The sequence below is a fragment of the Podarcis pityusensis genome, assembly GCF_964106645.2.
Source record: "Podarcis pityusensis genome assembly, chromosome: 1".
NCBI classification, from domain to species: domain Eukaryota; kingdom Metazoa; phylum Chordata; class Lepidosauria; order Squamata; family Lacertidae; genus Podarcis; species Podarcis pityusensis.
In genome coordinates this window covers 34,358,840-34,502,416 of record NC_138028.1, presented here as the reverse complement: position 1 = coordinate 34,502,416, position 143,577 = coordinate 34,358,840, and the positions used below count along the sequence as shown (strand labels likewise).

At 41.9% G+C, this 143,577-nt stretch overlaps 5 protein-coding genes and 2 long non-coding RNA genes across 17 annotated transcripts; 2 read left to right on the top strand and 5 right to left on the bottom strand.

Annotated features, from left to right (window-relative positions):
- Positions 1–30,161: 30,161 nt before the first annotated feature.
- On the bottom strand, positions 30,162–35,933 carry SPTSSA (serine palmitoyltransferase small subunit A). The gene is made up of 2 exons (XM_080980116.1): positions 35,743–35,933; positions 30,162–31,351 (listed from the first exon to the last, which is right to left on the bottom strand). The coding sequence occupies exons 1-2, from the start codon at positions 35,843–35,845 to the stop codon at positions 31,248–31,250; spliced, it is 207 nt and encodes a 68-aa protein (XP_080836242.1). The 5' UTR covers positions 35,846–35,933; the 3' UTR covers positions 30,162–31,247.
- Positions 35,934–37,535: 1,602 nt separating this feature from the next.
- EAPP (E2F associated phosphoprotein) lies at positions 37,536–48,442 on the bottom strand. The gene is made up of 6 exons (XM_080979272.1): positions 48,302–48,442; positions 46,252–46,433; positions 45,147–45,245; positions 41,781–41,904; positions 39,505–39,627; positions 37,536–38,169 (listed from the first exon to the last, which is right to left on the bottom strand). Exons 1-6 carry the CDS (start codon positions 48,373–48,375, stop codon positions 37,893–37,895), a joined length of 879 nt encoding a protein of 292 aa, XP_080835398.1. The 5' UTR covers positions 48,376–48,442; the 3' UTR covers positions 37,536–37,892.
- Positions 48,443–50,661: 2,219 nt separating this feature from the next.
- Positions 50,662–82,811, bottom strand: SNX6 (sorting nexin 6). Of its 2 annotated transcripts, none has more exons than XM_080978958.1 (14): positions 82,732–82,811; positions 82,486–82,533; positions 67,572–67,676; positions 66,940–67,050; positions 64,670–64,791; positions 63,754–63,877; positions 62,031–62,126; positions 60,398–60,503; positions 59,372–59,447; positions 54,965–55,004; positions 54,704–54,790; positions 53,649–53,808; positions 52,747–52,832; positions 50,662–51,343 (listed from the first exon to the last, which is right to left on the bottom strand). In XM_080978958.1, exons 1-14 carry the CDS (start codon positions 82,735–82,737, stop codon positions 51,290–51,292), a joined length of 1,221 nt encoding a protein of 406 aa, XP_080835084.1. In that variant the 5' UTR covers positions 82,738–82,811; the 3' UTR covers positions 50,662–51,289. The 2 variants fall into 2 exon arrangements, with proteins under 2 accessions (XP_080835084.1, XP_080835083.1); XM_080978957.1 differs by having other exon boundaries at positions 82,699–82,752.
- Positions 82,812–82,832: 21 nt separating this feature from the next.
- Positions 82,833–91,028, top strand: LOC308462538. Its single transcript, XR_013979201.1, has 2 exons — positions 82,833–82,964; positions 84,294–91,028. It is a non-coding gene; the product is annotated as an uncharacterized lncRNA (long non-coding RNA).
- Positions 91,029–91,775: 747 nt separating this feature from the next.
- On the bottom strand, positions 91,776–96,357 carry CFL2 (cofilin 2). 3 transcript variants are annotated; one of them, XM_080979874.1, is made up of 4 exons: positions 95,980–96,357; positions 93,066–93,373; positions 92,900–92,976; positions 91,776–92,705 (listed from the first exon to the last, which is right to left on the bottom strand). In XM_080979874.1, exons 1-4 carry the CDS (start codon positions 95,980–95,982, stop codon positions 92,593–92,595), a joined length of 501 nt encoding a protein of 166 aa, XP_080836000.1. In that variant the 5' UTR covers positions 95,983–96,357; the 3' UTR covers positions 91,776–92,592. The 3 variants fall into 3 exon arrangements, with proteins under 3 accessions (XP_080836000.1, XP_080836002.1, XP_080836001.1); XM_080979876.1 differs by lacking the exon at positions 95,980–96,357 and adding an exon at positions 95,728–95,868; XM_080979875.1 differs by lacking the exon at positions 95,980–96,357 and adding an exon at positions 95,363–95,659.
- Positions 96,358–100,767: 4,410 nt separating this feature from the next.
- BAZ1A (bromodomain adjacent to zinc finger domain 1A) lies at positions 100,768–142,818 on the bottom strand. Of its 8 annotated transcripts, none has more exons than XM_080977558.1 (28): positions 142,689–142,818; positions 141,712–141,840; positions 137,117–137,395; positions 134,865–135,008; positions 134,338–134,439; positions 132,914–133,001; positions 131,957–132,091; positions 130,561–130,663; positions 129,744–129,898; positions 127,981–128,076; positions 126,697–126,835; positions 125,962–126,108; positions 123,067–123,162; positions 122,717–122,941; positions 121,706–121,871; positions 119,330–119,440; positions 118,711–118,835; positions 117,370–117,975; positions 116,031–116,194; positions 114,082–114,236; positions 112,186–112,334; positions 111,108–111,185; positions 107,537–107,784; positions 107,220–107,449; positions 106,040–106,521; positions 103,896–104,038; positions 102,299–102,386; positions 100,768–101,965 (listed from the first exon to the last, which is right to left on the bottom strand). In XM_080977558.1, the coding sequence occupies exons 2-28, from the start codon at positions 141,822–141,824 to the stop codon at positions 101,775–101,777; spliced, it is 4,758 nt and encodes a 1,585-aa protein (XP_080833684.1). In that variant the 5' UTR covers positions 141,825–141,840; positions 142,689–142,818; the 3' UTR covers positions 100,768–101,774. The 8 variants fall into 8 exon arrangements, with proteins under 8 accessions (XP_080833684.1, XP_080833686.1, XP_080833688.1 ...); XM_080977564.1 differs by having other exon boundaries at positions 101,822–101,962; XM_080977560.1 differs by lacking the exon at positions 111,108–111,185.
- LOC308462557 lies at positions 102,393–117,313 on the top strand. Its single transcript, XR_013979207.1, has 3 exons — positions 102,393–102,686; positions 110,625–110,763; positions 117,135–117,313. It is a non-coding gene; the product is annotated as an uncharacterized lncRNA (long non-coding RNA).
- Positions 142,819–143,577: the final 759 nt, after the last annotated feature.

The following is a 143,577-nucleotide window of genomic DNA, read 5'->3' as shown; positions in this document are numbered from 1 at the left end:
TACTTTTGTAATTATGTAAGTTTTCTCAAGTTGTAAGCCGCCTTGAGCTTAGTTTCAGTTATGGAAAGGCGGTATACAAATAAAATGATCAATGAATCAATGAACGAATGACAGGGCTATGAATGGAAGGATCTGTAAGTCTCAGTTCTCTCTGTTTCTCATTTTTTACAATCTTAAATTCAGTTCCCCTACATTTTGCAGAAATTTGTGAAGTCCTTTTTTTAACAAATCCTCATGAAAATTATTCATCATTTTTGTGCAAGTTTCTCAAAATAAGCACATTTTTATATGCAGTATTGTCCAATGTATGCATTTCTGCAAGCGATTCCCTCTAATATAATGCATTTTGTCTTTTTCTTGCTCGTATCTTCAGTTTTCGCCGCTTTTCCTTAATATATGCAATTTTGTGAACATTGTGAACGGAGTGATTTAACAATCAAAAGAAATTCTGGCAATTGTAGCTCTGTGGGGAGGGGTGTAGGGGTCTCCTAACCACCCTCAGCACACCCCTAACAAACCAGAGCTCCCAAATTCTTTGGGGAAGGCCATAACTGTTTAAAGTGGTAACGTAATATATTGTGTGAATGTGCCCTAGATGTACGAGAATGAATTTCCATGTATATGCATGTAATATATACAGTGGGATCCCAGTTAGCTGCACCTATCATCGGTGGTACCAACAGTTCTTTAATTATGAAATCACAATGAAATGATGAGGGAGTAGAACACTCTTTCCAATCTGTTCTTCATAAGCCAATGATTATGAATCAGTTATGTAATGAAGCAGTAATAGGAATGATAACTAAGTAAAGGAGCGAATAAAGCTGATTTATGTGAAGCGGAATTTTTTTAGCACTGTGCATTAACACAGACTTGATAGCTCAGGGTAGTGGAGATGATGAGGTTTGTTGTGCACACCAAGTGCTTCCAGCCTGATGAAATGGTAATAGTATTAGGGGTGATGAGTCCACAGAATGCAAGATGGCAGGATCCCCAAGGATGTGATGTGTGGGGAGTTGGCTTCAGGGACGAGGCCTGTTGGCAGACAAACTTGGTGTGTTACAAAGATGTATGCAAATGTGGCACAAAGGCTGGCAGCATTAACTCTGCCATATGGGAATCCCTCACAGACAACCATAGTAGATCCTATGTAACTCATATGGGGCGTAGTATGAAAATTTGTCGAAAAGTTATTTTGCGGAAATATCTGTGACAAAACGCGATAAAATACAAATGGTATGAACCCAATATGAAGAATCCTTCATAACAGCCCCTTTTGCAAGGTATATTTAGATAGTATGTTTTCAGATTTTGTATATGGTCTTAAAGCCTTTGTTGTGCCTCTGGGTCCTATCTAAGTTCTACTTTCCCATGAGACCTGGTTTCATCAGACCATTCTTCCATCACCTCTCAGAGGCCCAGAGAGGCTGGAACCACTTCCAACTCTCTAGGATCCTAGCTGTAATAAAAATTAAAAATGATAATACAGGAAAACAAAATAAGGCACCAAAAAAAGAGAGCGAGACATAATTTGAATATTATTTTATTATACAAATGCTTTTCTAGCTGAGAGATAGTATATCCATTTTGGTCCAAAGTGCATAAAAACAAACTGATCAAATGTCAAACACTTAACAAGTGTCTAAATGAGAGGCCTCTGTAACTCCCTGCTCCAAAACCCACCAGTCTGAAGAAGCCCATAATATGTAAAAGACACTGTACAAACCTAATACTAATACACTACAGCCATTGGGATGTTTAAATTCCTTTTAAACTAGCTGTATTTTTAAACTTAACAGAATTGTATGCCCTTGATATGTCCAATTTAGAATGAAAAAAGAATAAATTTTATATGCTGCTTAATGCAGAAATAAACTTTGCACATTCAAAAAAGTGTGCTCTGAACCCTGAAGTTGCAGCTAGGCACAGCACAAAGCCTCTACATGTCTACTCAAAAGTAAGTTCTATTGAGTTCAATGTGACTTACTCCCAAGTGTGTATAGGATTGCACAGCCTGAGTCCCATTGTAGGCATTACTTTCAAATAAACATGCAACAGATTTGGGCTGTTTGGAGTATTGACAGTGCACAATAATTTTGTTCCCATGCAGTTCTTCACCGGTGTCTTTCTCATTCTCAGGAAGCCCAGCTGTGGTATCATATCATTCACACTGTTACTCAAATGATTACAAATCACTTTAATGCAATTTGTTCTCTCTCCCCCCTTCTTCTCCCCCACCCCTTCTTTATTTCAGGGATTCGGAAAATTAATAGACACAAACAGGCTTGCCAGAAAGTTTGAAAGCAAAGACAAATTAAGGGCCTTGGAGCCAGAACACATGCTAGCGAGCTACCAAGCTGATTATGTGCTTCTGAGAGAGGAAATATAGAGTTTGATAGATTTGTTCTGTGTGACCAGCAGGAAGCTCTGCCAAAGTAGTCTTGGGAGTTTGGCTTCAGCTCAAGTTTTTCATCATGCACAAAGTCAAACCAAGCCGAGCGCCCAGCTCAAGCCAACTTCATGCTGTCATTGGCTTGACCACCGTTATATAGACAAGGACACTGTTTTGACAAATCATAAATATCAATTAGGGAGAAACCTACGCAATTCAGATTGGCAGGCAGAGGAGCGGAGTGGAGTTGGCAGGGCGACATCCCACTCCATCACACAAGTCAAACTATTCAGAATTTTGCCGAAAAAGGCAGGAATCCTAAAATAAAGCAGGGATAAGGAACCTCTGCCCAAGGCCCACGTTCCATTCTGGACAACCTTTCAGAGATGAAAGCGGGTGGAGCAATGAATGTAAATTCTATTGGTTGCATCCAATGCAGGGAAGCAGTCCTACAGAGGGAGGGGTTCATTTGTATCACATGATCCCAACCTGCGCTGTTCTCCCAGCCAGCATGAGTGCTTTGCCTGAATTAGTCTAAATGTTTGTATCAGTGGGATTGCTCACTGACTGGTTCCAGTGTTTGGTATCACAGACCCTCCAAGTGTCCCTGTTTTCCAGGGACAGCCCCAGATTTACAGAAGCCATCCTGGTTCTGATTTGAGCCTGGAATGTCCCTCTTTTCCTTAAAGGGAAAGGGAAAGGTACCCCTGACCATTAGGTCCAGTTGCGGACGACTCTGGGGTTGTGTGCTCATCTCGCTCTATAGGCCAAGGGAGCCGGTGTTGTCCGCAGACAGCGTATGGGTCATGTGGCCATTTACCTTCCCACCGGAGTGGTACCTATTTATCTGCTTGCACTTGACGTGCTTTTGAACTGCTAGGTGGGCAGGAGCTGGGACCAAACAACGGGAGCTCACCCCGTCACAGGGATTCGAATTGCCAACCTTCTGATCGGCAAGCCCTAGGCTCTGTGTCCCTATTTTCATCGGAGAAATGTTGGAGGGTATGGAGTTATTTGATCCCTGAGCCAAGGAGATAAGTAACTATACAACCTTTAGAAGACATCTGAGAGCAGCCCTGTATAGGGAAGTTTTTTAATGTTTCATGTTTTACTATGTTTTTTATATGAGGGACGCGGGTGGGGCTGTGGGTAAAAGCCTCAGCGCCTAGGGCTTGCTGATCGAAAGGTCGGTGGTTCGAATCCCCGCGGCGGCGTGCGCTCCCGTTGCTCGGTCCCAGCGCCTGCCAACCTAGCAGTTCGAAAGCACCCCCGGGTGCAAGTAGATAAATAGGAACCGCTTACCAGCGGGAAGGTAAATGGCGTTCCGTGTGCTGCGCTGGCTCGCCAGATGCAGCTTTGTCACGCTGGCCACGTGACCCAGAAGTGTCTCCGGACAGCACTGGCCCCCGGCCTCTTAAGTGAGATGGGCGCACAACCCTAGAGTCTGTCAAGACTGGCCCGTACGGGCAGGGGTACCTTTACCTTTATTATGTTTTTATATATGTTGGAAGCCACCCAGAGTGGCTGGGGCAACCCAGTCAGATAGGCAGGGTATTATTATTATTATTATTATTATTATTATTATTATAGGATGCCCCTATTTTCTTAGGAGGGTATGGTATTGTTTGCTGGCTGAGTGGATGCATCAGGTGAGGAGGTGTGGTTCAGGACCTACTTTGCTACAATAACAGGTTCTGCTATGGGTGCATACCCTCCAACATTTCTCCGATGAAATTAGGGACACCCTAAGGAAAAGTGGGGCATTCTGAGATCAAATCAGAAACCAGGACAGCTTCTCTAAATCAGGGACGTCCCTGAAAAATAGGGACACTTGGAAGGTGTCTGTGGATGGGGCCTTGAGATCCTTCCCAATTATGGGTTTTCTGAGTTCTCTTGTAGAAAGTCACTGGCTGGTGCTTTTGCAAAGGTGTCCTGACTCACCCTGAATGGAAAAAACAGGAAACATGGTTTAGAAACAGGGGGAGAGGGTTGAGAAGCCAAGAGGAGCTGCTAGTTAGAGCTGGAGAAAAAGGAGAATCCAGCTCCTTTTGGGGTTCGAGCATGTCAAGGGGGGCGGGGTATGGAACCAGCCTTCTGGACATATTCCAAAAACTGAATGAACTGCAGGTGCACAAAGGGGTCTAGAGAATCAAACTTCACACACATCAGAGCTGGGTCAAGGAACGGTATTGTTGGGCAACTGTCAGGGGCCCACTGCAGATGAGGGAGCCAACCTGCAACTGCTCTTACCTGCTGTCACTGCTCATCCACCTGACTTCTCCAAATGTGTAAGCAGAGGTGAGAGGGAGTAAAGCAGAAGCAGCCACCAGTTTCCTCTGGATGGTGGTGCAACTTGGGCCCAGAAAGAAAGGAGAAGCAAAAAGACAGTGGTGACAATGGCAATGAGCTGGTGTTGCATGCCATGACCAACGCAGCAATCTTCATCACAATAGGACTCACTTATATGTGAAAAGAAAGAAAGCCTGATCTATAACCTAATTAAGCCAGAGCTCTTAAATCTGTGTTAACTCACAGTTTTAGGGCTACCAGATCAATAAGACTCTGCTCAGTTAAATCCGAGATCTTTTTTTCACACAAATAACATATGAGGTAGTTAAACCATGCCTCCACTGTACCACTTCAGTCTGTGAGTGAGGATATCACTGGATTCTCCATGTATGCATGCAAACCATTAAAAAAATAAGCACCTTTCTGAACATGGTAAAACACAAATGTCAGGCGCAACAATTTTATCCTCTTCTTGCCTCTGTGAATATGCTAATTGTAGAGCTGCAGGAAATTTGTTTGTGAGAAAGCAATGAGCTGCAGAAAACTTGGTCGTACTTGAAAAGGACTAGTGAGCCCTGGCAGCCCAGTACAATATATAAATTAGTAGGGGCAAATCTTTGTCCTCTTTTTTGATGATGCATTTCTTCTGGTTGCCCAGTACCAGGAACACACACACTAGATCCCCCACTTGCAACTGGACAGAGAGCCTGGAGAGAGAGATGGCATCTCTATAGACGACAGCAAACTCCCCCTCCCAGATGCTGCACTGAGTGCCCAGGTGGACACAGCTGGGTGAGACCAATTCCACCCTGCTCACCCACCCAGGTCTCAGAGCAACAGACCAGATTGGCCTCCTCATCCACAATCAGAGCAGGAACAAGGGAGGTCTTACTCGGAGCAACAGCAGTGGCAAACCCAAGGGCTGGCTGATAGGACAACCCCAATTCTCCAGGCTGGAGGAGGGGATGGCACACAGCACAGTCACTAACTGCCTGTGCCACGTGCCTCTTCCCCAGTCTACCCCCACACCATACCTCCCCGTGCCCGTAATCACTGCAGTTGGGGTCACCCCTGCTCTCCCCAGCTTTTCTCTTCCCATGCACATCCTACATCCCTTAATTAAAACAAAAAACCCAAACACACAAGTTAAAAGCGGTTAAATAATAATAATAATAAAATTTTATTTATATCCCGCCCTCCCCAGCCGAATCCGGGCTCAGAGCGGCTAACAACAATAAAAGTAACACAGCAGTTTCAGTAAAAACAACTGAAAACATTTTAAACATTTGGGGCAATAAAAAGAGCAATGAAACCCCCTAAACAAAACCCCCTAAATGATACTCCAGCCCCTGCCTAGCTCCTTTCTCAGAAATAGATGGCACACTTTTATGCCAATGGCTGGGGGCAGTGGGGTGCTTCAGAGCTAAACAGCATGCCTAAAACGTTTTTTTAAAAAACAACCTACCAATGTTTAAACCAGGCATAGGCAAACTCGGCCCTCCAGAAGTTTTTAAGGACTACAATTCCCATCATCCCTGACCACTGGTCCTGTTAGCTAGGGATCATGGGAGTTGCAGTCCCAAAACACCTGGAGGGCCGAGTTTGCCTATGCCTGGTTTAAACGAATAAACAGAGTCAAACAAATGACTTCTCCAATTGCAAAGCCCCCTTGGAGAATGACAGCCTCCTTATTAGCAAGTAAATTTAATAAATATCTCACCACCCAGAATGATGTCACATTGATTAAGATCTGATCCTGAAGCAGAAATCGGATGCCAGAGGCACTTTGTGGCTAATATTTCTGAACACAGAGAGATGTTTTATCACCTATCATTTCTCCTAAGTCTTTTCCCCCTGCTCCTACACACCTCCCCCCCCCCCTTTTTTTGTCTCCTGCTCGGTCGCAGAGCGTTCTCTCCATGAAATCGAAAGATATCTAGTAGTAATGCCTTTGTTGTATTGGGATACTATTGGAAATATGGATTACAGTATTCTGTGAAAAACATTTATTACTCTGAACTGTGACTCAGACATTGTTGCATTTCTAAGGTTATAGATTTTCTTTCAGCTAAACTAAGGCTGTAAGTCACTGTGACAGCTGTAATGTGTGTAGAACCATGGTACCAGATTCTATTACATACATATTTTTGCTAGAGGTTTATGATGTTAAAAACGTTTCTTCTCTCCCCTGCCCCCATACCTTTCTCTGCTGTTGTGTAAATATATATAGGAGCTTACAACACTGAAGTCAATTTCCAGATGAAATCTTCCCAGGAACACTAGTTTGTCCTTTTTAGGAGGAGGAGGAGTGGGGGTGGAGGGAACACTGCATACAAACTAATTATATTCAAGCACAATATTGAATTGTAATAAAAGATGAATGACAGAAAGTCTGTGTCATTGTGAGGAATGGGGAAGGTTACAGAGAGCTGAGGCTGGGAAAGGATTTATCATGAGCATTGGCTTCAGGCGTTGTGTCAAAAGATCTGCCGGCTTATTTGCAAGGGTGTTTGACGGAAAATAGAGCAGCCTCCACTAGAAAGAATGGTGATAGATTTTTATCCTTTATACACGGCAAAGATAGAAAGATGAATCGGGTTTTCTTTTTCAAAGAAAATCTATGGGAAATTGCAAGGCAGGGGAGAGAGCGCCTTCAAACTCAGCCCCAAAGCTCCCAGCGAATCCCTGAATTCAGAGAATATAGAGTTGCTAAAATTGCAACTGATCTGTAATTTTTCTACTTGTAAGCATAATAGGTTCTGTTGGGTTTTGCAGAACAGCAAACAGTAACAAAGACGATCCCAACAACCAACAACTGGGGACTACTGGGAAACTGTCGAGTTTCACATTAGAAGCTTCTGCGTCAAGGCAAACAAACCTTTTAGCGAGTCCTTAGAATTCAGATCCAGTACAATCATAATGCAGCTGTGGAAGCCAGGAGAAAATAATAGCTTTCTGGGTGTATTAGAATGCAAAACAGCATGTTGCCAACAGCCCTACGTTGTTTCCAGAATTTCTACAGCCAGCACAGATAGTGTTTCAATCCAAGCAAGCTTTAAGATCTATTAGGTCAAGAGCAGTCAACATGTTTTCTTCCATTATTGCTCCTTCGCGTAATGCAGCCGGTTGGATGCAAACGGATTTGTGGCTGCTTCCATATTAAAATCCCTGCTCTGGCACGAAGCTCACTAGGTGACCTTGGGCCAGACACTTTCAGCTTAGCCTACCTCAGAAGGTTGTTGTGAGGATGAAATAGGAAAATCCCCATGTTTGCTCATTGGATATAAATAAGTGTGATAACGGGAGACAGGGATTCAAAATATATCCTACAGGGTAGGAATGTGTGACTCTCCAAATGTTGTTAGACTACAACTCCTATTGTCCCTGACCACTGACTATGCTGGCTTGGGACATAGCTATCAACTTTCAGATTTGAAAATAAGGGATCAGCAGCCACGAAAACAAGAGATCAGCAGCCTCACCTGTCCTGGGGACCGTATATTGGACATCAAATCATCCGGGATAGCAGCGGGAAGCAGCAGGAAATGGCGTTGGAATAAGGGAATTTCCCGCAAAAAAAGGGAAGGTTGACAGCTATGGCTTCGGCTGATGGGAATTGTAGTTCAACAACATCAGGAGGGCCACAGGCTTCCCATCCCAGTTTTAGAGTGTGATATATTTTATAATTTTATAAATGTTAACTTGTTTTTATTTTTATTGGACAGGATTCAACCACTGAGTCCTATCAGTGGAAACCCTGTACAAGGACTTCTCTTTGCGCAATGGGGTTTTCTCCCTTCTCCTCCCACCATGAAATTGGTTCTGGAGGGGTCAGGAGAACCCCAGAACAGCACGCAGGGGAAAGATAGGAGGGATCATTCCATCTCGCAAGCCAAAATGCTCCCCCTGACAGAATATTTCCAGGAATTGTAATTTGTTAGCGTCTCCTAACTACTCTCAGTCACTGTGTCCCCTGCACGCTGCTTCTCTTCTATCCAGATGAGGAGCAACTTCTCCAGAACAGCTGGGCGGTTCTTCACGATCCTGGTGACTCCCTTGGCTGCATCAGTCGCAAGGATCTTCTCCCTCATCTTCAGGATGGTGCCGATGGTCGATGGGTTCCTGCCGTACTCCCTGGCAAGGTCCGTCACACGCATTCCACCGTCGTGCTTCCGGATGATCTCCTTCTTCATTTCCAGCGTCACCTTCTCCTTCTTCCTCTCGCCGGCCTCTGCAGCAGCAGTCTTCTTGGGTCCCATGGCAGCACAGCTCCTAGCTTCGTAAACTCGGGGGGGGGGGGGGGGAATCAGTGATTCAGACCCAAAAAATTCAAAAGCACCCAGCCACCCAGCACACAGGAATTCAAACCCTGAACCAAGTCCTTGAATTCCAAGCACCCAACCCAAAATCCAAAAACCCCCAAAAAAGTTTTAAAGTTTAACTTAACTTATGAAATGGCTGCAAATCACCAAAGTCTTCAAAATCCTCAAATGGCTGCAAAAGAAGTTTTGGAAAAGCTTTAAAAATCACCAAAGTCTTCAAAAACCTCAACTGTTCCCCCAGCCACCCACCCACCACACAGAAATTGCAAACCCCTCCCCAACTGTTGCAACCCCCTCCTCAACTGTCCCCCCAGCCACCCACCACACAGAAATTCAAACCCAGAAATTTTTTTTTGAAAAAAAAACAACATGGCCCAATGGTCACAGAAAATCATAAAAATTCAAAAAAAAAAACACAAACTCCCAGATTCTTGCAAACCCCTCCTGAACTGTCCCCCCAGCCACCCACCACACAGAAATTCAAACTCAGAATTTTTTTTTTGGAAAAAAACAACATGGCCCAATGGTCACAGAAAATCATAAAAATTCAAAAAAAAAAACCACACAGACTCCCAGATTCTTGCAAACCCCTCCTCAAATGTTCCCCCAGCCACCCACCACACAGAAATTCAAACCCAGAAATTTTTTTTTTAAAAAAACAACAACATGGCCCAATGGTCACAGAAAATCATAAAAATTCAAAAAAAAAACCACACAAGCTCCCAGATTCTTGCAAACCCCTCCTGAACTGTCCCCCCAGCCACCCACCACACAGAAATTCAAACCCAGAATTTTATTTAATTTTTTTAAAAAGTGCCCCAATGGTCACAGAAAATCATAAAAATGCAGGAAAAAACCACACAAGCTCCCAGATTCTTGCAAACCTCTCCCCAACACCAAGTCCTTGAATTCCAAACACCCCAACCCAAAATCCAAAAAACCCCCCAAAAAGTTTTAAAAGTTTAACTTACCAAACAGCTGCAAAAGAAGTTTTGGAAAAGCTTCAAAAATCAGCAAAGTCCTCAAAAACCTCAGAAAAGGCTACCACACCGCGTGCAATGTGTTGCTCCTCGAAGTCAAGTCACAACTGCACCTCTTCCAGCAATGCACCCTGGGTATTAACGGTTTTACGAAAAAGGAAACAAACTTGCAAGACGTTTTCGTCTTGCGAAGCAAGCCCATAGGGAAATTTGTCTTGCGAAGCGCATCGAAAAACGGAAAACCCTTTCGTCTAGCGAGTTTTCCGTCTTGCGAGGCATTCGTCTTGTGGGGCACCACTGTACTTTTCAAGTATGCTGTTCACCACCCAAAGAATGTTAGTTATTGGGCGCTCTATGAAATTAATGGACAAATTAAAATATATCACCATGATTCAAGTCTTTACCTTTGCAAGCCCCCAAGTGTCTCCTGAGAGGTCAGCCAGTAAATGTCCTGGCAGTTCTCTGAGCCAGCCATAGTCTTTGAAATGATTCCAAATAAGGGCATTTCTCGTGTTTCACTTTTATCACTGGAATCAGTTCAGTAAAGTGTGGTTCAACAAGATAGTCCTCTGTGTAAGTGCTTCTTGTAGCCAAAGACTGCCAGAGCAGTTTGGAAAACTTAGTAGTCTGTATCACTGAGCTGAGGTTTGTGAGGACATTAGGCACCAACAATGGAAGAAGTTTCTTCTGCTTTGCTTTATCCTCTTGGAAAGGTTTGTCCTCATTGTTGATTTATGTTGGCTACGTACAGAAGCTTTGCCAGCTCTGATCTGAATGCTGCCGCATGCCAAAGAAACTTAGGGATATAGATGGAACAGTGATAACTGCGGGCACAACACACTTTCTCGCCATCTCTTAGAGAATTAATGATCAGATCTAGTTAGTGCCAGTTAACATATTGAGGATATGTCTGTGACACTTTATGACTAACAGGGTCATTCAAGCTAGCACTTGTGATGCCCAGAACTGATGTAAAAACCGTTTTCAGCAAATCTTTTGTCCATTTATGTTCATACTTCCGGTATCTTGCTGACCTAGGCTAAATGGCCAAGAGCCACAGTGTGCACCAACACTTTTCTTTAAATCTCCACGCAAATAAAACAGTCCTCAGCAGGACTACTTGCAACAAGATGGTTCAACCGTAGATAAAAAGTGCCCTTATCCACAAGGGACACCAGCACTGTGCAAGCAAATGCACTGGTGATAGTTAAGAATCCTTTAGTCAAGGTTAGATGAAGAAATATTGTGTGGCTGGGCCTAGCTGTTGTGTCACCTATATTTACAAAATAAACATGTTCTGTCTACAGCATAACTGGCTGTGCACGTGTCTCTGTGAAAGTCTGCCATGCCACAGCTATGGCTTCAGGCCTAGTCAGCATTATATCACTTTAAGCAGTCATCGTTTCCCCTAAATAATCCTGTGAACTATAGTTTAAGGATGCTGACAGTTGTTAGGAGACCCCTATCCTCCTCACAGAGCAACAATTCCCAGAGTTCCCAGGGAAGAGGGGTTAGGCCATGCTGGAAACTGTAGCACTTTGAGTGCAGATGGGGCCACAATAAGAGCTCAAAGGCCTGTCTAGTCAAGCATCCTGTTCTCACAGTGGCAAACTGTATGCCTATGAGAATCCCACTAGCAGAACATGAGGGCAATAGCACTCTCCTCCTCCTGAGTAATTGATATTCAGAGGCATGATGCCGCTGATTCTGAAGGTAACATTAAAAACATCATGGCGAGTGGCCATTGGTAGCCTTATTCTCCATTATCTAGATCCCTTTTAAGGCCGTCCAAGTAGGCGTCCATCAATACAACTTGCGGTAGCAAATTCTATAATTTAGCTATATGCTGTGTAAATGAGTAGTTGACCTGCTAGGGACTAAGCACCACTTGGCATGCAACAATAGAATAATGCTCCAAAGAAAGAACGATGTCTACACAGAACAGAAGATTGTCCTAGAAAATTACCAGTTAGGTCTCCACACTAGTGTTTGTGTTTCCAGTGGGTTCCAGTGACTAACCCAAAGCAATCAGGATATGGATTTACTCTGACAGTGTGCACTCATCATGACAAAGCAGCAATGTTTTCACACCTTGGACAGTTTCCTGTTTTATCAAGTCCCTGTATGTTTTGTTGACTCCTTGTGGGACATAATCTGGATGCTGCAGTTGAAACCATGGAGGGGTTTGGCTATGTCGTCTCATTTCTTTTACACAACCTTCAGATGCCTTTGAAGCCCAGCGAGTCTATGGAAATGCTTGAAGAAATTCCATAGTATCCGACAAGAGCAAGATTGTTAAGAGACCCTGATCTCACGAGGTGTCTGCTATTGCCAGAACTGCTACTGTTCAGTTCCAACTCACTTTCCATGAATAGCGACATTATTCGTTAGAGTTTTCAGCAGGGAGTGATCGCCAGACACCTTATTACAAACTTCTGCAGAAGGAAAATATGCGTTGAAAAGATTTTCCATCTCTACCACCTTCCTGCCTCTCTTGTTCTTACACATCATTTTCTTTTAGCAGAGAGAGGATGGCGGTATTGAAATTGAAAGGAAGCAGATGGCATTAAAATAACATACCTGGGAGTTTTGTTTTGTTTTTTTAATGGCTCAGTTGCTTTGATGCTAAAACTGGGACGGAATAATAAGCAACAGTGTGTAGTACAACTAAGCTCATCACAGATGTACACATTTTGCATCGCTTCAGAAAACAGTATTTTCCTTTCAGCAGGAGTGGGGAACCTCAGAACCAGTGGCTGAATGTCCAGAACTTTCCGTATGGCTCTTGAGATTCTCCCCAGACACATCCCTTCTTCCCAAGCCACACACATCCTGCTCCATGCCCTCTTCAAGTGCTTTTGTCTGACTAGAATGTATTCTTGAACTATGATAATGCCTTTGACTTTCCTGTATTGAAGATGGAGAGGTGTCAGTAGAAACCTCTGATGTTTGCAGGGCTCAAATGCAGCCCCCAGTACAAAGGCAAGCATCCCATCCGTTGTACCACTTACATTTTGCCTCCACACCACAAGTAGGTGGCCCCTGGAAGGTTGCCCGAGTGAAAACATGGCCCTTGGGCTGGAAAGGTTCCCCATTCCTGCCTTCCTGGCACTAGAAGTGGGCAGTCTGAAGTTCAAAGGCATCAATATCTCCCAGCAGGCACCTTGAGACTTTGACATTGCAACTGCTTCCTAAGGACTGAAGCTTAAGCTACCTCATTGTGGTCAAAGTAGCCACATGTATGCAGTATAAATCAAGATTTCTTTTCATTTATATTTCAAAAAGTGGCTGGGTTTTAAAAGTCTCCAGGCATACACAGCACTGCTAATAAATAGATGTCTTGTCTACTTCATTCTATGCCTTGCATCCTGCCCTTGTCAACTTCCAGGCATTCTGCCCATTGCAAAAAAAGAGAGAGCCTTAAATCTTGCAGGAAGCAACTGGTGGGTACATTTATCCTTCCTAAGGTCATTTTACAGCATTCAGCATCTTAGTTCCATAAAGACAGCTGAATGAAAAGAGTGCCAGTACAATAACAGGCCCCCCCAAATAGCTCTTGTTGTGGACCCTAAATTGGAAATGTAAATAACTGAAGATCAAGACAACGGAAATAATCATCTAGCTTAGCAAACGTCTGTTAGTGAATCACGTACGTACATAAATACATTTGCATCCCAACTGGGGGCTTTTTAAAGTTAGCAAAAACATTTTTCATATTTTAATAGAAATGTCATGTAAACAATATATAATGCTTTGAAATTAAACATTACTTAAATTAAATATGACTTAAATTTATCTGGATCAAATCACTGGTGCTCAACTTCAGGGATTTCTCATATGATGAGGGCTCTGAAACACAAGCAGTTCTCCAGCAAAGGATGCCCCATTTCACTGAGAGCGGTGAAGGAGCATGTGTAGAAGTCGTCTCTTTCTCCTGACTTGAATGAGGAGCACATGCATTAGCTTCTTGTTATACAGGCAGTCCCCCAGGTACCGCACATATCGGTGAAATCGTGTATAATTGAAACCCATTGAAAAACCTTGCAAACACCCCACTCCACCCCACTCTCATTCTGCCCTTTTAGTGACATTTCAATAACATCTTTATGACCTGGTTGCGCACATCTTGAACGCACATAAACAGAGGGCTGCCTGTACATCACAGCTCATGAGGGCTCTGGGCGGAAAGAATGCTTTGCCTTAGACTGAGTCCACACCCTGTTGCATACCTTGTGAAAATCCCTTCAAAGGACTGTGGAGAGGGAACCTGAGATAGATTTTTCTGCATTCACTAGATTCCCCTCATGATATGACTAAATCACAGATACCTAGTGGTTTGGTGGTTGGCTGTCGTGGTGTGGTATATGAATTTGTGTGTGTCAAACCAATGCAGAAATGTGGGGAACTAAACTTAAGATTGGATAAATGAGAAAGTGAGGAAACCTAAAATTGACAAATTTGCCCATCCCTACTGCTGGTCTGTGTCCCCCTGGTAATGTCACAGAAGTGTGTTCAGCCTCGTCTCTCCGCCACGCCTGCCAGTTCACTGGGCTGCCACTTGTTGGTGATGGATTGCAAGAATATCACATGCTACTGTTACTAGAGGTTACCAGTACTGTTAGTGAGAGCCGCATATACAAATACACACACACCCCCAATAAAAATTAGGCCCTCACTTAAGTCACTAGCAGGCTTCCACAACCCTGATGGTTGAAAGAGGATTTTTAGCACAATATTTAACCATGAGACAAAAGAAAACTGCTCCTCACTCTATGGTCTCTGTTCTGAAGAAGAAGATTGAATTGGGGCCTTTGTTGTGAGAGATGTCTGGTTCTAGTCTAAGGTAAGAAATCCGTTCACATTGTGTTGTACTGCCCTCTAGAGTTAAAACTTGGGATTCTTCTGATTGCTTCCCTGTGGCTTTTATTAAAAAGCAACACACTGACCGACTGATCCTAACAAAGGATGTTGTGATCATATAATGACGCTGTTCTTTCACACAGTAACTAGGGAAACCCAATTTGTTGGTTTCCAAATCCCACGTTTTGATCGAGCTGTCAGAGTGAATGAAAAATGGTCTGTATTTTCAGAATTCATAGATACAAACATATATATTTATATATATATATATATCACATACACACACACATTAGTGTTTGTCAGTTACCTAGAATATTTCTCGAGAGATTGTTTCTCTCTTCATGAAAATCAAACTTGGGGGAAAACAGGCCATGAAATATTTGTGCAAATGGAAACAGCATTACAAAGTAGCTGTCAAAATAATGGCAGTTCCCCCACTCACTTCAAAGATGCTGCCTCACAGTAAGATAACGCATGCAGGGTCAGAGGACAGACAAAAAGGTAGAAAGAATGGACACCACACACAGCAGGTTCAGCAAACACAGCTTCCATTTTGTGTAACGGCAGAACGGCTACAAGCTGATCCACGTGAACGTTAAGAATGATGATTTTTTTCAAATGATTGGAGGAAACTCCAGAAAAATCATTTGAGTGGTAAAGGCGAAGCAAAAATGGGAAAACAAGAAATTTTATGTATAATGTAAAAGGGGTGTGTGTTCCTAATATTTATATGCAGGATGACTCTTAAGAAGGCAGTGTGGAAGGTTCAATTGCATGGATAATGAGAGACGTTTTGAAGTTAGAGGTACTCCTGATACCTGGGTTATGTAGGCAAAGTTCACTTCTGGCAATAGGATGAAATATGTACATATTAGGTAAAGGTAAAGGGACCCCTGACCATTAGGTCCAGTCGCGGCCGACTCTGGGGTTGCGGCGCTCATCTCGCTTTATTGGCCGAGGGAGCCGGTGTACAGCTTCCGGGTCATGTGGCCAGCATGACTAAGCCGCTTCTGGCGAACCAGAGCAGCGCACGGAAACACCGTTTACCTTCCCGCCAGAGCAGTACCTATTTATCTACTTGCACTTTGACGTGCTTTCGAACTGCTAGGTTGGCAGGAGCAGGGACCGAGCAACGGGAGCTCACTCCGTAGCGGGGATTCGAACCGCCGACCTTCTGATCAGCAAGTCCTAGGCTCTGTGGTTTAACCCACAGTGCCACCTGCGTACATATTAGGAGTGTATATATTAGGAGTGTGCTTTGGCTTTGGCTGTGTGTGTGAATCAGGTGATTTGGGTCGTGGTCTCATTTCCGGGTCAGATTGTGCTGTTAACAAGGCATCTCAAGTCAGATAGGGACCCTCTAAGCTTCCAGTGACTCTGTAGGCCTGTTTCCCCACCCCCACCCCCCAAAAAAGTTAAATGCACTAGCTTCCCTCCCCCCCCCCTTCTTTCCCAAAAAGTAAAAAAAATGGGCAAGAGACATTGGTGGAATTCAGTGGACTGTCCAGAAAGATAAAGGGTGACAGCTGATGTTAGTCATACTCAGAGGAGACTCAATTATTTCTATGGGCCTCATCTGATTTTGGTATCACCCAATGTCTATGTGAATCAAAGTTCTGCTGGTGATACATAACAAACATGCAGTTGTATTTGCGCTTTCAGTGCAATGCAGATAGGGCTGCAGGAATTTTGTCGTGGTATGAGCACATTTGGGGTATATGGTACACCTGTTTTATGAGCAATTTATATACTCACAGTACAACCCATCACACGCCGGTTCATAAACATCACATTATCCCTTGCAATGAAAACACTGATATTGCTTGTGAAGAGATCTTTTGTTTTCAATAAAGACCACAGAAGACTCTTAATAACAGTTGTAGTTACACAGAAATTGAAATATGCCTCACCTCATCCGCTTATTGAAATCTAATAGACAGGTGACAGTATAAATATGAGAGTGTTGCTGAGAGCTCTATCTTTCCGTGAACATTGAAGCTTTATATATTAGGAATCCTCAGGGCTTTTTGTCACAATATTTATCTGTTGTATGTTATAACTTATTAGCAATATGGTCAGCAGCATGTCTGGCTCAGTCCTCTTGCTATCACCTGCGCTATGCACTAACTTTATCCCTAAAACAGGACTATGCCCTTCAAAACTAATTACTATTGCAATTATTATTCGTAAGTGCCATGCATATGTGAATCAGCCTTCCCCAAACTGTTGCCTTCCAAATTTTAACTCCTTAACTCCTATTTAAAACATACTTCCTCTTTTTTATGTCAAATGACTGGCTGGTTTGAGTAGGAGAGACTCATTTTCCAGCAGCCCATACTATCACCCCAGCAATGGCTGGAATCCCAAATGCCATACATGATATTCTGTACATGCATTGGGGGTTTTCTCCTCTCCCCCCTTCCCCATTTCAGCTGTTTTGGTTCCCTGAAAAGCTGTTTATGAAGAATATTGGAACAGTTCCACAGTGAGATACAGGATGCTTCTGGACCATGCCCATAGGCAAAGGGGGGCAGGGGGACAGCTGCCCCCCCCATCAAGTAAAACAATAGAAATACTTAACTAACTGACCAATCACGTCAGTCCTGCCCCCACTAACAAAAATCCTGGCCACGCCCATATTCTGGACTCCTCGCTATTTTCACGTGGGATTCAATCACATACAAGCAAGTACAGGGTACAGGGTTAAAGTCAATTTGGAGTTTTTGTGCAGCAAACTTGCTTTCCCAAAATATTTTTTTTTGCACTAAACAAAGTGATGGGAGAAATGCAGTGGGAAAGTATGAGATAACACAGAGCTTGAACACAACATTGTCTAGGCTCTCCACAAGCAAATCAGCGATTGCTCGTTAAATACCACCTAATCCCTTTGATGATGCCTAAAGGAAACCCTTCTGTATTTCTGAACTGCATTTGGAAGGTTCTAAGGGTGGCGCTGTGGTCTGAACCACAGAGCCTAGGGCTTGCCGATCAGAAGGTCAGTGGTTCAAATCCCCGTGACGGAGTGAGCTCCTGTTGCTTCGTCCCTGCTCCTGTCAACCTAGCAGTTCAAAAGCATGTCAAAGTGCAAGTAGATAAATAGGTACCACTCCAGCGGGAAGATAAACGGCGTTTCTGTGCGCTGCTCTCGTTCGCCAGAAGCGGCTTAGTCATGCTGGCCACATGACCCGGAAGTTGTATGCCAGCTCCCTCAGCCAATAAAGCGAGATGAGCGCTGCAACCCCAGAGTCGACCGCGGCTGGACCTAATGGTCAGGGGTCCCTTTACCTTTTAAGGAACCAAAAATGGAATCAGGCTTTGGCACAGGGGCTTCCTATGAAGGTTTGTCTACCTTTGGTCACCCCATCGCAACCTGAGCCTCCTGGGTATACCCTGTTAGAAGGCAATCTCTGCAAGACAGGTGGAAACTCCACCCATTTTTCAGGCTTTTGCCAGTAAGCTCAGACCCAGCTATGACCATGTACCCGCAGACCTCATTCCCAAAAGGAAACACAAATCCTGGGTAAGCGCATGGAACCCTTGGAATCTCACACTGCTCGGAGGTTGTGGTGGTGTGCAACAATATGTTTCTGATTCAATTATCTCCCCGTAACTAGCTTTACCTAGAAACAATAGATTTTTTCTGCCATATATACACATCTTCTTATGAAGAGGAAATTCCCCCCAAAAGCTGCAGGCATGCTTAAGAAACAGAAATAACCAAATACCTCTGAATATTTAATTATCTATGCTGGAAATGAGAAACAGGTGTAATTAAACTAACACTTTTTAAATTAAGTGACCCCTCTTGACCAGCCATCTGTGAATAATTCAGATCCCCCCTCCATTATTACTGTAAAATTAAAACGAGGGCATATAAATGGCTAGATCCTCTTTAACTATCTTTAAGCACCAGGAATATATATTTTCCACCAGTTAAAATCCTTAATGATACCAAAAAATCTGTCAAGCATAACTCCCCCAATTCATTTGCCTGAAACCATCAATATTTTATCATGCACTTGCAGTTGGCTTTAATTTAACAGTCCAGGTTACTAATCAAACAAAACACCCAAGTCATTAAAAGTTAGCGTGCCATTTAGAAAGTGCATTTCACGTTTATTAAAATATCTTTCATGGAGCCATTAGAAGGCTAAAGTTTTAATTACAATCAGATATTTAGTTCTAGTTCAGTTATGCTTTTGGCACTCTCTTGCAACTGCCTTGATTAATCTTCCGGACAGAGCTCATCCATTACCTCATGAAATTATTTTCCTCTTTACTTCTTCATAATTCATCCCTTTTGCCCCCCCCCCCTTTCTCCTACTCATCTCCAAACATGTGAATTGCATTAAAGAGGTGTGTGGTGTGTCCCATAGTTACCTGGAAAACAAGTCACTAGTGGGGAAAACCATTTTCAGTGCTATTTACTGTGCAATCTTATACATGGGACTTACACCCAGGTCACTGGGTAAAGTACCATTCAACTCAGCTGAACTTACGTCTAAGTAGACATGCATAGAAGTGTAGTTAGTCCCCAAAATACTAAATATAATTCAAAAAAAGACTCAGAAACTGAAATATAGGCTGTGTGTGTAGGCATTAGAAGCTTTAAAACACAGCAAGATCTCCCCGCCCCCCTCAATTCAGATTGACGCTGGCTTGAGGCGGGAAATACATCAAACACAGCATTTCATAAGAAACAACAGCGCAGATACAGATTTTGGCTAATGTGTGCACACCGCTTCCCAAACCAGTGGTGGGATCAAACTGGATGCAAAGTAAACAGGAGTATGTACACAGCCGTGGCTTCAAGTTCTCTTCTTGTTGTCATTGCAATTTTGCAAATTTTGCAAACATTTCCCTAGAGATGAAAAACTAACAGCAGCCTCCTGTTATCTCTTGTTATTTTTCCCTCCTGATTTGTCTGGTTCATTTGGAGAACACATTGGATTCCACCATGCCTCTCAACTCCACTTTCCTCCTGAATATAGCCATAATACCTTTAAGCACTATTTAACTATTTGAGCTATTTTATTCCCAGCAAAACAAATAACCCATCACATATATGATGTAAGCTAATTGGTCTAAGTGGCCTGGGCAAAGCAGGGAAAGGTCCAATTAAATCCAAAGTCATGTTTGAATAAATCCAGTCATATTTATTTTCAGAGAATGGCATTAATTAAGAACAGGAAGATTGCTTAAAAATAAGAGAGGTAATATTGGGAGGGTCAAACTCCTTTAGATGACTATTTTAAACCACTTTAATAGAAGTCCTAATAAAATATATACCATACATTAAAAAGGGACACAAAAGGGTGCCAGAATAGTTAAAACATACTGTCTGTGGCAGGGGTAGGGGGAATTAAAGTCTTGCCCAAAGACTGTGAATTTTAAAAGTGCACTAACTCTGGCACATCATAAAAACTGAAAAAGCGGTATTGTACTGACAAAAATAGAGTTGCTTGCCAAATTATTGGAGTACTACAATATATCCAAAACAATGGGAGAAATTGGAAGGATCTCAAAAGAGAAGATAGTTAGGGACTGGAAGGTATTTAAAAGATACGTGCAAAACCATATCGAAAAATCAGAACTCCTATTAGAATAAACAAGTTCCGTTTCAAACACTGAAATACTGAATAAGATGGATAACAATGTGTAATAGAAAAAGAAGTATGAAATTAGGCTAAAGGTGTGTGAAAGAAAGTAATAGAAGTGGAAAGAAATTGCAAATGAGTAGATTGGAAGTCTAGCACAAAGGTGGGGTGAGGGGTGGTGGATGGTGGATGGTGGATGGTGATGGGAAAAGGAATTATTTGTGGGATTGAGTGTAAGTATGTTTGAACACTTTTAAGGATTGTATGAAATGTATGTTTGTATGCTTGTATATCTGTAATATATGTGTATTAATGATGAACTATTTTAACAATAAAAAATTATTAAAAAAAATAAAATAATAATGATGGTGATGATAACTTAAAGGAAAATCAAGTTCTGCTTGAGGGGTTCCAGTGAGCATGTGGTTGGTCGCTGTGAGAACAGAATGATGGACTAGATGGGCTTTCGGCCTGATCCAACTTCAGGTCCCTTATGTTCTTACATGCAACTGAATGTTAAATGATGCAAAGAGAAAGTATTATACATAGGGTGCGATTTGCTGATATAACTGACAATATAGTGTCATCTAGTGTTGTCTGCAAGAATAACATCACATATGTAAGCAGCAAGCATCATCTCTCCATTCTATTAAAAGGTTCCAAAATTATATGGCAAAGAAGATGTGAAACCATAAGGTTTCCTTTGAGAGCCTATGGTGTTTTGATCAATAAAAGTTGTTATGGAACTTGGAAGAGCTCTCAAGTTCTCCTTGGCACTCAGTTGCCCAGTCTCTGTGGAATTTCAGGGCTGTTAAGCCCATGGCAGCAAGAAATACACATCTGCCTACAAAACCCTACTGCTCTGATATCACAGCAGATAACCCAACGGCAAAACAACAGGCAAAGGGGTCAGAAGCTGATAAAGAGAGGACCGATTGCATCTCAGAGGTTTCATATGTGTCCACATAGGTGTTGTCTTCTACCATTTGTCATAGAAATCATGTGTACCTCTGAAATGAACACTAACAAAATTCACAGCCTGTTGGCTTTGAACATGCACTAAGTAATCACATGGGCCAATCCTAGTCTTCATAAAATGTCCATAATGCAAGTGCTACCCTGTAGCTGCTATTGGGAACCATCAAGGAGGAGCCGAGGGGCCAAGGGCCCCCCCCCCCAATATTCCTGTCCCCCTAAATATTCCTGTGGTGGGCCTCCCTGGGCCTACCCACAGCTGGACCCAAATGATGTTGTACATACAGTGGTACCTCGGGTTAAGAACTTCATTCGTTCTGGAGGTCCGTTCTTAACCTGAAACTGTTCTTAACCTGAAGCACCACTTTAGCTAATGGGGCCTCCTGCTGTTGCCGCACCACCAGAGCACAATTTCTGTTCTCATCCTGAAGCAAAGTTCTTAACCCGAGGTACTATTTCTGGGTTAGCAGAGTCTGTAACCTGAAGCGTATGTAACCCGAGGTACGATTGTATAAATGATACACATTTATACAGCATATGAAGAACTGTGGGGTTTTTTTCTAATGCAAAGTGACCACCCTATCGTTAGATTAGGACTCAAGACATCCAGGTTCAAATTCCCATTTAGCCACAGAGCTGCATGGGTGACCTTGGGCCAGTCACTCAGCCTAAACTGTCACCGTTTAGCTGCTGGGGTAAAATTAGAGAAGAGAGACCTATGGACACCACCTTGAGCTCCTTGGAGGTGCAATGAGAAATTATAATGTTTTGTGAATAGCTTGGCCAGCCACATCATGGAATAGATTTAACCACTGCTGCCTTTCATAGCCTGGCCTTGTCTCAGCAGTTGTTGTTTTGTTTTTTAAAGGTGGGGCAGAGTGCGCAGCCAGGAGCAGCAAGGGAGAAAGTGCCGCTGGGAAAGACTACAGGGGAGAATGGTTGTCAGATGCTTCTGGCGAAGTCTGAATGAGCCTCAGACCTCAGCAGGTGGTGGTATTTGTTCTTCCAGCACAGCTTGGCTCCGAAAGCCAAAGTTGTGGTGCTAGACCCAGACTAGAAATGTTCCTCTTGATTAATGAGTACCTGCATTCTGCAACAGTTGGTGTTTTGGAAGCAGTTTATTATTCAGCAGGCAGGCATATATTATTACTGTATGTGATATGTTATTATTGTGCCGTCACCTCCAGATTAATAAAGTGATTTGTGTGCAGTGCTCTTGTTTTTAAGGGCTGAAGTGGCAATATTGTAAAGCACCAAACCCATCTACACAGGGAGGGTAGGTGAGCTATGCCTCCGGTCCTGAAACAGCCTTGTTCTTCTGAAGGCTTCCTCAGATTTCTCTGCCTCCCAGCTACTAGAGCAGCCTGCTGTGGAGGAGGATGTTGTCTGGAAAAGCCTGAGCTGTCGCACAAGGGCAAAAATTCAGGCTTTGATCTAAGAACAAATGATGTTTAGAAGAAGTGAAGTGAGGAGGAGGAGGAACATCCGTGAAATGTTGTGGGTCAGGACAGATTGTGCTCAAGACAAAGACATCTGTTGCATTAGGACAAAATTATTTGGGCATTCAGTGGGAGCAGATACTGATCATAATGTGTGAGCTCCTTTATATCTGTTTTAAAAAAGTGCACAGCAAACTTTGGTTTACACACAACGTATAGGTTATACACAATGTAGACCCACTCAGATTAATGGACCTTAAATAATGTCCACTATTTTATTATGTTTTTATATTCTGCTGGAAGCCACCCAGAGTGGCTGAGGAAACCTAGCCAGATGGGTGGCGTATAAATAATAAAATTATTATTATTATTATTATTATTATTATTATTATTATTATTTTCACTCAGTTTACTCCGAGGAGGACTAACATTACAGTCCTGATATTTCAACACTTGATGCTTTTCATCAATGTCAAAGGTAAAACTCATACCTTAGGCTATGTACATATTAGGGACTTAAAATGCAGCCCATTTCTGCCCATTGTGTTTCAAGTCCCTGTTGTGATATCCAGTGTGGTGTAGGGGTTAGAGTTGCTGGACTACAATCTAGGGGGCCAGGGTTCAAACCCTGATGTGTACAAGTTGTACAAGTGACAATAAAGTATTTCAATTATTTCAGTATTTCAATTGCATCAGCTTAACCACAGCTTGAATTTTCACATCAATTGGAAGCTTATCTAAGTGGAAACACATCAAGCAGGAGTATTTCTCAAAAAACTAGAAGATAAAAATATCAGTGGCACACTGGAGCCTGAATAAGCAGTAAGGTGTACACCAGGGGTAGGTAATCTAAGGCCCGGGGGCTGGATGCGGTCCAATTGCCTTCTAAATCCAGCCCACAGACAGTCCGGTAATCAGTGTGTTTTTACATGAGTAGAATGTGCCCTTTTATTTAAAATGCATCTCTGGGTTATTTGTGGGGCTTGCCTGGTGTTTTTACATGAGTAGAATATGTGCTTTTATTTAAAATGCATCTCTGGGTTATTTGTGGGGCATAGGAATTCATTTATTTCCCCCCCCCCAAAAAAAAATATAGTCCAGCTCCCCACAAGGTCTGAGAGACAGTGGACTGGCCCCCTGCTGAAAAAGTTTGCTGACCCCTGGTGTACACAGTCAAAAATGGCCACACAGAAAAACCCTAATGGCTAAAAATACCCTGTAAAAACTTCCTTATGAATGTGATCAAGTTAAGCTCCCTGGAACATGTGGATGGGAAATGAAGGCCTAGTTGGCTGATTTGGGGTGGCAATTGATTTATCAATAATGGCAAGAGAGTGACACAGGCTACAACCATCCTCAGCCTTTCATACGTCAAGCAATGACTGTTCTTGATGCTTTTCTAGTTCCAAATCAAACTGCAGTTCTCATTAAGATTCATATGCTTAGCTGCACCCACATGTTACCTGGCCTTCTTCAGCCACTGTCACTCAACAAGCCCTGGAAGTCAACCAGAACTTAATGAGGATGTACCGCAGGGAGAAGATACTAATCTTGCCAGCAGGGGTTGAATGAGCATTCCATTCTTCATTCAAAAAAGGTGCAGGGTTAACTATGCTCCACTGTACTAGAGGCAGCTTACCCTTACCTGACCTTACAACAGGGTTTTCCAAATGAGGACTCTCTATAATGGCTCTAATTCAGAGATACATATCTGCAGCAGCAGGCTTTGTGTACAGTGCTGCAGGTGAGATGCTAACTGCCAAACAGATTATTAGTGCTGCTGATCACCTCTTAGGGAAGAGGAGGAGGTGCCTGGAATTAACCTCTCCTTTCATACAGGCTTTTCATACAGCTGATTGGTGCTTTCAAACTAATAATGCTGTTTGTTAGGGCATATGCTGTGCAGGATCATTACTCTTCAATGTGAGAACTTTCTCCCAGGCAACACCCATTTGCATGTCAGTTGTAGGGATGGCAATCTGTCAATTTCACTTTCTCTGCTCCTCTTTTTTCCCATTTTATGTTCAGTTCTCCACACTGCCACATCAGTTTGCATTTTTAAAAGTCCTAAAAAGATAAATCAGCAGCATTTTAGTGCAAATTTATCATAATATGCACATTTTTTATGCAACTTTGACTTATACACACTTTTGCAAATTCCTCATGTTCGGATAAGTGGATTTTCGCATAATGAGCAGATAGCAGAACCTGCATATAAGGTGTATGTGCAACTAGATTCTAGGAATGGGGGGAGAGAGATCTGCAACTATTTACAGGTCTCCATTTGTAATGTACATGAAGCAGATAAAATTCCAAAAGGGAGTATCTAATTCTAAAAGGTGACAGCAAAGCAATCTTGATTGAACAAACTCTGCAGCCTGTTTAGCTGCTTGTGTGACATAACCCACAATGGAAATGTTGGCACAAGTACTGTCACAGGTGACTTGTCTTTTGGAGAATCTACACATATCTGATCATTTACCATTTGATTGGACTAGATATCGAAAAGCACGTTTTAGGAATAATTCGAATTACCTGACATGGGGCAGTGGCTATAGGAGGCCTAAATGACACAATGTTGTTCTCAACTCTAATGAATTAGATTCCAGCAATGACAGAATGATAGAGCTGCCCACTGCTGAATGATTAGAAGAATATGACAGCAGTGCTTCCAGAATTCAGACAACATGTGGGTAAAAGGTATATTTGAAGGAAAGAGGTGATAGGATACCAGCAGGCAGCCCTACAAATTGGATCGTTTAATCCCAGCAAATACTTCCCCCCTGAGGACTCCTATTTTGGGGTTTCTGAGCTGCAGGGGATTTGGCCAAAGTATTTGATTTAAACTAAAGGAAGTCAAAGATTGAGTGCTGAGCATCAAAAGAGATGTTATTTTGAAAGGTCAGAAAGGTTACACACAACTTGCAGGGGAGCTGGATGAGGCAAGAGGAGGAGATGCAAGAAGAATGTCATCCAGAAGTAAAGGTGAGACAAGGAACTTGATGCCAGAAAGACACTTGCAATGAAGGAAGTCCTGGCTGCTCTGTCCCAGTTGGGGAAGGCAGGTGTGGGAGCGAAAAGAGAACCTGGCTCAGTGATGGAACACACCCTCACAACAGTAATAGTAATAGTAATAGTAGTAAAAGTAATAATACCCTGCCCATCTGGCAGGGTTGCCCCAGCCACTCTGAGTGGCTTCCAACACAGAGAAAAACAGAAAAACAGAATATGACAAGTATTAAACGCTTCCTGATACATGGCTGCCTCCATAACACTCTTGGTTCAGTCCTTAGCATTTCCACATTCAAGGATTCTCAGGAAGCAAGGCTAGAAAACCCTTCTCTGAGAACAGTTGTCATTCACAGTAGGCAATATTGGGCTAGATCAGACATAGCCAAACTTGTCCCACCAGCTCTTTTGGGACTACAACTCCAATCATCCCTAGCTAACAGGACCAGTGGTCAGGGATGAAGGGAATTGTAGTCCCAAAACAGCTGGAGGGCCATGTTTGGCCATGCCTAGGCTAGATGGACTGAACTTACCAAAGCAGACCCACAACCACCACGTTTTTCTTCAGTTGGAGTTCAACAACATCTGGAGGGCCCACAGGTCCACCATCCCTGTTCTAGGCTTTTTACCAACACGGGGTTCCATTAGCCTCAGCAGTACTCTACACATGTGGATGAAGAAAATCTCAGGTCATGTATTGTTCTGCTTAGTGCAGCACTTGCGCCTGCACAAGCACCTCTGCGTCTCCCCTGAGCACCCTCAAAATCTGCTCCAGGGGGTTGGAAGACCCTCTGGAGTAGATGTTGAGGGTGTGCTGCAGGGAGAGAGGAAGGGGAAGCCCTGGTGCAGGAGGGGAAATCTGCACATGCAGAGTTGGATGCAGCCCCTTGTCTCTTTCTGCTGTTAGCACTGCACCACAAGCTCTGTATTCTCTCTTGTGCTTCTTAAGTTTTGAATTGTTGTGATCCATCCTGCAATCTCATACAATGAGAGGATAGAAATCTTCAAAACAAGCAAAACTAGTGCCATGGGCAGCAAGTGCTGAAGTGAGGTACTAGGGCCAGCATAAAACCATCAGTTAGACCCTTTTGCTATAAAACTGTGGCTGTCCAGGTATCATTGGACCACTTTGATCAGCCCTGACCGCTTGCTCTGCTGTTTGGACCTGAGAGGGTTGTTGGGAGTTGAAGCACCAAAGCATCTGGAAGACGCCATATTTCTCATCTGAAGGCAGCCCTGTATAGGGAAGCTTTTTAATGTGCAATATTTTATTATGCTTTTATATGTTGGAAGCCAACCAGTGTGGCTGGGGCAACCCAGTCGGGTGGGGTACTAATATACTAATACGAATATTTATTAGATTTATATACCACCCTTCATCTGAAGATCTCAGGGTTGTTCAGAGCTATCGCTGAGATAAGAGCGCTAAATGGGTTGCTTGTTACATTCCTTTTTTAGTTTTTTAATCCATTGTCTTTAGTTTTTTAACCCACTCAGCTGTTTTGATTATATTATTTTTTCATTGCCTGCAATTGTGTTTACGTCTGATTTTAAGTCTCTTTTGATGTTTTATTTTTGTCAGGTTATACATGTTTAAAATGCATTAAAATGAGAGCTTCACATTTGTACATTGTGCTTACCCAAACCAACCTGTCTGAGCACCATAAAGTTTTTGTGTGGGAAGAAAGCAGATACACCTTGGCTACTTGACCACCTCTTTCAATCACCGGAACTAGTTTGAGAGCATTCCTCTTCCCTCAGTCCCCAAGCAGTCCCCAAGTGTTCTAACATAGCTTCCTCAACAGAGGTTACTTTTGAGCTGGAGGCAAAAGGGGGTTATCTTGTGTGCCTTGTCATTTCCTATTAGCAATTTTCCAATAGCCCTGAGACACTTCTATCCACCTCATTTCAATTGCTCAATAGGGGAAACAAAGATTAAAAATTAGTGGTAGTGCTGTTTTAAGTGTGGTGCTTTCCTGACCTTTCCTCAAATCTGCATGTCTGAGACTTTTTACATAGTAAATACTCTTTGTCCCCCACACCTAGCATTATACATGCCCATGCTTGAGATCTCTTATCGCGCCCCTCCCACACAACTCAATATGGACATGCTGTGGACCAACTTCATGGTCCCCGAGATTTCCAGTTGGTTGCAGCTCTCATACAGAAATCCATCTTTAAGATATAAAACCATAGAGCCTTGAGGTGGTGATGTATCTCTCAACTCCCTGCTCAGTTGCAGATCTGCAATGCAGGACGCCTCCAGCCTCTACTAAAATACCTCCAGTGAACGAGAACCCACCAACTCATGACACGGTTGTTTGTTCCACTGCAAAACCAGCCTGCTATTTAGGAGGTTTTGCCATTTCCACATATTTTTCTAGACCTGCCTTCTGGAGACTAGAGCAACAGAGCACAAGACTTCAGAATGGAAATTTTAAGCCCACTATCATGTCTCCCCTTAATCATCTCTTCAGCCTAAAACAGTGACTGCTGCACATACAGGCTTCAGGCAGGAAATCAGATAGTTTCAATGATAAGAGTCACTTCTAATGATAAGATTCACTTCTAAACTTGGAAGTAAGCCTCCCTAGGTTCAATAGGATTTAGTCCCACGTAGGTTGAGCATAGGACTTTGGTCTTAAAGTACCATGAGCCTTCATTTCACAAATAATTCTAGACTTTACACCTATAGCGGCTAAAGTGGAGGACAGACTTTCCTATTTTTGTATTTCACAAAGGATACCATTTCCTCATTCAGCAGCTAGGAGGGGGGCTTTGGAAATTGTCCGTTTGATGTCTTAACTTAATCAAGATGTTTAAAACATGACTGGTACAGCAGGGGAAAGATGGGCTACAAAACCAGTTTTGATTAGAATAGTGAACATTCAGAGGACACTTTGAAGCTTCATTATGAGAGAAATTGAAGACTGTGTTGAAGGGCGATAGGGTCTTGTAGGATGTAAAGCTCTTTGAAGTTACTCTTTATGGGAAACTCTGCATTCTCCAGTCATAGAATCATAGAATCATAGAGTTGGAAGAGACCACAAGGGCCATCGAGTCCAACCCCCTGCCAAGCAGGAAACACCATCAGAGCACTCCTGACATATGGTTGTCAAGCCTCTGCTTAAAGACCTCCAAAGAAGGAGACTCCACCACACTCCTTGGCAGCAAATTCCACTGTCGAACAGCTCTTACTGTCAGGAAGTTCTTCCTAATGTTTAGGTGGAATCTTCTTTCTTGTAGTTTGGATCCATTGCTCCGTGTCCGCTTCTCTGGAGCAGCAGAAAACAACCTTTCTCCCTCCTCTATGTGACATCCTTTTATATATTTGAACATGGCTATCATATCACCCCTTAACCTCCTCTTCTCCAGGCTAAACCTGCCCAGCTCCCTTAGCCGTTCCTCATAAGGCATCGTTTCCAGGCCTTTGACCATTTTGGTTGCCCTCCTCTGGACACGTTCCAGTTTGTCAGTGACCTTCTTGAACTGTGGTGCCCAGAACTGGACACAGTACTCCAGGTGAGGTCTGACCAGAGCAGAATACAGTGGCACTATTACTTCCCTTGATCTAGATGCTATACTCCTATTGATGCAGCCCAGAATTGCATTGGCTTTTTTAGCTGCCGCATCACACTGTTGGCTCATTTCAAGTTTGTGGTCAACCAAGACTCCTAGATCCTTTTCACATGTACTGCTCTCAAGCCAGGTGTCACCCATCTTGTATTTGTGCCTCTCATTTTTTTCAGTGCAGTGCAGTGACTGATCATTCAGTCACTGCACTGAATTCCTCAAGATTGCAATGTAGGGCCAACAGACTTTGCTTAAACTTCTGAAAGCTCCCTTGCTTAATATTATATGAATTCACTTCAACACTTCCACCCCCCACCTTGAGTTTAATGGTAGGCAGAGCCGGCCCACCTATGAAATGGGCCTCAGGTAGTGGAAATGCAGAGGCGACACCCCCGGGCACCCCACCACTTCTGCTACCACTGGAGAAGCAACCCAGGCAAGGGAGACTTTGGCAGCAGCTCAGCATTCCCCTGCACAGCTGCTGGTCTTTCTCCTTTCTAGAACACTGTTGAAGGAGCATTATCCAGTACAGCAATACAGCGCAGATGGGGAGCCTCTGTCCCCCCAGAAGTTACTGGATTAAAACTCTCACCATCACCACCACCCCCGACCATGCTGGCTAAGGCTGGTAGAAGCTGGAGATCAGCCACATGTAAACACCCAAAGGTTCTGCATCCTGCAATACAGCCCCCTAAAATTAAAGTACCACCACATTAGGCATCAACTCTGCTTTCAGCTTTTATTTTGGGGGGGGGGGGACCCACACCTTAAAAACTGCCATCTTACATTTCAGAATAGAAATCTGAAAAAAGCTATAAAAACTAAGACAAGACTTCAGCCTAGTAGACAGCTCCTTATTGCTGTGGTTTTTAACTCAAGTCTACATCAAACATTATATTTTGGTCATTTGGTCTAAGTATTCAAGGGTGTTTGAACAACAGTTACAATAAAGGGTTCACAATACAGACATGATTATATTATAGCCAACTGCCATAGACATGGTCTTTGAACTCAGTCTACATTAAAATATGCTCCTTGGGAAATAAACAAACAAAAGTATAGTACAGTTAGAAGCTATAATAGCAGCTTTAAGATGTTATCACAAAACTCCAGATGACATGCATAAAATAAAATTAAGGTTTTATGTTCAGACAGGAGTTGGGTCCCACTTTCCCCTTACAAAGTAGTGTTCCATACATGCAGTGCCAAGTGGTCTTATTCTTCTCCAAATGGAACAAAACATTTCCATTTATTCCTAAAGCAAAATAGAATGATACCTAAGTATTCTGTTGAACAGTCCAGATAGCAGTTAAAGCACCTGAGTTAGGTCTTACAAACAAGGTTTTGTAGGATTCCATGAATATATCCACATCTCCATATGAATCTAAACATTTTTTTCTTACAAAATGTTAGCTAGAAATATACCCAGTTGCACATATAACCCATACAATAGCAAAAGCTCTAAGCCCCATTTAATAAGATGATTTTTGATTAAAAATAGAAGGCAAAATGCACTCAAAGTTACAGTAAGAAAAGCTTTCACAGTGTAATACTGAGACTGTCACAAAGTTAAGAAAATACTGATATCAAAGGTACAAACAATCACAATGTTAATAGACAAATTGCTATACAAGGAATTTTTTGTTACGAAAGAAAACGCCACCAAAACTTAGGGCATACTGCATCCCTTGGTGGTGACTATCAGCTGTGTACACAATCATGTCTTGCTTCTCTCGTCATCTGTAGAACTCCTTAATTGTAGATGGTCAGTTCTTCAGCTTCTGACTGGTCACTGCTTGATACATTCTTCGTCATTGCACAATTTCAAAATAGTGCAATATTGCCATAATATGCTGAGGCATGAAAACATAGCCAGTGTAAAGTGCCATTCCAAGGATTGATACTAACATGGAATCTGAATGGCAGTAAAGGAAAACCACATATTGACAATGTATTAAAACCACACTGCAAGAATGCTATAAAGCCAGGTCTCAAGACATACGAACATTTAAGTCTTGTACATAGACAACTGAACTAATGCAGAATATTAACTGGCAGCAACTCAGCACAACAGCGTAGTAACGAAGACTATACTAATTAAGAGTGCTGCCCTGGACTTCTTCAGAAGGTCACACTGAAAGTTGAATAAACAGTAATAACTACCTTTGGAAACTCAACCTAAGCACTGAACCCGTTAAGTTGAAGTATTTAGACTTAATTATGCCTCACTAACAAATCTAGCTTTTTAGTTAGGCCAAAAATATACAAAACCTGATTTGCTTACTACTAGCAATAGAGGAAATTACACAATATATATTTCTATTTCTCATCAGTTGCTTTTCCTTTTGCACCACTGAAGAGGTTGAACAAACCAACTCTCAGGGAGAACTCAAGTTGGTACAAAGCCTAAGTTCAAAATCCCCAGGGGCCAATGTAACAAAAGTTACATTTATCTTGTGAACTGTCCTAGGAGCTTAAGGGCAGTATACAAATTTAATACAGCCTCCCACCCCCGCCACAATTGACTCAAACGCAACTGCATATATGTGTGGTGTGGGAAGTAAATAAATAAATAATTCAATTCAAACCCAGAAACGGTGAGAGATAGGTGGAGAGTCCTCGTGGCTCGCGAAGTGATGCTCTCCGGAGCCCAAAGAGGACATCAGTGAGAGCAGAGGAAGCCCCAAAGAGACCACCTAACAGCTGGTGTGGGGCCTAGTGCCACAGCAGAAGCTGCTTTCCCATGTGTCCTCCAGCCTCCTGCTGGCCCCAGAGCTTCAGTTCTAGTTGTGGATATTTTTGGAGACAGTATTTTTGGTATTGATTGAAGAGAGAGCGGCAGAGAGGGAGTTCAAAGGGTCTTTAGAGGGTGTTCCCCACTTTACGCAATTTCACTTACGCATGCGAGGGCCCAGAACGTAACCCATGTAAATAGGGGGGATGCCTGAAAATAATAATATTAATAGTGCGGAGAGTTTGGAATCCAGTACATAATAGCTTAGTCAGTATGCAAGTTCCTTCATGAAAGGAACTGAATGAAACATAACATAACGCATGGGTGAGTTCTGCAAGTAGATAGGAGTTACCGGTATGTCACATTGGCAGTTAAAACGTATTTCACAAAGTACAGAAGATGATCAAGGTGTGCACACAAACACAATGGAAGGAACTGTTTTTCCTATTCCCACCCATGCTGACTTCAGGAAAGAGGGGGAAATATGAACAAGCAGGACAGCTCTTCACTACAGGGCCCTCCAAGCCACTTGGGAAAGAAAAGGAGGAGATTTAGCATCTGGAATGGGGAGCAGGTGTCACTTATCAAGACACCAAATTTGATCTGGGACAACCACCAGTTGCTGATCAATACACTAATTCCAAAGAGTAAACATTGACAATATAGTGAGTCTCCTCATTTGCCAATTACCAGAAGCAAGCTGTAACTTTTCTTTGTGACCAAAAATGGCTAGTCCAGCAATGCACCACGTGGACATATGAGTTGGACACAACCATTTCACTTTTGTCTGGGTAACTTATGAACCAACAGCATAATAGTATGTATATATCATATCATGATTATTTTTGCAGATATATTATCAATCAGTATGACAAAGTAAGCCAGTAATATAACAGAAGAATATCACCATTAGCAAAATAATGACAAAGTAAGCCAGTAATATAACAGAAGAATATCACCATTAGCAAAATAATGACTGTAAGGGTCAACAGGTTTGAGGGAACTCTGCGGTTAAAGAGCCAAAATCATGTGGTATTCACCTTCCAGCAAAGCCAGCTGATGAAAGCACAAGTCTTTTAAAAATGAAGACTATGCTGTGTTAATGCCAATGGCAAAGTAGTCTGTAGACCAAAACTAGTGGAGATATTTCACACAGGAAATTGGCTAGTGAGCCTAGACTGTATATCTAACATTTTATACAGAATACTGTATACTTTCATAACTGAAATTAGTGGTAAACGATCATCTCTTATTTGAACTAATGGACCATTTGAAAATTTGTTAGTAAAAAAAGGAAAGCAACAAACGATAAGCACAAATACGTAGCTGGAATGGTGTGATGTTGCAAAGCTCCATCACTCCTTCACCTTTTGCCCTCCAGTCCTATTCACCCTCAACACACCCCAGAACATCTAGAACATTATTTTCCCTCCCACTAGTTAATCAGAGGGAAATTAGGAAACACTTGTTCATAGGAGAATCTGCTCCTCCCACTTTACTTCATTAGTGGCAAATGGATAGAATGTATAAAGACTCTAGTAGTCCTGTGAAATAGATACTACTTCACATCTTAGAATCATAACATTGTGGAGTTGGAAGGGAGCCTGAGGGTCATCTAGTCCAACCCCTGCAATACAAGAATCTCATCAGGCAGTTCCCCATCCAATTTGAAACTATACCAGACCCCGCTTAGCTTTGCAAATGTGCTTGCACAATACAGTGGTACCTTGGTTCTCAAGCAACTTGGAATCCAAACACTGCAAACCCAGAAGTGTTCCAGTTTGCGAACTTTATTCAGAAGCCGAACATGCTCCATTTTGAGTGTTACGCTTCCAATTTGAGTGCCACACTTCCATTATGAATGCCACACTTCTGTTTTGAGTGTCTGAGGTCTGTTTTTGCTATTTATTTTGCGTTTTTGTGGTTCTTTTTGTTTTTGAGACTGTGTAGAACCCAGTTCAGCTACTGATTGATTGATTGATTGTGACTGCAGTACATTGTTTATTACTTTAATTTTATGGATCTATGGTCTCGTAAGATAGTAAAATTCATGTTAAATTGCTGTTTTAGGGGTTGTTTTAAAAAGTCTGGAACAGATTAATCCATTTTGCATTACTTTCTATGGGAAAGCACACCTTGGTTTTGGGTTTGGAACAGGCTTCCAGAACAGATTAAGTTTGAGAAACAAGGTCCCACTGTATTGTTACTCTGACTGGCAACATAGCTTAGTGTGTCCTTATTATTCACAATCATAGCACATAGCGAGCAAGGAAGGACTCTTGACCTTGTTTCTGGCATATAAACAGTAACATATAAGAAATATATACCCTTCATCTGTTTGCCTTGATCTCTCATGAATCACACAAAAGTTATCATGAAAGATAACAGCTTTTCTTCACAACAAATTCTCAACCTCACTTTGAAATGAAATCCCTACAGGAAACCATGATCCTACAGCCCCAATTGCCCACTACACTTATGTGATAAACCACCCTCAAATCTATTCACAAGCAGCTACAACAAGCAGCGTATCTTGTTTTTCATTTTTCCCTAGCTCTGAAACACAATTGCCCAGACCCAAATGCTTTATAGTCCCAGGCCACAGCTACATAAATGCTCAGCTGCACAGCCATCCACCCAGTGACCTAACACCACCTTCTAACAGCTCCCCAAAGAGGTTTAACACAGCATCCCAAGCTACATGAAACCTCTTACCTTCAAAAACAAACAAACAAAAAACCCCCACCCCTCTCTGTTTAAATCCCTTCTCTCAAGTCACTGACAAATTTAAGGGGTCGTGCAGAACCACTTCAATTACTTAAGTCCTCATTTCTCCAGAGCACACCTGGCTAAGGCGGATCCCAAGGATCCGTTGACCAGAACTGCCTTTTCTCCATCATTCGCAGGGAGCTCTAGGTGAAACTCGCACAACTCCTTTAAAACAGCCGCAAAACCGCAAGTACACAATGCAAAACGCCGAGCCTTAGCTGAATCCATCCTAAGCAGAGCTTGGAGAAAAAGACGTCAGCAGTCACTTGTTGGCTGCTGCAGCAGCAGCAGCAGCGCCGCCTGCAAAAAATAACAAAACAAAACCCCAGAGCAACGGCGAAGTAAAAAGTGCACCGAAAGGGAGCAAAGGGGGAGCTGCGAGGGTAGGGCGGAGAGAAAGAGGAACGAGAGAGGGAGGTGGAATGAGGGATACACGCGCCTTCAGTTTTGCCACGACCTTCCACCCAGGAAGGAACAGGCCTGGCCGACATTCCCATAAAGAGACATACATTTATTCCCGCCAACCTGAACTGTGCAGGACGGCTCCGACCACTATACCCTCAGGCCCAAGTGCCTCCCGGCTAAGTGCGCACCTCCGCCGCCCTCGGGAGCCCAGCGGCCTTCCCTCTCGGCCGAAGCCAGGAGGCCGTTCCCTCCCCCGGGCCGTCCTTTACCTTCCCCTCCCGCCGGCGCCGCGCCCAGCCCGCGCGCGCCGCGCCCAGTTCACCGCGAACTTTCCCGGCGGCGGCGGCGGCGCCCTTTCCCCCTCACGGCTCCCCCTTCAACCGCACCAGAAAGGATACTGAACACCGTCCGTTCCCAAGGCTCCAGCATGTAGAGCGCGGTGACCAGCAGGTACTGGTAATAGAGCCACGACATCTGCTTCCAGGCCGAGCTCAGCGCCATCTCGCCGGCAGCAGCGCCTCCGCGCGTCAGAGTGCGCCGCCCGGAGAGAGAGACGCACTCGCTCGAAAGGCGAGGCGGAAAGGCGGCCGAGGGGAGGCAGGGAAGCCCAGCTTCCTCCGCCGATTGGCTCAGCCGCTCCTCGCCCCGCCCCGCCAGGCCGGGCCTAACCCCCCGCCACCCCCGCTCTGGCGCTCTGGGCGACCTAGGCAAAGTTCTACCTTCGCCGATTCGCCGCCCTTGAGGCCGCCGCTTGCAGCTGCCTTTTGCAATAGCGTGCCCCGCCTTACCTAAGCATGAGGCCTGCTTCTGAGGCAGGGTTGCGTCGGAGCGCGGGGAAAGAAAGCGCCTGTTGCGCTTGAGGCTTCGACTCCGCAAACTTGCGCAACTTTCATGGAGCTGCGAGGCTCGAAACTTCTCCTGGATTAGGCCAATAGCCCACCTGTGTCATGGAATCTTAAAAGACTTGGAAGGGACGCCAAGGGTCATCTAGTCCCAATCTCTCCCAAGGCAGGAATCTCAACCAGATCATACATGACAGGTGGCCCCCCAACCTCTGCTTAAAAATCTCCAAGGAAGGAAGGTCCACCACCTCTCTTGGGAGTCTCTTCCACTGTCAAACAGCTCTGTCAAGTTCTTCCTGATGTTTAGTCGGAATCGCCTTTCTTCTCACTTGAATCCACTGGTTTTGGTCCAATGGAGTAGGAGGAAATAAGCTTGCTCCACCTTCCAAACGATGGAGAACACAATTCCAAAATCTATTAAAACCTTCAATTACTAATTTCCAAGGCAGTTCACAAAAGATCATAAAGCAAAGTACTCAATAAACAGATAGATCCTTAGAAAGCTGAGGTGAATTTTAATATTTTAGTAGTTTGGCTCCAATACTTTGGCCACCTCATGAGAAGACTCCCTGGAAAAGACCCTGATGTTGGGAAAGATTGAGGGCACAAGGAGAAGGAGATGACAGAGGACGAGATGGTTGGACAGTGTTCTCAAAGCTACCAGCATGAGTTTGACCAAACTGCAGGAGGCAGTGGAAGAGAGGAGTGCCTGGCGTGCTCTGGTCCATGGGGTCACGAAGAGTCGGACACGACTAAACAACTACAAGTTTCACTTTTTGTTACGTTTTAAAGTATTGTAATTTTTTCTTGATTCCGTCAATAGACTTTGAGGGCTTGTTACAATCAAACAGTGTATAAATTTTATGAAATAAATAAAAGAGGCTGCACTAACTCAATCACAGCCGAAATAAACATACAGCTGAAGTATACAGACAAGAATAAAAGTTTTCACCTGGAACCTAAAAGATGATAATACTTCTATCGCTTCTACATATTCCAGGGAAAGCTGCAATATTTTTTTTTACAATAGCATTTCAGCAATAAAGTCTACCGACTAGTCTGCATTTTGTAACACATTCAAAGGTGTTTAAATTATAGTTTTTACACAGCCTATAGAAAAGGACTTAAATGACAAGAGTTTGATAGGTAAGAAACCAAGAACACATCTGTGATTGTTTTTACTTGATATACGGATGCCGCTTTTAGGAAGGTGTTCAGCTTTTTGATGTTAGAGAAGGCAGTCTTGCTATGAGAACAAGATGGCAAACCTTAAATTATAGCAAGAAATTGTAGCAAGTACACAGGGTTTCCAAAATATTGGGGTGAATAAAGAATGGAAAACAAAAAACAAGTCTTGAACAGAGTTTAGTGCTACCAATATCTGATTTACACAAACTAAAGCTCAACTCTTACAGTAATGCTTATAGCAACATTATCAGGCAGCCATGCCACAAACTATGGTCTAAATTCCCCCAAGATCAGAACATTTTAATTCTAAATAGCAGGATAAAAATATTTATATACATAAGAAACTGTTCTAAAAACATGAACTATATACATAACTAAAGTTCACTTGCTTTACCAATACAGGGTGTGTGGCAAGGATACAATTTTTACATCAGATTAATAGACGATACAAATGAAACAGAACAGTCCTTGGCTTTTGAATTTTTATGCAAACTTAACCCAATGCAAAATGCTGCATCTTAGCAGTGGCTTGCTAGAACATTGAAAAAATGAAAGACTTCATCCTTATCTAAGACAGCCACTTCTGTTGAACATTCAGTACATTTTACTGGATGATATATCTCCTCCTCTTCCTGTTTTTCCTGACTAGCAATGGATTCACTACTCTGTTTAATTTTCTTGTGCCCTCTCTTTGTCTTTTTGTTCAATGGACCTTTGTATTTCAGAATCTCTTCTTTGATAACGGTGCAATTCATGACAAACATTGCTCTGTACTGAGTTCTGTATGATTCGTGCCTGAAAAAAAAGAAGAAAAGGAATGGGAATGCAATAATCTGTTGCTGATAAAAATATTACAAAATTGGTAACCCTACATGTCCTGAATCCAGGAGATCTGCAAATTTAAGAAACAAAGATGAAATAGATATGTCTGAATTCCAGTAGAATAACCATGATAGCATAGCCAAAAAAAGATAAGAGTATGAAGCTTGTTAAAAACTATCTGGCTTATTTGACATGGCCTTTAGTAGTCAACAAACTGTTCTATCTGATGAAGCGTACTGTTACCACTGAAAGTTTGTGTCATAATAATAACCATTTTGTCACTGTCTCCCTATAGTTTTCTGGTGATTTTCCAGAATAACCTCTGTGACATTTAGCAATGGATGGGCCTATTCTACCTCACCCCCCCCAAAAAAAATCCCAACCAAAGTGCCTCAAATTAATCTGGTCCCAATTAGCAACAACAAGCCAAAATTAAAGCTCTTAGCTTTACTTATTGCAGGAGTGGCTAACCTGTGGGCATCCAAATATTGTTGGACTTCAACTCCCATTCATCCCTCATCCCTGATCAGGCTGGCTGAGGCCGATGGGCACTGGAGTCCCAACAACATCTGGTTATAGCTACAATAGAATGAAGTTGCTTTTTCAAATTCGGAAATCTGTTTAAAGCTGGCTTTTATTATTAAATTTAAAAACAGAAGCACAAAAAAGGAAGCACTTCATGCTGGAAATCAATGTTTGGCCGAGACAAGGTAAATCTGCTGAACAAAAACTGTACATGTATTTCCAAGGGGGGGGAAATCCTTTCCCTCTTCCCCAGTGTTTGACAACCAGTGCCGGATTTACATATAAACTAAACAAGCTATAACGTAGGGCCCCCCTCTCTTGGGGCCCCCCAAAAAATTTAAAGGAAAAAACCCCTGGATGTACATTTCCAAAATAGAAGATAAAAAACAAATAAAATAAAACCTACATACAGCAACAGTGTTTTGTGTTGTGTAGGCTCCTATTTGTTATGTGCAAATGGCTTTAGATACCTATTAGGTCCATAAATTACCATATAGCATATATTCAACACAAAAAACAGCAACAAAGGACAGATGGACATATAAAGGGCCCCATTACCTTCAGTAGCTTAGGGCCTTATCAAACCTAAATCCAGCCCTGAGTTTACCTCTCTTTAAACATGAAGACAATATTATGACCAACATCCTAGCTAATGAAAGGCAAGTTCATGAAAACCGGACAGAGTCAGTTGAAATTACAGGGTTGATGTATGAACAAACACTAGCTTATCTCATCTGTGATTGCTGTACCTTAATCACAAGTTTCTTAAGGCTGAAATATTACCTCTGGCAGTCAAGGCACAGTGTGGTCATGCATGCAGGACAATTCAAAACAGCGTCACTGCTGGGAATGGCAGGAAGTTTGGCTTGTGGCTGTTGTGAGTGAAGACTTCTTAACCTATGATACCTACAAGACAGTATATTATAGGTCAGGAGAAGCATTCTTACTGGTTAGGCATCTTTACCGAAACTGGTGTATACCAAAACTGCATGCCAGGAGCATGACAGTCGCAAGTACTGCATGTTCTCAGTCCCAACACATTAAAAAAAAATTTTCCCCTCTTTTTGATTTTTTTTTAAAAACCACCACAAAAGGGGGAGAAGAAAAAACAAAATTGCTAGTTCATATTCACTATGATAAACATCAATACATCCATCTTAATTTAGACAAACAGATCAGTATATGCCCTCCAATTGTCTGAATAGGTATCTAAATGAAGTTGAAGTTTATAGAAAGTGTGTTCAAATAGTCAGACCATTATGGTCTTCAAACTACCACGTAATAGCTGATAAGGTCCATTTTTGTTGTCAATCCTAGACACATGATTACAAGATCCTGCATCCAAAATGACAACCCCCAAATTAAAAGCTTGCATGGATTATCCCTATAGACCTGTATCTCTCCCTATTTTAACCACATTGCTTATATAATAATAATAAATTTTATTTATACCCCGCCCTCCCCAACCAGAGCCAGGCTCAGGGTGGCTAACATCAGTAAAATTACAGTAAAAAACATAATAGGGGGGAAAATAATAATAATATTTCAAATTATTTCACGCACACAGGGACAAACTGGTATGTTAATGCCAAGTACAGGGCAACTCCACATCACTCCAGGAACATATATAGACACCACCATGAAAAAAGTGCTGACTTGGGTGGTGCCCACACAGGCAGAGCCCATGATCATGTTTCTTGATTGGTCAAAAGGAAAGCAGATGCTTACACTTGAAGGGACCCAGAAGAAAAAGCTCCCACCAAGCTGCAAGTAAATACTAATCAGACTTAAATCCCCCATACATGTCTGGCAGATTGATAAGTAGCTATATAATATGATGTAGCTAATGTTATTCTGTAGTGTATGCTTTGAATAATTTGAATGATTGTTATATATATATATATATATATATATATATATATATATATATAACAGATAAGAGAATTGGAAGCCCCTCTTTCTTCTTCTCTTCTCTTTTTTTTAATTTAGTTGTTTTTATTTTCAGGTTTTAGAAGTTGAGGGGCCCTGAGAGGCGGGTAGAAAGGGTCTCCCAGAGCAGGAGGCTGGGAGAAGAAATAGAAGCTCCCGAGTGAGAGCTGGGAGCGTCTACTTTTCTCTGTATGGATGAAGGGATATGATGTAATTGTGATAGAGGACTTTTGTATTCATCCCACCCCTTGCCTTTCTATCTCTTGATCTTTCTTTTTATTTTGTTTTCTTATTATTTTATGTTATTTTCCCAATAGATTAGTTTGACTTTTATTGTATTCTACGTTGAAAATTTTCAATAAAAATATTTATTTTTTAAAAAGTCTTAAGTTCCTCATGATCCCATCCCATCAAATGTTTGAGTGGAATTTTATAATAGAGTGCCTTGCAGGAGTACCATTTGTTCAATTACTAAACAATGTAACAACAGTCAATAAATGATTTTTCCCCCCAACATAGTATCAGAATGTGATAATTCCCACTCACTTTAGAGAAATGTGCAGGTGGGAAACTGAGCATTGAGGCTCATTTGATATCCATATAATAAGAAACAAAGCTGCAACAATGTCAGAAAATCAGGAATGTGTAGAGTTAATGTTAAAGGCAGCCTGCTGGATCAGACCAAAGGCCTATCTGAGGACACTGAGGTCCAGCTCTGAGGGCCTTCTGGCGGTTCCCTCGCTGCGAGAAGCCAAGTTACAGGGAACCAGGCAGAGGGTCTTCTCGGTAGTGGCACCCGCCCTATGGAACGCCCTCCTACCAGATGTCAAAGAGCAAAACAACTAGCAGACTTTTAGAAGACATCTGAAGGCAGCCCTGTTTAGGGAAGCTTTTAATGTTTAATTGGTTATTGTATTTTAGTGTTCTGTTGGAAGCCACCCAGAGTTTCTGGAGAAACCCAGCCAGATGGGTGGGGTATAAATAATAAATTATTATTATTACTATCTAGTCCAACATCCTGTTCCCACAGTGGCCAACCAGGTGCCTATGGGAAGCCCAGAAGCAGAACCTGAGTGCAAGACCACAACACGAGTATTCTCATGACTCAAATTAAATGCTCAATTTCTTACCCCCGTCTCTTCCTGTCCACCCACGCCTGGTCTCTGTTGTCTTCTTCTGGGTCATAGAACAACTCATCATTAGTTGGAATTCGGCGCTGCTGATGTTTCCTTTTTTTCCTGGTTTCTGGAGCAACTGTTCAAGTTCACACAGATACAGTTAGAACACACACCCCAAAGAACATGACTCAGAAGCCTATTTGGTAATGCGCCTCACTTGCAAAAGTTGCATGCTAATACAGTGGTGCCCCGCAAGACGAATGCCTCGCAAGACGGAAAACCCGCTAGACGAAAGGGTTTTCCGTTTTGGAGGTGCTTCGCAAAACGAATTTCCTATGGGCTTGCTTCGCAAGACGAAAATGTCTTGCGAGTTCCTGCGGGGTTTTTTTCCTTCCCCCCCCCCTTTTTCCCAAGCCGCTATGCCACTTATCAGCTGATCCGCTAAGCCGCTTAACAGCTGATCCGCTAAGCCGCTTAACAGCTGATCCGTTAAGCCACTAAGCCGCTTATCAGCTGATCCGCTAAGCTGCTAAGCCGCTTATCAGCTGATCCGCTAAACCCGCTAAGCCGCTAATAGCGCTAATCCGCTAATGGGCTTGCTTCGCAAGACAAAAAACCGCAAGACGAAGAGACTCGCGGAACGGATTCTTTTCGTCTTGCGAGGCACCACTGTAAGGTGAATGGCACTGCCATGAGTTGGGCGAATGAAGCCCGAAGCTGTTACAAGATGTACATCTGAACCCATGTGTGTGTATGCACACTCCCAATATTAAGCTGAGAGGTTTTAGGTTTTTTCGCCAGAGTTATAACGTTTGTTTGTTACGAATATGTGTTTACCCTTAACCTTGTGCCCAGAAAAAATTCACACACAAGAGGAATAAAGAATGATTGGTTCATTACTTGAAATGAAAGTGGAAGAATCTATGGTTGCTGCTTCAGACAGCAAAAGTGCAATATAAACCGGCAGCAAATCTTACTGCTCAAACACCTTGATCTAAAGAGTAAAAGGATCCGTAAATTTTCCAAAAGCCTGAACAAAATAAGCACAACAATTTGGTCACAAAACCCACACTAAAAGGAAAGGAAGGCAGGGAAAGCATACCTGTCTGGAAGCAAAATGTGGTGTACAGTGAAATTGAGTTCCTTGAGTTCCTTTTAGTGCTAACAAAGCAATGAAGTCTGGAGTTTTTGTACTATTTTGAGCCAATGCATTCTAATTTTGTACTATTTTGAGTCAATGCATTCTATTTTGAGCCAATGCATTCTAATGCATATTTGTACTATTTTGAGCCAATGCATTCTAATGTATTTTAAAACTGTCACAATACCTTTATTTCTTAGTTCCATTTTTTATTTTATATAAGTTTGTGTTTGCTAGTTAAAAGTTTTACTTCACTTATTTGTAACTGAAATGATGTGTCCTTGTTAAACACAACTAAACTGGTTATCCTTTTTGGCAATAGGTTTTAATTAAGTTTGCTGTGCAACACAAGACTACTGTGTTAATCTTTAGATAAACTATTCAGAGAACAGGGTGTTTCAGGATTGCCTTCCAGGACACATTTAACATAAAGACTGGCGCAATGGAAAATTATTGTTATTATCTCATTTATATGCCACCAATCTGACTGGGTTGCTCCAGCCACTCTGGGCAGCTTCCAACAAAATTAAAAACACAAAATAGGCCATACTGGGCATCTCTTTTTATTATCACATTTATTACCACAGGAGTTAATTCAGTCCATAGAGCATGAGATTCAATCTCAAGGTCATGGGTTTGAGCCCCACTCTGGGTAAAAGATTCCTGTGTTGCAGGTGGTTGGGCTAGATGACCCCTCATGGCCCCTTCCAATACTACAATTCTATGAAATGTGGAATACTTCTGAAATTATGCCATTTATGTAGAATGTAAAGATTTGGTAGAGACATTTGTCAAGAATCTAAAAATAATAATAATCCTGCCGCAACAATGAATGCAATATTGCAGATAAATGTTTTATTACAACCCATTCTACGTTTCTAAATATACTATCTTATCCAGCTGTAGTCAGATAATCATATATTGGCCTTAAAAGACAAAGTATGAAAAAGCCTTTTGTCCACACACACAATCCCTTTTGCTTCTTGAGATATAAACCCAAGAAGCCTCTAATTAACTAGATTTCCTTTTTATTTTAACTGGGAAATGTTAATTAGAGGTGTCTTGGGTTCATTGCCTGTACGACAAGAGAAAGAGCAAAGTGGTCATGTGTCAGGACAAAAAGCTCATCTTTATCTCTGCTTATTAAGCTGAGGTGATTGTGTGACTTGGGATAAAGTACAATTGATTTCCAGAGACCAATGACTAAGCGAACTCAAGGAGGACATTTACCATGGTGTGTGAGGATGCAGGAAATTCATTCATCTTTCTAGAAGAATGAAGGCATTTAGTAGTCTCAATCACAAGGTCAGCTGCCTTGACACCAAATAGCATCCGTGATGCAAGGCATTAGCTTATTTAGTAGCTTCATGTACAGTTAGTTTACTACAGCAGGAGGAATTCCTTCATTTGCCTGAAGATCTATTTAAGGCAGTGGTTCTCAACCTTCCTAATGCCATGACCCTTTAATACAGTTCCTCATATTGTGGTGACCCCCAACCATAAAATTATTTTCATTGCTACTTCATAACTATAATTTTGCTACTATTATGAATCATAATGTAAATATCTGATATGCAGGATGTATTTTCATTGTTACAAATTGAACGTGATTAAAGCATAGTGATTAATCACAAAAACAACATGTAATTATATATTGTGAAATATTTATTTCTAATTACAAATAAATGAAATTTAGTCTTGAAGCATGCTGTAGCATGGGTAACAGTCTTAATATAACAACAGTAAACTACATTGCTACGTTTTGCGACAGTATGCGTAAAAAGCCAACGTCAGTTCGAAGGTTGAGATTGCTTCTTTCTCTGTGGTAGCAACTTCAGAGAATGAATATGGAATATTCCCTGTGCAGGTAAGACAGGCGCTGACAGTTAAATGCTTCTGCCAACAATTAAAAATATACCGTATTTTTCCATCTATAGGACACCCCCATGTATAAGATGACCCCTATTTTTGGGTACTCAGATTTAAGAAAGTGGGGGGAGATGGCCCCATGTATAAGATGCCCCCTAATTTTTGACATTATTTTTTTGGGGGGGGGGGACCTAGTCTTATACATGGAAAAATACGGTACGTTACAAACAAGTCAAAGCTTCAGCATATTATTACCTTTTGAGAGCTCATTCATTGGAAGTCTTGTGGATAAGGGAAATACACCAAAAGCAGAAGTGAATTTTGATGCAGGAAGCAATAATAATTGCAGTAAATAACCAGTTATTTACCTACTTTGTCTTCATCCTCTGAATCAGAATCAAAATAAATATCATCGTAGTACTTTGCAGGGGAACCTGTTCCAGACTGTCCAGCGTTAGACGTACTGCCTGAGTCACAAAATGTAACACAAAATACGTGGTTAACATGAGATCACTTTACAGAAAGAGATCTATGTTTTCTCTTAGGGTGCAGGCCTGCACACACTTACCTGGGAGTAAATTCCTTGCATACAAGAGCCCTGCAGTTCTGCTTCAGAGATGAGCAGAAATTTATAGCTCGCATTCCGATATTAGCCACTGCACTCCAATGAGACTCTGACTACACAGGTTAAACTTCTTTCTAAAGGTAAAGGTAAAGGGACCCCTGACCATTAGGTCCAGTCATGCCCAACTCTGGGGTTGCGGCGCTCATCTCACTTTATTGGCCGAGGGAGCTGGTGTACAGCTTCCGGGTCATGTGGCCACCATGACTAAGCCCCTTCTGGCGAACCAGAGAAGTGCACGGAAACACCGTTTACCTTCCCGCCGGAGCGGTACCTATTTATCTACTTGCACTTTGATGTGCTTTTGAACTGCTAGGTGGGCAGGAGCTGGGACTGAGCAACGGGAGCTCACCCCGTCGCGGGGATTTGAACCGCCAGTCTTCTGATCAGCAAGTCCTAGGCTCTGTGGTTTAACCCACAGCGCCACCCACGTCCCTTAAACTTCTTTATACCTCACTCAAAATGAGAAAACCCTCCTCTTTGAAACTAGGCATGAGGTGCTTTATCTCTCCCTTGTTTCTCATCAGAAGCACCTCACACATCCTGAATTAAGTGCTGTTAGGCAACCTTCTCCAACCTGTTGTCCGCCTCCAGGTCTTTGGACTACAACTCCCATCAGCCCTTAGCCAGCATGGTCAATGGTAAGGGATAGTGGGAATTGTAGTGCAAAACATATGGAGGGCACCAGGCTGGAGAATGTAGCCTGAATGGGATGGATTTGGCTGTAAAGACTCTAAAGGGGGAGGGGAGTGAACTGAAGCAGCAGCACAAAATTGACAACAGTCCAGCATAAGATGTGCAGGAAGAGAGCTATCAGCAAGTTCATATTTTCCCACAGTTTAGAGATTTACCTGTTAGCTGCGATTTCCACTTGCCCTCTATATTTTTCATGGTGGAGTCCAGTTCCGCTTCCATTTCCTTTTGGAATTCATCTTCACTTGAAGATTCACTTTCTCCGGTTAGACATTCCCTTATTAGTTTGCGCTTCTGATCAGGGGTGCCATGCAAGAGCACATCTACTTCATCCTCCGAGCTAAAGGGTGATAAAACATTGAAGACTGTCATTGCAAGATAAATGTAGCAAGTCTATTACAGACACAACAAAAGCAGGGTTCTTTTTAAATACTGAGAAATTTTTTTTAAAAAAACTTAGAATTGAAGAAATTTACTGATATTAACTCTACAGCAAGAAAGTTAGGTGTGTGTACTATATACTGTACACAGTGACAACTGGAGTGTTGGGGGGGTACATCTGGTGGGGGACACCTTTGGTCCTCCACCCTGCACTCAGCTCTCACCTGTGCCTCCTAGAAGCTGTCAGCATGCAACAGCAGCCACACTTCAGGAATGGCTTCAATTGGCTGGCTAAACCAAGTGCGGGTAACCAATCTCAAACTCTCAGTAAGTTAGGGCCTTCCCCTGCATGTGAAGACAGGCTCCAGCAGATTGATGAAGGTAAACAGGGAGTGTGATACAGGTAAATTGCTTTGTATATTAACAACAAACTACAACCCAGCATAGAGTTGTGTTTTTAAGCTCATTAATATCAGTGGCCAAATGTGGCATCTGGTTTATTATTAGGAAAGTAAATAAGGCTAAGGTACTAGACCAGGCATAGGCAAACTCGGCCCTCCAGATGTTTTGGGACTACAACTCCCATGATCCCTAGCTAACAGGACCAGTGGTCAGGGATGATGGGAACTGTAGTCCCAAAACATCTGGAGGGCCGAGTCTGCCTATGTCTGTACTAGACCTTGCCAATTAAAGTCATCAAAGTTGTTGTTCCTGTTTGTCTGCAATAATCTCATCACCTCCACCTCTGAGTTTGTTCAGTTGCCTTCCTCCCAACACACACAAAATAATCTTTTAGGACCTAAGACAAAGTGCTCCTGAGCACACAGTAGATCTCCTTTACACTTTCCTATCTATCTGTCTAGATGTGGTCTAGAATCTGGTGTCTGGCACCTCAGCCTGCCTACCCATCTAGGTTAGCTGCATCCCCAGATACATTTTACAGCACTGTAAAGGTTGCTTGTATGTCAGGTACCCACCTGATTCCATAGTCTCAGCTCTATTTTAAGTTGCTTCACCTAGCAGCTGAGAAGCACACACCCCTCCTCTTATTAAGGGATAAAAGCTCCACACAGTGCATTCGCTCACAGTCTAGGTTAAATGGCTACTAAATGGAAAAATAATAGTTATGGAGCCATGGAAACACCCATGTTTCGCTATTTCTACAGGGGGAAACAGAACATGGAAGTCATTGCAGAAATGTGTGTGTGTACATGTAAATTTAATAATACCCAGACTCTACCTACTCATTTTTGTAAATTTAATAAACAGTAATCTTTATTTAAGTGAATACAAAGCTGACCCTGATAACTGTTACAACCAGTGCTTTTTTTCTGGGGGGACGCAAGGGTACGCATACGGCCTAAACATTTTGTGAATCTAAGTTTGGCCTCATTGAGGGGCAGTATTTCAATATGAGTAGGAAAATGAGAGTACCCCTAAACAATTTTTTTAAGAAAAAAAGCACTGGTTATAACAGAAGGAAAGAATAGCGTGCCGATTTCCCCAAAATAACACCGAGGGGCGATTCCTGAAACTTGAAGCCGCCGTTTCAATTTTTTAAAAAATAGAACCATAAAGAAATATTTGGAGATCTCAAGCGGAGGGGAGTTTTACCAAACCAAAACCCAGGTGAGGATAGAACGTCCCGACCATTTCTTTCTGAGCGATTTCAGAGATATTATCCATATTAACGTACGGAGAGAGCAGGAGGAAACTCCACCCCCCCCCCACCCCTTCACACGTCTATTTACGTCCACACTAATCCCCACCCCCGCAAACACAGAGCGGAAAAGGAGAACCCGCCTCTAGATATATATATATCTAGACCTGCTCTGCGCCGGCTCCTCGTCGCTCGGCTCCTCGATCACATAAGGGTCATCCTCCTCCCGCAGTCGGCTCATGGCGGCCCCTTCCTAACAAGCGATCCCTACCCGCTTCCTGCCACCTCGGTCCATCAGGAAATGCTTTCCCCGTCCCTTCCGGTTCCGGCAAGCTTGGCGCTGGTTCTTCGTCCGACCTCCTACACCGCTTACAGCGAGCGTTCCAGGGGGACCCGATCAGCAGCACTGGGCGTTCAGGCGTCCCGTTTTGTGCCCCCCGATCTGCTCAAAGGGTGATCGTCGCCTGACACGTGCTGTCGGCAGAATTCATCTATCCACGACAAGTTCCACACGCTGGCTCTTCGAAGGCTAAGGAATCGGCTTTCCCCGCTCCTGTGGCTACCAATGTAAAAGTGGACGGGACTGCTGTGAACTTCCATCGTTTGATAGAAGAGAGGATTGCAGCAAGCTCAGTTTTTCCTCTCCAAGCGCAGTATCTTCTCCCGTGCTTTATGGGATAGGATCCCCACGTTCATTTCTTGACAGATGCATCGTTTGGAGATAAGCACCACTGAGCACCACTCAATATTAAATCAAGGGTTGCTGCCCCTCTGGTTGGTTCCAACACCAGCTGTTCTAGGGCACAGTGACTTTGGGTGTCTATCAATTTTATCTCATTGTCATGACTAGAATACATATGTAGCTGGTCTGTGTGAAGGTAGTTTATGTCCCTCATTACTACAACGGTCCCTCTTTTGAATGCTTCCTTGATTTCATTTTCATCTCGAGATAGTTCAGTCTGAGAGACAGGTGAGTTGCCTCTTCTGGATAGGGTTGCATTCCCTCTGAAGGAATATATATGTAATGGAGGATGGGGATGCTCCTGGACCCATATTAGTAACTTGAAACACAGGCCTCAGTGTCTAGGACTGCCTTTTATGAGCTTTGGTTGGTAAGAGTTATGGCTGTTCCTAGACTGAGACTGCTTGGCCACCATGGTGTTGACATTGGTAATCTCAGCACTGGATTACTGCAATGAACTCTATGTGGGGCTTCTCTTGGGCTCAACCCACAAGATGCATCAGTTAGGTTGTTGACAGAGGTACCCCATTCACATCCTATAATAGCTCTGCTGAGGGAACTGCACTGGTCACTAATGTGATACCAGGTGCAAGTTCCAAGGTTTCGCTTTTAGTATTGCAAAATAATAAGGAAGACACAGTATAATATTGATTTTTTATTATTTTGTTCACAGAAGATTGAGACAGGGAATTCTTTGCTGCTGCTTAAAAGTTCTAGGCCTCAGCCAGAAAACATGCAGCTGTCTTATACCAATTATAGTTTATTCTGACTGGCAGGAGTTCTTCAGAATCTTGGGCAGAGTTTCCATATCACTTCCTAATCCAGGCTTCCTCAACCTTGGCCCTCCAGATGTTTTTGGCCTACAACTCCCATGATCCCTAGCTAGCAGGACCAGTGGTCAGGGATGATGGGAATTGTAGTCTCAAAACATCTGGAGGGCTGAGGCTGAGGAAGCCTGTCCTAATCCTTCTAACTAAAAATGGCAGGAATTGAAGCTAGAATATTCTTGCATGGAAAGAATGTGCTCTGTTCTGGGGCATGTGCCTTCACCAGAGGGTGGATGTTAGCAGGCTATGATACGTGGGGTGCCAGGATATTCAAGCTTCTGTCTTCAGAGGAGACACATAACCTCCTCCTTCTGCACCATGCAACTTGTGGAAATGCTTTTTTGGCTTTAGCCTTCATTTAGGTAGAATGAAAGGGCTCCGGTACTTTTAAGAATCCTTACAGAAGGGTGAATTTTGCCTTGAATGGACTTTTCCCATCACTGCTGCAGCAATGAGGGAAACAGGATTTGGTTAACAGCAACAAAATCTTCCTGTTCACCCCTTTAGAAATTTACAATAGATTCAAAATCTAGGCCTGGCAATCACAATCAAAATCCAAGCTGAAGTTTTCACACAGCTTTTGATACACAACTCTTCATTTTCAAGCTGAAATCTAAGCCTTACAGAGCTATACTGTAAGGAAGTCCTCAATGGAAAGTAAGTGTCAGGTTGCAGCTGTAGCCTGTATTCCTACAAAACAGTAATCATGTATGAAACAGTATCGGTCACTGAAATTCTACAAACTTGCTTATTCATTTCAGTGGAAGAAGTTTCAAACATTCCTTCTTTTGTTCATGCAGAGCTGCTCTTTCCATAAAGAATGGAGAAACTCAAATAGGGGTTCCGTGTGTGCTTGTTATATTTTATGGTATTTAGGAGGGAACCGACAAAATTAACACCTGAGTATGAAGTGAAGAAAATTGTAAATTTACAAGACAATGACTACAAAATTTTAGGAAAAAAAATCACTGATTTCACAGTTTATTTTACAATAATTGGGATTAGTCTACAAGTTAAGGCAAACATACTAATGCATTTGCTTTCTTTTGAAGTCCTATTATAAAGATTACATAAAGTTTGCTCCAAAATTTCTAGGAAATGTTTGTTATTTGAAAAAAGTTAAGATGCTTGATAACATTATGTGGAATAACCAAGACAATGCTTATAGCAACAATATTCAAACACCTAGTGGCAATATTTTATCCATTTGAAAACCAATTGTTTCAAATCCTCAACTTCAGAAGTTACAAAGGTAGTAAGAGTGGCAGCAATATTTAATACTAGCTTTAACATGAACATAATTCTATTGGCTACTTTCACAAAAGAAAAAAGACCCAGAATTTGGTTTTCTGAACAATATGAACATACAATGATTAAATTAATGTGTAAATATTTGTGTATAACAACAAGTATGCTGTTGCTTCATATGATCTGGAATTATTCTGGTGGGCTTTTGGGCAGAGGGGGAGCTTGTTTATGTGTCCTTTGTCAATCAATTTCTCCAGCAAGTTGTAAATGTCAATTCAGAGTCAGGAAGTAAACTCCAGTGGAAGGCAGCCCTTATTAATGGGAGGACAGATTCAGGTTTATGTATCTCCATTTAACACTGACAGACAGCTCTGCAACAGCTGTAAGTTACCCTGTAGTAAGAAAAAGAGCACAAAACAGAAGTTACTGCCTTTCCTCCGTCTTCTATAGTTCAAAATGTATATATTAAGTGAAGCTGCAAATACATATAGGTTAGCCTTTCCTAATGTGTTGCCTTCCAGATGTTCTGGACCAGAACTCCCATCATCCTTGTCCATTGGCCATGCTGGCTGGGAGTGATGGGATTTGTAGCCCAAAGCTTTAGTGGGGAAGGCTGATAATAGGTTAACTGACAGGGTAAGCATTCTTATGTAAGCAGTTCTCAAGTTTCTTTTATATGGAACGCTGAGATTTTGCAGATGTTCTGGATATTCATTTTCATCAATGTCTATCACTGACATAAACGTGTTCAATAGGAGCACAGACAAAGGCCATTTTTCCTCAGGGGAGCAGCTTGTAATCACTCCATTCATTCTGTATCTTCATTAGTGCACACAATGGGTGCCGCAATAGATCACGCCAGAGTTACATTGTCACTACCCCGGCTGGAACCCGGTCTCAGAACACCCCAGACATTTCTCCACATTGCTGGGGTATCTGGATTTCCCATTCCAAGTGCAATATTTTATGCTGCACCATGTTAAGATCAATTTTAAATCATGAACACAAAAACCTTATTAACAGGAAGACAGAATCTTCCCCTACAGTTACAACTGATTCAAAGAACACACTTTTTATTTTTTTGAAGCGGAATAAGAATGTCAAGTATGCAAGCATAATTTGCCTAATAACTATTAGCCTTTGCCCATGAGAAAGGTCACTGTTCAAAATGTGTGAGCATTTGAAAGTTGCTACTTTCAAACGTAATCTTGGGGCCTCTCCCTTTTTGGGGTGATGATGCCCCCTCACTAGCATATCAGAACCAAGTAACACCAACCAGTAACTCAACTTAAGTAACATGATCCTTAAACGTAGGTGAGCTCTCTCTTGCTATTACATTATTATGCAGAAGTGGGTGTGTTTTTTTTTAATTAGAGGCATCTCTCACTTTTTGGCCAGAATCTCTGAGGTGGCTCACAACTTTTGTATGAGGGCAGAAAGCAGCACCTCAAAAATTTCAGCTCCCTTCTTTTTATTTTTAAATGGTGGGGGCTGAAAGGCCAAGTAGAAAAGACTTCTAAAAGAGAACACAGCACTCAGGTTTTCCCCATCAGAAAAAACTGTGGATACAGATGCAAAGTGGAACTAGTGCTCCAATACCTCCATTAATTTCAGTTTAACTTGCTGCCTCTTAAGGCCCATCAGAATAACTGCCTTTCTAATTCAGGGTGCCGTCCTAAATGTTTCAAAAAAACTATGTTACTTTCCCACTTTTATTTTTTTTGGTGGAGTATCTATTCTGTTAAATTCTGCCATTAAGTGTAAGTAATTAAGCTAGAAGGAAAAATATTACCACCTTAGCATGCTTTAGTTCCAATTCTGCCAGTTCTACTAGATTCTTCCGGAATGCAGCAACTCTTCTAGTTTTAAAGTCTATAAGTTCTGCAGGAAATAAAAGTTTGGTATTCTATTAATACAATATAGAAGTGGATAAGACAATCCTACCTAGACCTAAGCACGTGTAACTCTTTGGAGTCTCACTTTGTTTTAAATTCAGAGCTGCTGTTGGATTTAAGGATTCAATCCATTAAATGCTATGTGTATCTATGGGCAGAGATGTCAGTCTAGCAGTATTAAATATCCAGGTCATGTGAACTGGCATAGCTAGTGGATCATACTGCTCATACATGAGTAGTCTTCATCAGATTCAGAAACTTTCACATATTTACCCAATTCTATGCAACCAGCCTTTGCATTTTGATATAGGAAATAGCACAAAGCTAACTTTCAAAATACAGCAGTTTTTCTGTTTGTTGGTGTAGTTTTACAAAGGGATTTTTAATAAAATCAAAATGAGTTCTAATTAATTTATATCTGAAATGATAAAATAAGCTATTTTAAGTACAGTGGTGCCCCGCAAGACGAATGCCTCGCAAGACGAAAAACTCGCTAGACGAAAGGGTTTTGCGTTTTTTGAGTCGTTCCGCAAGACGAATTTCCCTATGGGCTTGCTTCGCAAGACGAAAACGTCTTGCGAGTTCTTGTGAGTTTGTTTCCTTTTTCTTAAAGCCGCTAAGCCGTTAATAGCCGCTAATAGCCGCTAAGCCGCTAATAGTCGCTAAGCTGCTAATAGCCGTGCTTCGCAAGACGAAAAAAACGCAAGACGAAGAGACTCGCGGAACGGATTAATTTCGTCTTGCAAGGCACCACTGTATATATAAATTTAAAAACTACCACGTTCCAAGAATGTTCAAATACCTTGTTTTGCTGATTCAGATATTTTTTCAAATTTCTGACAGCAAATTTGCTGAGTAGTTTCAGCTTGTAGCACATCTTTGTTCTTCGCTCTTGCTTTGTCCAGAGCCTTGTTAGCATTTTCATAATCCACTAATGACCTAGATCTTCTATACAGAAGGTCCTGCAACGAATAAAATAAGTAATAAAATCTATAGATTTTCACTTCCCTGTCCTCCTGGCAACAATCCTCTGGGTTAGCTTTTCAGCAAGAATGAGAGACACTAATTACCCCATGTGTGTGCACATGGGGGTATGAGGATCCAAACATATAGGAAAAAATGGAATAATGCTTTGGTGGTTCTACCTTCTTGTACCAAATATATTATTGCTAGAGTAAAAATCTATTAAGGATTACACATATTCTTTTGAGATCATTAGTTAAAGCATGTGAACGTTCTCAGTTTTCACTGAGTTACTCTGATATTAATTTAGGATATTCATACCCCATATTCCAATTTTAGCAATATTTTTATTTATTTGCTTTCTTATATTTACAGCCAAACCTCGACCCTCGAATGTAATCCATTCTGGAAGCCCATTCGGCTTCCAAAACATTTGACAACTGAACTGCAGCTTCTGATTGGTTGCAGGAGTTTCCTGCACTCAGCGGAAGCCGCGTGGGATGTTTGGCTTCCAAAAAACTTTCGAAAATCAGAACATTTGCTTCCGGGTTTTCAGCATTCAGGAGCCGAAACGTTCCGAAACAGGTGCTTGGGATCTGAGGTTTGACTGTATATCATTCCTTTCTTCTATCATTCCAAGGCAGCATACATGTGATGATCAACAGGCAATTACCCATCAAAGCACTGACCAGACCCAGACCTGCTTACCTTCAGCTAGGCCACTCATCTGTTACTGTATCAAGTAATACTTTACGACCTTGTGCTACTGACTGATAAAAATCCAATATAAATCCTTTAAAATGTTCACTCATCCAGTTAGATCATTTTCTTTAGATGTGCTCCAAGGTGCCCTTTTAATAAAGCATACTTCTAACAGCAAAAATATAGATTCACCTTTGCAGCTTGTGATTCTCTCAGATAATATTTCAGAAGGTCTGAAAGTTTAAGGTCTTCATCAGCAGACACTCGTGCCTCTATTTTCTACACCAGAAAAACATATTTCAGAAGCAATACTTTATGTAAATAATAATCAGAAGATTATATTTTAGAATGCACCACAGCTATGGACACAGTACAACAAAGGCAGACAGTATGGAAAACAGAGGAACAGAAAACCAATCCAGTTGAAATATTACAATCCTTCATAATACATACCCTTGTTTTGTCAAACAACTCTGATACTTTCAGGAAAAATCTGTGAATGGAAAGTGAATTGTGAATGGGTATAGTCCATATCTGTGCACTAAAAATATTATTTCTAGCTTGACTATTTGTTCCATGCAGGTGGGATTTTGCCTGATGAGCAGCAAAACCAATCACACACAAAAACAGTCTTGGTACCTCGAATAAAGGGGAGGGGAGAAAGAACTGCTTGCCAGAAAGGTTCCTCACCCTTGCACTACAGAGATAGGAGGCATCACTTTCTCATGACAGAGGCACCACATGCTTGTGACTCTTCCAATTTACCAGCTTCTTCGGGGCATATCTGCTTGCATAGCCTTGGAACTATGAATTCCATTAAATACTTCTTATTAAAGTGTCAAAAACAGATACCGATAAATGAACATTTTTACTTAGAATGGTGGCTACTTTGGACAAGGGTGAACAGTTTAAAAGGAATGTATTTTTACCCATATGCTCTTTGTAACCAACAAGATGCTCAGACTTTTTCAATGGTACTAAATCAAATACCTCTAGTTACAAACTTAATTTGTTCCGGAGGTCTGTTCTTAACCTGAAACTGTTCTTAACTAGAGGCGTGCTTTCGCTAATGGGGCCTCTTGCTGCCACTGCGCCGCTGGCACATGATTTCCTTCTTATTCTGGGGCAAAGTTCTCAACTCAAGGTAACCCTTCCAGGTTAGCAGAGTTTGTAACCTGAAGCGTTTGTAACCTGAGGTGTTTGTAACTCGAGGTACCACTAGATTTCTTTCTTACTGAAAGTGCAGTTAATAAATGGCAGACTAGACTAAAATGTACAAGAGAGCTGTAATCTTGCAAGAGGTATAACCCAGGTAAGTTGAAGGAGATTGGAAAGGGAAAGGGAAATTGTTAGCTATATACAGTGGTATTCAGTGCTAGTCCTACTTAGGGAAGACCCTCTTAAATTAAGGAACATGGCTAATCTAGGTTCATTAATTTCAATCGGTCTACTCTGTGTAGTACGTAGTTGAAGACAATCTATACTCTTTTTAAAAAAACTTAAGACTCCTGCTAAGCTTATTTCAGTAACATTTTCAATGAATTATCATCACAGTAGGGGAAAAAATCAACCTCAAGCAGAAAAACAGAGCTCATCTCCTTTGTTTGCAGGCAGTTGTAAAAGTTATTTTGCACATGTTTTTATTGCTACTCATTACAGTTATAATCATGATGGTACAGGTTAGATGCAGATAGTAATTTCCCCGCCCCACTGCCTTTCCAAGTCGACCAATGGGCACAGTTACTTAAAAAAAGCAATCTAAAATATTTAAAGCTCAACTGAAAAACGAATCATAGCTGCAATATGATATCTACAGATCACCTTCCGGCCTAATACTAAACAAGAGAGAAAGGGTATGACCCAACAAATGTGCAAATCCAGATTCTATCCAAGACAAGGTCATGCTTGCTGGAGACACTGACCTTCAAAGCTGTACCAGAGAAGGTGGGCCTAGCATATATACTGAAGCCTGGGGTTTTCAACACCACTTCCAAGACCTCACATAGGGAGACTTAAGCAGTGAAATGGACAGTACATCTAACCATCTTTATCACATCTCAAAAATCCAGCACTAGGTACATCAAACTGGAAGACTGCTGGATAGGATACCATAGAAACTCTGTGCCCGCTCACCCATCAAGTCTGCTACACTCAAAATGCAAACAGACACAACTGGAAAATACTAACTTCACCCCCATTCAGAATCAAATCCTGGACAGAAAATATGTCAGTGCTGACATAACATTCAGCAGCAAGACTTGTAGTCCTAATAGACTGTAGATGTGATAGCTAGGAGAAGAGGTTGCAGCTCCAGCTTTTCCAATGGATCTGCTCTTCCCTGTATAGTATACCCAAATCATGGTTCCCACTCAGAAAGCGTATCCTACTCATTGTTGCTAACAGTCACTCTCAGAACAGGGAAACGGGCCATTATAATGTTACTGAGCTAAAGCTGTATCCAAAAAATTACTAAGTGACTCTCAAAAGTACCTTCCTAATATGGACAATACAGCAAACAGCTGTTTATTTTGAAGCCAACATATCTGCAGTTTGGGTTCAATTTTTAAATCCATTGCTCTTTTCTAAATATTATTGGGTAAGAAATTTCAAGTCAATGACAACACAGACCAGTTATTGAGTGGTCACTTAAAACACTAATTTAGGCCAATGTGGCAGTTAGTGTTTACTGTTGTATATATTCATTCTGGTTTTTTTCTTTTATTTCTCCTGTAAGCTGCTTTGAATGGATTTCTGTCAGAAAAAGCTAAATAAAAGTAAATATAATTTCAAGTCCTACACTTGCAGAAGTATTGCTTTTTATTAAAGTTTCCAACAGTATCACAGTAAGATAGCAATAATAATTACAACATTACCAGCACAGTTCTTGATCTTGCAGTCAAGTCCTGCCCACAAATCCCTCTCTATAGTCAGAAAGATATTAGGCAAGGGCAGTCTGGTCCAAAGGGCTAGGCGAATGGAACAAGAGACTGTCTCAGCTTCTGCCTCTCCATTCCTCCATTTGTGTGACCAGATAAAAGGCTCAAGTAAAAAGTCAAATATTTAGGCATATCCCAAAATGCCACCCAAACATCAGAGCACTTTGCATGCAGGGCATATAATCTTCTTAGTCCCAAGCACTGTAAAGTTAATAAATGTCAAGCTCCACATAATCTACGCAGGCCAAGGCAATACTAGGAAAATATTACTGGTTTTTTAATGAAGTGGTTAGCTCCTTTCAGCTTTACAAATAAACACTAGTCTAAACAAGATAGGACAGGGGACAACAGCCTTTTTCAGGGTTACTAGACAGACTTAAAACAAGTCAGGGTCAAAAGTCAGAAAACTAAGACAACTTATGGTAGCAATGTTACAAGGCTTCTGCAGCTTGCAAATATTTGTTAAACTTGCATTTTTTAGGTCTTTGTATCTCAGCAGTTTTTACAGTTTTTCTGCTGTCATTTACTGCACTTGGAAAATTAAACAGAATTTGCAGGCTTAGCATTCCTGGAATTTGAGGTCAAACAAAGTAACAAGTCCTCTTTAGAATCAAAACCATGGGGGGAAAGTCACATAGCTCAGCTATCTCACTTGGAGCATGTAGGCCCTAGAGAACTGGAGGAAAAGGGTTTTTTGCACTCTTCTAAATATATGTGTGCATTCTGGAAAAGGGTGGGGATGATGAATGGACTCATCTATGCTGCTAGCTGCCAAATTCACAGTGAATTACCTGGTTATTAGCCTAATTCTGTTTTGACAGGGGCAAAGGGAGTTGCATTTTGGCTTAAAACAGCCAGGGTTATTATGCCTACTACCTGCCTTTGGGAAGCATATCTAACCACTTATTCAGGCCAGAATGAAAGTACAGAATTAGACAAAGATCTCTTGACATACGGTACCAGAAAATGTGGCTCTCAGGTTGAGGACCAAGTTACACTACAGTTTTATGACAAGGAGCAGGAGCAGCTACACACAAATGCACAAACAGATTGAAATCTTAGAGATACCACTTTGATAAAACTACAAACCACTGTAGGAGCTCAAGATGCCTGTCTCAACAATCTGCCCAGAAAAGTACCAGAATCATGAAATGAAGGAAGGGTAATTTACTAGTGAACTTATATTCAATTAAGAAAACATTTTTGGCCATACAGTGTGATTTTTTTTTTACAGAAAGTAGCTTTAATGCTTTATACACTTAAAGTACCTAGGCCTATACAATTATGTGTAACAGCATGTGAGGTGGCCTTGATTTAAATTTGATTTAAATTTTCAATTTCAAGTTTGGTGCAAAAAATCAAAGAATGTGAATTGACTGCACTGCCCCCATTGAATAAAAGTATCTGTACAGTTTTTGGTTGCCATCTGAACAAATTTACCCATGAATAAACATGTATATTAACTAATTATATCATTCTCAATGCATTAAAATTATATCATTTTCAATGCATTAAAATGAATATTCTGCTATTTTAAATGAAAATTCTCTAATATTCTCATTAATCGAGAATATTCTCAAGAATATTCTCCAAAAGATTATTCTTGAGAATTTAACATCACTACCTTCATTTCTCTCAAATGCCTCTGACCTCAGCTGCACTATTGAGATGATTCTTTTAAGTTGTTATTCTGAGGAAAGCAAACACAGTAAGATCCTGCCACAATTCCCTGCTACATTAAAAAGTTATTTCTATTCCCAACAGTCACCACATTAAAGGAGGTAAAACACTGTGTGTTCAGGAAACAAAGCAACCAGATGCCATCTTTCAAAAACAAGAATTAAGTACCACTAATATTAGGTAGACATAACTTTACAAAATCCTGTTCAGAGTCCATGTTTCATCATTTTTCAAAAACACTTACTTGCATATATCTGTGGAATCTTGTGTTCCCAATGTATACAATGAAGAGCCAATTCTATTGCAGTCATCTGCAACATCTGGAAAAGAAAAAGCACTCCAATTGTTTCATTATGCCACAAAAGGATTCCAAAACACATTAACATCAGACAATGTACTATACTCCAGCTTACTTTCCAGTATTTGCAGGACCCAAGTCTGCAAATCAATACTGTATACAGTAGTAGACGTGGAACTAAATAAATGTCGTATTGCTTAAGCTTTGCCATATTTGCAAATCACACATTTGCAAACCACTTCTAGAATGAAATTTGATTGTAGGCGTTAATCATACCCTTTTGAATCCTGGAAATCCTACCTTAATTAATTTAATAAAGCTGTTTAAAAGTTACCCAATAAACAGGAGTGATCCATTTTAAAGCCCAAGAGTTTCTGGAACTCCCAAATGCGTGGATTTGAGGGAAACTGCAGCCTGGCCTCATTCACATGCAACAAGTCATGGTTTGTTTTAACTATGGGTTTGGTTGAACAAACAAAGATCAGTCTTGCAGATGTGAAAGGTAACCGTGGCTTGTTTTGCCTAATGTTGGCTCATGATGCATAATAAACCATGATTAGCGCAAGCCAAGTGTCATCAGCCTGCTTCAAATCATGGTTCGGGTGCATTTGGAAAGTCAAACAAACCGCAGTTAAACTAAACAAACTATGGCTTAGGAATGTGTGTGTGGAAACTCTGCAGTGCAGGGGTGGGGGAAGTGGCAAAAAGATAAGAGGGAACAGACTTCTGTCCATATCCTTCAACATCTGGTCTTAATTCCTATCTATTTATCTCATCACTAAGTCATTAATATTTCTCTGTTATCCCAAATATTCTTTTGCTTGCACAAATATTCTAGAACGCTAGAACACTCCTATCAATATGCAACCTATAAACAGATTTATGCAATTTTGCATCATTTATACCAAGGTCCAAAACCAGGTTTCTTTGAAATGTGTCATCCATCCAACATTGTTTCTGTTCCATACTTACTTTTGTGGGATCTTGTCATTTTATCAGACTTCATAGAGGAATCCTTGACACGGTTGTGGTACTCTACAAGGAATGTTCTTTCATGTTCAAAGAAGTCATCTACATCCTGCATAGCAATACAGAATCATTTTTCAAGGATGCAATTAGCCATTGGCATCCTTGCCTACAGCAAAATAGAACTGTCTTCAACAAACAAATGAGGAAGCCCCAGGACAGAAAGAGCAACAAGGTGGCCATAGTTCACTGCAGGACTTAAAAAGGCAAAAGGAATGAAGACATTCCATCGTGGTAGCTATAAGACAAGACCAATAAAAATAATCTGTCTGAAATTAGTTTACATGCTGGAAAGCTTGAGTAAAGGGGAAGAAAAAATAATCTCTTGGCAAAAGAGGCATCAAATTTAACACTAGGCAACTCGCCCTGGGAAGGAGATTTTGCAGAAGGCCTGGGGAAGTAGAGCTTGGAAGGAACTCTAAGAGTTACTTTATCAGGCATGTGGATCCAGTGGCCAACAATAGTTTTTAAAACCAGGCTCAGTATCAAAAGTATCTACGCACTAAAAATTTTATTCAGTTGTCTCTTCATGTCTGATGGGTTACCATGGGAATGGTATAAGAAGTTAAAATGCATCAGTAAAATTCTCCATGTACTTCCTGCAAGCTAGGAGATATGTAGAGAGTGTAAGAAATGCCTTCACCTGAATACTATGGCACTCGATCAATATTCAACATAGCACAGAAGCAATTTTTTGCAGAACTCATCAATACTGAAACGGTGATGGATAGAAACTCCTAAAGGTAATATTTTTAATCACTGGGACTATGATAGTCCATGAACTTTTCAGAAGGTGAGGGTCCACATTCCAAACACAGCCATTTGGATACCACATTTCGGCATGCAAATCCCTGAAGTTTCAATTCCAGTATGGGAAACTCAATGCTGGAACTACCGTATTATGTGTGAGTTTTGCAATCATATATTACTTTAGTTGCAAGTATAAGATATGGAAAGTATAAACTGAAGTTATTTCCTTGGCAAGCATTTAACAGATAGATTGATTGCATGGAGAAAGAAGCTCTCTAGAAGGCAAAACCAGTTAAGAACCAGCTTGCAATTTCTACTCCTGAAATAATTGCAACTGCATATTCCTTCTGGAGAGCTACAAAGATCCAACACTGCTCAAGGACACCACTCCTGAGCAATGTCCCCTTCTAACTCCCACAACAGCCTTCATAAATGTTTCTTGCAACATGCTCACAATATGAGTAAAACCTGCCACTTTTTAAAAATGGAGATGTTCTGTAATATTACTGTTACATGGAATACAAATAATCTATGGAAACTTCTTGAGCTCGCTTATTGGCTACTAGTCACAATGACTGTGTACTACTAGTATCTGAGGCGATATGCCTCTGATTACCAATTACTGAAGAGCATGAGAGGGACAGTGCTGCTGCTCTCATGTCCTGCATCTGGCTGGCTAATATGAGAGCACAATGTGGGACTAGACAGGCCTTTGGCTTGATCCAGAAGGGATTTTCTTATGTTGGTCTCTTGCCACATGCCCATTGGCAAATCTGTAGAATATTCACAAAGGAGGTACAGATATATTAAATGGCTAAATAGGAATCACCTTTACTCCAGAAACTATCACACCATCTGCAGACTTAACCATGTTTTTGAAGAAGTCTTCAAGTTTCTCCTTCTTATTTTTCCCACGGACACTCAACTGGAATACAGAAAAACACAACATCTGGTTACTGTGTCGCCTTTCTTCAGCATTCTTGCATCTGTTCTAATTTTATGTTATCCCGAATCCATTTTATGGTTGTGTGCCACAAAAGTATTTTTTAAAAAAAAAAAATACTTAGTCCAAGCAACTTTTGTTTTCAGAAAGTCAAAATGTAATAGTAAAAGTAATTCTACATACAGATCAGTGGGATAAACTTGGATTAAATCCTGTTATTTGTTGTTGGCAGCTAATTTAATTATGCTTCTTATAAAATTTCTGTCCTGAATCTACTGCCAATCAGTTAGGAATATCAGTCCACTGGTTCATCTAGCTCAGGATTGCCTAGAACAGGGGTTGTCCACCTGGTCCCTACTGCCCACTAGTGGGCGTTTCAGGATTCTAGGTGGGCGGTAGGGGGTTCTACGGCACAAGCTGAATCCTCCTGCTATTGAGCACTGGTGGGCGGTAAGGAAATTTTACCATCAAGAAAGATGCATTAGTGGGCGGTAGGTATAAAAAGGTTGACCAACTCTGGTCTATATCCATGGTTCCCAACATGGGGAATATAGACCAGTGGTTCCCAGAAAAGGCTGGGAACCACTGGTCTATATTGACTGGCAGGGGCTCTCTAGGGTTTCAGACTGAGGTGTCTGACCCCCAACTTGTACCTTTTTCATTGCTATCACACCATCAGCTTTTCACTGAGCTATCCATCATGAGCAAGATCTGTCCTGTAATGTCACAGCCAGTTCAGACCCCATCACTGCATACATGAAATTAAGATTTTTGTCCCAGTCTGCATCATTTTACAATTATAATGAATCCCAGTTATATTGTATGTCATTTTAAATGTGTTTGTGGAAGGGGGCTTCTTGGTTTGTTCTTGATCTTATGATGTATTTTGTGTTCTTTTGTATTTTTATGTTGTGAACAGCCTATGATCTTTGGATTAAGGGTGCTACCTAAATGTAATAAATAAATAAATAAATAAAAACATTTTGCTTCTCATTCACCCAATTGCAGAAGATTCTTTTGGAGATTTCCATGGTCCCCTTAAGCTATCCTGAGCAACTTGCTGTTGCTTGAAAACACATCTGCCTCAGGACTTGCTTTTGACTCGAGATCGGCCATGAGCAAGTCAAATTCATAGCCCCACAATTCATATCTTTGGGGGAATCCTACTCCTTAATTTCTTCCATTGGGATAATTGTTCATCTATCCCTACTCTGTGCTTCCTGCTCTTTAACCAATTTCCATAAGAAGACCTGTACCCTTATTCCATGAGAAAGTTTACCTTTTGATAAAGGACTCTGTCAAAAGGTTTTAGGAAATCCGAGTTAGATCACCTCATCAAGATGACATACTCAGAAATTCTAAAGGTTTAGAAAGGCAAGGCTTGTTACAGAAACTATGCTGATGTTTCCTCAGCTGGATTTGTTATATACATGCTTAATTCTCTCTTTAAACAATACTTCCTGCTAATTTATCCATTAGTTTCTCACACTGTATTTGAAAATAAGGGGACCTTTGTTCTTTATCTTATTTCAAAATAAGATAAACTTATTTATAAATCTTATGACATACAAACTGTCGTAAATTGCTCCAACAAATGAAATATACTCACATCCTGATTATATTCCAAGAAGACATGGAAATTTAAGTCTTTTCTCAAAATGGGATGAGCTGCTACACGACACAAGAAGACTTCATGCATGGCTACGGTCTTCTTGAAGATTGCCAAATACTCACTAAATATTTAAAAACAAACCAACAGCAGAGGTACAATTATAGAAGTAGAATTTCTACATTAAGTACAAAACATTTCAGCCAGTAACTTACAACAGACTGTTGACTTTCAAGCACAATGCAGTACGTTGTATTTAGTACCCACCCATTTTTTTTGGCCCATATTGCTAGATCACGATGTTGCCATTACAATGGGAGCCACAAAAGAAGTAGAATTGCGCTTTCAAGATCTACACTCTAGGCTTCACAACTCTATAGCCATAATTCACATCCCTCAGACCTCTAAAACCTCCCTTGCCTCTGTATTTCAGTTCTAGCAATAATATAACAGTGTTTCTGTGCTGTGAATGTATTTTATGACCCAGTCCTTTCTTCGTGTCTCTACCACCTATTATTTGCTGAGGTCCCTGCTTTCCCCTGCTTTGATATACTTCCTTTGGCCCTTGTGAACATTTGCCATGCAAATGTTGAAAATAAGCTTATAAATAAATATATCCTCTCAGAATTGTTTCAAGGCTTAAAACACTGCATCAAATTCATCCAAGCTAGTATAGGATTCAAAATGTGATTACATTCTTTTTCAAAAAAGAAATGTAGCTTCTCTCGCATTGAGCATCTCCCCACCCAACCTTCCATGCTTCTCACCATTTTGGCCATTACATGTACACTTTTCATCATGATAATTTACTAGTTACTTGCTTGGGGGTCATTGCTCAACTCTGCTTCTTACAGTGGAAGTGACTAAAAAGTACTAGAAAGCTGGAAGTACAGGAAGTACTAAAATATACACATACGCTTCTAGTTCTTGCTTCATTTTGGTGAATTCTTCCTTAGTCATCGATCCTTCTCCTTCACCAAGCTTCTGTAATTTCTCTCTTGAGGCATCAAAATCAGGCCTTGGTGGTGCTGGTGGAATCTGTCAAATGAGTACATCAGAATGTACTTCGGAATTCTTGTCAAAGCAAAAACTTTCTGAACCAAGATACAATAAGCTGCTTATGAACCTGGATACAAATATTTCTCTCCATGTGACAACCATCTTCCTAGGTCTCATGCCATTTAAGTAGAAGGAGTTCCTAGCTAAAACAGAGTATATCCTTCTGCTCCAGCCTACCCTTCCCCTTTAAAGCCACCAGATAAAATGCCACCAGACTGGCTACCTGCAGATACAGACTCCTTCTGCCTTTGGCAGGCCCCTCCCACTAGGCTATAGGTAGTCATGGAGCCCCTCAGACAAGAGATGTGCCAAACTTCTCTTCTGTAATGAAATTCCGTCTTCCCAGTTGAACCCCAGGGGCAGTTCCAGGTTTCACAAGTTAACCTTATAATTCCCCAATGAACAGACAAGAAAGATATTCCACACACAAAGAAGATATGTATCCCCATGTAATACATAACAGTTAACCCAATAGCTCAGTTGGTAGAGTACGAGACTCTTGATCTCAAGATTGTGGATTTGAGTCCCATGTTGGGAAAAAGGTTCCTGCTCTGCAGCGGGTTGGACTAGATTACCCTCGCAGTGCCTTCCAACTCGAAAATTCTGTGATTCTATAATTTAACATCAAAAAATTGAGCGAATCCTAAAAACCTCTTTCAGGTATATATCAAAGGAGATGGACATATTGTCCATTCAAGTAAGGACAATATAAACAGTCCTGGACAGTAAAGTCTAATTGCTTCACACTCCATGCTACCAAAGTTGTTGGGGGGAAATGTTGCCTCATGATAGAGTTAGCTGTGCATATAGATGTGAAGTGTTATTTTAAAAATGTAATTATTTGCTTGTACTATATTTAAAGCTGCTGCGCTTGATTCACCTATTCTAATTAGTGGGCTTCTTAAGGTTAGATTTAGTTCCTAATATTACTTTTAATGTTTAACAAAAGCACTTTTAATGTTTAACAAAGCATTAAAACCCAAAACGGTCAGTATAAAGTTTTAGAACAGCTAGGCATCACACATTCACATACCTTAGTACAGAGAGCTTTTCAATAGAAATTATTCTTCTTGGCAGTTCTGAATTTATTTAGAAGTATTCCAACAAAAATCAGACAGGATTACTGGAAAGTCTATACCACAGACAAGTAACTTTTAAAAAGTCACTGCACTTTAAGTCCTAAGCACTTACCAGTGACAAACCACAACATTCAAACACAATGTCAAATTTATACATGAAACAATTCACAATCCTCAGCAATTTTTCTACAAAGTAAAATTGATGAGATCATAAGTTACACAATATATAAACCTCAAGAAAATTAGCTGAATGCTTTGCTGTGCAGCAGCAGCAGCAGTAGCAGCACAAGCAGAAAGGTCAAATGCTAGGCCCCAGGAGACCACCCGCCAGCCCCTAGTGCACTGACACATACAGGCCTCCCGCACCTAGATTTCACCCACTACAGTGGTGCCTCGCAAGACGAAATTAATCTGTTCCGCAAGTCTCTTCGTCTTGCGGTTTTTTCGTCTTGCGAAGCACGGCTATTAACGGCTATTAACGGCTTAGCGGCTTTAAGAAAAAGGAAACAAACTCGCAAGAACTCGCAAGACGTTTCGTCTTGCGAAGCAAGCCCATAGGGAAATTCGTCTTGCGGAACGACTCAAAAAACGCAAAACCCTTTCGTCTAGCGAGTTTTTCGTCTTGCGAGGCATTCGTCTTGCGGGGCACCACTGTATCAGTGTTATTATGTAGCTATTCTAGCGAAGCAACTATTCCAAGCAAGAAGCTTTGAATGAGAGATCAAAGCACCAACCTCTTCCTAAGGAGAGGTATAAGGACCACTAGAGCAGTCCTGCTCTTCCAGGTGCTGGAGCAATGGTTCATCAATTAACTACTACAACAAAGAATAACTCAGCTGTTTTAGAGGGTGCCCTGCTCTGCCCTACTTAATTTTGCTGTGGCGGGCATTAGTTTCCCACGAATATGCAAGTTCTTTAAAGTTGTAAAGAATTTTATGATTCACTTTAAAAGTTAGTGCATCTTTACTTTTCAACAGGAAATATGGGAGTTCAGTATTTCCTTTCGTCAGATCCTCTACTTACAATTCTTTGGAAAATAAGCACTTACAATGTAGCCTGCATAATCTTCATTCTCCACAAAGGAATCATGAAGCCAAATAAACTCTTCATGTTGTCGGACAACTGAAAATTCATTTTGTTTAAAATTTGGTAAAGAACTCTGCAAAACAACAACAAAAAATGAGGAAGGAAGTAGTAAATGACACAAGCTAAAAATTCAATCACTTAGTTTTACTGCAAAAAATTAAACACTATCTTTAATTATATGAAATGCATACAATACTCAGAAAAGCAATAATGTACTTTCTGTCCTAAAACAAATATTTAAAAATCTTTTTGCTAAATTGTGCGCCTCAGACACAATAAATGAAACTAAGGACAATAGAAAACATGCTTTTCTAACAGCATGTTGGACTACTTGAAACACTATATTTTAAAAAACCCACAACCAATCAAATCAATATTTTCACATACATGATTGTATGTGTGTGTATTTTTCATCCTAATCCTAAACATTTTTATGTGATTTAGTCCTACTGAAACCAAGAGAACCAAGAGATATCTAATAAATGTGATTGTGGCCTTGAATGAGAAGCTATTATTTTGTCTGTTAATAGATAGTTTTATAAATAAAAATTCATCGAACAGAAGTAAAATACCTAGACCTCAAGCTGGTTTTACCTTTGTATGGACGGTAAACTTCACTTTGTCCCTTTCACTAAGGGCATCAGAAATATCCACTTGCAAGGCAGCATCAGTTTGCAGATCTACAGTGACAGCTCTAAGCTAAAGAAAAAAAGGAGTTCACGTTTATTTAAAGCCATAAAACAAGATTAACAGAAGTTCAGATTATAGTTTTGTATGCCCTTTAGTTTTAGAAATAATAATAATAATAATAATAATAATAATATTTATTTATACCCCGCCCTCCCCAGCTAAGGCCGGGCTCAGAGCGGCTTACAAGCAATAATAAAAACAAGTTGAATGCTTACAACTTAAAAACAAAATTAAAATACAACATTAAAATATTGAACCATTAAAATATTAAAATGTAGCCTCATCGCAGGAAGGAAAATAAAAAAGAAAGAGAGGGAGGGAATCAAATTGGCTCCAAGCCAAAGGCCAGGCGGAACAACTCTGTCTTACAGGCCCTGCGGAAAGAAATCAGATCCTGCAGGGCCCTGGTCTCATGAGGCAGAGCGTTCCACCAGGCCGGAGCCAGAGTTGAAAAGGCCCTGGCTCTGGTTGAAGCTAATCTAACTTCCTTAGGGCCCAGGACCATTAGGGTGTTGCTATTTATGGACCTTGAGGGTCTCCGTGGGGCATACCGGGAGAGGCGGTCCTGTAGGTACGAGGGTCCTAGGCCGTGAAGGGCTTTAAAGGTCAAAAGCAGCGCCTTAAATCTGACCCTGTACTCCACCGGGAGCCAGTGCAGCTTGAAAAGCACTGGGTGAATATGCTCCCATGGCAGAGACCCCGTGAGGAGCCTCGCTGCAGCATTCTGCACCCGCTGGAGTTTCTCGGACAGCTTCAAGGGCAGCCCCGCGTAGAGCGAATTACAGTAGTCAAGCCTGGAGATGACAGTCGCATGGATCACTGTGGCCAGGTCGGGGCGGGAAATATTACAACAAAAGGAAACATTGTAAGTCATTTGTTGTTGTTGTTTAGTCGTTTAGTCGTGTCCGACTCTTCATGACCCCATGGACCAGAGCACGCCAGGCACTCCTGTCTTCCACTGCCTCCCGCAGTTTGGTCAAACTCATGCTGGTAGCTTCGAGAACATTGTAAGTCATAGACCAGGTGAAATTAGTGTAATATATAACTAACTAAACACTCTCCATTTACCGTATTTTTCACTCTATAAGACGCACCAGACCACAAGACGCACCTAGTTTTTGGAGGAGGAAAACAAGAAAAAAAATATTCTGAATCTCAGAAGCCAGAACAGCAAGAGGGATTGCTGCGCAGTGAAAGCAGAAATCCCTCTTGCTGTTCTGGCTTCTGGGATAGCTGCGCAGCCTGCATTCGCTCCATAAGACGCACACACATTTCCCCTTACTTTTTAGGAGGGAAAAAGTGAGTCTTATAGAGCAAAAAATACGGTATTTTCTTTTTAGCTTTAGTAAGCCAACATAGAATGCAATCCTATTCAGAATGTTATCTAAAGTTCCATTTAAACAATATGGTAGGCACTCAAGCCATTTACCTATGCTGAATTCCAAGCGGTTCGGTTTTTTAAAAAAAGGGCAGAGCGCCAAATGTGGGCAGAGCATCAAATGTGAATTTTAGAGTTTTACCATAGGCTAGTTTCTATACACACTCTCACATCCTCCATCTAGGCAAGTAAAACCCTGAATGGAGTTCAAGGACATATCCCAACTAAGCAAAAACACTCAAGGAGGGAGCAAAGTAGGGCTGGTGAGGGGTGCAGTCCAGGGAAAAGTTCTGAAGGCCAGATAGAAGCTAGAGGGCTGATGTTTTCAATCAATGAAGTATATGAACAATACATATAGCAACTAGCTGAAAAGAGATAAACATTAATGCACAATGCTCCATGGTTTACCAACTCTCTAGAGTGGACAAATTACTCCCAACAGCCATTTTTACATTTAATAACCTAAGAGGGCCATATTGCTGCATTAACCTTAGAACTGTAGGGAAAATGCTTTCCAAAACACCCTTTAAAACCCATTCTTGGCCAACCACATTAGTTTTCATGCTGCAGTGGATTTATACTGGAAAAGGGGCTTAAATGGTCCCATAAATGAAGCTGAAGGCTTTACCATGACTTTTGACACCTGAGATGTGGGTGTTTTTCAGGATCCACCCTATCCCCATGACTGTAATTTGTTTTAACTCTTTTAAATAATTAATTTTAAACTGTCGTAACCTGCCCTGGGACCTGCTTGTGAAGGGCAGGTAATAAATTTAATTAATAATTGGAAAGGGTCATAAACCATGTGTGCTTGTTTCTCTGTTAGAATTTTAAGTAGTCAAGGAGGTGGTGATAATAAACTCATGGGGCTTCTGGTGAGCAGGTCTGCTCTAGAAACTTAAAGGCCTTACCCATCTACCCATCTTTATGCAGCTGCCTCCTTCAGCACTTGCACCAAACATCCTAAGGAAGAATAACACTACTCATCTATACATTGCCAGCAGTTCCCTAATCACATTCCCAGAAAAAAATAAAACACATGAACTAAACATTAGAGCCTTGCTTCTTTTTGAAAGAAATGCACACTCAAATTTACATAACCATAAGAACCTCCTTTTTAAAAGTTACCACATAAAATAAAGCTTTGCACTAATTGTGCTGAAAACTGCATCCCTGGTCCAGACCTTTCAGTAAGAGCCCACGTTTTCTTTTCTTCCAAAATAGTTTCCATGCATAAATCAAACTTGACATTTTATAATGTGTGGGCTTTGCCTTTGGGTCAGAAAGTAAGATTCCAGTCCTATTTTTTTCTGCTTCTCATGCAGCACCAGATCATATAAGAAAAGTTTTAATATTTGCAGCAGCTCAGTTAAAGCACAATGTAATGACAGCACTTTTGTCATCTGCAAGGATAAGTACCCTGCATTAACCTGTTTCTACAGAGCACTGTAACTGGACTTTTAAAACAAAGGTTCTGGGGCAGAGCAGCAGATGTGTATGTGTGGAAACACACAAGACACAGAAAAAGACTTCCAAAGGCTGAAATCCTAAACAGTATTTCCCAGTCCCACTGCACTCAGTAGGACTTACTTCGGAGTTTCGAACCAGGCTGTTAGCAACAGGAAGCCCCACCCGAATGAGCAGTTCTCTATCCTCAAGAGAACCTAAGTGGAAAAGCAATGTTTGTTCAAACACTGAATCTTGAGCAACATTTATACTCCAGAACTCTTGTCTGCATCACTCAATACATTCTCAAGACCAATTGCTAAAATACTTTTGGTCTGGAATGATTAAAAAAAGAAAACATTTAAAACACCTATTTTTCCCACTTACAGCAACAAAGAAAGCTTCTCTGGTATCCTATGTGCAGCACTACACCACTAGTTCAGCCCATGTTGCATGCTACAGTGCTGAGCTTATATAGGCCCAGTTAATCCATATGCTCCTATTCATCGGGTTTTGTTGCTGCCGTCGGCACTGTTGGCACGTGGCGAATCCCGTCCGGAGATATTTCCTCCACTGCCGCTTGCATTCCCCGTCATTCTGCGCTAGCACCCCACGTTGGGCGGCACTGGGAGCGTGCGCCGACAGCGGAAAAGCCAGCAAAGGAACCCACAGCTCAGCATATGCAATATGCCGTGCAGCGCCCATGTTATATGGTGCTCTGAGCAGGGTCCCGAAACAATTAGCTGCCATGCAGCTGGGGCAAGAGCCGACAGCCGAGCAGAGCAGAGCCCGTCGGAGCGCCGCGGGCTCTTCTGCTACAGGCGGCTCGGCGCGAGTTCAGGGGTGAGTGTTGGAGTCTGGGGAAGAGCCGCCCGCAGCAGAAGAGCCCACGGCGCTCCAACGGGCTCTGCTCCACTCGGCTGCCGGTGGCCCTTCCCCAGACTTCAACGCTCGGTCACGGACTCTCAGCTTGGCATCCCTGAGAGCCCGGCACCCAGGTGCCATGCACCCCTAGCGGCAATGGTTAAGACAGCCCTGTTCAAACACAACATTAGACAAGCTTGGGAGTTTCAAAGTGCTTGTGTGCATTTTGGTAAAGAAAGCTAACTAAACATGCTAAATTGGATCACCATAGAGTAAGGCAGTCCAACTTTTCACACCAAGTGGGCCACAAGAGTTCTTTGACACGGAACTTGTGGGCCATACACTGCCTTGTTGTACAGGGTTGGGGAGAAGCTGTGAAAGTGCTAACTAGACTTTAGGAAGGAGATGGGAGGAATCTAGGACTATTATCAGAACCCTCCTGCCTCCTTCCCAAAGCCCAGCACCTTGCTTACTTGGCTTTGGGAAGACAACAGGAGGGGTGGGGTGGGGTTGGCATCAAATGTTGCTCAAGGACACCCGAAAAAGGTGTAGAGGGCTGCATGTTGGCCCACCCTGCCTAGAGCGTTAGACATTTTTCCAGTGCAAAATTCTTTTCTGATACAAATTACTTAAATTCACATAGGATTTTTCCCAAATTGCAGCTTCCCAGAAAACCCACATCACTGTATTCAAACACACAGAGATACAAAATAAAAGAAAAGTTAAATAGCAGGGCCACAGTCTAATCAAAAATTCTGTAAGCATACCCCATGGTCCTTCTTTGAAGTCTTAATTCTCCTTAAGTAAAACACTTTCTAATCAGCATAGAGAACAAACCGAAAGTTGAAGGAACTTAGTGAACTGTTAGGGAATAACTTATTGTCCTTCTGAGTACTGACTTAAGAACAATGCACTCAGTTCACCATATGGGGTTTGAAACCTCTTTCCAAAGAAAAGTGACTCAACGGATGGTCTAGCAATACAGAAGGAAAAGCTGAAACACAAACATGACTTGCAGAAACAGACTAGAAGTCAAGTGGAAATTGAGAAAAGCCTGTATTAGGGAATATAACGGGAAAAGAGCAGAAAGAATTCAATTATGCAAAACTGTTAGCAACATTGGTAGGTATTTTTAAAGAATAACAAGAGCAGCCTTGCTAGGTCAGACCAAATGTACATCTAATTCATCATCCCGTTCTCACAGTGGCAACAGATGCCTATGGAAAGACTGTGAATAGGACCTGAATGTCACAGCTTCCTCACTGGTAATACCCAGAAGCATGCTACTGACCCATAAGAGGATCTTTCCTCTTATTCCACAACTACTAAAGTAACTCAGGAGTCTTTGGTAACCAACATTATCAAAAGCTTTTAAAAAGTATAAGTACACCATGTTGGCTGGGTCACCTTTATCTATTTGCTTATTGACACTTTTAAATAATTCTAAAAGGTTAATGAGACATGACTAACCTTGAAGAAGGCATGCTGGTTCTATTTCTACAACATTGGTTCTTCTATATGCTAAGCTATAACCCATCTATAATAATACTTTCCACCAGTTTACCAGTTTCCATGGAACAGACATTCTTGTTGTTCTTTGCTAAAAATATAATGTCCTCCTCAGATACATTTTTTCCACCCCGCTTACACTTCTTTTGCTAACGTTTGTGATACTTTCTGTTTTCCTCAATTAAACAAGACACTATCTGGAGAAAGCTTTCTTGCCTTTAAAAGCTTCATTGGCTCTGCTTGTTAACCACACTGGCATCTCTTAGCCCTGAATGTACCTTTCATGATCTGCTGCAGCTTCTAATATTGTGGTTTTGAACAACCCCCACATGCATTCTAGATATATTTTACCCTCTTCACTTCCCCTTTAAACTTTTTTTTTAAACCAACTCCGTTGTTTTGGGGACATTTCCTTGTCTGAAGTCAGAAATTACCGTGTTTGATTTTCTTGCCAATTGTCCACTTACATGTATGTTGAATTTGATAGCACTATGGTCACTGACATAGCTGTATTCCTAGCATCTAAGATGTTCACACTTTATATCAAAACGTTCCGCTTTTAAACAAATCACCCGAATGGCAATTTGGGACTGTAAGAACCCAATTTTCTGTATTCATATGATGCCCTCTTATCAAACTGGTAAAAATAATAGTGCATGGTAGTCTTGGAATTAGAGCAAGGAAATAGGATGCAGCAACTAAACCAGACAAAACAGTGAAGATTTGCAAGTTTAAAACTGAGAATAAGACTTATAAAGCCTAGCCATTATTTACTTGGTTAGAAAAAACTAACAGAACTTGGGCAATGCTGCTTACAAACAGGTCTTTAAATGTTCGTAGAGAACAATGATTTTTTTAAATAAAAGAGTTTTGTTTATAAAGTTACACTTGCATAGCTGTCAACGTTTCCCTTTTTTTAAGGGAAATTCCCTTATTCCGAATAGGATTCCTCGCAAGAAAAGGGAAAAGTTGACAGCTAAGCACTTGCTACTTTTATTCTTGTATGTGCCACTCTCAAAACTTGGCAAGTCATAGGATTCTTACCAGCATGATAGGTTGAGTAAGAAAGAAAAACTAAAATAGTAAATTAAAAGAAAAGCTATGTTTCAAATGTTACTTCACTTTCCAAATTAACCCTGCAATATGAGGGTGGGGTAGGGAAAACTATTTATAATAATTATGAACAGTTGTGCAAGTTTGCCCGACTCCCTTAGGGGAGAAGTTCCGCGTAAAACCTTGAAGAAGGCATGCTGGTTCTATTTCTACAACATTGGTTCTTCTATATGCTAAGCTATAACCCATCTATAATAATACTTTCCACCAGTTTACCAGTTTCCATGGAACAGACATTCTTGTTGTTCTTTGCTAAAAATATAATGTCCTCCTCAGATACATTTTTTCCACCCCGCTTACACTTCTTTTGCTAACGTTTGTGATACTTTCTGTTTTCCTCAATTAAACAAGACACTATCTGGAGAAAGCTTTCTTGCCTTTAAAAGCTTCATTGGCTCTGCTTGTTAACCACACTGGCATCTCTTAGCCCTGAATGTACCTTTCATGATCTGCTGCAGCTTCTAATATTGTGGTTTTGAACAACCCCCACATGCATTCTAGATATATTTTACCCTCTTCACTTCCCCTTTAAACTTTTTTTTTAAACCAACTCCGTTGTTTTGGGGACATTTCCTTGTCTGAAGTCAGAAATTACCGTGTTTGATTTTCTTGCCAATTGTCCACTTACATGTATGTTGAATTTGATAGCACTATGGTCACTGACATAGCTGTATTCCTAGCATCTAAGATGTTCACACTTTATATCAAAACGTTCCGCTTTTAAACAAATCACCCGAATGGCAATTTGGGACTGTAAGAACCCAATTTTCTGTATTCATATGATGCCCTCTTATCAAACTGGTAAAAATAATAGTGCATGGTAGTCTTGGAATTAGAGCAAGGAAATAGGATGCAGCAACTAAACCAGACAAAACAGTGAAGATTTGCAAGTTTAAAACTGAGAATAAGACTTATAAAGCCTAGCCATTATTTACTTGGTTAGAAAAAACTAACAGAACTTGGGCAATGCTGCTTACAAACAGGTCTTTAAATGTTCGTAGAGAACAATGATTTTTTTAAATAAAAGAGTTTTGTTTATAAAGTTACACTTGCATAGCTGTCAACGTTTCCCTTTTTTTAAGGGAAATTCCCTTATTCCGAATAGGATTCCTCGCAAGAAAAGGGAAAAGTTGACAGCTAAGCACTTGCTACTTTTATTCTTGTATGTGCCACTCTCAAAACTTGGCAAGTCATAGGATTCTTACCAGCATGATAGGTTGAGTAAGAAAGAAAAACTAAAATAGTAAATTAAAAGAAAAGCTATGTTTCAAATGTTACTTCACTTTCCAAATTAACCCTGCAATATGAGGGTGGGGTAGGGAAAACTATTTATAATAATTATGAACAGTTGTGCAAGTTTGCCCGACTCCCTTAGGGGAGAAGTTCCGCGTAAAATAATAAACTAGAAATTTCCCAAGAAATGCTTATAATGCTGCAGAAGTTCTCACTTTGGGCTAGTTTACAGAACCAGTTTTGCATCCACATGAAGCTCTCCATAAGAGCAAAGAAACTGGGCCAACAACACAGAACTGCCACATTTCCAAGGCAATTCCAGTGTCTGTAGCAACTAAATAAATTGTTGTTTCAGCTGAGGTAATTGCTCCTTAAAAAGCTGGCTATAGTCATTAAAAACACAGTTCATATGAAGCAATATTTATGCAAGCAGATATTCCCTGTACAAAATATTCTAGGATCATTTTGTTATGACAAACCTGACCTTGTGAATGGTTTGGTAGACAAACATCCCATGCTCCTGAAGAAGTAGACTGTAGACTACAAAAGGCTATGTAATTAACTATTTAATAAGATAGTAAGAATGTCATCATGCTGCAGTTGGCATGGCTGCCAAGTGGCAGCCATGCCAACTGCAGCTTGTCAAGAGAACAGCAGGTGGGTGGCCCAGGCAGATGGGAAGGCAGGTGAGCAAGTGACTTGGGCAAGCCATAGAAGAACAGCCAGGACAGCTCCACAGCAATCATCCTGCTCTGCTGCCGCTACCCACCTCACACTGACAACACCATTTCAGCTTCTGCCGCGTTGGAAGCTGAAGAAGAGGGAAGTGGCAGTGGAGCAAGACAGTGGCTGTAGAGCTGCCCCTTTCTGCCTTGAATGTTTCTCTGTGGCTTGCCCAGGCTGCGGTTTGGATGAGGTGCAAGATGAGGGAAGGGGGCTGCACAGCTTGGAGAAGATTGGTTTGGCAAGGTTAAGGAGGAGTTGGGGGTTGGTGAGGGTTAGATTTATTTGGAAAGGTGCAAAGGGAGGGGGGGATGATCAGATGTAAAGGGCAGAGAATGGGGTTGGCGAGCAAAATGAGCAGAGGTGGTAGTCCCTGATGCTACAGTAAATTTGTTAGAAAATTCTAGAATAATAGAGTTATATCACTGGCCTATCCAGCAGTTGTTCAGAGCAACCTAGAATAAAGCCTGCATTAAAAGAAAGGCAAAGAAAAGGTGGAATCTGAAATATAGCTAAAAGCCCTTGTCAAATGCAGTACATTTCATGCATTACATGGAGATGGATGCAGGTGGAAAAAATGTATGTTACAAAATTCTATTACAGGCTTACCAAAACTTTGCATTCTACCTTTAAATGTACCAATTATTTAGATCGTTAAGAAAGCTAGGATACCTCTGATGTTTCTGAACACACAATCCTATGCTGAGTAAGGAAATGAATAGTGTCTCTAGGTGATGTACAGTAGAATATCACAGTTTTGGAAAAGACCTCACACACTTTTTCTGCCCAACATATACTAAAATATGAAGGGAATGTAGCAAACTAAAATGAGTTTTGTGACACTTTAAAGACCAATAGATTTACTGTAACGCAAATTATGACTAAGCTACCCTGTGGTCTATTAATTGCTAGACAGTGTTTTGGAGAATATTTTGCACAGGGGGGTGTTCTTTCAGATTCCAAACCAGTTTAGGAAAGAAAGTCTCTAAAACTTTCAATGGCACATACATTATTGAATCAGAAATTAAATCCTGCAAACATTCACATCCACATGTAAAAAAAAAATCTTACTAGATGTAGTTATGCATGAATCCTAAATAAGAGTATGGCACAAATATCATTTCGGATGCAGCTATCATAAAATGCTAAAATGCATAGGCACATGTGGGAGCAGAAGCTGGTTAGTGTGAGCCTGAAGCATTCTTGCACTGCAGGGGGTTGGACTAGAATAATAGAATGTTAAGAGTTGGAAGGGACCCCAAGGGTCATGTAGTCCAACCCCCTGCAATACAGGAATCTCAGCTAAAGCATCCATGACACATGGCCATCCAACCTCTGTTTAAAGACATCTAAGAAAGGAGAGTCCACCACCTCTCATGGGAGTCTGTTCCACTGCTGAACAGCTCTTACTGTCAGAAAGTTTTTTTTAATGTTTAGTCGGAATCTCTTTTCTTGCAACGGAAGCCATTGGTTTGAATCCTGCCCTCAAGAGCAGGAGAAAACAAGCATGCACCCTCCTCCATGTGACAGCCCTTAAGATATTTGAAGATGGCTATCATATCTCCTCAGTTTCCTCTTTTCCAGGCTAAACATACCCAGCTCCTTCAAGTGCTCCTCATAGGCTGTTTCCAGGCCCTTGATAATCTCGGTTGCCCTCCTCTGCACATGTTCCAGCTTGTCAACATTCTTCTTAAACTGTGGTACCCAGAATTGGACACAGTATTCCAAGTGTGGTCTGATTAAGGCAGAATAGAGTAATACTATAACTTCCCTTGATCTGGACACTATACTTCTATGATCACAGCCTAGAATAGCATTAGCTTTTTTTGCTGCTGCATCACACTGTTAACTCATGTTAAGCTTGTGGCCCACCAAGACCCCTAGATCCTTTTCACATGTACTGCCAGGTGTCCCCCAGCCTATATTTGTGCATCTGGTTCTTCCTGCCCAAGTGCAGAATGTTACATTTGTCTCTTTTGAAATTCATTTTGTCAGCTTGAGCCCAGTTCTCCAATCTGTCAAGCTCATTTGAATTCTGATTCTGAAACCTCCTAGTTTGGTGTCATCTGCAAATCTGATGAGCATCGCCTCAATCCCTTCATCCAAATCTTTTATAAAGACGTTGAACAACGGGCCCAGGACAGAACCCTGTGGCACCCCACTTGTCATTTTTTCCAGGATGACAAAGAACCATTAAGTACTCTTTGGGTTTGGTCAGTCAACCAGCTACAAATCCTCCTAACAGTTATCTCGTTCAACCCACATTTTACCAGCCTCCTCGAGAGAATATCATGAGGGACTTTATCAAAAGAACTACTGAAATCAAGATACACTATGTCCACAGGATTTCCCTGATCCACCAAGTTTGTAATTTCATCCAAAAAGGAAATGAGATTGGTCTGGCATTACATTTTTGAGAAACCCATGCTGGGTCTAAGTAATCACAGCATCCTTTTCCAAATGCTCACAGACCGACTGTTGAATTATCTAGATTCAGGTAGGTAGCCGTGTTGGTCTGACACAGTCGACATAAATAAAAAAACTGTCCAGTAGCACCTTAGAGACCAACTAAGTTTGTTCTGGGTATAAGCTTTTGTGTGCATGCACACTTCTTCAGATACCTGAAAATGGGGACCTTTGCCCAACTCCAGTCTGTAGGGACCTCACCTGTTCTTCAAGAATTCTCGAAGAAAAAAGGCTCAGAAATTACATCCGCAAGCTCCTTTAGTACCCTTGGATGCAGCTCATCAGGCCCTGGGGATCTGAATTCATTTAAAGTAGCTATGTATTCCCTTACTACCTCTTTTCCAATCTTGGGCTGCAGCTCCCTTCCTTGCTTGCCTTTTGGGTGAAGACAGAGGCAAAGTTGAGCAGTTCCACCTTTTCTCTGTCACCCAACAGCATTTCTCTGTGTTCCCCATGCAGAGGACCTACCACTTACGGTACTTGTTCTTCCTCTTACTTTGGACATAGCTGAAGAAACCTTTATTATTATTTTTAACTTCTCTTGCAAGCCTGAGCTCATTATGAGCTTTAGCCAGCCTGACTTTCCCCCTGCAACTGTTGACTACTTGTGTTTACTCCTCCTTTGTGATTTCCCCTTTCTTCCAGTTCTTATACATTCCCTTCTTAACAAATAAGTTACGGTTCTTCAAGGGACAGAAAGATCCTGATCATTTCTATTCAGTATGGTGGGATTTTATTTCATGTAGTCTTGTTTTAGATTTCTTTCCTCATGTCATCTACAGAAATATGGTTGCTAGCATTGTTTTTTTATTTAATATGTATAGGTTTTTATGTCCTACCCTTAGCTGGATATATTATTGATTTTTTTATTGTTTACTTTGCTAAATAACAATTTGAAAACTAATTTAAAATGTATACCAAGTTTAAAAGCAAATAAAGTGAAGGATAAAATTAATAAGAAAGTAAGCAATGGTCTGGCAAGTTTTCTAAGATCAGTTTAAAAGTTTGGGGTTTTTTTTACACACACTTTTGGGATTACAAATATTAAACCAACAGAAACATGAGACTCCCCAAACTGTATCTGACAGAAAACAGCGGCAGAATCAAGAATCACCCACCATAGCTGTCCCATGTCTTGCTAGTCAACTGCTATGGGACAGAATAGTATCCTTCAGCTTAAGTGGTCCTGCTGTACTCATCAAAATTTCGGCTTCTATTGTTACATAGCTTGATATTTCTTTTTAATATTTACTTCTCCAATAAAAGTTTCTTTTGATCATTTCCTGCTAAAAAAAATGCATGGGTCGACTATCTAAAACATTTTAAACCACTTATTATTGTTTATATATTTTCCTCAATGGACACATGACACTGGTTTTTTACTTTTGTTTGAAAGCCAGTTTGAATAGTCTCCAACTTTTGGGGTCTGTGGGTACACCAAATGTCCATTTCATGTAAGAAAAAACTGGTGATGCTCAGAACTTGCCCCTCCCCCAACATCAACAGATACCGTATTTTTCGCACCATAGGACGCACCGGCCCATAGGACGCACCTAGTTTTTTGGGGGGGAAATAAAGGAAAAAAATTTTTATTTCCCCCCCAGGTGCGCTGTGCTAAGCCCGAAGCTTGGGGCGTGTGGAGCTCAGTGCGCCCCAAGCTTCTGGGTGCCGGCAAGGTCTCCGCTAGCCGTGGGAGAGCCCCGCGGCTCTCCCATGGCTAGCGGAGCGCTGCGCTAATCCCGAAGCTTGGGGCGTGCGGAGCTCAGCGCGCCCCAAGCTTCTGGGTGCCGGCAAGGTCTCCGCTAGCCCTGGGAGAGCCCCGCGGCTCTCCCATGGCTAGCGGAGCGCTGCGCTAATCCCGAAGCTTGGGGCGTGCAGAGCTCAGCGCGCCCCAAGCTTCTGGGTGCCGGCAAGGTCTCTGCTAGCCCTGGGAGAGCCCCGCGACTTCGCGCGGCTCTCCCAGGGCTAGCAGAGCGCTGCGCTAATCCCGAAGCTTGGGGCGTGCAGAGCTCAGCGCGCCCCAAGCTTCTGGGTGCCGGCAAGGTCTCTGCTAGCCCTGGGAGAGCCCCGCGACTTCGCGCGGCTCTCCCAGGGCTAGCGGAGCGCTGCGCTAATCCCGAAGCTTGGGGCGTGCGGAGCTCAGCGCGCCCCAAGCTTCTGGGTGCCGGCAAGGTCTCCGCTAGCCTTGGGAGAGCCCCGCGGCTCTCCCAGGGCTAGCGGAGCGCTGCGCTAATCCCGAAGCTTGGGGCGTGCGGAGCTCAGCGCGCCCCAAGCTTCTGGGTGCCGGCAAGCAGTCCGCTAGCCCTGGGAGAGCCCCGCAGCTCTCCCATGGCTAGCGGAGCGCTGCGCTAATCCCGAAGCTTGGGGCGTGCAGAGCTCAGCGCGCCCCAAGCTTCTGGGTGCCGGCAAGGTCTCCGCTAGCCCTGGGAGAGCCCGGCGGCTCTCCCATGGCTAGCGGAGCGCTGCGCTAATCCCGAAGCTTGGGGCGTGCAGAGCTCCGCGCGCCCCAAGCTTCTGGGTGCCGGCAAGGTCTCTGCTAGCCCTGGGAGAGCCCCGCGACTTCGCGCGGCTCTCCCAGGGCTAGCAGAGCGCTGCGCTAATCCCGAAGCTTGAGGCGTGCAGAGCTCCGCGCGCCTCAAGCTTCTGGGTGCCGGCAAGCAGTCCGCTAGCCGTGGGAGAGCCCCGCGGCTCTCCCAGGGCTAGCGGAGCGCTGCGCTAATCCCGAAGCTTGGGGCGTGCGGAGCTCAGCGCGCCCCAAGCTTCTGGGTGCCGGCAAGCAGTCCGCTAGCCGTGGGAGAGCCGCGCGGCTCTCCCAGGGCTAGCGGAGCACTGCGCTAATCCCGAAGCTTGGGGCGTGCGGAGCTCAGCGCGCCCCAAGCTTCTGGGTGCTGGCAAGGTCTCCGCTAGCCGTGGGAGAGCTGGGTTTCCCATGGCTAGCGGATAGCTTCCTGAAGCCTGGAGAGCGAGAGGGGTCGGTGCGCACCGACCCCCCTCGCTCTCCAGGCTTCAGCGAAAGCCTGCATTCGCTCCATAGGACGCACACACATTTCCCCTTCATTTTTGGAGGGGAAAAAGTGCGTCTTATAGAGCGAAAAATACGGTACTCCAGACCAAGTACGATACAGACAAAAAAGCCCCAAATGAGGCTCTCCCCCAAACAAAAAATATGACTCAAGTATAAATATAAAAAATTGGGAATGGCATGGGGCATGGAAGTGCTCAAGGACACCAGGTTGCTTATAGTCACCATGTTATGGACTCCAGGGTGTTGGACTTAGGTTGGGCTAAGAGATGGTGAAAGTCCCAAGGTCAACCAAAGAGTTTAATGGCTGAGTAGAGAATTCAACCTGGGGCTTCCCTGCCTATTCACAAAATGAGCAAGGAAATGGATGAATCCTGGATACCACCGGGAGCTATTTGCGAGAAGATGGGGGGGGGGATATAGAATAAACAATAATTTTCTAGTCAAAAAGTATTTGAAAAAAAATAGCTTTAAGCTTTTTCTGCATTTCTCAACAAAAGCAAAGGCACACTGCCTACCAATCCAAGAGGTTCAAACTACACCCACCGGTTTAAAGTGTGTCGCTCTGCAAAGCTGACCAAAAAATAAAATAAAATCAACAGGGGAGCTGCAGCAACAGCAAAAGTGTCTGCAGCTAGACCAACGGGGTGGTTTATAATATCTCAACTGCCTGCCGTGGCAGTTTCAATCAGAACGCAAGGCGGATTCGACGTTAATAATGAATAAAATGATAACGCTATTATATTTTAAATCCGAGAGGAGAACTCCGTTAAGAGTCACCAGCGTCAGCTCAGGATGATGGTGCATCCAGACCACCCGTGACAGCGCGGAGTTTTCAGGGAACCGAAGCTGGGCAGAAGGAGAAGGAGAACCGGGTGGGGGCGGCGAAGCCTCCCGGGAGATGATGCCGCCACCGCCGCCTCACCCCCCTCGCTTCCCCACCCACCGCCCCACACTCCCAAAGGGGCTGCGAGCCCCACACATCCGGAAGGAAACCTGTTCTACCGCCCCCCAGCCCCACCAGGGAAGAAAGCCCCCTCCCGTCAGGGGCGTCCAGCACTTACGCCTCGGTCCTCCTCGGAAAGGAAATCTGGGCCGTCGTCCGAGCCTTCCTGCTCCGAAGAAGAAAAGGGCGGAGGCGGGCGGCGAAGGCGAGAGAGACCGAGGCATCACCCACCGCGGACAGAGAAAGAGAGAAAGGAAACCGGTTAGTCCCGCCGGCCTCCGACCCCGCCGCTCTCCCCCGGCCGCCCCTTCCCCCGGCCAGAAGAGCTCACCACGGCGGCGGCGGGAGCTCCGCAGGAACCTACCATCATGGCTGCTCCCAGCCCTCAACTCCGTTCCCTCAGCAGCAAGCGCAGGCCTAGCCCGCCAGGCAGCCCAGACCGGAGGGGCGGGATTAAGGCGGGGACAGGCGGCGGCGGCGGCGAACAAGGGGGCTCTGCTGAGCTCGGCGTCGGCCGTGGGTGTCCGCGGCAGCGTCTTATTTCTGGGCGAGAGACGGGCGTGTGGAGAGCAACGCCCGCGCGGTAAGTGAGGCTTGGTAAGTGAGGAGGCAGCAAGCCATGCTTCGCGCAGTATGTATGTTTAGGACAGGAACAATAAAAGGAAGCACGCCGTCATTTCTCCCTCAGGAATCTTAACGCCGTGTAGGGAGGGCATGGTTTGCTCCCTGCACTTCAGGACCTTGGGTTTTGTGTCAGAAATGAACGGTGAAAAAGAAAGGGGGGGGAACGAATTGGACTCCATGGTCACTGTCATAGTTTGAGAGTCGCGTGCTCTGTAGGACTGTGGGCCGCAGGCGCCACTCCGGCAGCTTGCAGCTATACGGGTCGATCTATGCAGGAAAAGTGCGTGGTGCAGGTCTTGCCCTGGACTGCGGGTGGGGAAGTGCAAGTTTAAATGCTCCCCATCATGTGTCAGCATTTGACAGAGAAAGGCTTTAGTTTAGGCATCTCGGCACAGCTGCCCCGTGTTGCAACGTAAAAATACCCATTGAGAGGTTCAGGTATTGTCTCTCAGGCAGACGTTCTCCTCTGTCAAATGGGAATAATAATATCTACCAATTCCCACGCTTCCAAACTGTTTTATGAGGGCAAACACTTTGCAAATAAAGTACCATGGCTACAATCCTGTGCACATTTTACTCTCAATGTCTCTTCGAATTCAGTGAGATATACAAATCTAAGATTGCAGCTGTAAGGATGCATCTCCATTATTGAAAATCTTTATGCCCAACACAGCAGATGTGTTAATTTAACTCTTACCTGGACTTCAGAGGTGTAGAGACTACAGCCAGGTCAGAACCACTCAAGTGATAAGGGATGATATCAACCCATACTGCTTCTGTTATAAAATACGTATTGGTCATGCTACTCCTATGACCATTACAACGGTGTTTATATGGTCTTTTTAAAAGAAAAAGAGAGATGCTTTGTGCAGCTATCTGCATGCTTTGAGATCTGTATGAAGAGGTGGGAAGCCAAGCAAAAAAAAAAAGAAGTCTAAGAAACAGGTGTTGCTTCACAGTTTCTCAAGGTCATTTGAAATCCAACATTGTGCAAGCAAACCTGTTCATGCAGTGGACTTCCCCTCCTATCCCCTGCACTCCCCCAAATCTGCTTGGATGGGGGCTGACCTTCCAAAGCAGATTTTGGAGGGTGCACAGGGGGCTGCAGAGGGGAGGAGAAAGAGTCCCATTGTACAAGTGGAAATCTGTTCCACTGGTGTACAGACACCATAGAATTAAACCCAAAAGCACAGCTAGATTTTTGGCCCAATCTTGTGACACACAAAACTGGGTAGAGTTATGAAGAAACGTACGCTACTCCTGGGAACGGACTGAGCCTACTTACCTGCCTCACACTTTTAGGGCTGGTTTTCAAGACAGGCAGAAAAATTGGTTGAATACCTACATTCTTGCTTCTGAAATGAGGAGAGTCCTTCATTTGAAGAATCGATAGGCCATATATCATCTGAAGGGCAGATGGCCAGAGGAAGGAACAGACAAAAAAAACCACATCTAAATCAACTGACATCACCATTCTTGGCTCTGGCTCAATTGGTTCTTCCTTCAGTCTTCAAACAAGTTAATGCCCTTTAGAAACTCAAGTGTGTGCCTCCCCAAAGGATCTTCCTCAGCAATGTTAAATATGCATATTATGTGAAAGCTCTGAACATATAATCCATTTCCATTTACTCCAGTCATTCCTGCCATCGTGGTAACAAACCTTTTGTGAGAGGGACTGAGTAAGTAAATCATTAATATGGCTTATTGAGCGACTTTAGAAATGCCTTTTGTGTCCTCTGTGGTTAGCCTTCCAAAAACTTGTCTAACATAGAACACATTACAGATTTATAGCTGGGTTGAAATCTGTGGTTTTTGGCTGTATACACAAATATGTGACTCCGATAAAGTCAGTTGTGTTTTAACACACATGTGATCCACACTCTGCCATAGTCCAGCTGCACATTGCTTACTTGCAATACACATTCGCATCAAAGGAGCCTGGCAATAAAATGGTGCTGTTGTTGTACAATTGCTAGCCTCATAGATGCATGGCCCAGAAATGGGAGTGTCACTGGAGTGTCCTGCACCTCAACCTGATTTGAGTGGTTCAAATACATACCTTGCAGCCATTCCTGCTTTTTTCCTACTTCAAGTGACACTGTAGGCACAGAAACAGCCTTGCAGGGACACATCTACCTTGCTCTTATTTAAAGCCTGCAGTGCTCTCTTTCAGCATTGTTCAGTCCTTCAAGTCCATGTTAGTGCCCTGAAGATAAACAGGATGTCAGGAACTGCTAAAATCTGTGAGTGGCTACTCCATGTGGTGAACCACTGAACTGCAAGTAGCAGCCTTTTCATTGAAGAACCAGACTGCCTCCACCCAGGCTTGCCTTGGGATATTTCAAGCCTCTTTTCCCAACAGAATCACAGAATTGTAGAGTTGAAAGGGACCCCAAGGATCATCTCCTCCACCCCCTACAATGTTGGAATCTCTTTGCCCCATGTGGTGCTCAAACCCACAACCCTGAGATTAAGAGTCTCATGCTCTATCAACTGAGCTATCTTGAATACTACAGTCTTTCTGAGCTGTATTGTGGTTGTTGCCTTGCTTGTCTCCTAGTTACTGGTTCACCCCAGACTGCTGCTCCACATCCTCTGTCCTTACACAGAAGCAGTATGAGCACTGCATTGCGCGCAGCTGACCTAACATTTGCAAATTTCAGATGTTCACAGTTCATAGGAAGCGTGCTAATTAAGTTTGCTTTTTAAAACCAGCTTTCAATAAATAATTGGTGGATTGGGGGGGGGGAATATTAAGTAAAATCTGAGAATGTAAACTGCAAATATTTTCTTCTTCTCAGAGCTGCACTCTTATACATATGGGCAGCTCTTAGCAACTCTGGACCGCAGTTGACACAAGAGAGCATGCCTAACCCTAAACCAAACAAGTATATTTACAGGTCAATTCCTTAATTAAGATGTTTAGTTGCATTCTTGTAAGCATTTACTTATCCAAAAGTAATTTTGACTGACACATTACCAGTGTGTTCTGGGTTACTTAGAGATGTTTACCTCACACTCAGATTAATGGCTCACAGAGAAGTAACAGTAGTTTTATATATATATAAAAAACCCGACCAGCAACACTCAAATACATAAAAACAGCTGGAGTGTAAAACATGGCCAAAAGATAATTCCTATTGGCTTAATTTTAGCCACCAGTATCCAACTAAGTAATGAAGAACATGTTCTGAGAGTTTAAACGTGGACAAAAACAATACTACAAGGGCAGGATTTCAGTGCCTGATAAAGCTTCTTGTCCCGCCCCACGATTGCTTGATCGATTTCTGCTACTGAAAACTGTAGAATTTTGCAGAGAGCAAGAGCGAGAGAGAACACACAGCCCTGACTATGTGTATTGTAGTAAGGCTTATGGTTGCATCTACCAGCTACAGCCTAGACTTTCAGAACTTGTAATTCAGAGCTTGACTGTATAAACAATTTTATTTCCTTCCTTGCTGTCATAAACAGATGATTACAAAAGGGTTATCCAGAGAATAAAGCACTTAGCAAGTCTGCATATAATAGAATCATAGAACTTTAGAGCTGAAAGGGGCCCCAAGGGTAATCCAGTGCAACCTTGCTGCAATGCAGGAATCACAACTAAAGAATCCCTGACAGATGGCCTTTCAATCTCTGTTTAAAAACCTCCAATAAAGGAGAGTCTACCACCTTCCAAGGCAGCCTGTTCCATTGTCAAATAGCTCTTAGCATCTCTTACCACAAGTCTTCTGTTTAGTCATAATCTCCTTGTAATTTGAATCCAGCAGTTTGGGTCAGCAGCAGAAAAAATAGTTTGCTGCATCTTCCATATGACAGCCCTTCAGATATTTGAGGATATCAAAGGTTGGTTTTGAAAAAGCGTTGTTTCTCTTGAATAGTATATTGTCTGGTTTCCCCTCAGGTTGCTATTATCTGTAGAAAGGGAACATAAGTTTACCCGCACCCAACAAAATTACCCCTCAGCAAATGAAAACAGGAATAGTAGTTGATGGAAGAAATATTTGAGCTTACCTGTCTCTAGAAAAATTGTGAAGTGAGAGTTTTAAATGTGACAGATGCTAGAAACAAGCAAATAAAAATGAGAAGGGAAGGTAGTTCTGTAGGTTTCCTTCAAAATAAAGTTGTGGCTCCTTTCCCTTAGCAGAAAGAATAATCTGTGTCTTATTCTGTTAAGAAGAGCACAGTGGCAATTGTGTCATGCCAACCCAACCCACAACCTATCACACTGAGCACTTGGCAGTTGTATTGGCAACCCCTCCAGCATTGCTGAATCTTTCCCAAACAGTAAGCATAATAGATTGTAGCCAGGGTCATCATGACCTGGATTCTCAAGAGAGCTGTGTCTAACCAAATGAATGGGAAGGTTTTTATACATTTTTATTAGGTCTGGCGAAAAGGTGTTGCATCTGAAAGAACATAAACTTTTAACTAATATAGAAGGCTCACTCTGCAAATTCATAAAAAATAACCAATGTGTACTTTATTCAGCTTCCGTAAGTGTAGTGTGAATTAGGTACAGATATTAAGCTGCAAGCCTCTTCATTGTCAATAGATGGTGCTAAGGGTATAATTTTAACATTGCTACCAGTTTAGGCAAGATTTATGAATAGGCTCCAATTACAAAAAGAATTTCCCTTGTATGGGTGACATTACAAACCTTAAAGCCTTCCAATAGTCCAGCTGCTAGAAACTAAGGAGACCTTACAGTTTTAAGCATGTTCGGCTTTTAAGAGAAAAAAAACTAATGTAAATCAAATGAGTACAGGAATCCAAGTGTCCTTTCTTTGAGTTTCTGTTGTATAGCATAATTAAAAATAAGCTGTAGGTGTATTCTAATGGTAAAAATACAGCAGCTGTTCCCATTATGAAAGTATAGCTTTGTACAGCTCTATTTTACAGGCACAAAAAGGCTTTACATAGCACTATCCCAGACAGTGAAATGCTTGCTTCCTGGGCAGGGTAAAGAGGTGCATCTTCAGCATTTGCCAAGAACTATATAGTGAAGTTAACAGTTTCACCCATGTGCCAGAAAGAATCCCCTCTCCCAGGCCACCACCATCCCAATCTTCTTAGTTGTGGAACTACCAAGAGAGCCCCCTCTGCCAGTCTTAACACCCAATATGGTCTGCAGGGGAGGGAGAAAGTCTTTCAGATATTTGGGGCCAGAGTGGTTTAGGGCTTTAAACACTAATGTGAGCACCCTGAATTGGGACTGGAAGTGAAATGATAATCAGGGGTGCTGCTTTGAAACAGGTTTATATGTGAACTAAGTGGAACCCCAGCCAGTAATTGGGCTGTTGCATTTTAGACTAGCTGAAGTCTGAGTTATCTTCAAGGACAGTCCCACATAGAGCACATTGCAATAATCCAGTCTGGAAGTTGCCAGAACGTGGAGTACAGCAGCCAAGTCATTTCTGTCCAAAAGGGGTTGTGGCTGACATACAAGGTGTTAAAAAAAGGCACGTTTAGCCACTGGGGCCACCTAAGCCTTCAGTGACTGTGTTAAATCCTGGAGAACCCCCAAGCTGTGGATCTGCTTCATAAAGGGGTGTGCAGCCCTATTCGGGACAGGCTGCCTCCCCACCTCCTGGAAGTGAGAACTTGGGACATATGACACCCCTGCTTTTCAGGATTCAACTCTAATTAATGGCCCACATCACTGCTTCCCATATCAACCACCTCTCCCAGCCTTGCTGATGTGGTTCAAAGGAAAGCACAGCAATACTTTTGGCACCAACTGGGTTGCAGGAGTTTCCAGGTGTACAAGATGCCATCCAACTGTCTTAGGGACTCTGCTCTGGAGTTGTGTAGGATTTACTCCTTAGCCTTTTCTTCTCTTGAAAATGTCTCACAATGGCACTGCCCCACCCTGCTTTCTGCCCGTGTTGCAAGATACATCCTAGCATGGAATCTGTTGCACCAAAAACCTTTTACCATCCATCTTTCAAGCTTCTGAGATTTTCCACAAACATTTTGTCCATACCCTCAACCAAAAGTCAGCTCACAGGGAGGGCTGGCCCAATACATTTTGGTACCTGAGGCAAATTTAAGTAGTGCTTTCCTTTCCTGCAAGGGAAGAAGGGATGAGTGGAGAACTACAAGGGCAGATTAAGTTCTGCATTGGGATCTGCTGCCCCTGTGGATCCTGCCACCTGAGACGGTTGTCTTACCTTGCCATATGTGTGGGCCAGCTCTCATCACAGGCATTCCTTATACTTACCTTTTTCATTTTCTTGCTTTCCTCCCTTCTCTATAAATCCTCCACCATCAAAATGAAACTCTAACCACCTTGGGTTAGTGATTTGTATTTTTGTTTATGTTCCATTACAAGGCACCATGTAATAAGAATGAATATTGACATTTCACTAAGCTTGGGGCTATTAAATCTGTCAGGTCCACAATTCAATATATCACAGCAGTAATTTATACTCCTTTCACTATCGTACACATCTTACTTATAAAAAATTCAAGGTTACAAAGTGTATTAACTATTTACCCTACAATCAAGGTAGACTTATCCCATTCTTAACACCTATGTAGAATAGCTACATTGTATATAATCACAAAATACTATTGAACCTAAACATTTCAGGTATCTGAGATTTGATTAGCTGGCCAAAATAGGGATTCATCCTTTAATATGTCTCTATAAAAACTTAAATCTTCTGTAAACTGGAAATTGAGCAGTTTATTATTTTGATCAGGTTATCAGATTATTCAAAACTTTGCTTTAGTAACTAAACATGGAAATCCTTCACCTAAGGAAGACTGTCAGAGATTAAATTAGGACAGGTTTGTCAGATAAACAAATAGCATCTGACGTCAACTTAGTAGCTATTCAAGGTTATTACTAAAGTCGCTCTTAGTTTCTATACTATATTGTACCTAGTTTTGTTTTCTCCTTTCAGAATCAGCCCATACAAAGCATGTTCATGTTTTAAAAATTGAAGCTAAATTTGCTCAATTCTCAAAGATCAAAAAGGACTTTCAAAACAAAAATGCAGTATCTACAGAGATTTTTAGCACTGTCATGAAAACTTTTATTTTAACATTTCTTTGTCAATAAAGTTAAGTAACTGAAGCCAACACCCAACGTCCCATCTATGATGGGAGAGACATGCAAGATGCTGTTTTGAAGCTTTCCTTCAACCTTTTTAAGTCACAATGAGGCCTTCGTCATTTTGCATGATAGAAAACAACAGCTGACAGCCCATTTGGAACACATGCCAGCTGTCTCTCATTTGTTTTATTGTCCGAGCAGTAAGAGGTTTGTAGCAGCATTTCCAAAAGCAAGTTATAGTTTACTGGATTTGATCAGATCTCAGTCAGTACTCTCAGCTGTAAACATGCTTTTTGGACCAAAGTTGTTATGCAGAATTCTGTCCTTTGTCAATATAAATAAGCTTTCATTTTACATAAATCCATGTAGACTTTTGAATGAATACAAAACTGGGCTCGATTTTAAAGTAAACGTACTCTCCTCTTCAATATTCAGTTCTAAAGCCTCAGACATCTGTTCAACACAATTTGCAAGCACCAAATGACATTACTAGCAGAGGATTACACAAACTGAAAAATAGTGCTTTACACAGATGAGCATTGCTCAGGTACAGATTATTATTATTATTAACATTCATTTCAAAGCATTTGGGTTTTCTCAATTCTAGAAGGGAAACAGTGCATTCTAGGTAACAAAATGGAGCAGTTTTTATACCAGCCAGGTTTTTACGAGGCATAATATTTAAGAGATGTGGGGAAATGAAGACACTTTCCAATCAAATGTTTTAATCTGTAAAAAAGAATTTTCGCTTTCCTTTTTTGCATAGAAATAGTTAACATCTAGCAACTCAGCATGCCAGTCAGAATTCTACAATAGAATTCAGTACACTAAAAGAGATGCATTTCACTTCCAATAAGTCAGAAACAGCTGAAAGCTTGAAATAGTAACATTCTACAGAGCCACTGACAAATTACATTGTTTTATAAACCTATTCACTGTTGTCTATTTCTCCTCCAGACTTAAGTAAAATAAAAGTTTACATCAGTTTAAACTTATTTCTATTCTCTGCTACCTTCTTTTAAGAAACTGCTAACCATTTTCAATTTCTATCCTTTGATGAAAGCATTCCTCCTAGTGGTATGTACACTGCAACAGCAATTGGCTCCCTAACAGAGTTCCTTTATGCATACCAGTAGAATCATGTCCAGTTTTGCCATTTGTGGAGAACTGATGACAAGATACAAAAGCATGTGTTTGCCATAAATAGCTCTGGCCAACGGAGGACTGCTCGCACAGAGCAGATCAAATTCTCTATAAGGAGAGCAGTGTTTGGCTCTTAGCCAAATCATGTTCCTGATGCAAGACTTAGTAGCTGCAAAAGCTTTCCAGTCCTATTAGCACAAAAATTAACTGGCAAGAGTTGCCTTGTGACTGAACAAAAGATGGTACTTGCAATATTTAACATGTAAAACTGTGAAGGATATTCTGTAATAGTGCATTACATGCCTCATTGTTTCCCTTTTAAGTTTCAGATATAAGCTAGTTGTAGACTGATGCCCCAGTTGTTCCCATAATGATGGCAATTTATTAAAGTAAAGATTGTAGAGGAAAGTTCCTTATTCAAATTATTCCTACAGTGGGATCATGAATAAATATAAAAAGATTCATTACTGAAGTTGAGAGCAACTGTTCAGTATCTAGGAGAGGTACCGCTGAAACAAAACTCTGCAAAATGTTAAAATACACTTCATTCTGTAGTTCCCAATGAAAACAAGGCAACATTCTGTAATAAGCCACAAGTTTTATTGCAACGTGGCTAATATATTTGATCTCAAAAACAATGTTCCATTTAAGGCTCTTTTTATACAGAAATTGCCATTATGATTGATGTTTTACAAAACATCATTAGTGTTGCAAGACTTGCATGGTAAACAGATAGTTCCTACTCCTGTTCAGTAGTGTACATTCAACAGAAAAACAAAAAGGCATCATTAACAGCTACTTCAGTTATAAAGATATGCATGTAACAGGAATGAAAACTGGGGTACTACAACAGTTTGATGACAATTACAGAAACTTAATTGGCATTCCTTGGGAAAGGGGAAATAAAACATATTACAAAAAGTGCTTTAATTTAAATGCATAGTGTTGAGTGCTGCCATGTCACAAAAAAGGCTTGTCAAGGCAGGTGAGGTGTATGAATGCACAAGAGCCTCATGGAACTGCGATCAAGTGCAACTGTAAAGTAATACTGAATAGAGTCTACCATTTGACCGTTGGACAATACTTTAAAGGCAATCAATTAGCTTAAACCTTTTGTTGCTTGGCTAGACTATCCACATCAACTATCACATTCACTGTACATATTTGCAAGGAATGCCCACATCAGTTTTGGCTAAGAATATGATGTGAGGCATTCCTTGGATTCTACATAAACTATCAGGTTTAAAAATAGTCTAATGGTGACCAGTTATAGACTGTATAATGACGTCTCCTTCAGGTATTTGGGATCTGGGAAGGTGGGGCAAAAGGAACTAATGCTATTCCAATTGAATGAGCTGCAAAAATGGAAGCTCCAGATGGCACTTGTCTGTCCTTTTATAAGGGTTTTCCTTCAAGTGAAACTACCACATTGCCTCCTAGTTTCTCTCCCAGTGTTGATCGATCTTTAATATCATCCAACCCATTTACTTGCCACTCGTGTTTAATACCTGAAAAAGATAAATAAACAGAGATATATTTGTTCAGTATTTTCATAGCAACAAGTGCCTTACTGCTCAAGTATCAAATACCTGCCTACTATCAATAGCAGCTTAAACATGGTAGTTATCCAAGAGGAATTGTTACTCACTCTGAGGAAGTAGCTAAATACAAAGTTGCCATGTGGAATATTTTCTGCTCATACCTGTGAATTTCTTTTTAATGGCATCTTTTGAGCTTGCGTAGATCATCTTGCTTTTTAAAGGCGCACTCTCTGGAGCCCTACAGACGGGGAGTAAAGACTTGTTATTTAACCCATTGAATTTTGGAAACAAAATTCTATTTAAATAATAATCCTTTGATTTACACACCAGAATAGAAATACCAGGTCTTCTTTTTTAGATTCCTTTGTTTCATATGTTGCATCATACAAAGCATATCGACAATCATTCAGAGGTAACAGCTTCACAAAAGATGTATAAGGGTCCTCCACTGTATCACCTATGTCACCAACTAGTATCTGCTTTGCTTCTTCTACAATTATTTGTCTTTTGTCATCACTTAAACAGAAGAGAACTGCTTTCTTTCGTTTTTTAATCTCTTCTGGCGTTGAAGATTTTCGTACTTTCATGTCATTGAAAACCTTGATAACTTCATCATTCACTGTTACTCCAGAAGCCTACAAAACAAAGCAAAACAGCATCCACTATAATAAACATCGTCTATTAGAAACATACAATTTGGTCCAAAGCCAGCCATCATTACCTTAATACAACACAACAACAAAACACAATTATCTAGTTTTAGGTTAAGATAGCAATTTCGACTCATTTAAGAGCACATTTAGCCAAGAGTAACTCTCACTGAATTCAGTGGGGGCTTACTAATGAGTAAACATGCTTAAGCAAACACTACATGGGATTTTGCACAGAAATAATCAAAAGCATTTGCAGTAGTTCATATCAAGCTCTGTCATTATTCTAGTTTTGTTCAGTGATGTAAGCCTCTAAGGGAAGAAATGCCTTTTGTATCGTGTCAGGTTTAATATTATGTATTTAAAATTCCTAGATTTTATTTAATACCCTATAAATATTCCAGTGAAGTTACTACATGATGAAAGAATCAAGGACAGAATGTACAATTCCTCCCAAGAGTATTGAGGCTTATAGAAGCCGACCCTACAAAAATGTGACTCTCTCATTCTGACTGGACAGAGGTGTTCTGTAAGGGTACACTGGAAACCCATAAGCTTTTTTGCTATTTTTTTTAGTTTCTGCTTTTCATCCTATAGTGTTGCTGTAGGTTAATAGGCCTGCAGTTAATGAGTGCTAATTCTGTTTTAAAGCCTAGGCAACTGTTCCCGCCTATATTTGAGGGCATTTAAATGTTATCATGGGGTAAACCCAGAGAATAGCAGCTCCCATGACACTGCTGTAACATGGGAAAGGAACCAAAAGGTTTTTCTTTTAAACACTTAAAAATAACTAACTATACTTGTTTTCAGATAAACAACCCCCTTAAAAGAGCAAAGATTTTAAAGCTTTTTACAGCACATTAGTTTAGGAGAAACTGCAAATATATAGCAGAACAGTGACAGATGAAGGTAGAAAATATTTAATCATTTGTGACTTGTTATTTAAAACACAAAGTAGGAATCTTCATTTTTTAAAAATGTTTCTTACAACTAGTTCTCAAACACTATTTCTTGTCCAAAACACTCCATTTAGTTTAGTTGTATATCTCAAAAATTTAGAGAGAAAAGAAAGAAAAATTAAAACTGATAATGGACCAGCATGTTTTATACCATATTGTTCACCTCTATGGAAAGATGAGACAATACAGCTCCTTTACCATTTTTTCTTTTCTCACACCTCCCTCCCCCCCCCTCAGTCAGTTTTTGAGCCATCTAGTGCCAATGTAATGACTATTGCCCAAATACAGCCAGAACATTCCTGCCCTTCTGCTGGATTCTCAGCAATGTAGTTCTAGGGCAGAGCTCCTAATGGTACACTGCAACAAGAACACAAGGAGAGAGAGATGCCCCCATGTGTTACACAAACACTGAATTTCTGCCATAAACCAGACACCATCCAAACACAATGAATGGTAAATGCCACTCACCTTCCAGCTTTTCCAGTTAAGAGCACCCTGCCCGCAAATTATGATTAAAGCACTCCAACAAAGGAAGCAGCCATCTCTCGGCTTGGTGCTTCCTTCCCCACCCCCCTTGACACATTCAGACACAATGGAGAGGGGCAAACCCAACTATGCGTCATTCCACCCACCCCCACTGGCATCACAATCCCAACTAGAAGAAGCAGAAAGCCTATATTCTTACAACGCACTACGAGAAAGGGGGAATTCCACTCTAAGGCACTTAAGCCCAAAATGAAAAGGAGACCATCCTAGCTGTGTCATATGTATACTATTGGAAACGATCAGCCCCCACAAAGAGGCAGAGAATGAAGGAGGCGGCAAAACCTGCTCTTTCACTCCCGTTTCAGAGCCAAGCAAAAGGAACCAAACCTTTCTCCGTGGTCTGGGCTCCCGCATACATTTACCCTTCCATAAATAGAGATACAAATGATTTGCTACCTCTAGCTTCTCCCAAATGACAAGCGGGGCATAACACGTATCATGCCCCCACAATGAAATAGACGGGGCTTACCATAACACAGAAAAAAAGAGCCCTTTCCAAAGAAAGGGGGAACCAAGCCCCATTACCCGCGCACACGACACACTTGTCCCTATGACTCCACGGAAGGGAAAGAAAGGCTGTGTGAAGGTAAGTTGTCCCGTTACTTGGTCCTCAGCAACAACCCGAGAAGAGGGCCATGTATATACCCTGCCATCTTACAAAGAGCCGCTGCTACACCTAGGAAGGAACCAGACGCGCAGCCGCCCTTTATTTTGCTTCCTCGCCCATGGAGCTGTGCGTGGGCTTGCAGACTTGTGAAAATAAAGCAAAGCGAGAAAAAGCAGCCGTCCAAGCGTGCGAGACTCGTATGCGTGGGAACCCCCTCCGTCACTCACAAGGCGAAGAACTTGCGGGCGCTTCTCCCCGGGAAGCGGGCCGCCCGCCGACCACGAGTTGGGGCGGCGGTGGAGCGGGGGGGGGGAGAGGGTCGGTCCCCCTTCCCCGGGCTAAAATTAGACTAAAATGGCCGCCAGAGGCCGCGGGCCCCGCTGAGCCCCTCTCACCCTCGCGGGGGGCCTAGTCCCACACCCTGCCTGGCACAAGCCGGCCGGGCCACGCTGAAGCGAGTCAGGCTGCCCCGCCCTTACCATGGTGCCGGGTCCCTGTTGCGGCGGCGGTGATGGCGGAGGCCGCTCCTACTGCTTGCTGCCTATGGAGCGGAGGGGTCTGGTTGACGCTGCTCGCAGCACAGCTCGGAAAGCGCAGGCTGGGCTGAGGCGAGGAGACAGGCGGGGGGCTGGAGGGGAAAGCGGGGGGAGGAAAGGCCGGTCACATGGGCGCCGCCTTCTGTCACCACGTGCTGCAGGCCCGGCCCAGCCCTGCAGAGCACAAAACGGGGAGGGGACGGAGGGCCGCCCACCTCCCTCCTCCTCGTGAACGACGCCCCCACTCCTCTTTCGATGAGGAAACTTCCCTAACGGGAAGGAAGGACGGAGGGGGGTTTCCTGAGGAGAAGTAGGCTCCCCCTCCCCGCGCCATCCTCCGGCTTTGTTCTGGCCACAGGGCGACTCCTAGGGTTGCGCCCCGCCCCACCGGGCCGCCCTACAACTCCCTCGCCCGCTTCCATGCTGACCCCAAGGCGAGCGCAGCCGCCACCTGCCGCAGTCTCGCCCACATCCCCTCCGCAGCCCACGGAGAGGAGGCGAGCAAAGGGCGGCCGCGCGGGGACGGCGCTTTCCAGCCGCCTCAGCTGCTCGCTCGCCTCCCTCTCTCGCTGCTGGTTCGTTTCGGCTGGTTCTCCCTCCTCCTCCTCCGCTGCGCGGCCAAGCCAAGCCGCAGACTGAGGGGGAGCCGCGGAGGTGGTCGCGAAGCTGCTGCTGCTGCTGCAGCCGCCGGCGCTCCCCGGGAGGGAGCGGCCCACCGGGGCACCGCCTGGAAGCAGCGGGCGCTCTCGCAGCTGCCTCCAGCCTGGCCTCCTCGCTCAACGGGCCGCTGAGGGAGCCGTGAGGAAGGAGGACCAGCTGCCTCCCTCTCCGCGCTCTCGACGGAGCGAGGGGGCCGGGGAGCAAGCGCAGGCGGCGGCTCTTCGCAAACAGGCGATTGAGTATTCCTTCGACTTCATTGCCTTGATATCCCGCCGTTTTCTGCTGGGAGCTCAAGGTGACGTACCTGGTTCTTCCCCCCCCCCCCCCGAATTAATCCCCACGGCAACCCTGAGGTTGGTTGGGCTGAGAGGCAGTGTCCCGCTCAAGGTCACACAGTAAGTTTCATGGCCGAGTGAGGATTTGAACCCTACTCCCATGGGCGTAGCCCGGATTTATGTTGGGGGGGGGCAGGCTTTATGTTGCGGGGGAAGACTCTCAGGTAAGTATTTTTATTGATTTAGGGGGGCAGTTGCCCCCCTTGGCTACACCCATGCCTGCTTCCCATCTTAGTTTGATACTCTAACCACTGTACCACACTGTACTGCACCGGCTCTTCTGAGTGCTTCTGTGGACAGCCAGCACTTGGGTTTGGGCCACCTTGTGACTTAAAGAGAAAGGGCAACAGAGTTGCTGAAGGAGTGAAGGCACCTGCGTCAGATGGAGCACCAAATAACAGAGGCATGCCTTTCATTTTTAGCTTAGGTCCCTCTCTTGACCAAAGGGACTAACAGAAAAAAACATCAACTCGGCTAAGGCAAAGTACCAGAATGAAGGTAGGCACACAACAAGATGTAGCATATATCAAAACAGAAAATAAAGCAGATTTAAATTTATGTCAAAGCAGTCTGAAATGCAATCTAATAAATCTGTAAGAGTTTATTCAGTAATTAATTTATGCAGGTGCATGCTGGCCACCAACTGCAGTTTTAGTGTGATTTTGGTTTTAAGGGACGCAGATGGCGCTGTGGGTTAAACCACAGAGCCTAGGGCTTGCCAATCAGAAGGTCGGCGGTTTGAATCCCTGCAGCGGGGTGAGCTCCCGTTGCTTGGTCCCTGCTCCTGCCAAAATAGCAGTTCGAAAGCACATTAAAGTGCAAGTAGATAAATAAGTACCACTCTGGCAGGAAGGTAAATGGCGTTTCTGTGCACTGCTCTGGTTTGCCAGAAGCAGTTTAGTCATGCTGGCCACATGACCCGGAAGCTGTACGCCGGCTCCCTTGGCCAATAAAGCAAGATGAGCGCCACAATCCCGAGTCGTCCGTGACTGGACCTAATGGTCAGGACTTTACCCTTTTAGGTTTCTTTTAAATGGTAGCATTCACTGAGGAGGTCCAATCAAGCAGCTTAGTAGATTTGGTGATGTCTAGCTGATGTTGAGTCCTGCGTAATTGCAAGATGTTCACCACAATGTATTTTGAAAGGATTGCAACCCCCACCATTCCTGACCAGTGGCTAATGGGGGCTGTGGCTGAAGAAGGTTGGAGTAGAGCATGCAAGCTTCATTCACGTCTATGGAAAAATCTTCCCGAAAATCTGGCTTGGCAAAATAGCACTCATTAAAATGAAAGTGGTAACCAAAATTGGCATACCTTTTTGAAGTACTACCAGTTTATATACAACAAGATAAATTTACAAAGTGGTAGATAATGATAAAAGGTAGAGAGAGAAAAAACAAAGGCTGGACATAGCAGTAGGAGACCCCATAATACTTAACTTCTGGTATTTAGTGCCTTCCAAGTTAGGCAATTGTTGGCATTAATACATGAAAATAAAGCTAATTTGTGGGTCAATATGGAATTAGAAGACAGGGAGATGTTACAAGGGCCTTACATTTGGGGGAAAGAGAAGTAGTTTTTTGTATTTTACTCAAGAATCAAGAGTCAAAGGATACACATGTACTGCACACAGCAATATGTACCATAGGTTTACTGTTTTTTTGTTCTGTGGTGTTTGTTCATGGGCAAAAAATTATCAAGAAAGAAAATTATAAAAAGTAATTGGGTGGCTCTATTTTACAATGGCTTTATAAAAGTATAAAGTTATGCCTATGCTTGACCTGTACAAAAATGCAATGCCCATGGGTGCTTTACAGACAGGGGTGAGATTCTCTTATGGTCCATTTAAATTTATGCAGCACACCTCACATTAATAGGTAAGGTAAATGAAACAAACATTCTTACAAGCACATTGTTGCTCATGCCCAAGACTTCAGCCAGTTTTCAGGTGTACTTATCCTGCTCAGCTCTCCATCTGTCTGCAGGGTAGATGCCTTCTAGTGATAGATAACCAGTGGCCCTCCAGATGTTGTTGGACTCAGAATCTTAAGAGTTGGAAGGGACCCCAAGGGTCATCTACTCCAATCCCCTGCAATGCAGGAATCTCAGCTAAAGCATCCACGACACATGGCCATCCAACTTCTGCTTAAAAACTCCCTCTTGTGGAAGTCTGTTCCACTGCCAAACAGCTCGTTTAGTTGGAATCTCTTGCACCTTGCAGCCGTTGCCTCGAGTCTTACCCTCAAGAACAGGAGAAAACAAGCATGCCCCCCTTCCATGTGACAGCCATTAAGATATTTAAAGATGGCTACTATATCTCCTCTCAGTCTCCTCTTTTCCAGGCTAAACATACCCAGCTCCTTCAAGCGTTTTTCATAAGGCTTACTTTCCAGACCCTTGATCATCTTCGTTGCCGCCCTCTGCACAAGTTCCAGCTTGTCAATATCCTTAAATTGTGGTGCCCAGAATTGGACACAGTATTCCAAAAGTGGTCTAAGGCAGAATAGAGTGGTACTATTACTTCCCTTGATCTGGACACTGTACTTCTATTGATGCAGCCTAAAATAACATTAGCTTTTTTTGCTACTTTATCACACTGTTGACTCATGTTAAGCTTGTGGTCCACCAAGACCCCTAAATCCTTTTCACATGTACTGCTAGTAAGCCAGGCAGTGCTCTTTTTTCTTTTTAAAAAAAAAAAAGGTTTAGGGGTACTCTCATTTTGACTCAAGAAAATCACCATTTTATAGTTCAAATTGGGAAAAATACAGTAAATGGACAAAAGTACAGATTCAGAAAATGCTTAGGGGTATGCGTACCCCTGCATCCCCCTAGAAAAAAAGCACTGAAGCTAGGTGTCCCCCATCCTGTATTTGTGTACCTGGTTCTTCCTGCCTAAGTGCCTTACATTTATCTCTATTTAAATTCATTTTGTTAGCTTGCGCCCAGTTCTCCAATCTGTTAAGGTCATTTTAAATTCTGATTCTGTCTTCCGTGGCATTAGCTACTCCTCCTATTTTAGTGTCATCTGCAAATTTGATGAGCATCCCCTCAATTCCTTCATCCAAGTCATTTATAAAGACATAACCCTATGGCACCCAACTTGCCACTTTTCCCCAGGATGACATGGAACCATTAATGAGTACTCAAGTTTGGTAAGTTAACCAGCTACAAATTCACCTAACAGTTATCTCATTCAACCCACATTTTACTGGCTTCCTCAAGAGAATATCATGGGGGACTTTGTCAAAAGCCTTACTGAAATCAAGATACACTGCGTCTACCACATTTCCCTGTTCCACCAAGTTTGTAATTCCATCAAAAAAAGAAATCAGATTGGTCTGGCATGACATTTTTGAGAAACCCATGCTGAATCTTTGTTGAATTATCTTCAGGACCTTCCCTGGTATCGATGTCAAGCTACAACTCCAATTAGTTTCAAGGCATCAAGGCCAATGGTCTGGGACGATGGAAATTGTAGTCCAGCAACTTCTAGAAAACCACAGACTTGTTTTGTTATGTTTGTAATTATGTAATTTTAACATGTTGTAAGCTGCTTTGAACATTGTTTTAACTTTGGATAGGCAGCATACAAATGATTGATTGACTGAATTGAGTAACTCACATTTGGGCTACTGTATTCTGATAACCAAGTATGAGAATTGACTGTTACTAGAAACCTTGTGTTTCTGGTCTTTTGTACAGAGGCAAATTTCCAAGTCACCCAAGATTAATATTGAGGCAAAAGTTTTTTTGTTTTACTTTATTGACAAAAAGTTTTAGAAAAAATTAAATAAGTAGTTTTCAAGACATCTGCAGGAGTAGTATGGACACGGGTATTGGAATAGTTCATCATGACAGATCTGCAAACATTAAAGGATCACACATCAATTAAGAAATGCTGCTGATAGAATCAACAAGTGGCAAGTCCTGTTATCTATTCTTGCTTCACCCAAGAACTGGGCAGCCACTAGTATACAGATAAGCAAGTAGTACTTTGAAAAATGTTTCACTTTATTTTTTACACTCAGAAGTTGTACAAATAAACTTTCAGTTTTGCTGTAAGAACTGCCAGGTAGAGGACAATTACCTGATCATGAGAGGTTTAAAACAACTAAACACAGAGTAAACAGGAAATTAATGAATTCTTTATCCTCCAAGTAAATTTTTTTATAAATACAAAAACAAATCCACAAATTATTTGAATGCTAAATAAATATCTACTTAATAAAGTCAGACTGAATTTCTCCAACCAGCACCAGCACACTAATTTAAATGATAAAAAGGTGTACTCGTTCACTTGTAGTGTCAAAACTTTGTGCTCAAGTGACTTCAGATGTCCACTGCGTTGCAGATGGCTGTTTTAGCCTAGGTAGAACCCTCACAAGACAATGCCACAGCTCCTACAAGATCTAAACAATATAACAATATTATATGGTGCTGAAGAAAAATATTTCTGGAAGGTATTTTGACACAAAATGGTCATTAAAAGTACAAAAGCTACTGTAAACCAGTACTGTATTCAAAACACATCGATCAAAGTTATTAGTCACTGAACAAAACTGTAGCAAAGGTAATCTTTCCTACATTCTCCTGAGTGCTTAATAATTGAGAACATAGTGCAGGTCACACTTCCAAGGTGTGACAGATGTTATTGCTTTCTATGGCTGCATGATTTAAATATTTCATTTCCATGAAAATATAAGAGGATTCCTCTAATAGAAGTCCTTTAAAAGGAAGACGTTAGATTCGGGATTTTTTGGCTGCTGGAGCAGCACGGTCCATGTAACCAGAAGTAAGAGGAAGTCCAAGCTTGTGAGCCTGAACACGGAAAAAATCCTGAAGTCTTGTTCCAGCCTTTGCTTCGCTTGTATTGCGTGGGTTATACTCAAAGCAGTTTGAAAACATCAGTTCAATGTCTTCAATGAATTCTGCTGTAAGGAAGAAAAAACAAATACACATTTAGTCCATAATGTTATAAAAATTATAGATAATCCCAAAATCAATGTTTCCTAGACAAAGACACCACCACCCTTACGGTGGATTACTTTGGCTCACAAGAGAGTATTCTCACATTTCAGCTAGAGGTAAATAATGTTCAAGTGTGTATTGTTCAATATGCTGAACACCCACTGCTGGGAGCATAACTCCTAATGCATAACTCCACTGTTTCAGAATAACATAAAACTAAAGTCATTCCGATGCCTTGTAAATTAAACTGTGTTTAAAGCAACAGAAATAGAATTATTTTAGAAAACTTTACTTACAAGCTAGTTTGTATTCACATTTGTTGACTTTTTCACGGATTATGTTTAAGGCAATAGGTTTTTTGATAATATCATAGTAGTCTGGTACCTGCATTTAGGTAAAGAAGTACATTTTTTAAAAGTGCAGAGAGAAAGAGCAAAAAAGTACATACAACCAAAATATTTTTCATGATTTTTAGGCAATAAATCAAGAGACCTCATTCAGAAGTTAAATCTTTTTAATCTGCCCACCCAAACAGGCAGTCCTGCCTTTTTCTGAATATCAGGAATGTGTGAGTTTGACCAAACTGCGGGAGGCAGTGGAAGACAGGAGTGCATGGCGTGCTCTGGTCCATGGGGTCACAAAGAGTCGGACACGACTAAACAACAACAATGCAGCAGTTACAAGGTATGTATTTTACATATTTCCAATCCATCATCTCTTAAGAACAGGTCAATAGATCAGCCTGTTTTCAAACTGTGCAGTACAGAATCATGTCTTGAATTTGTATGCACTTTTCATTGTTCTACTTCAATGTTCAAAAAGTGAAACAGCTGGTTCTCACCTGAAGGGTGTTTCTAGGTGATTAACAGGCAACATGGCTGGGTAACATCGCCATCTTGTGGCCATTACATTGTTTTACAATACAAGCCAATTTAAACTCTTATGAGTTTTTTTCCTAATAATGTTTCCCTTTCTGGATCTATTAAGTCTGTTCCTGCAGTTTGTCATTCACTGGACCAAGTTAAAATGCAAAACATCAGTTTGCATTTCCTGTCTTCAGTTGCAAGGTGGTGACATTACCCATCCATGGTGTGTGTTCAGCTACCTCCCAATAATTGCTGAGCTATGAACAAAACAGAAAATGCTGAACCTGGAGTTAACAAGCTCCCTCTTCACACAGCCAACAACAGAAGCCTTTCTGAATTTCAGGACCCAACACTGACTTTGCTGAACTGTCTCTTAAGACTTCCGTTGTCATAGCATTCAAATAAGGATTGGAAAAAAGTCAATCTCTCTGGCATTAGCACTACATTAGCCCATAAAGGTAAAGGTAAAGGAACCCCTGACCATTAGGTCCAGTCACGGATGACTCTGGGGCTGCGATGCTCATCTTGCTTTATTGGCTGAGGGAGCCGGCATGCAGCTTTCGGTCATGTGGCCAGCATGACTAAGCCGCTTCTGGCGAACCAGAGCAGTGCACAGAAACGCCATTTACCTTCCCGCCAGAGTGGTACTTATTTATCTACTTGCACTTTGATGTGCTTTCGAACTGCTATTTTGGCAGGAGCAGGGACCAAGCAACGGGAGATCACCCTGTCGCAGGGATTCAAACCACCGACCTTCTGATCGGCAAGCCCTAGGCTCAGTGGTTTAACCCACAGTGCCACCCACGTCCCTTACATTAGCCCATATATTCCACCAATTTTACATCTTCAAAATAGATAGGTGAGGCATACCCAAGTTATTACAGTAACATATGAAACTTTTAGTTCTAGATACGACTCAAATGTAGAGATTGAATTTCAGAAGTATTTTTCTATTCTTCCTCTTTTTGACTATTCCTGGTTTGTCAGTAAATGTCACTTTTTACAACACTGGACCCCATCTATTTACCTGGATTTTGGACACTAGTTTCATAAAAGGCCAGCTGTCATCGTGACGCACCAATTCCACAACAAGCTGCTCAAAAGCAGACAGTTCATGAACTCCACCCTGACGTCCTGAACTTCTCCTATTCAAAGGCATTGGAGACGGCTCTGGGGAAAAACAAATTATTTAAGAAATACATTATCCTGAGGGAATAAAGGTAAAGGTAAAGGTACCCCTGCCCGTACGGGCCAGTCTTGACAGACTCTAGGGTTGTGCGCTCAATCTCACTCTATAGGCCGGGAGCCAGCGCTGTCCGCAGACACTTCCGGGTCACGTGGCCAGCGTGACAAGCTGCATCTGGCGAGCCAGCGCAGCACACGGAACGCCATTTACCTTCCCGCTGGTAAGCAGTCCCTATTTATCTACTTGCACCCGGGGGTGCTTTCGAACTGCTAGGTTGGCAGGCGCTGGGACCAAACGACGGGAGCGCACCCCGCCGCGGGGATTCAAACTGCCGACCATGCGATTGGCAAGTCCTAGGCGCTGAGGTTTTACCCACAGCGCCACCCGTGTCCCCATCCTGAGGGAATAGGAACATGTTAAGAAAAGCTAAAGTGGTACAGAAACAATATGATCTGAGTTCATCCTTACTCAAAGTGCTACAGTCGAGGATAAGGAAAGCTAGAATGGGTTTCCCTGCCCACCAACCCCCAGTGTCCTCTGAAGGAAACAGCCCCCTCAAAAGACATTGATATACAACTGTTTACAAAACTACACAATTTGTGTAAGCTGGTACTAAGTATTGAGTAATGACTCGACCTGAAAGGAGCTGGCTTCCTTTTCAGAATGAAGAAAAATGTTTAGTAAACAAACTGGTGCATAGTATGATGGCATCTTATGCACTTCAAACTTGCACAGTTTCAATCATACACAATTGAAGACCAGCTGGTTGAAATTCTGCAAGGTAAATGCAAGCAAGGCAGAGAGCTTAAAAGCTCTTTTTGCACTGAGTTTTCCTCGGGTATAGAGGCTGATCTGAAAGATGTTGTTTCTTTTTGTTAGAAGATCAGCTATTTCACAAGGGTGCATTACACTCCTCCAAACTTTTGCCCATCCCTGATATAACTCGGGACAAAAACGACGTAAGTTCAGTCAGAGAGGAGCATCTTTAATCTCTCTTGCTGGCCTGCCCCAAGTTGCAAACTCTCTAAGCCCATCCCAAGATGAAACAATTCAACCGATTACTCCAAGCCTTCTATCCTATAACCTTTACTTGACCAGACTAGAAAAGCTTTCTAGTATATTGCCATGCGCCATTTAAATGGTCTGAATATTCTCTATTCTCCAGCCAGGTGGCCTTGGCCTCCCTACCTAGAAAAGCCTTAAGAATGAGATTGGAGGGAGACAACCAATGAGAAAACGGAAAAGAATTGATTCTCTTGACAAAGAAAAAATGCAAGACTCTGATCCATAGTGCTATGCCATGTATTTCTGGCAGTAAGAGTATGAAAAGCCACAGGATACAATAACAAACCTCCCTAGTTCTACATCCGTACTTTTACATATACCAGAGATTTCCAAACTGTGTGTTGCGACACATTAGCGTATCGACTGCATTGTGTAGGTATGTCGCACGAATGCTCCCTGTGCTCCTCCCAGGGCTGGAAAGGGGTTAGTTTAACCTCCAGTTTGCTAGTAAAACTGAATTACTATGTCACACAATGATGCATGTCTAAAAAATAGGGTTGCCATACATCCTGGAATTCCCAGACATCTCTTCTTCTGGGGGGCCTTACATGCCCATCTGGGAGGAATTTTGCATTTTAAACCAAATGTCCTGGATTTTGGAACACTGGTTAACGTGCTGGCTGTGGCGGGCGTGGGTGGCTCGGGCTTGGTGGCAACAGAAGGGCTATCAGGCGATTGCCCTAAAAAAGCTCAACAACCTTTTGTGTCCAGATTTTTACCTCTTGAAATATGGCAAAACCCCACTGAAATGTCACCAACATGAAAAGTTTGGAGAGCTCTGATATATACTATGATGAAAACTTCTTTCTGCCTTACATCTGAAGGCAATGTCAAAAGAAGCCATCTACTTGTTCCACATGGCAGTCCCAAATGGGCTGAATTCATTCTACAGCCAATAGTATTTTAAGGATTCAACATACCTGTAGATTGTCGTTTCCTACCCCTCTTTTTGGGCTCTGTGTCTTGAGAATTTTTTACAATAGGAATGGGAGAACTTTTCTTTTCCTTTGAATCTGTAGCATCAACAATTCTGAAGCCGAGATAACTGGAAGGACTACTCTCTGGAGTATTATCTGCTGTCTTCCTTCCTCGGCGTCGCCTCTGGGGACTGGTCAACTCTATAAATGTGTCTGCTTGTAGCAAATCTCGATTCTGACGAGTTGTACGACTGCTAAGTCTTGATGATTTTGCTACTGATGAAGGAGCAGACCTTGTCTTTCTTATGCCCTTCCCAGTAGCTTTACTTGCAAATCCGGTTTGCTTAGGTGTATTCTGCTGACTCCGGGAACTGTATCTTCCAGTACTCTGACGCTGGCTGTATTGACCTGAGATGCTGGTTGCAAGTTTTGCAGCTCTTGTTCTTAAAGCAAGTTTTACTTGAGGTTTTCTTGATTTGGATAAGCTGTAAGAAGTTACAAGTATCAATTTCTGTGATACAACTAGTATCTTTGCTCCTCTCTATTCTTCAAAGTTGTGAATTTAGCACTCAATTAACCGTTTTAGACGGATAAATTTGCACTGTCTCAATAACTGTCAGGTTACCAATTATAGAATGACAAATTGTTCTTTGCAAATTTAAAACTAAGAAACTACCCATAGTTATCCTATCTTAATTGCAAGTACACACTTTAAACAAAACACTATACCCCTGGGTGATTTCATATCAAGTGATCCAGCTTTCTTACCTCATGTTGTCCAATTTTCTTAATATTTTGTACACTTGTTGAATGATCAAAACCTTTAAAGCTCAGCCCTGGGTTGAGATACGTCAAAGCCAAAAACACCAATCTCTTCAGAACTTCATGGGCTTTAATATACAGTATGTCACATGATGGACTTACTTAAAATATATGTACAAAATATTTTTTTTAAATGTGATCCCATTGAGATCCCAAGATGAAATTTTGCAGGTAGCTCTTAGAAATATTAAATAATCAATACACTTTTTGGAAATTTTTAATCATATTTTTAAAATCACTTTTAACAAATTAAAATTTTGTACCTTAAATTTAAAATTTTAAGTAAGTCCATCATGTGACATATCATATTAACGGCTGTGAGAATTCTGCATGGATAGAGCCAACTTGGTGGCTGATTTACCTTTCATCATCCTCTTCTTGAGAATCAGAGTTGTCCTCATCCTCTTCATCTTCATAACCTTCTTCCTCACTATGTCCAGTATCTTCATAACTGGTTTCATCTTCCTCCTCTTTAATCTGTTCTTCAGCCTCTTCATCACTTTCCACAGAAGGTCTCTGTCGGGATGAGAGGCGTCTGGAACGCTGCTTTGGTCGACATTCTGGGCAAAACCAGTCTCCATCAGGAACAACCTAACAAAGAGGCAACATGCCTTTGTAAAATGCAACTACTACTTATGGTTACAATTTTAAAACAAAACAAAACAAAAGTTGAATTACCTTGAGCTTTGGTCGTATACAGTAAATGTGATAGCCTCGATCACAGACATCACACAGCACCATGCATTCAGCATCTCCTTTCTTTCTGCACATTTTGCAGCGAGCATTTAAGATAGATTTGGACCAGACTACACTTCGCTCTAGTGTTGAGAGGTGGAGGAAGATTTGAGAGAGGCTAGCAGAAGACAGAAGTGATTCTCTCCAACGGTCCAAGACTGTTTTATGTGAACGGCCACCATCACTGGCATCTTTACGAGAAAGAGTGATAAAGAACAATTACGCTGCAAACTTCCCAATAATTGTATTCATTATACAAAAGCAACTTATTCATAGAATTAGAGGCCAGGTCCTCTTATGAATCAGAAACTGGCTAAATAACCTGTAGACAGGGGGAAGTGATGCAAATCAGGTTTCTGCTGCCTCTTTAATGAAGTAGGAATAGATTTGACAGTTCTCCCAATGGAGGGAAGAAAGGAATGGGATCTTCCAATAACATGAGTTGGGTGGTGCTATTTAACTTGTTCAAAAATGATAAGGCGTTAGGGGTGGGTTAAAAGGCAGACAAATTTGCAAACACTACCAAATTGTAGCCCACCTGGGGAACAGGGAACAGCTCCAAAGGGATTTCATTCCAAACATGGGCAACAAAATGGAAAATGAGATTCAGCAAGAAAAAGGTGAGGCATGCTGGGCCCCAAAAATCCTAAATTCACATATACACTGATTTGGGATATGAACTGGCAGTGGAATTTCTAAGAAAGCCATCTTGGAGCCATGATGGATAAAAAGTTAACTCAGTTTGTGGCAGCTTTCTATCCTGACTTCATTCTCTCTTGATAGGGAGAGGTGTCTTATTACCGTATTTACTCGAGTCTAATGCGCCATCGAATCTAATGCGCACCTCCATTTCAGAACCTTGAAACAAAAAAAAAGTATTTGTTGGCGAATGTAAATGTGCCATCGAATCTAATGTGCACCTTAATTTTTGCAACATAATTTGGCCAAAACAAGTGAACATTAGATTTGAGAAAATACGGTATGTCACCCAATGGAATGGTTCCTGTTCAGATACTCATCCAGTCAGCCTTGCCTTCCTCTAGCGAGGCATTCGCTCCAAGTCCACATTTCCATTTTTCTTTCTGCTGCTTATTTTTAATTTTTATTTTCTTTTTACTTTTGCAAACTTCAGGTTTCCCTAAACATGCTGATATATTTCTCCTGTTCTCAATCACCCCATTTTGGCTATAATCCTGCTGGCACTCACCACATGAGTTTGCTATTAGAAGACATGATGATTAAATAAATAAATAAATCATAAAAATGGAATCAAATTATAAATATACAGGGCATATCACTTACAGACAACTGGGTGTTCATTGTAAGGACCAATAATATGAAAACTGATTATTAAAGTTATAATTTGCCTGATGCCTTCCAATCATAATAAAAGATAAGAGAATATCCTCACTCTTCCAAAGACAGACAGACACACACACACACACACACACAGAGAGAGAGAGAGAGAGAGAGAGAGAGAGCGCATTTCCCAATAAGCAATTCATCCATTCAGGAAATGATTTATAGGCACTTGGGTGATAATCCTTTTTGAAGCTTCATTACCCTCAACAAATAAGGATTTAGCTGCTTATAAGGCAATAAAAGCTCCAAGAATTTGCATAGAATCATAGAGTCAGAGAATTGTAGAGTTGGACCCAGAGGGTCATTTAGTCCAACCCCCTGCAATGCAGGAATCTCATCCATGACAGACGGCCACCCAACCTCTGCTTATAAACCTCCAATGAAGAACAGTCCACCACCTCTCGTAAGAATCTGTTCCACTATGGAACATCTCTTATTGTCATATAGTTCTTCCTGATGTTTAGTCAGAATCTCCATTTCTGTAACTTGAATCTTTTGGCTCAGGTACTAGCCTCCAGAGCAGGAGAAAACAAACTTACTCAAATTAGGGGACCTTCTCTCCACCTTTCAGTTAACTTGCACTCTCTTCCCCAAACCCAAACTGTCCATTTCCTTAATTCCTGTTCCTTTTATGTTCACTTCTTCCTCTATTACAGCTTCCCTCTTTTATCCCCTTCCTCTCTACTCCCAGTTTATTCTTATTTTTAAATATTAATATTTTCTCTTTCTAATTTATTTCAGTGAACTCTCCAGTTCTTTGCCCTCAGGTGGGGGACCCCCCCCCCCCGGCAACGTTTCCATCTCCCAGCCACCTTTACTCAGTTCCCCCTTCTCCACCCACCCAGGCACACTGGCTCTCCAGTCCCTGCATCACTGCTCAATGCCTCATTCTTCCGAGTAGAAGAGATGGCTATCACCTAGGAGTCAGTCAGGACAGACTTCCTGGCTTGGTGGCAGACCAGGCACAAAGTAGGAAGACTTTGGGGTGGGGGTTGAGGAAGAAAGAAGGGAAAGGTCAGAAGGTACAGCAGCCACCAGGTGCTGCTTCTTTCTCTCAGTACAACCATCCCTTTTGCCCCCCCTCCTTCCTTCCCCTCCATCTCTGGCACCAACCACACTATTGAACTCCTATTCACGTGGAGCAAGCCTAAAAGGCCATTCACTGTTAACTCATTCTCGAATTGTGCCCCCCCCCAAAAAAATCAAATTGCCCCCCTGTGGGGTGTGTGCCCCACATTGGGAACCACGGCCCTAGCGCAAGTGGAGGGAACAAAACATGATCCCTGACTGAGCGCTGCATCTCAGATGGGGATCCTGGCTTGTTTCATACGAACAAACCATGACTGGGTAGCCAAGAACAACTTTGGGCTTCCCAATCATAGTTTGAAGCAAAGCGACCACAGTCCTTTAATTCAGATGTAGCACTATGTCAGGCAACATGGTTTGTCACTCTACTTGTGCTAACAGAGAAGTGAAATGGGAGCTGCCTGCTTTCACGGTAAACCATTGACTACAGTTTATTGCAATACGCAAATGCAGCTGCCTAAGTAGAAGTAGATTCCTCTCCCTTAGTGCAATGTTTTAGGTGCACTAGAGAACTTGCTCAATATCAATAGTGAAGCAGATTTTGAGTAAGCGACAGTGTAACCCTGTCCTGACTTTTTTCTAGTTATCACTGCCTTCACAGAGGAAAACTTTGATTTCAGAAGGCACTGAACCAGCTCAAGATGTATGGTTGGATTTCAGTTTGGCTACAGAGATCGCTGTAGGATTAGGGATCTTTTACAGGTCAAGACACCAAAATAAAGGTAAAAGTTCAGTGAAATATTTTATCCTTAAGCTCTTCACTATTCCTTTCTAAAAAGACTGTCACAACTGTGATTCTATGTGGTGGTATTCAATCAAAATCTGCTCTGGATGTTTAGAGGAAAGCAAACAACAGCTTTGGTGGGGCTTATGGGAAGATGGAAAGTTCTGTTGTGCCGCCAAAAGTGCTCTTGCTTGTGGAAAGGTTTAGTTTGATACGGCCCACTATTTCAAAGCTGCATTGCTATGCTCAAAAGGTGATCATGGGACTAATATACTAAAGACACCTGCAGCGGATGAAATGTAATTTTAAAAGATTAAATATAGAATAATGTCAATCATTTACCATCTTTCTGACTAGACTGATCTTCTCTTTTCCTCCTTTTATCCCCCTTTTGGTCTCTTTTATTGTCTTCTGCATCACCTAGTGTTAAACGCATACAGTTATTTCAAGCCTGGTTTGGAAATAAACGGGAACCTTTCACTAGCATGCTCACCCTATTTCCCTAAAACTAAGCAGTTAATGTTGATATTTGGATTTGCATCAATATGCAGAGCTGTGTTACATCACATGTCTCTTCACATGATGTATTAGCACATTCCCAGATCAGTACAAAGGGATAGGAAGAGGTGCTTCCTATTCCAAAAGTAACCATGCATATCCTAGGCCTATGCTCACAGTACACAATATGCTTTCTTACCATCGGGGTATCAGCTCCTGGGGGCCGAGCCCTTTTGGGCCCCCTGAGTATTTTGGGGGTAGGGGCCACCCCCTCAATGTCCAAAAGCACAAAGTACAGAGACACACGTAGTGAGGCTCCAGTGGCCCACTCCTCCTCCTGCCACTGCGGAGGGGAAGGAGGGTCGAAGCAGCCTCCCATTGGTGAAGGAGGAGCCCCCGTCACTGAAGCCCTGCAGGTGCCGTTTTTGGCTCCACCTCCGGTTCCTCCTGACATTGTACACGGGACATCAATGTCACGTGTGGCATCACACGCATGACATTAACCCTCGCAATCTGGCACCTCTGCTTACCATCATTCATCATTTGCCAAGTGGATCACATTTCCCCCAACATTTATGAACACAGTGAATCAAGGAAGTGAATCTTGTGTTCAGGTGTGGCCATACACCCACACAATCCATTCAGCCCACTTTTGATTTCAAGTACGTTCCAAGCCACCTGACTCTAGATTGGCAATTCTAGAGCATTTTCATCACCATTCTTATTTTGAGTTTACTTGCCCTTCACCCACCATAAGGTCCCGGGTGAGTTGCAGCAATTTAAAACACAACACAGTTTAAAGTGATTTTGCATTTGTTAAAACTTGTTCAGTACAGTAACTGGCAATTTGTTGACACATTATTTGGACATGGACTATTCTTTTGCTCATAACCAGCACAGGGCTCTAGAAGTAGGTACGTACCAAGTGGAGCTTTGAGGAATTTACGTTCAATGCCTTGCTGTATCTGAAGCAGTGCTGATGCCAAGTAATGGACAACATTATTCACGGGCTGCGGAGTGCTTGTATTAGTTGAAGCGGTGCTTCTAGGTTCAGGTTTTAATACAATCAATCTAAATTAAAGTTTAAAATTCATCAGTTTTAAACTACAAATATTTTTTTACATTGGTGGTGTGAGCAGAACAAGAATGTACAAACATGCATTCTGTGGACTTAATTAAAATAAATAAGCATTTGTTCCTCAAGTAACTAAGTACACAAATCAAGTTTAAGTAGTGTATATGCATAATAATATAACCATGAAGTCTCTCTTGGCACTTTCATTAATACATATATAAATATTTATATTAATCTAATCACTAAGAGCGATTTCCTTGGACACTGTGCACAATGTACTAGTAACTTCTATATAGGCCTCATCCAAAGAAATGAAACTGAAACTTTTGAAGTAGTGTTTTCCAGGAGCTATGCTTTCTGCTCCAAGTAAGATCTCAAAAGAACATTACCTGATATCACCTCAAACACACTCTTGTGTGTTACAAAAATCCCTAACAGGGCCACTTCACACAATTTCTTACACAATCATTTCTGTATAGCAATTGTGTATAGCCAGCATATACCCAGTAATGTGTGATTAGCACACTCGTTTTCACACATGTATTAGCCACAAAAATAAGCACTAATCACAGCCCTTAAGTACGCGAAGCAAAAAAGACCTACACACTTGATTCACCTGACACAGAGTATCTGTGTACAAAATTTATCTTATGTGAAACTGGCCTCAGCAGTGCAAGTCAAATATGCCATCAATGGTGTTAAACATAACTTTAAACTAACAAAGAAAGAGCACAATGCTCAGGTCAGGTCAGTTAAATCAGTTATGGAAAAACTCACACAGGTGTCATCTCAAGAAACAGAATACAGTGGTACCTCGGTTTACAACAGTCCTGTCTACGAACTATTCGGTTTACAAACTCCGCAAAACCGGAAGTAGTGTTCCGGTTTGCGAACTTTACCTCGGTTTACGAACGGAAGCTGAACGGTGGAAGGGCACCAGTGGTGGGAGGCCTCATAAGGGAAAGTGCACCTCGGTTTAAGAACAGACTTCCAGAACGGATTAAGTTCGTAAACCGAGGTACCACTGTATTGGAAAGAAATAAGGCCTACAATATAGGTGCTTTGCGAATTTGTAAACTCCAAAACAAAAAGAAAAAATTCAGCAATTGAAAATAAAATTAGTTTAGAAATCTTATAATCCAAATACATTGATATATTTGAGTTGCATAGATCAAACACACAATTTTAGTAATGAAAGAATGCAGCCATTATTTCACAATGAAACACCTATACTATTTTATTGCTTCACAGAACTGAAAATAGGAATGCTGTCTCTTGACATCATAATTGGTAATAATCAATAAGGTGTCATTTGTTCAGCAATTTCCAGAGAATGCCAAACATCAATTATACTTAACATGATTACAGCATCACTACTAGGGCTGTGCCAATTTTTTGTCCTCAAGCGTTTTCAAAACAAAGCCATGCTTTTGAGGGAGAGTGCCTAGCTTGCCATTTTCTGCTGGAAAACAAAGTGTTGTCTTACACAAAACAAACCAGAAAAAATATAGTTTATGGATGTTGTTTGATACAGTAGCACAGGAGTGGGGAACCATGTCCCAGATCCTTAGAAGAATTGGCCTTGCTAAAAATACCACAATGCAGGGAAATGCTTTTAGTTAAGAACCACCCCCCTCAAAAATTTCATTCTTCACTGGATAAAGTGGAGCAAAAGAATGAAAAGCCAACTACCCATCCCATTATTAATTTTAAATAGCACAACTAAAAGGTTGCTGGTATTACCTGTCTCTTGCAATACCTCTTGCTTGATTATCTACTTCCATCTCTTCTACGTCATCAGTCACAGTTTTCATTATACCATTTTCTTTGTTTTCATCATTTAGTAACTCATATTGCCCACTTTCTAAGGCTGTCCTCCAAGTTTGCCTGTCTGCTACCTATAAAGCATAATACAATTATTGAAAGGCTTAACACAAAGATAAAGATGATTTTTAAAGTTGCATTTTCAAGCAAATGGAAAATTATTAATTATTAGATCTGTTAGTCACTTGTTACCCAAAGGTCTCCAAGTGATTTATAACACATTTAAAAACATAAATATGCATACATTATACCATTAAAAAATAAAAAATAATGTATGTAACAGCCACAGAGAGCTTGGCAGCACACTGAGGAAAAAAAGAGAAGGTTTTACTTGGCACCAGAAAGATTTCAACAATGGTACTAAGTGGACCTCACTGGGGGAGAGCATTCCACAGATGCAAATGAAAAGACCCACGCCCTTGCCACCACCCTCCAAGCTTCCCTCAGAGGGGGGACCTGGAGAAGGGGTTCTGAAGAAGTTCCAAGAGTCTGTGAAGGTTCATATTGGAATAGGTGTTCCAAAAGATCCTGAGTCATAAACAGCTTCCTAAGTGAAAATCAGCACTTTGAATGTGGCTTGAAAGCATACAGGTAGCTAACTGCAGATGTATCAGATTTAGTGTAATATGAACTGTTTGCCTGGAACCTGTCAACAGCTGGGCAGCTGCATTCTGCACTAACTGAAGCTTCAGAACTGTTTTCAAAGGCAGCCCCACATAAAGCACGTTGCATCAGTCCAACCCTGAGATTACAAGAGCATAGATTACTGTAGCCAAGTTATCCTGTCCAGATAAAGTTTAGCTACCAGTCTAATCTGATGGAAATCGCTCCACACCACAGAGGCCATTCTGTGCCTCAAGTGACAGCAATGGATCTAGGAGAATCACCAAACTACAAACTCACTCCCTTCGGAGGGAGTGTGACCCCATATAGAGCAGGCTGCACACTATTCAGCTGGTAAGAGGAATCACCCACCAGCAGCATTTCAATCTTGTTTGGATAAAGCTTCAGTCCATTATCCAAATTAACTCACTTTCTAAATTGATTCACTTAACAAGTAAAAATCACAAGTATCCACCGTTAACAACACTAAATGTGTCCCGAGTATACAGCGAACAGAAAACAAACAAAAACCAGACGCAGGAACACAGGCCTGAATCACACTGATATAGCAGAAATGCAAAATAAATTTAAAAAATGCAGAAATGCTACTACCTCAAGTGGAAGACAGGAAAGTAACTGGGGTTACTTTAAGGAAATGGAGCTGGAAAAGTTTTTTGTGAGGCGACTTCGTTCCTGGCTTCAAGCACGGGGAGAGCTGACCCCACTTTTCAGTACAGTGGTACCTCGGGTTACATACGCTTCAGGTTACAGACTCCGCTAACCCAGAAATAGTACTTCGGGTTAAGAACTTTGCTTCAGGATGAGAACAGAAATCGTGCGGCGCGGCGGTAGCAGGAGGCCCCATTAGCTAAAGTGGTGCTTCAGGTTAAGAACAGTTTCAGGTTAAGAACGGACCTCCAGAACGAATTAAGTACTTATCCCGAGGTACCACTGTATTACATCACAGGAGAACAAGAAATAACCAGCACTCCCTGTCTCTCTCCGTCGTACAGGGTGGCGAAGACAATTTCCATACCAAAATCAGGCCGAAACCCAGATTTCAATGGATCTAGAAAATTTGCCTCCTCCAACAATACCTGGACCCGGCTGGCAACCACTATCAAGAACTTTGCCCAAAAGGGGACATATGCTATTGGTTTAAAATTATTAAGATCTTCTGGATTGAGGGAAAGGTATTATGCCCACAGAGGTCAAGCAGGTTTTAAGGCACAATATTCATCATAAAAACAGAAATAGTAAAATACCTTAATAGAGCCCAAAGTTCCTTGATAGATTCTGTCTTCAATATCCAAAAGAAAGTCTCTGAGTCTCAATTCAAGCTGCTTTTCTGCAGACATCGGAGCTGCATCATATGTATTCTGTGTTTTCCCACGTACTGGACACAACTTGCTTTCATTTTGAGGTTTCTCTGTAAAAGCAACCAATACCTTAAGTAGCAGTTTCCAAATGAACATTAAAATATCAAGAAGTTACAACTCCTTCAAACCAAGACCAAAAGCATGCCACCTAAACACATTGTCTAAGAGCGGTATAGACAGGTGACTATCACCAAAGCCAATTACATTTTTTTCTCCCAAAACAAAAAATTCACATCAGCTCAAATGACCACAAATAAGGAAAGTATAAAACCCAAGACAGCTTCAAATTAGAAGTCTGTTATTTGGAATGCAGTGGTAAATTGCTATTGCAGAGGGGCGGGGAACCTATGGCCTGCAGGGTGGTCTAATATGTCCCATGAATCCCATTTCCCTCAAACCACACCTACCTGTCAATCAACTGACTGCACTTGTGATGCCAGTTAAAGGGTGAGAGGGTGGAATTCAATCCTGCACTGAGGGCACACTTTCCTAGCAGAAAACAGGCACCCACAGGTTGATGAAAGAAGCCACCTGCCTCATTTGGCCAGCAAGGCCAATTCTTCTAAGGATCTGGGACATCACTTCTGTGCTTTTGTATCAAACAACATCCATAAACTATATTTTTTCTGGTTTGTTTTGTGTAAGACAACACTTTGTTTTCCAGCAGAAAATGGCAAGCTAGGCTACGGCTTTGAATATTACACTAAGCCATAGTTTACACTACTTGGTTTTAATGTGAATGAGCAGGTGCACACTGCTTTTTCTGTGGTGGCTCCCCGTTTGTGGAATGTTCTCCCCAGAAAGGCTCACCTGGCACCTTCATTGCATATCTTTAGGCATCAGGCAAAAATGTTTCTCTTTAATCAGGCCTCTGGTTCTGGCTGCTTAACATTTAAATGTGTTTGTGGGAGCAGGGGTTATTGGTTTGTTTTCATTCTCGTTCTTGTTTTTAATTATGTATTTTGTGTTCACATTTTGTACTGTGAATAGGACTGGGTGATATCAGCTTTTCAACATTGCTATCACCAGCCAAACATCATGATATAGTGACGCATTGCGATGTTGAATAGTTGAGGGAGGAGCAAGCTGCATTGGCCGTGCAAGGCACTGGGGTAAAACCAGTACCCAGCACAGGAAGGAAGGACGGAAGGAAGGAAGGAGTGGAGAAGGTAAGGCGCAGGCAAGCGCCACCCACTATATACTCAAGAAAATCCAGAGTATTTACCTGAAATATGGAATTTTTCTACAGCAAAACTGTCCAGTTGTTTAGATATTCTGTTTTTTTCCTGCAAAAGAATTTCCTTTAAGGCACTTTCCCTGTATCCTCTGGAATTGAGAGCTGCTAGAAGTTGGTTCAGTTGTTCCTGAGAACTGTAAAAGCACCACCGGTTTGGCTTATGTATTGGCAACGACACCTGTACAGTAGTACCAGTATGGAAATCTTGGTGACTGTTAGAGGTAGATTCTGTCTTCAAAGACTCTGAAGTTTTAGTAGCAGTCTGAGATTTATCTGCAATGTGACTCTGTACATTATTTTGAAATGAAGATGGCCGAGGCAACAACATATCTTCTGTAAGACCAGAATAGTCTTCTTCCACAAATAATCCTGGAACAGATGGGAAAACCCAGTAGCGTCGGTATAGGCGGTCCCGGCCCAAAGGAGAGATATTTGTACAGGCTGTGGCTTTCTGAATCTTTTCTGTAAGTTCCCTTTCTTTTGCTTGCTGTTCCTGTTTTAAAGCTTCTTCCTCCTCTGGAGTGGGTGGCTCACGTTTTTCACCAGTTGTCTCTATTTGCCTTGCCAGATCTTTAAAGCCATTCTGTCTTCTTCCTGAAAGAGCAAGCAAAAATGTTTTATTTCTTTATTTAATACATTACCTGGCCACTCACTGACCAAAGTGACACAACTACACATAGCACAGGTAGTTTAGAGTAGCACAAGCGGGCGTTTGCCCAAACAAATAACACAAGAAAATTTCAAGCAGGTAGCAAGATATCGTAACTTCTAAATTTTTCTTCTGCTCGTTTTGTACCATCAATCAACTAATGTCTTTATAGGCCCAATGTGTGGCTGCATTCACAATTTTTATATGGAAATTCTGTCTTCTGCAAGTTTCTGAACTAATTTCTTACATTTGCATTCCACCTCGCCTTCAAGGAGCTCAAGGCAATGTACATGGCTCTTCTTCCTTCCTCTTTTATTTTCACAGCAACCCTGGGAGATAAGTTACACCCAAGAGCACCTAGTGAACATCATGGTTAAGTGGGTCTCCTCAATTCTAGTCCATCACTCTAACCACTACTCTACTGTGCTGGCTCATAAAACGAGGGGAAAGGTTTTGTACCTTAGATACAAGCATTAGAAACCCATGATGGAAAGGAGTATCAAACTAGATCAATGGAACTATAAATCCATAAAAAATAATAATGAAGCTCTATCTAACAGAATGATGCAGGTAGTGAAGTTAACTCTACGCTTGCCTTCCATTAAAAACCCTAGAAGCAAGAACGTACAGCAATAGAAAATCAATACATAGCAATGAAAATGCACTAGAAATGAACTTACCTCCTCTTCTCTTTTTGTTTGGCACAATGTCATCTTCCTCATCTGTCATAGCATCTAAGTCTTGCTCCTTTGATTCAGTTTCTTTGCTCTCTGTGCTTGTATCAAGCTCTTCCCGCTCCTCCTCACTGATACAATAGACATACCAAAAAATATAAAGTCCTCCAAGTTCAAAGAGTTATAGGGAATTGCACATGCATAGCATATTGTAACACACCATAGAGCGCAGTCTGAAAAATTGCACTGTGCGCCACATTAAAAAAAAGACACACAGAATAAAGTTACGCCCACAAGCAGAGAACTCCACACTGTCCACATTTACTGGAGATGAAAACGGATCTGGCTGGGCTGGCTTTTGATAGGTCACATTTGATTTTCCAAAGTGTTTTATAATAAAGATCAATGTGCATGCGTGTGTATTGAACTCTTTTACTATGTTATCCCCCCTATAATATAAAATTTGTGATCATATTACGTAAATATCATAACCAGAAAGCAAGATAATCTAAGAAGTTTTTATTGTTGATGGAAATATTTAAATTGAAACTGTGTACACTAACCCCAGCATGTGAAATTAAGCACTATCCTAATTATATATGTAAATATTAACAACTGATCATACCCAATTGATACGTCAATTGCAGGATTTTTCTGCTCTTCTTTCAGTTTCTCCTGCTTCTCTTTCATCTTTAGTTCTTGTCCTTTTAGTCTTTCTTCTTTTTTCTTGCGGATTCTGATGTTATACAATACACACAGATGGTTAGTTGGAGCATATAGGGTAATCAACCATTTCCTCTAATTACATCGCTCTACTGAAAAGAACAGAGACCCAGCATGCAGGAGATCCTTATGTGCATCTTGATGCACAGAAATCTCTGGATGAAGGCCATGGTACATAATATCACTAAAATAAATAGTACTAAAAGCTTGTTGTTCAACAGATGAAAGGTCTGAGGTTCCTTCCCTGGCATTTACAAGCCTGGATGGGAAAGAACTCCACCTGAAACATTGAAGAGCTGCTGCCGGTCAGTATAAGGCACCTTTCCCCAAAAAAACACCTGTGGATGCCATGGCATGCTCAGATATCTTTCATTGTGTCCACACAAGACTGTCCTCTTTTTTACAGCACACTATCAGGATTATGGGGAAATCAGGAAGCCCAAGGGGAGGAGAGAGCACACAGGACAATTATTTCACTACTTTTTTGCTGAGCAGAGAAGCAGGAAGTAATTACTGCAGCTACCAGTAAAGCTATGACGAGTGGGGGCTTCTCCTACACCAGGGGTAGGCAACCTAAGGCCCAGGGGCCGGATGCGACCCAATCACCTTCTCAATCCGGCCTGCGGATGGTCTGGGAATCAGTGTGTTTTTACATGAATAGAATGTGTGCTTTTATTTAAAATGCATCTGTGGGTTATTTCTGGGGCATAGGAATTCATTCTTTTTTTTCTTCAAAATATAGTCCGGCCCCCCACATGGTCTGAGGGACAGTGGACTGGCCTACGGCTGTAAAAGGTTGCTGATCCCTGTCCTACACCAATGCTAGACTTAGACTGGCCCTTTTCGTTCTCTTCCATCCATGGCTGAGCTTCCCCCACCTTTCACCATTTTATGCATTCTCTTTCTCTGTAGGTTCTCTTCCTTCCCGCTTTGAATGTTTTTTCCCCTGCCCCACCCTGCCCCTCTTTATTTGGGGGTTTCTCTCTCTCCCACTCCACTGCATGTGTGTGTGATCAGAGTGTGCAGTACACACACACATGGAAATAAAATGAGAAGAGCATACTGATACTCCCAGTGTTTTGTAACTGCTCATGTTCCCTACAGCAGTGGTCATTTTCACAATACTCTTAATACAATTCCAAATGTGCTCATGGGCTCAAAACAGTTGGGAAGTCATGATGATGTAAGACCAGAGGTGGGAAGTTTTTTTCAGACATGGGGACAAATTCCCAAGGGCCACTGATTGACAGGGCCAGAGCCACAAGTGGGCACAGCAATTAATGTAAATGTTATATTTGTGCAAGTAGTCTAGTTGTTACAAACACCCTTTTCTACCCTCCTTCCAGTAAAGCAAAATGTATTATCAGAGTTCAAGCAGTCATTCCAGCCAGGCAAAAACACTTAAAGAGTTTGCAAAAAGGGGCCAGTTAAGGGTTGGAGTTGCCTTTTTTTATTCCCCAAGCTGGTGATTCATCCCCTCTAGCAATCTGTGGCCCTTCAGATATTGCTTGATTGCAGCTCCCATGAGCCTCAGCCAACACAACTAATGGTCAGGGATGCTGGGAGTTTTACTTCAGCAACATCTGGAGGGCTATAGGTTCTCCACCCAGTGGAGGCTATATTGAGCCAGCTGGTCTGGCTTGGTATAAAGGCAGTTTTCAGTTCCAAAGAGCAACTTCCTAATTTAGAACTAAATTTTTATATTGAAAATATGTAAGATACCTTGTAAAAAAAGGTTTGAAATAAGATTAATCAAATACACCAGAAATGTGTTTACTTTTCTAAATTGGATTATGACAGACAAACAGGTTTTACTACTGTATTTCTAGTAAAGGTAAAGGGACCCCTGACCATTAGGTCTAGTTGTGGCCGACTCTGGGGTTGTGGTGCTCATCTCGCTTTATTGGCCGAGGGAGCCGGCGTACAGCTTCCGGGTCATGTGGCCAGCATGACTAAGCCGCTTCTGGTGAATCAGAGCAGCGCACGGAAACACCGTTTACCTTCCCGCCAGAGCGGTACCTATTTATCTACTTGCACTTCATGCTTTCGAACTGCTAGATTGGCCGGAGCAGGGACCGAACAACGGGAGCTCACCCCGTCGTGGGGATTTGAACCGCTGACCTTCTGACTGGCAAGCCCTAGGCTCAGTGGTTTAACCCACAGCGCCACCCGCGCCCCGTATTTCTAGTAGGCTCTTTCAATTTTAGAAGCCACGCTTCTGGAAAAGCCCTCGTTTAGCTTTATTGTGCTGATATTTGGGCATCTGTGTTCTTGTCACCTTTCTGCTGCAGCTTCTCTTTCTTTCCGGTGCTGTTCTGCTTTTAACTCTCTGAATTCTTGTTTTGCCTGTCGTAATACATCAACAGAGTCCTCAATGAAGTCTCGAGTAGAAACAAGAGTCAAAAGCTTCCCACAGAGGGCATGAAGAATCTTCATCTTCTCCCCTAATAAAATGAATATAGATTGATGCTTCATTACAGAAGTCACATAATAATCCCGTGAACTGGTCAGTAAACCTTCATCAATAAAGTAAGGTATCTATTTTTAATCTGTCAGTGACCTTTGGGCTCATTAATCCATAGAGATTGACAAGATGTAAACCTAGTACAAGGAGGGTTGTGCCATTTCAGAGTTTAGCCACCTTGTTTTATGGCATAGTTTACCAATAGAATCTTCAACATGTTTAACTGTGTGTACAGTATATGAACTTCTTGCAAGCTATTTTCCAGTCTAATATAAACGTGATCCAAAGAAGCAATCAACTGTTCCATGCACCAAGGAACTTCTGGACTTGTGTTTTTTTGAGTATGAACCCACCCAGCTTGTGCCATACAGCAAAACACTTTTGAAACAAAGCAGTTTGTTCTATATAATGGAGGACCTGCTGTTCAAACACAAAAGAGCAAGTAAAAATACCCAACGTTCATATACTATCAGTAGCTCAATTGATAATGGCTAATGATTCTTAGAAAAACAGACATAAGCTCATGTAGAAAATTAAACAGACTTCCACAAGATACGTAGTGCAATCCAATGCAAAAGTAAGCCCGCTGCCTTCAATGGAACTTACTCTCAGGTAAACCTATATAGGATTGCAGCCTAAATCACCTACCTAGCCCCAATCTTTATTATCATCATTATTTAATTAAATTTGTATAACTTCTACGGCTAAAAGGTATTAGTGGTTATGCTTCAAGAGACAAAATAGGATTTTTCTTGACATTGTCCTAGTAAACAATTCTTGAAAACTTCTGTCATGTAACTTGACATATTAATTTGGCTCTATTACCCGATGATAGATCATACACGGAAGTACACGAGAGTTTCTTCAACAACCCAGGATTACTCAATCTTAGCTCCATGCAAGCATCATCTGTGGCATCAAATCCTCCTCGCTTCTGGTAACGATATTTAGCATTGGCTGATGTTACATCTGCACCTGATGCTAGGATATGAAGTCTGAGAATCTCAGAAAGAGTGCAGCTATCAAGATCCAAGTTTTTCAAATTGCAACCTACAGTTAACAACGGAATGAGTGTTAGACTATTTGGCTACTAAGAGTATTTAGCAAACAATGTGAATTATACTTTTTTTTGTAAAATAGTGCAAAACGTAACAAAAAGTGAAACCCACACATACCCTGATGTAACTGGGGCCATGCAGCTGCCAAAGTTGCAACTGCAGATAGTGCAGATTTTGTGGGGTCTGCATCTTCATCCAAAGCCTCTGTTAAATCTTTAAGGAAATAAAGACTTTATTCTAGTGAAAATTAACACTTGCATTTCGGAGGCGAAGCAAGCAAGTCTTTTCTAAGCAATGCGGAGACAGCATATAAACTCGATATTTTTGTAAGTTGCCGTGCAACAAACATATGCATACTACCTAAAAGCAGAGTAAGCATGCAGCACTCCCTAAAAGCTTCTTGCATTGCACACAACTTGACCGCAACAGCACAAGCACACACATGCAAAGAAAGATAAACCCATGAAATGCTCTTGTAAAAAAAGGTTTACTGCGAGAAATCAAATAGCATCTTATTACTACATTCTTATAATTACTTCATTATGATTATGCCTACAGAAATGAATTATGGGTGCCAGCAGCCCGTCTGTGCAGCCAGTCAGTGCTGATTTACCACATTACACATGAGATTCCATATCCTACACAGTTGATCAGTGAAGCACATCAACAAGCCAGGTTCAGAAGTTTATTTACAGCAGTATCAAGGTTATCCAAGACAGAAGTTTCTACATATCACCAAAGATAGGCTTATAAGTATTATTCTTTAAGGGTAGGAAACAGCAAGACGAAATACCCTTCTTTAGAAAGCAAATTCCTTATTCCTGAAGTTATTTCTTTTTCCTTTTTTTTTTTACAGACTGAGGTCCTCTCACATCCAACCTCCACAAAGCAGAACTGCGCTATCCTATACTGGACATACGGTAAGCCTCCATTCACAAAAGTTAATATATTTTCTCTTTAACAGCTTCTGCCAAGTTATACGTGTGAATGCAGCCCAACCAAAATATGGAGAGCCATAACACAGAACTATGGGCATGCCTACCCTACAATTGTGAGTTTGTTTAGAATGCCTGAGTCAAAGCTATGAATGATTCAAAACAAAAACCTGACTTTACAATTAAGCAAAGGAGTATCACATCTAGAATCTTGCAGTGGGAAGTTTTCAATTTAAGTGAGCAAAGTTTAACATAATATATGCATGAGAGAAAGGCAATCAGATACACACTAGCAGTACCAGTAGGTGCAGTACAGTCTACATAAGACTAAATTACTCCAAATGGCAATAAAAGTTTCACTTTTGGGTCCAAGGAATCTCATGTTCAACAATGACTACTGATTGAGTGTGGAAAAACACAATTCCCCCCTGCAACTGATTTGCCAGAAAGAAGTCATTTGGATTTCCTCTCAACAGAATAATGACTAAATCTTCCTTGCACAAAGGAAGAATCACATGCAGCTTTGCTTTCTTCCAAAAAAACCCTATTTCTCTGAATGGTATGTGAGATTAAACAGAATTTTCAGATTGATGCACTTGACTCTACAAAGCACACGTCAACTGTATATATTTCTTTTCTATATATATTTCTTTTATACAGTATACCACAACTGTTATTGTACTGGTTCCAGAGAAGAGGTGTAAAAGCACTCAATTTGGGGCAGGTGTAGGGAAATTTTGGTCCTTCAGATGTTGCTGAACTACAATTTCCATCAACCCAAGCCTGCATAGCCAATGACCAGTGATGATGGGTGTTATATAGTTCAGGAACATCTGGAGGGCAGAAGGTTCCCCACACCCATGTTAAGGGAATGCAAACACTTAATCTAGAGAAAATGACTTTACCAGACAAATTCTGATAAAAAAATGGAAGAGCGGTGGGGGATCCCGTCAATATTCTAGTCCTCAGGGAACCAAAACAAAACATGAATGTTGGAGCAAAGGTTTCAGAGTCAGACCAGTAGCTCATCTAGCTCAAGTCTTGTCTCCACTGATTTGCATAAACTCTCCAAGTTTCAAGGAGAAGTTTTTCCCAGCCCTTACTGAAGATGCCAGGGATTGAATCTGGAGCCTTCCACGAGCAAAGTGGATTTTCTGCAACTGAGCTATGCCCCTTTTCTGTTTGCTCTTTTACTACTTTATTCAGATGTGACTGCTGTGTGTGGTAAAAATATCACTATAAATCAACAAACAAGCTATTTGTTATGTGGTTTCTCTTTTCTTCAAGTATGCAACAAAGGAAATAAAAATAAACCACCACCTGAGCTACAGCACACTTTGGAAAGAGTATTCAAAGTCTGCAAATGCTGCAATAGATTTAAAAGTGTGCCCTTTGGAAAATAATTACATTAGCTAAGAAGTGTGCTATTACAAATCTGGACCAGGTGTTCCAGTGTGTGGATGACAATACTACTGTCACCGAAGAAATGAATAGTAAAGCTATGCACTGTTATGATGCCAGATTATTATTTAGCTGACACAAGAAGAAGTCTTACAGCACTTTAAAAAAAGCAACAAATTTATCATGGCAAACTTTCATCCAATGAGTAGACTATAATAGTCCATAAAAGCCTTACAACAATTTTTTTAATTTTTTTAGTTTTTGCACAAGAGCTACCAGCTACCAACACAGCTACCCCTCTGAAAGTTATGTAGCTTACACTGCTGGTGAGAAAGATGTATCTTCTGAATCTTCAGCAAAGTTACTGAATTCTGAAGAATTTTTTTTAATGAAAGGGATGTGTTAAGTTTTGAGACTTCTTGAAAACCCGCCAATGTGAAATTCTTGCTATGTCTAATAATGGGAAAGCTTGCCTTTTAAAAAAAATTAAAAGAGCACCTGCAGTACACACCAGAATCAACGCTGCAGCTAGCACCTGACAAACTTTTGTTTTTCTATAGCAATCATGTGCACTGAAGTGGAGCAATGTTAACTGAAATATTCCCATGCATGCAAATTAGTATGCGTGCCTATTAGTATGCAAGCTTTGCATTAAGAAGCACAGTTGAAGTCTGACCTTTGGTCTCAGCATCAGCTATTTGGTCTTTGGCCACTTCTTCTTCTTCTTCAGCCATGGCTTGAAAAATGGCCGTCAAGAAGAAAAACAGCAATTCACATAGTGGACCTTCACTGTCATTTCCAACAAGAGCTTCCTCTAAAACCTCTGTAAATAAGAAAAAGTGGATTTGTTCAAACTGCTACAAATACACAGTGAAAAAACTGAAAGCTGTTCCTATGTTATGTGATTGTCAAAATACTAATCAAGTCAATACACAGGATATTTTCCAAATAGGTCAACTAGAGAAACAATTGCTGTGATCCAGCAATTTATTCCAGGCTCAAGTGCATAGAAAGGCAGGTGGATCATCTCTTCATTTGTTTCAAAGAAAGGGCAAAGTTCATTTTGCAGAATCCCACAGGGCAGCATGTACACTTGAAATGAATGGGGATATTTGGTCACATGCATGTATCTGAGCACATATAGTTGCCCAGATCAGGATGATTGCTGACAAGCAGTACATAAGAAATAAAGAGCAGAGTGAATAAAATACATTAAAACTAATGTCAGCTGGAGGCACCTAAGCCAACCTAGATCCACAGCTGTACTCCCAATATTGCATCATTAATGCATTCTGGGAAGGAAGAGAACCTGTTTCTTTCTTCCCCTGCAAAACAAAATCTGTAGACAGGATGTTTGCAAAATCTGCTACTCATGTTTCCTTTAGATTCAGTTTGCTAAAGATTCACTTGCCTAAAGTCACTCCATCAGGAAACTCATCTTGAAGATCAAAGAGTTCACCAAAAGCATGGAGAAACTCCAAGACCATGACAGCATCACCAAAGATCTCAGGAGGTAGTCTGGTTTTCACTGGAGTTGGAACTGGAAGTTCCTGTGATGCAAAGTAAATATTTATTGTATGTTTCAGTTATACATATGCGGTGAATAATCAACAACATACATCACAACAGATTTGATAGCCAAAAAGATTACAATGACTACCCAGAGTGAGTGTTGGTGTTAGAATACAGGCAGAAAAATAGAGCAGAAAGAAGGTGGCAGTGGAAGAAGAAAAGCGGTGACCACATGTAGTGCAATGTCTTGTGCTGGTCTTGCCAAACTGAGAAAAAGTAATTCTCCTCCCATTAATCTCAATGGAAGGGAGAAATAATAGCTGCCACTCGGTCCATTTCAGCCTCAACGCAGGATATGGTGCAACTCAATACCATCTACAGCACACCATCACCAGCATATAAACCCTACAGAAGGGAAACAGCAGGGTGGGAAAGGCAGCTGTGGGTGCCAGAAAACATCCCACACAATTATGCAAGGAATGATGGGATCACGCACTGCAAAATTAACTGCTGTGATGGTCTCCCCACATCTGAAGCAATAGCTCATAGTATTTTTACTTTTTGTATGTTTTAAAGTATTGTAAATTTTACTGATTTTCTTATCTTTTCGTAAACTGCTTTGAGGTTGCCGGGTTTTGTTTTTTAAAACAATCAAGTGATGTGTAAATATTAATAAATAGAAAACAGGCAGACATTGCATGTCCCAAGTGCCTCCATCGCTCTGTGGCCTCTGCTTTGGTGCTCCACATGAGGGCTGGCAGATGTGGGCTGTGTTCTGCTGCCCTGATTAAAGCTCATATGCCCTCTGTGCCCCATAGTGGGCAACAGCCTCCTGTTCTTGCTATTTCCCAGGGATGAGATGGTAGCATGTTTACGGCTATGACTGCAGGACTCGCTCACAATGGCACACTCAATGCAAGTAGAGGATTGCTTTGCAAGTTACAAAACTTATGACTTAAATTACTATCTATTAAATATAAAAAGTTCTGAAACTGCACAACTATCGTTTTAAGTCCTTTTTCCCCACAAGGGGAGAATGTATGTGATAATCATATAGTGGATTTACAATTTCAGCAGAACCATCGGGCAACTTTTCTAGCCACAGAAAAGGTCTGAAAAACAATGCATAAATACACAAATATTTCTGGATTGTGGACTCTCTCTCTCTCTGAAGTTCCATTACCTTAAGATCATCACATTCCATGTCTTCTCTACGCTTACTCCATTGTTTTAGATGTTCCAGGTATTTCCTTTTCTCTTCGCGAAGCTTTTCTCTTTCCTGCAATTACACAGAAAATGACTACCAAAATAGTTAAAAACAGCTGTATTTAGATTATGCATTGGAGTAATAAAATTCAAGATAATGTCAATCCATGTACTTTTAGTGGAAATCTTGTAAGAAGTTAGGTTTATAATTTAATCTAAGCAACAGTTTAATTTACTGATTATTGGTATTGCATAATTTTCTTTAACTGTTGCTCTTGATGCTTATGGAACTTACTACTTTAATTAAGAGAATAGATAACATAATTAGGATATTGACTGTTTCACATATGTATACATGATTCTATTTATTTACATATCTTGGTAATGACAATAAAGGAATTTTTTTTTCAAAAGAAATGTATCATTTATGTTATTACATTTATTTCCCACCTTTCTTTCAAAGAGCTCAAGGTGGTATACATAAGATTTTTCCTCCCATTCTGCAGCCCCCTCAACAAACCTGTTGTAGGTAGTTAAGAGAAAGTGACTGGCCCCAAGTCACCCACTGAACTTCATGGCTGATGGATGATTTGAACCCTTGTCTCCTAAGTTTCCTTTATTACTTTAGAAAAAACCATCAAATATTATGAATAAAAGTCCTATTTCAAACAGTATGAAAATAGCTTGTATTTGATTAGACATAGGTAACCTAATTTTGGTAATGCCTCAACAGAACACTACACACATTAAGAAAGGATTGTGTCAGGGAACTGCCATCAGTGCCGGAGGGAGAGAGCAAAAGCCAGAGGGATTCCAGAGAGCGTCCAGGGATTGGGAGAAGCAGCCCATCTTCTGGGGAAGAGAATCAGCGTAGCACCAGTGGAGAAGGGGGGCAGATGGGGGAAGCGGCAAGGCGGTCCCATGACTCCTTGCCTGGGACCAGCGGGGAGAGTAGAGGTCCTCCGTTGCCCATGCCCTCCTTGCGCAGAAGGCTTTCGCGCAGAGAGAGTAGGAGGAGACTAGGCGTCAAAGAGCTTCTTTGCTGGAAGAAGTTTTAGAAACGCCCACTGACGGATTCTGCCAGTGATTGAGTCAGCCACGGGTGAGTGGCTGTCCGGACAGAAAAGGTTCACTTAGGCAAGCCAGCCAGGTGTTTGCACCCAGCCGGGGAGATAAGCACCGGCTTACGCACGAGCAACCCCTAGAACCATTACAGATTGCAACAATGTCCTGAAAATTAAAGCTTGTAACTGAGACCGCAATTTAGAATTTTAACTCACACTATCCAGGGGGCTTTGGATAGTGATGAAAAGCTCCATATAGGAAACTATTTACGATTTTGCAGACGCATTCTCCTTCACCACGCAGGTGAAGAAACAGCAGTGTGTCCTACTCTTCTTTGTACTGTGATTCATATTCCTAAATACAGTTGTTTCTTGGAAGTTGAACCGCGTCCGTTCAACTTCTAAAATGTTTGGAAACCAAAATGCGGCTTCTGATTGGCTGCAGGAAGGCCCTGCAGCCAATCGGAAGCTCCGTTGGATGTTCGGCTTCCAAAAATAGTTCGCAAACCGGAACAGCCATTTCCGGGTTTGCAGCATTCGGGAGACAAAACATTTGAGAACTAAGCTGTTTGAAAACCAAGGTACGACTGTACTGGGAACCTCTAAATGTAGCTATATATTTAAAACTAATACTGCCATTTCAAACGATTAGGAACCCAGGTGGGGGGTACCTGACCTTTTCTTTTTCTATTTTGAGTCGCTCTCTCTCTTCTTTCTTCTTCAGCCTTTCTCCTTCCACAATCTTCTTAAGTTCTTCCTTCCTTTTTTCCTTATCTTCTCTTTCTTTCTTCTTGGATTCTATAGCAGTTGTCTTTTCTCTTTTCAATTTTTCTTTTTCAAAAAGTGGACAGGAGAACTAGAGTTGTATTATTCTTTTTAAAGAAATTATATAAACCACACTTCAAGATCAAGTTAATCAAATCTGGCCACCTGTGGGTGATGCCGTCACGTTTAAGGAAACAGCCCCAAACAGACATGCTATGACTACAATCCCAATCACAATTACTGGGAAGTAATTATAGTTCTGGCTGTAAGCGTATGTCAGAGGGATTTATGTCCAAGCTAATATGATGTATTATGATTATATCCCACCTTTCAGGTAAAAACATAGTGCTCAATTCAGCTAGCACATAAATAAAAGACAATAGTAATACAATAATGGGGGGAAAATAGTAAAGAGGAAAATCAGCAACTAGTTAAAACATGTATCATGGCATAAAATTATATAGACTAAAAAGAAAAAAAAAGCCCGGTTAAACAAAGCAGTCGTAAGAGTGAAGGGGCTAAATGAACCTGTGGCAAAAAGAGTTCCACAACTGAGTCACAGCTTCAGAAAAGGCCCTCTTTTGAGACAGGACTGCAACAGCTTCTTTCTTTGAAGAATAATACACTAAAAACTACAGCACTAGTTCTACAGAATCAACAAAAGCCAGCCCATTATGCATGTTTTTCATCTAAAAAAAAGCTTATTCATCGCATGAGCTTGTACTTACCCATGGCCCTCATTTCGTCTTTTTCTTTTTGGAGCCTTGCCCTTTCTTTTGCTGCACTGCTTGCATTTCTAGGACTAAGCTGCTCTTTTGCAACGAAATCCTCCTGAAGACAAAAGGGGAAACTCATGAAAGGGCAATAACTGAAAAACTGAAATCTTTTAACAGCTTGGTGGAACATATCGCCAAGTTAAAATGTATATGATGAATGAATAAAACTAGAAATGTGTTTTATTTTGTGGCAATAGCAAGTTTTGACTACTGTCATTCCAAATGTAAACACCAGTTTAATCCAGCCTCATTGCATATGAGAGGCCAGGTTTTTAAGTCCCACCTGTGCCCATGGACTTTCAGGGCCTTGGTATATAAATTATTATCTCTCAGGCCAACTGTGGAACAATTTTGACTTACCTAAGACAACTAATGGCAAATATGAAAAACACAGATAGCAAAGTACTTTGCCGTTTTGAATTGCTGTAGGATGCAATCCACTGCTGTTTCTTGTTGAAAAGCACATTAACAAGTACTGCATTGCGTGGACAGGCGGAGTCCCCAGATCCTGCACGGTCCCCCCGTCATGTGGAATAACGACTCAAGACAACGTGCTATGGGATTAAATTGGCCACAACTTTATTAAATTTCAAATGTGGGTAGACCTTGGCTCAGGCATTGGGCGTTCTCCCTCCCCGGTCCCCAGCCGGGGACCTAGGGAGCATCAGGGTTATCCAGTGTGTGTGGGGGGGATGGGCCGGCTCTGGAGAACATATGTTCAAGCAGAGATGGCCGCCCCCGTAACGCCGCCGCCGCAGGGGAGAGCAATGACGACCTTTCGGTGTACGGCCAAAGCCTCCCTTCAGAAAACCCCTTTAACGGGGAACCCTGGTATCGCCGCCGCAAGAGGAAGATGGACAAAAGGATTCCGCCCAAGGCCTGATACCGCCAAAGTTGTGACGTTTTGCTACGGGAAAGGCGAAACCTGCCAATGCAGGGAAATTCCTTTCCGGCCCTTTAACAGCGACCTTAACGTAGCAGCGCCCACATACCTGTGAAGAAAAGTTAATCTGCAAAACCTGTGAAGACAAGTTAACCTGCAAAATAAGACATTAACTGAGGGTGGGTAGGGTGGGAGAAGCTCTGGAGCCAAGTGAGGATTCCTAGGTAAGATCCTCCCTCTATTGTGTGGGCAGGTAATCCCTCCCCTACCTGGCCTGGTCTCCTTGGCAACGCTTCCCCCAGGTGGGATTGGACAACTGACTGAGGTAGGCGGAGACCTCCAGGTATCACACCTGAGGGAAGGCAAAGCCAAGCCTATGCTGTTGGGGCCACTCCAGATCTAGGGGCTGCACGCGTCCACGCAAAGGGCGCCCCCCGTTTTAAGCGGGGAGCGGTCATTACTTACATGATCATCAGATGCCATCTTTGGAGGTCTCCTTCGCCGTCTGTTTGAAGGACTGAAGACAAAAGTGGGTGGATCATCAGGAAAGAGGTAGGAAAAATTCTGTTCTGCTATCTTGTATTTTGCAAATGATATTGCCTTGTAGAGAAAGATGGGGAAAGATTGTTGAGAAGGCTGCCTGCTCTTGCATGTACACACTGGCTAATAAGCTACGGTTTTAGAAAGAGACACCATTAGCCATTATTTCCTAATCAACACCACAGGAATGAGGTATCTGTAGTAAACAGAACACTCTTTAGTAAGCATCACTGAAATAAATTAATCATGAGTAAATTTGGGGTGGAGAATTTTCTTTTTCTGTGTCCTTTTAACACAAATGCAACATTGCAATGAAAAATACACCACCATTGTTTCAAATCAGATTCCAATTTATACGAAACCATAGTAGCATTGCACAATAGTTGGAAAACAAGTTTGGGCTAATAAATAAAAGAAGTACTTGCTACTACCACTAGAGACTTTTTTTAAATGAGTTTTTCTCATCTCTGAAGTGTAGTGCCTGAACACCTTGAGGCTGATTCATATAAAAACAGCTTGGGCTCATGCACTCCTAGTGTGCTCTCATGCTCTACTGACAGCAAGCTATCGTTTACCTAAAACCTGGGCCAGACAAGGACAGTATAGTACAGTATGTGTAGGTCTGACGACAGTCAAACCATAGTTTACCATTTCATGAAAACTGTAATTATATACTTATTTGATTTAAAAAAATTCAAGGTGGTTCACAATATTAAAGAACAGCTAAAAACAAACAATAAAGCAATAATTAATGGTAGCATCAAACTACACACACACACACACACACACACACGATAACACAACAACTAAACTGGGTATCAAACTAATTTCACTGCCCATAATGTGATCAAAGTACAGTCTTGCTTCAACTTGTTTAATTACCTTAATTTTAACAATGCCATCATACGATTCACAGTGTTGCTTCAAAAAGAGCTTTAGTCTGTCACGAGAAAATAGATGTTTCCTCCGGCTATGGTACAGGACAAAAAGAAAAGGAACATGCATCAATATCAAAGATGATTCCCAGCTGAACTGGCACACTAAAATAGTTCCTAAATTTAGTTTTCAAGAGAAAACTATCCTATCAAGTATTTTTTTCAGGAACTACTGTGCCTGGCAATTCTAATTAAGTAATATAAATACCAAATCATTCCTGAAATAGAGTCAAGATTAACCAAGTGCTCTTACAGTACTATAATCCAGAGATTGCCAACCCAGCATCTGCAGGTGCCAGGTTTGTGGTCCTTGTGTATTTTTTTATTTTTGGTGGGGCGAATGGGAATGTTTTGGAGGGAGGTTTTCCTTTTGTTTTGAATGGCAGACATTACGTTCTGGCCCCCTGCGAGCATAAGTGAAATGTGCATAAACGGGGAGCACCCTGCTGCGCCTCCAGCTCTTAAGGAGACCTTCTCTGGAGTTCAAAGGGGATGTCCTCTTCAGGCTCTAGGGAAGAACTCCTTTTGAGTCAGAGGCTTGAGGCTGCTCAGCTGACCCCCCACACCAGCTGAGCAGCCTCAACTAGCCTCCAGCGGAAAAGCCCAACAGCAGCCGCTTTCCTGCGTGTCAGATGTTAGCCAGGAGGCTGAAGAGACTCAGCAAAACCCCACTGCAACTCCGGCACGCAAGGAGACCCTCCCTGGAGCCCATAGAAGATGTCCCCTTCAGGCTCCAGGGAGGGTCTCCTCGCAAGCTGGAGGAGCAGGAGGGCTTTGCTGATGCTCTTCAGATCTCTCCCCCCCACTTCCGAGTTTCCAGGGCTGCACATACATGCAGTCACATGTGAACTGAATTGAGCAGATGGGGAGATGCCTGTACATGGTCGAGACCTTGGGCTGAAAGAGTGGGAGATAGGTGTGCATGTGTGTGAGAGAGAGATGGATGGATGGATGGTCTATGAGAGGAGAGATGTATGTGCTGTGTGTAAGAGAGAGGTGTGTGTTTATATGTGTGGCCTATGAGAGGTGCACTTTGGCAAAGGGAGAGGAAGAGATGTATGTGTGCCTGTGGTCTATATTCGTACAGTGAGTGTGTACACATGCAGGTAGAGTAAGTTCAAGGATTACAACCTAGACTTTGGTTTAGGGTTGGCTTTGGGACTTTGTGCCTTTAACAGCTATGTAGTTGGCAGACACTGAACAGGTTAAGCCTTTTCCACTATGGAAATACAATTATGTACGCACCCATTCATAGTCTGCCTGTCAGACATTTCAGTATGTGTGTGGCTACTGGTTTATTTTTGAGCTATCTGCTCAACATTGCTCCTCATATGCATATAGGGCAGTAGGACCATAGCCTTCAGTGCTTACCATATCTGAGATGCTTTCACTGTAACAGATTCATACAGTTGTTTCTTAATAGGCTTCACTTTGTACTTGAACAAGGAGGGTTCAGTTATGGCTTTTTCCTTCCTAAAAACAAATATCAATTAATTTCCTCTCTCTGAACAGAAACATTTCTGTGCAACATTTCAATGAGTTAACTCCTTCAAATTACAAGAAATTAATTATGTAGTTAAATGTAATTAAAATGTACAAAACATAATACCACATAAAGAGTTTGAATATAATTAGTATTTTTAAAACCAAATGGTTGCCCTAAACAACAGGAAAAATATTAAATTGTATTAATTTTCACAGAGACGCAGCATTCCAGGCTTATAGGCTGACCTGCTCCAACAAATGCACATAACTCTCAGATTCTGGAATGGTGTAATTCCATTCCACTATAGGCAAAATGGCTGCATAGAGGTTTTACATTAAGCAACTATTCTAATCCAGTTTTTGTAACCTTTTAAAACTATCCATATTTTCCAAATATAAAACTAATCTTTTACCCATTTTGTGCAGAACTGGTATCCAAGTCTGAATCATCACTATCACTAATTACGATAGTGACTCCATCGGAATTGTTAACATGGCCATTAGCCATTCCATTTTGATGCACTGGTGCTTTAACTTCCAAAATCTTACACTGCAGTCTGAAACAAAGCAAACATAAGAACATAGCATTTTTTTAGTGCAAAAAGATTTAGTTACTGGAATATATACCTAAAAGTAGTTCGCAATCCAATATCATTTTATACTAACAGACAGATAAAAAGTGGGAAGAATGTTTCAAGAGCAGAGTCAAATGTAAAGTATGTGCTCATTTCTTCTAACCCTTGGATAGTCTGTGAACTTAAAATCAGCTTAATTTTATCTATGTTCTTATCACATATCCATGTAGTTCCATAATTATGGGATGCAAACAGAGGTCTTCATGGGAAGAAAAACAGTCACTAGTGCTATTCTGCAACTGCATAAGCACTAGTGTAAGTATGTGTGGTGCTATAATAGGTGGGTATTACAGCCGTTCTCATGCCTTTTGTAAGCCCCTGAAAAGGCAAAATCTTAATTTGTTTTCACTTTCCTTATGCAAAGACTATTTGCATGAAGCAAGACTATCTGCATGAAGAACAGTACTCCGAAATGAAAACCAATGCAAGAGTAGGGAGAATTTCCACATATGAGTCTTCAGCACATTGCAAGTATGAGAGTACATCTGTTATACACAGTACAGTAATACATTTACCCTATTGACAATGTCCTATTACAGCAGTCATATTAAATTATCTGTTTTGGTTTTCAGCATTAATCACAAAGCCTCTTGTTTTATCCAGATAAGAAAACATCTTAAAACGAATGCCTGTTATGTTACTGAGAAACTAGATATTAAACACAAGAGAGTGGGAAGATAAAAGGTTCTATGTTGTCTGTGTATCTACACTAGCAAAAAAGATTATCCTTTATTACAGTTGATGACCCAAATAAACAAGGATAACATGACTGTTGTCTAATCTCGTCTTAATAATGGCCCATTTGCTTCCTGACACATTGTAAGCCTCAATTTTTGGTAAGCATGTCACCTAATGAAGACAACCATTAAATTGTTCAATGCAAAAGGAAAATATGTAATTAACACCTCTTGTCGTAGATGTTACACTTACATACATATTGCTATTGCTGAAAAGTACAGGACATGCCTTGCCAATTGTATAATAGACCAGACTACGTTTAGCATATTAGGGCTCACTGCATTAAAACAGCTGTGTTCTTTAGTGCAGTTGTTTCAGTTCAGCTACATTCTGTGTAGACTAACCCAACACAAGAACATAGGGGGTGGGAGGTAAGATGACAGAAAGGGATGAGAGAAGACAACCTATTAGCTTAGGAGGAGTGGGGAGAATGTGCCAGTAATGGCTTAGCTTCGACCCATATTATAACGAGCCATAAGCCAAGAACAAACCTTGGTGAGAGCTTGAAGACAGAACTTCCATGTTTCGAGGATTAATTTTTGGTTTCATCTAGCATAATTCACAAGTTGATTCCAGTTTGAAATTAATCAGTTGTATACCTGAAGTTCCTGATATCCTAAGAATGGCTAGAAGATCAGGGACAAGGTATGGACTCCTTATACTCTCCCTTTTCTCATGTGTGAATTTCTCCTTCCCAGTTATGGTTTCATTTAGCCATAGGGTAGCATTATAGCTGAATAGCCCCCGTTATCACTAAAACCATGTTTGCTTTCTTAATTATATTTTGAAATTAATATTTGAAGTGGGTTTCCAAATTATTTTTAAAAGGAAATTAAGTTAGTGCTGATGCAGACATAATGTTTGGGACAGAGAGGAGAGGAGGGAGTTCAAATCTGTTACATATTCCAAATTATTTAAACATGGTGAGCACCTCATGCATCTGCATTGAGGCCATTGTTTTTTAAATGATTGAAAACACAGCAAAATAAAACATTATCATGCAGGCAGTGTGCTTTTTATTTAGATTTATATCCCACCCATTCTATACATACAGAATAATGCTTTGTATCTCAGAAACCCTTAATCTGTCAGTCAAAATCTTCCAGATAAGGAAAAAAGGAACTGGGTTGAAGAATCTGATCTAGCCACAAATTTAACCACAGATTCTAGCCGTGTGACCAGCCAAAGCTACTTAAAATTAAGCTGTTCACAAGATAAACCTAGATTTTGTTTTCTTTTTACAAGAGCCATAAATATATATCTCAAAACTAGCAAATATAAGAAATACTTACCTTTCACCATTATTCCTAAGTACTGCAACAATTTCACCAACAAAATAACGGTCCTTGATATAAGCAAAGATGTCATCACAAACTTCATGAAGTCGTGAGCGCTGAGTGAGGGTAACTAAGTATAGAACTGGAACAATAAGTGGCTCTGGAAAGTTCTGGAGATTATGTAGGGCTTTCTTTTCTGATTCTAGTGCTTCTTGATAGGTGAGTCCAGGTTTACCGGTAACAGCACAACTCCACACAAGGCTATTACACAGAATGGTTCGTTCAAAAAAGTCACTGCAACAGAGAAAGTTAAAATAACTGAACATGTCAAATACATGTCTAAGTATAGGCAACCCCCACTTTGAACGGGGGTTGCATTCAAGGTCATCGCACGTTCTGTGAAATCACATGTAATTGGAAAAGTCTGCAAACACTCCGCTCCTGGTTTCAAAACTTGGCCTTGAGGCCAACAGTGCCTTAAAGCCACTTTCTCTCTCATATATTGGTCTTCAAATAGAATACCATTCCTCATTATGCTTTGGGGGGATTTAATCTCATTTGAGTTTAAATAAAATCAAATCCAGACCCAACATGTCTTATGTGGGACACCGATTATGTGGTACAACTGTGACTAAACCTCAGATTTTACCTGATTCATCATAGAATTCTGTTCTTCTCACACTAATCTTCTACTCACTTGCTCAAATGTGAGCTTGATTTGGGAGGCAGGTCTGGAGATGTGAGAGTCCACAAGCATTTTTTCTTCATCTGTACTGGTACCGTCCTACGGTTACCAATTTTACTTTGGCTCCTTCTATATCAGTTTCACTCATTTCATTTTCTTTTCAAAGTGAGCACAATCCCATCAGAGACACAGGTAAGTATGACCCAAATCCATTTAGCATGGACCCATGATTGCCATGAAGCAATGAAATACTGAGCCACTTCCAACAGGGAATGTTAAAGTTCCCAACAATATCACCCTGGCTATCTTAAATAAGGAGACTGCTTAACAATGGTAAGGACTATACACCAACAGAATCCCTATCCTGAACACCCACCATTAAAAAAAACATGCTCGAAACTATAATTAAATGAATGAAAACTGTAATGTTGAATGAGGCACCTGGGTATGGGAATGGAATCACTACAGCCCACTAGGCCACCTGCTACTGTTTGGAAAAACTGGCAGACAAAAGCTGGGAAAGATTTACATACAGCCAGGTCTTTGTAATATATGCCAGGTCAGCATGCTCATCCAGGATTAAATTCTGGATGGCAGCTGTCTTCCCATTAACTGAACTAGCATTCAGCTGCAAGACTTTCAACCAGGGGGACTGTCAACAAAGCAACCAAGATTCAATTGGTCTAGAGATACTAATAATATGATTATGATTTTAATGATTGGCTGCTGGGCTACGGTCCATTTTATGGGCAACTACTAAATACGGCACTTTATGGGTGCAATGAACTTCTTAGGTGGCAAAGAGTTGATACTACTAAGATGAAAGTTTTGCCACTCTCTTCTAACTGAATAAGGAGTGGAGAAAATGCCAAATCTTCTGGTGCTACAGAAGTGTTTTATAGTAGTATAAAAATTCCTGAAACTTTAATTTAGCAGAATTTGTGGATTTGTTGTGTGGATAGTACTGAATCTTACGACTTCTATTAATTAGTTTTTTAGGCTGCTTTTAGGCAAATACCTGTCCAAAGCAGCTTACAATAAATAGACATATATATAAAACTTTAAAAAGCACTACAAGGAAAAATTGAATCAGTCTATCATCCAGCTAATGAGATTCATGCAGGTTTGCAATCACTGTAACAGAAACAGTAACCTGGGAAAGCATGCCTGTCCCATGGTTTCCTTGTACCACAGAACATGGTGTCTCTCCAAACCTGACAGCCAGCATCATGTAATAAAACTGTTGGACTTAGCCCAAAATACCTGGCCCGAAACCCTGATTAATCTGGAGTAGCCACTTTATCTCCACCTCATTGAGCTGTTGCAAGTATATAATTGCAACACTATATATATGCATACAAATTTGATAAATCAGAAACGTAAGACCAGTTCTTATGTAGTTGTAACTGATGATTTTGCTTCTTTCCACAAGCACGCAGCCAGGGATAACAAACCATGATCCCTGGGTTAAGTATTATGTCCATGGATGTTTTACTCAAATTAACCATAGTCAATAAGCCAAGAATGTACCTTGGTGATAGGTTGTAGTTTGATGGGAGCAAAACCACAATCCCCAATTGTGTGGGGATGTGTCTCTTAAATGCATAACTGCAATTTTAGTTTTTTTACTCTGTTTTGGTTTTATACTGGTTTTAATCTTTATACTATTTAGCAAGTGGCTTTGGAATACATTTTGTTAAGAAAAGCATTAAGGACAATTAATAATGACAACAATAATAATAATGACAACAACAACAATAATAACAACAATATATTGGCTGTGGAAAAGGGAAGATCCCTTTTCTATGTGTAGCCTATTAGTAAAAAACAAAAACACAAAAAACTGTTTGGCCCACTACAGTTCCACACTGTTCATGGAGGAAGAGACTTTCCATTCCCTGTGGCTAACACAGATGAGTGGTTGCCTGCTTGCCCCCCCCCCCCAAACACTCATTTGCCTACATGGAATTGCCGTACTTGCTACCTCTGACTACCAGATAAATTGCTAAATACAAGAATGCATTAAGAGCATCCTGTATTTTACAAGCTTATATATCCTTATCTAAGTATATCTAAAATCAGTCCAATTCTTAAAATAATGTAAGATTTCTTCTCTTGCTGCTACATTTCTAAATGGAAGAATTTGATAGGCATTTTCTTACCCCCAGATCCCTTCTCACATCTCCAACAAATGTGGGTCTAGCAATGGTTTCTCAACGGTGAGCGAAAGGAACTCTGCACATGCCCTTATGTGTTCCTGGGACAACACTGAGAATTTTTATACCCTATTGATGTCAGTAGAAGAATTGTGCATAGCTCACCTCTCCAGCTAAATTTTTTTGGACTTCAAAGTGCTCAACTTTGGCTGGATTATACATAAAGTGTTGTGAATAAAGGGGAAGGATGAAAAACATATTCCAACTTCTTATCTATCAGAGTTCTGGATGAAGACTTTTGTCCTGAAGAACTTTTTCTTCTAATATTACATTTAATATGTAAAGTTCACATATTCTCTTCATACCTATGCCAATACTTAAGAACAAGGATAAACTAATGAAGTTTATAAATATATTTTAAATGTAAGCTAATTGAATACTACATGCAATTACTATTCACGTCATCTCGTGGGAAAACAAAGTCCTGTGAAAAGTTATTATAGAAACTGAAGGCTCCTCTAAACTGGGAAATACGTAACTCTTATATTCATGAAAATCTCACCCAAAAGTAGTGCTGCTGTACTGAGCTTTATTTCATTAACTAAGTAACTAGATTAGTACTTTTAACTAATTAATTGATAGCCTGCCATTAGAGAGAATACCTTGTGGACCAACTGTCCTCCTCTTTCATTTTTAAAACCGAACAAGCCAGAGTGAAAGCCACAAAATCAATGGAACTCTTAATGCATGGCAATAAAGCACAATACTGAGATACACAGCTTTAGCTAAACCAGCACATTCAAATGCGTCATCACTTTCCCTTGAATACGCTCAACTATTGTACTTGCCAGCGTTAGAAGAACCCTGACAGATACTACGGAAACAGAATTATCACCCCCTTTGGAGCTCAAGAAACAGGTGCCGACGAGTCCTACTCGCCCGGGTGGAAGTTTAGGGTACTAAAACGCCTAGTGTGTCGAAAAGAGGGGAGGTTTCAAAGGAGGTTTAAGGGGGGTCGGGCGCTTTTAAACAGATAAAAACCCGACTCAGTTGCACTATGAAAGGAGACGGCAGGAGGGGCTGTCGATGTTTTGAACTCAACCCCATTTGGGAGCGGGAGGGCGGCTACAGTAGGCGGCGCGTTTATTCGCCGTCCTGCCAGCTGCTGGGAAAACAATAGTGTGCGCGCGGGGCGGTTAGCAGCGCCCGTCCGGAGGCTCCCCTTCGCGCAGACCCTCCAAAGCGGCGTCTATACGACGCGGCCGGCCGTTGATTTCTGTGTGGCGGTTTCCGCGCTCGGATTCGCTCAAACGCGCCAAGTCGCTTCCACAAACCGGAGGCAAATGCGAGCACCTCGCGAAAGGCCTAGTGGAAGCCGCTTTGACATGCGGCGGGAGGGAGGGGGGAGAGTGGTCTCGGGATACCAGAGGGACAGGGACGGCGGGAAGGGACCAGACCCGCCCCCCCCACTTGCCACAAACTTTATTTCCTCTTCTCCCCCTCCCCCCCGTCCTGAGGGGAGACACAAGAGCGCGCGCTAAAGGACTGCGGGCAGGACCTGGCTCGACGCCCCCTCCTCCCCTCGCAAGAGGGGTGGTCAGGGGGTTTTCCCGACCTTTCGGAGGGGGATTCCCTCCCCACCCTCTTCTTTTCCCAGGCCAGGTGTCAGCCATTTCCCGCCGCCTCCGCCGCGCTTTCCTGTTCAAATCAGCCCGCCAGAGCCCACGAGGAAATGGGGGGGGGGGGGGGAGAGAGAGAGAGAGACTTACTCGTAGTTCCTGAAAATCTCGTTGGTGACCTTGCAGTAGAAGACGTGCTCGTCCGGCCGAAGGTCAGCGGGGGGCTTCTCCCTCACGAAGGGCTTTCGGTGTAACAGTGGCATCGCCCGGGTCCCGTTTCTAAGTGGAGTATATGAGGAGTAGCGGGGGGGGGGAGAGAGAGAGAGAGAAAGGAGGGCGTCAGGTCGAGGCGAAGAGGAGCGGCGAAAGCAGCAGCAGGAGCAGCCCGAAGACGGTTCCTTTTGTGTGCGTGCGCCTGACACGCCGCTTCCTCGCCTGGGACTGAGCGAGCTCTGTGTGCGCAAGGGAGAGAGCGAGAGCGGATCCTTCCTTTCCTCCCCCGCTTCTCTCTCTCTCTCCCCCCTCCCCTAGGCCGCCTCACAATGGGGCCATGACGCCGAACAGCAGGCGGCGGCGGCGGCGGCGGCAACGACTACTCCCTCCTCCTCCTCCTGCTCCTACTACTACTACCCCCCCTTCCTCCTCCGCCGCCACACAACGTGCTCGACCGACCCGGGGATTCCCCTCCCCCGGTGTCTAAGGCCTCCCTTGGACTCACCGCCTCCCCCCCCCCCGCTCCGCCCACGGGGGTCGCCCTCTGACCGGCCCGGCGCGCTGTTCCGCGCACCTCCTTCCGCTCTCTCTCCAAAATGCCAAGCAAACAGGGAAGAGAAGGAGGGCAAGTCTTTTTGATCGCTTATCTGCTTTCCCGGCCAGCTTCTGTCGGGACTCTCTCCTCTCCCCCCCCTCCCCTTTCCTCTCTCTTTCTCACACACACCCCGTATGATCTGATGTTTAATGAGGGATCCCCTCCAGCTGAGAGGCTGTTAGATGAGCCTTCCCTTCCTGCTGTCAGGATGTACACGAGAGTGCCTTCCCCCATCCTCCTCCCCTGTCTTCCCGGAAAGGTCTGTAAGGCAAATTGACCCTCCTGAGACAGAGGTAAAGGCTGCACCATCTCCTCCTACCTGATTAGTAACTCGATTGCCCCTTCCGCCCGGCTGGTATCTGATGAGTCTTCCCTCTTTTATTTCTGCCCCCCACCAACCCCGCTCCTCGGAAGTTTTTGATCTACTACTTCAGCTCTCAATGAGGAAGAGCTGTTGGGAGGAGCTTTCGACTTCTTTCCCCTACATCTTTATTGGCCGATCACCGCCTTTCCAGCTTGTGACACGCAGGAAGACAGAGAGCTACATTATTAATTAATGGTTGAGGCGCTCATCCTCCATTTTTGAATTAGCAGCCCCAAAGCTCAGTGGCGTGTGTCGAGGCTCTTAGAGGCCTAGCCTGGTCATTAGGACTCCTCGTTAACCCTGGTACCCAGGGAGCAGGTTGGATAAGGTTTGTTGGTTTTCTAGTAAAAGATACTTGGAAGCTAAAATAATACGTGGTCATTGCATTCTAAGAAGAAAATCAAGTATCTGATACAGAATGTACATGCAGAATGTTGTTTCTGTTCGTGGTTAAACACCATCATGTATTTCTAACAAATTAGGGAATAACCTCAATCAAGGCCAGGTCCTTAACCTGGGTCACAGGTCACTATTTTTAGGTATGCTATATGTCTGGACATACCCGGTATTCAGGCCTCATAAACAACGTCTGCAGAAATGTCAAGGAAAATCCAGATGTATGGCAGCCTATGTTTGTAGATCTTGTAAAAAACAACTGGGCAAAACAAAAAAAGGTTCAAGAACTTTGACACCCCCCCCCAAAAAAGCCCATCAACTTTGCAAAAAAAAAAAAAGCATAATTTTTGTGTCTGGGTTTTCCACTTTTTGAAATATGGCAAACCTATTTTGAGCACTGATGTTGGACTTTTTTTTTCAGTGTTGTGAGGATTCATCAACTAGCTAC

Bases quoted from the DNA above. Each gene is read 5' to 3' on its own strand.
- SPTSSA (XM_080980116.1), bottom strand. From the start codon at position 35,845: ATGGCGCTGAGCTCGGCCTGGAAGCAGATGTCGTGGCTCTATTACCAG. The intron at 31,352-35,742 runs GTATCCTTTCTG...ACTGCCATTCAG, and splicing joins TTGGGAACGGACGGTGTTCA to ATTCCATGTTAGTATCAATC.
- EAPP (XM_080979272.1), bottom strand. From the start codon at position 48,375: ATGAGCCGACTGCGGGAGGAGGATGACCCTTATGTGATCGAGGAGCCG. The intron at 45,246-46,251 runs GTAAATCTCTAA...TTTGTGACTCAG, and splicing joins GTGGAAATCGCAGCTAACAG to GCAGTACGTCTAACGCTGGA. The intron at 39,628-41,780 runs GTAAGAAATTGA...ACTGTCTTGTAG, and splicing joins GTGGACAGGAAGAGACGGGG to GTATCATAGGTTAAGAAGTC.
- BAZ1A (XM_080977558.1), bottom strand. From the start codon at position 141,824: ATGCCACTGTTACACCGAAAGCCCTTCGTGAGGGAGAAGCCCCCCGCT. The intron at 133,002-134,337 runs GTAAGCACTGAA...CCTGTACCATAG, and splicing joins GTGAAAGCATCTCAGATATG to CCGGAGGAAACATCTATTTT. The intron at 106,522-107,219 runs GTAAATCAGCCA...AACTTCTTACAG, and splicing joins CAAGAAGAGGATGATGAAAG to CTTATCCAAATCAAGAAAAC.
- CFL2 (XM_080979874.1), bottom strand. The intron at 92,977-93,065 runs GTGTGTAAATCA...CCCCGTCTGTAG, and splicing joins GACCTGGTATTTCTATTCTG to GGCTCCAGAGAGTGCGCCTT. The intron at 92,706-92,899 runs GTATGAGCAGAA...TATCTTTTTCAG, and splicing joins CATTAAAAAGAAATTCACAG to GTATTAAACACGAGTGGCAA.
- SNX6 (XM_080978957.1), bottom strand. From the start codon at position 82,737: ATGATGGTAGGTTCCTGCGGAGCTCCCGCCGCCGCCGTG. The intron at 64,792-66,939 runs GTAAGTGCTTAT...CTCATTTGACAG, and splicing joins AAGATTATGCAGGCTACATT to ATTCCACCAGCACCACCAAG. The intron at 62,127-63,753 runs GTGAGTATATTT...TCTGTATTCCAG, and splicing joins TCTTGGAATATAATCAGGAT to TTGAGTGTCCGTGGGAAAAA.